This window comes from Meleagris gallopavo, chromosome 2, assembly GCF_905368555.1.
Source record: "Meleagris gallopavo chromosome 2, MGAL_WU_HG_1.1, whole genome shotgun sequence".
Classification (NCBI taxonomy): domain Eukaryota; kingdom Metazoa; phylum Chordata; class Aves; order Galliformes; family Phasianidae; genus Meleagris; species Meleagris gallopavo.
In genome coordinates, this window is record NC_139405.1 from 101,253,732 (window position 1) to 101,364,228 (window position 110,497).

General features: G+C 38.5%; 1 long non-coding RNA gene across 1 annotated transcript; it reads left to right on the forward strand.

Moving 5' to 3' along the window:
• The first annotated feature begins 18,628 nt into the window (after positions 1 to 18,628).
• LOC116216383 (uncharacterized) lies at positions 18,629 to 77,724 on the forward strand. Its single transcript, XR_004159067.2, has 5 exons — positions 18,629 to 18,812; positions 40,800 to 40,862; positions 44,194 to 49,941; positions 72,310 to 72,474; positions 73,082 to 77,724. It is a non-coding gene; the product is annotated as an uncharacterized LOC116216383 (long non-coding RNA).
• Positions 77,725 to 110,497: the final 32,773 nt, after the last annotated feature.

A 110,497-nucleotide genomic window follows, 5' to 3' on the forward strand; every position in this document is an offset into this window, starting at 1 on the left:
TGGGAGGTCCATAAGAGAAAATGGATAGACTTTAATTCTTCATCATTTAAATGCTTAACGTTTGCAGTTGAAAAACTTCACGTAATTATTTTAAATTCTTTTTAATGGGAAATGGAATTCTTATTCTCATCAACTGCTGAACCACTTGAGCACTGTTCAAAAAAATAATATTCTTACGTTTTTCCACAACCATTACAAATCAGCATGCATTTCAGTGAAGTTCAACAGACTTTATAAATAGTGGTACTTTTTTAAGGCCTTAGCAAAAAGTACTAAGTTCACAGATAGACACTTCATTCATGTACTTGTCTCATTTAGTCAACATCAGCTATCATGTTTGAATGACAGTTTTCTCTTACAAATGTCTTAGATTTTACAACTAGCACTGAAAGTCTTTCCCCTTGTCTTTTATTGTGAAGCAAACTAATAATTTACATAGGAGTTGACAACAGAAGGTGGAAAGATCACGCAGAGCATATTATGATGAGCTCTCAATGAATTGTTTTTTGTAGTCAGTGTATTGTTCATTTTTGTTCTCATCAGATACACATCTGCATCCTCTTTTTTTAGTTACACTCTGCCTTGCAGATCAGTTATTGTCACTGAGGAATTGCTGTCCATAATCCTTTCATTACTACTTTATGCTCTCCGTCTCCTAGGCTCATTAGTTTATCTAAAAATGAGTACTTTGGTACAGATGCTGTTGTTTTTTCATTATTTTATTTCATTCTGACAAACTTGGAGCTTCTAGTTGCTCTGACAACAGTATATATAAAAAATTAATCCAGAGCGAATTTGTTTCAATAATTTTTTGACCGAGACTAACTAAATATTACCCTTAATCCTTCTCAAAAGTAAATGACCAAAAGCACAAAGAGATTAAAATAAAGTGAGAGAAAGACATTTGGACAACTGACATTCTAGAAGTGTTGTTATGATTTGATCTTTCGAGAGTTCAATCTAATTAAAAGTTATACTGAAGATATTAAAAGGTATTGCTATACACAATGATTAAATTTTAACAGAAGTAGGAGTGATCATAATGACTTTGGAAGTCTTTAGGTCAGAACTACAGACTCTTTAATAAAAGGATTTTAGTTCATATAGCTTGACCTTTTCTACTGAGGTTTTATTATTTCTATAACACATCCTTATAATTATTTATGCATTTATAAAATAACTGTTTTGAATGATGAATTGTAACAATGATTTTCCATGGTACTGTTAGAAAATAGGAAGAGAAAGCTTTTTAAAGAGACTAGTATTACACTCTGCAACACAGGGCACTATATTAAATACATCAAATTTCTCTTTAAAACACATGATACAACTTCATCATTAAACAGTGCTTCAAGTTTTTTGTACTTAACTTACATTATCTCAGTGGGCAATCATTCTCTGGAACATTTTGAAACAAAGGGCAATTTCAGTTCTAGCTAGCACTACTCTTTCTGAACATTCTATCAAACATCATGCCATGTTCTGGCCTATAATTTGAATAACCTCATCATGCTAGAGAAGAGAAGTGCACTAATCGTGGGAATACAGTACTTTTTTGATTATGTAAATGAGCACTAGCAATATTGTTTTTGTAATATATAACTCATGACAAGAGAAAAAATACAGAATCAAATAAAAGATTAATGAACACATGCAGGGGGTGAATATTAAGGTAAATGCAGAACAAAACACCCACACTGCTTTAAGAATTTTAATTAGGTAATTATCCATAACATGTTTCTGATGAATTACATGAATTTTTACTTACTTTGCAACTTAAGAAATTTGGAATTCAAAGCAGAGTGTAAAAATAAATAAAAGGAATACTAAGTAAAATAAAGATGATATTTTTAGTTTATATCAGATCTCTTTGTAAATCAAATTACTTAAGACAATGGGGCTCAATGGTATATTTTCCTAATTTTATAGAATTGCAAAATAGCAATTTTGATGTTAAAATAAAACTTGAAATCTAGCTTCTTCCATCAAGATTTTTACTCAGGTTACCAGCAAGGTTTTAAGATGTCTGGAATTTATGGGACTGTGAGCGATCCCATAAATAGTTGAATGAAAGGGAAATCTCATGATTAAACATTAGAAATTTAAACTACTAAAACCAGTTCAAATATACATTCTTAAATTGTAAGAATGTATAGCCATGATTCTTTTTCCCTGTAGACAAAATAGCCCATACTTATTCTAAGATCTAGTTGTTGGTATATACAACACAGTCATTTGGTATTAAGTGTTCTTGTGTAGCTGTTCAGTAATAGTTAAGTTCTTTAGTGAATAAATGAATCTTGAAAATAAAATCATGACATATAAACAACAACAAAAACCCCAAAGAGTTATTGAGTGGTTACTGTAGAATATACATCAATGTCTCCAGATAAAGAAATCAGTATTATGTATTTTTCATTAAAATTGCTTTAAATTGTTATTTTTAAAATTTTGTTTTGCCTTGTGTCAACTAACTGGTAACAGAGTTATAACAGCTAGCAATTTGTGCTTGGCTTATTTTGATATAGGCTCTTCCTTTATTTGATAAAATTTTAAAACAACTGGAAATACATTAATTTAGAATTCATTCCCATCTTAAGTCAAGCTCCTTTTTTCTTCTTTGAGAAGCGGTTAGTTTCAGATGACACTACAAGTATGTGGGGGGTTCTGCTTTATATTTGTGTGATGCAACTCTTGTCTTTTTGAATGCAAACATGGTTTTAAGTTAAAACTGTTATTTAGAATGTGTAAGATACTCCCTGTACTCATTTTTCTCCCGTTGTTCAGCTTATTAAATTAACGTTATGTATAAGTTAATTCTAAATTCAGCTCTGAATAGGATCTATCTTAGAATAAACAAATTAAACTTTCATAGAACAGAGGTATACAAACTCTACCCAGCTTGCTGGGGAGTCTTCTATATAATACTGTGCTACTTAGGGAACTCACCCAGGGGTTAAGAGCTTCGTGGAGAGAGTGGTCAAACATTGGAATGCGCTGCCCAGAGGAAAAGTGGAGTCTCCATCCCTGCGGGTATTTAAGAGACACGTGGACATGACACTAAAGGACATGGTTAGTAATGGGACTCACAGGTCAGGTTGCTGGTTGGACTTGATCATCTTGAAGTTGTTTTCCAAATTAGATGATTCAATGATTCTAATATCCAGTGTCTAACATGGAGTCACATTTCCACCTGAGATACGTGCCTCAGCAACAGTACTGATCAGCAATCCTTGATTTATCCCTAGAAAAATTCTCAGCATCCAGCTACTTGACCTCATTTACTGACTTGATTCATAATGTTTTCAGAGGTTTTTGAAAGTCATCAGGTGTTTTCCACCTAGTGGCATATTTGCCTGCCCTCTTCCTTTTAAAAAGAGGAGGGGAACCGATCAGAATAAAATGTGTGTGCTTTGCACTGATCGGCACAAACAAAATGGAACTGACAGTCTTCTAGGTCTTCAAACAAAAGATTTCTTCTGTGTTCTTGCAGTTGGAATACAGGCCACCTACCTATAGAAACCAAGTTCCATGGCATTTTATGTAACACCTTCAGTGTTCAGCGAAGTCATGCGTGGATAGGCCTGAATCCCTGGAAGAGGAGGAGTTAAAACCATATTCTGAAACAGTAATTTATAGATCAGTGGACGAGTTGCACCATGGGCAAGCACAATGGAGTAGGATTCTGTGAGTAAGTGTAATCATACTCAGTGATGACAACTGAGACCAGCCATAAATGAAGACCTGGGAAGAGCAGTCAACAAGACATGGTGAGGGAATTTTTGACATTCTACTTGAAGCCTAATGAAAGTTTACAGTTAAAAGCAACCCACAAGATGTTTATAACTCTATATGAGAAGACATGGATGACTGCTTTCCTATCTGTAGCAAGAAAGGGACATACACGTCTGCTTTTTGGAAATCCATGCTCCTCGAAGTCCTTCTCTAGATTCCATTAAATAATCCAGAGAGAAACCTAATTTAGGTGCTTTAAATCACTCTTTCCAGTACTCTCTCTTCCCTTCTGCTGATAACACGAGAAGTCTGTAAGTTAGATGACAGAGATGCTGGTTGCTTTGAAACATTTATCTCTTATAACTGTATGTTTGGGGGTATTGTCTTCTTGTGTACAAAATGTTAGTGGATTACATCACTGAAGAACATTTACTCTTATTTTGAACTTTCTTGCTTTGCCATCCCCCTCTCTAAGTGTTTGTGGAGATTCCAATAGGCCTTTCTTTTCAGAGTAGCTAAGTTTCTTAGTCCCCGTGTGCCTTCTGAGGTTAAAATTTTTATGTCAGTAGCTTTTATTTCTCCTCAAAAAAAAAAAAAAAAAAAAAAGCATTCTGAAGTTCTGTGGAATTTAGGGAGAGTCTTTCCATGCTCTTTGAGTTTTATTTAATTGTTTTCCTCATAAATCACGTGGTTTGTTTTGATGCAAAACACAGCGACAGAAGAGAATCTGGCATTTTATGTAACTAGCTTGTCATTTTTAAGTTATCCATTAGACAAAACATTTGTTTAGATACTCTGTTATTCATTTATTTTCATGTCAACACCAAAACCAACTGCAGAAGTGAACAGAGATGAATAATAAGACAAACTGTTTTAGTATCAATGTTCTCTGCCTAAGGCAATATACTGTGCAACTGGTGAAGAATGCTTATTTCCTTCCCAAAACCTCTGTTGAGAACTAGTTCTTATAAACAACCTCTTACTCGTTTGCCTTAAAGGAGTATTTTTATCTATCGCCAAGACAGAATTTCAGTTGATATTTCACTTAAAAGATTTTTATGGTAAATTGGTAAATAATATCTATCAATTACAACTGTCTTCTCTACTGTTACATTATCTTTCCTGTGTCTGCTCTTTCCCAATTGCTTTTCTCTGCTTGGTAAATGAAAAAGTCAGCATACGGGAAATAAAAGATAATGGTCTCATTAGAAGACAAATATTACAACATATGGCTTCTGAGATATATATGTAAATCTGATAGACATTAAAACAAATATTTCTAGTGATATAAAGTATAGTTTCATTAAAGGTGTTTCTTGAAAGGTGCAGGCTAGGAAGCAACTGAGAACATACATATATAAAACATACATACTCCCAAGCTGCCTTTGGAAGAAAAAGGGAGCCAGGAATAGTTTGCCCAACTGTCAACAGCAGAAGTAGCTCATTCTTAGACAACATCCTTGATAGCCAGCTAGCACTTCCCAGAGATTTCTGATTGTAGTTGTGTAATGTACACGTGGTGAGTGTACAGGTTCCAAGACCAGCAGTAATCCAGGTTTCAGGTATATGGAAGTAACATATGTACAGTTCAGATGGTTTACAGCACCTTTGCAGCTTTCTGGGAGCTCTGCTCCCATACAAATATAAAGGTTGAACATGTGAAATGCATAGTGGGGAAATATTTATGATAGGTGGATAGTTGGACTGGATGTTCTTGGAAGTCTTTCCCAACCTTGGTGATTCTACAACTCTATGATTCTATGAAATAAGTCTTTTAATGTAAAGCATATATGTATCCAACTATTGATAAAATGTGACTTACCTGGCCAGAATGGTTAGACATCAGTCATCTTGTTTATTCTTTTGCAAAAATCAAATTATTATCTGAAGAATAACTTTGAATAGATTAGGTTGCCCAATTGTTTAAATATTCAGAGTCTTGAAGCTTCCTTTTCTTCCTCTGTTCAATAGTTAACTGAATCTCAGTTTTGCCTTAATGCTCACTTTGCTGTTGTCATCCTATTCCTCCATTCAAGCTTCTCAGATCTTCCTGAATAGTTATGTTGCAGCTGTGTTTGAGATTTCAAATAATGTACACTGTTATTATGGTCTCTCTTTGCTAGATGCTTAACCTTCTGATACGCATTTTAAATCAACTATTATAAAACCCTGGATACTTTACATACTTTCGCATGAATTCCTTCCAAATTGCCAATAACCCCAATGACCAAGCTAGAAGCATGGGAAACTCCAGGATATAAAAGGAAAAGGAACATTCCTTCTTCCATACATGTATTTGTAGTTCAGAATTATATGTTTCTGTTTTGGACATACACATTTGAAAACTTGCATTGACTATGTATTTGACTTTCATACCATAGTCTTTATAGCATCACTACTTGCTGGAGATCTTCCTCGATGTGAAATGAGTATCTCTGATTTAAAAGTTTTTTTTTCACATGAAATGACACCAACATATTTTAGTTTGATTTTTACTTTCCACAATACTTTTGTGTTAATTACTTATGTTCAAGGGTCTTAGTAAATTTAAGTAATTTAATGCTTAGGAAGTTTTATTTGTATGCTCACCAAAAGTTATACGCTGATGGCATTCCTCTGCTTGTAAATGTTGCTACTTCTGTGGAACACCAATAAACATGCTGCTATTTCCTTCTCCTATTTTACTGTATTAAAAATTAATGAAATTAACAAATTCTTCCCATGAAAAATATTTTGCATCCATCTGGCATCCTACTGAGTAAAAGAAAGAAAATTCTTTCTGCCAGTTTTTCATATGAGCAGCGTAGCTGCCCACACTCAGAATTCTAAATTTTCTCTTCTTGAGTGTCATTATGATAGCAAAAGGTTGAGCAATCTCTATAAAGGGCAGATAATTTAGCTTCCAGATTTGGACTGGCTAAGAAATAGTTCAGGACTGGCTCACTCACGTTGTTACCAGTTTAGTCTGAAATAGTATGTTGTATATGCCAGCTGGTTTCAGTGTGGAGGCTGAGAAGTTACCAAATTATTCCAGGTCTCACAAACTTCTAGAAGAGAGTGAGGTTCCTTCTTTCTTGTAAGATAATTGCCAAGTTTCCATATATGTTGCAAACCTAAAAGAAACCATCAAAGCTGAACACTGAGAGACTACCAGTGAAGGGCATTCAACAAAATAATTCAATTACTTCTATAATTAACTTAAAACTTCCTCAGTATTTGTGACAAAACTTTGTTCAACACTTAGTTAATTACTGTTTGAAGTCTGTGTACAGTCTTTACTCAGCTTTTGGGTTGCTATTTTATGCTGGTTTCTTTTTCTGTATGAATCTCTTGTTTCGGTGTTTGTAAGAATCTTGAGTGTTAAATCCCTGCTAATATTTTGTAAGTGTGGATTTCTATGTTGGTAGGGATTCCTTCTGAAATCCTTTAGAAACACTGAGATTCAGGAATCAACTCATCACAAATCCACCAGCTCATATTGAAATATTTCCTTTGATGTATTGATTAAAGATAGTATAAAGGCAAGAAGATTCTGTGAATAATTTATCTGCATTTATTCATGTCTGTGTTGATCATCACAACTAGTCAATAAATGTGACAATTAAAATATTTCCAACCTATCTGAAGAGTACAGGTCCAAAGAGTGCTTTTCAAGTAATAAAGTTAAGTACAGAACTGCCAGGAAAAATGCCAGTTAAATAAACTGCTTCTTCCATTTTTTTTATACAGGCATATATGCACATATTTTATTCTTTATAGTACAGAAAAGTCAATAAAGGATGTAGATTTTGCCAGCTGGAAGAGTTTGTCTACTTTTTATTTTAAGGAGATGTGCAATAGATAGGAACTTCCTAGATTTCCACCTGCTTCTGGTAGACTGGGTGGTGGCTATATTCCTCTGCCAGATGTCATTTTTTCTACTGATCTTTGAAGGCTGGTACGTGTTTTCATTGGGATTCAGTATTCAGAATGCAATACTAGGTTAATCATGTTTAAAAATAAGGTGGAAAATTATTCAATGCACATAATATTTGGAATAACTCAGACTGGGTCATGATACCTTCTTATCATCATTAAAAATCTTTTCAAGACTTTTCAAAATGTCCTCCTAAGAACTGTAAGTTCAAGGTAAACGTTAAACAATATGATATATTCATTATTGGTCAAGTCCTATATTTTGAGAATTCATTCTCATTCTTCCCTTTCTACATGTATACAAATTGTTGTTATAAGACAAATATGTTTCATGTTGTTTGTTTTATTTCGCAACAAGAAATTAAATACAATGTCGTGTCATATGGACTAATTAGAAGAATAGAGCAAAAATCTTAAATATAGTGGCATTAATGAGGAATCTTGTAAGAAAATTAGTTGTCTGCATAGTATCTTTGAGTTAGAAATGGTAAATTTTTGCTTTCCCAGTGCCATGTTTGGACACAATCAGCTATGGCACTTCTCTCTTTCACTTACCACATAACTTTGGTTTACAAATTTTCCTCTATACCATTTTCCTTTTTCCTCATATCAGCTGTTTACCGTCTCCCCATGAAAAAGAACTGGCATTGCCTCAGCTGTAATTTTGGTGTGGTGGTAACCTATATTGTGGTCACACCTGAATGAAGTGATGGCTTTGTTGAAGGGTTTTTCCCCTTTGCCAGTAATGACAAACATTTTCTTACCCTCTTGATGTGTTTTACAAAAAATGGATTAATGTGTGGTTGCATTTGCTGTCCAAAATGAGACTGCTTTTTTACAGTGTTCGGCTCTACTGTTGATATGTTCTTTTATGGCTTGAACCTACTCCACTGGAATCGATGGAGAAGTTCCCATTTCTTTATTGAAAGTAGTATTGTAGTCTCACTTGCTAATATGAGTAGTCATACTGTTTATTACAATCCTGTGCCAAACCTCTGTATTGGACTTGTAGCTCTGCTGAAGTCACCAGAGGCCAAGGGATTGAATACCACCTGAGAATCTCTGTGCCTTGCAGTCATATCTTGCTTTTGCTGCACTTTCACAGATATTGTTTTATTTGAGAATATGGTTTCCAGCACTAAACTCTGTCTTTAACAGCTACTCACTCTGCACAAATAGAAGGAAGGAATTGCTTTAATGGTTGTACTTAGTGTTTGATATGGTGTCAAACTGATAGTGGGAAGAAGTCTGGAGTGTAGTTCACCTGCCATCCCAGCTGGTTTTGCTCTCCATCTGCCAGATTTTTCTCCTTTATCTTTTTTTTTTTTTTTTAATTTTTAAATAAAAATAGTCAAATGGAAATAAAAATCACAGTTACCGGAGCAATAAAAAACAAGAATTCAACGCATGCATATATTAACTCCTGTTGTACCTGAAAGTTAACTCTCCTCAGGCAAAAAAAGTGGAATGGTAAAAGTCTGAACTTGACCCGACAGATTGTATACACCTTATCTAGCAATATTAACATGCACTTGAAAGTTATTAGTGCCTCAAACCTTTCAATACCAAAGTGTATCCTAAATGTTATTTGATACTAGATGTTACATAAATCTGTATTTTCATTACTAAGCAACTTTAGGATATGTAGCGTGTGTCTGAAAAAAGGCACGGTAATAACTCACTAATAATGGGTGCCATGTGGGGGGAAAAAGGCAATATTACCTACCAAAGAAATATAAAACATGGTTTATATTTTCAACAGTTTGAAAATGAAATGAAAACAGAATATTTGGTGCACCTGTAAAAACATATTTGATCATAATGGCAAGTACAGCATTCTTAGTGTGGGATTCATATTTCATAACTCATGTTCAAACAAGAAAAATGATTATAATGTTAAGTATTTCCTGAGTTTATTTTGATGGATGGCAGAATAAGTATCTTTTACTCATTAAAATACAGATTGGTATAATTTAATAAATGAATTTAATACGCAGATGTTCGAGACTGTTTGAGTAGAGTGCATATTAATCAACTTCTCTACAACTGATCCTCTTTTATATTTTTTAAAAGAAATTTGCAGGAGCCAAAAGTTTATTAGATCTGTATGATCTCGGTCTGGTATCAGATATCAAGTATGTTGTTGGAATAATGTCAGGCGATCAAAGTGTTTCTTTTTGATTGATGAACCTGTAAACACCAAACTATTTGAGTGCCATTGCTTTTGCATCTGTTGGAGACACTGACACATCCTTTGAAAAAATGGCCAAGATTTTTCAGAGGGACTTGCAGTGCTGGAACCTCAGTTATTGGTGCCCTACAGAAGTCCGATCTTTAGGCAGTATTAAGTGCTTCAGTTTGAAAAGCTGTTTCAAGTGAGCTACTTTCAAAACAGGATCCCCAGAATCATTTGTCAATATGAGAATTGTAATGCGCAAATGAAGAGCTTGATTTTTCCTATTATTAAGGTATGCTTTTGGTTCACCAGCTTCACTGGGGTTTCACCAGACTTATACTCACATAAACAATAAAAGAAATAGAATTGCTATTTTTTAAAGTAGGATAGGAATATGCAAAGCATCTAAATGAGCTTACGGGAAGAATCTGCAGGAAAGGCTAGATACCATAGAAGATTCGGCCTGACAAAAGACTGTTCTGCTATGCTTGAAGGAGCCTGGGCTCTTGAATACTGTAGGCTTGAGGAAGAGCCTGAGTGCCCTGAGTAGACATGCACTCTTGTGCTACAAGGGACCATGACTGAGCATGTCTGAAGTAGGTTGGAAATGAAAACAAAGAGGCGTGTTGTTTTCAGATGATTTCACAGGCTTGTTAAAGACTTGACTCCATCCTAATCTTGAAGACACCTTGATACTTCCCAGTATATGACAAGCTGACTTGTCTTTCCATAGATTTTGCCACACTCCACTTAACTAGAGCGCACTCTTCTGCCCAGTAATGGCATGCTCTTAGATGCCTTCCCTGCGGCCAGTAGGGAAGGCATCTAAGAGCATCTGGGAACAGGATGTTCAGGAGGTTGTAGGTGGCCACACAGGTTTCCATCCAGATGCTGTTAAGCCTCTTAATGTCTGAAAGAAAGGATTCCATATCTTCATAGCAGCATCACCTTGACATCAAAATTGGTACCCAGGTGGGATACTAGCAGCTTTGTGTTCACCAGATCTGGAGGGAGATGGCGCAGCAATGACTTGTCTGAGTGCATCTGGGGGCTGACAGTGAGAAGGATGGCTTGACTGACATGTCCACAAATTCTCCAATCTTTGCAAAGCGAACGCTCTTGCTCCTTCACTGCCCAGCACCTTGTAACCATTTGCACCTGTCCAAAGTGACTGTAAAAAGCTGCCAGTCCAGATGGCAACACTTCTCACCTACTTTGCCCAGGTTTTAAAGCCTGCACAAGCTGCAGGGCAGCAGAAAATTGTGCTGATGGACTTTTTCCATTTCTTCAGAGACTCATTCAAAGGTACATGGTCCCACTTCCCCAGAAGGGGAGGGAGGAGAGAGGGGTATGTGGAAAGGATTCTTTGAGGCAAGCTTTTCATCTCTAATAGTCAACAGGAAAAGTGCAGCTTTACTTTGTTTTTCAGATATCTTAACCATGATATCATAATGATAAGAAGTTTGCCTTAATGTCCACTTCTGCAATGTATCAGCCAGATAATCAGTTTCTGCTCCAGGAATTTTAACAAGAGGTTTGTGGTCTGCAATCAGAACAGCTTATTCCAATGTAAAGACTCATGGAATGTCTTCATACCAAAATACAATAGTCAGAAGTGACTCTTGTTTCATATGTTTCATGAAAGTGGAAGCAATTAGCCTCTTTGTTCTGTTATTTTTTTTAGGTGAAAAGCATCTATGCCTACAACTGAACCACCATGAGCAAAGATAGAAAGGGAAATGTAAGGAATGTTTTTTATTTTTCAAATCTTCTTCACTTCTCATTTTCATTAAATGAATTCTTAAAGTTTTCAGTTCCAAACTTTCCAAGTAACATCATTACCATTGAATTTATTAATATAGATAAGTGAGAGAATTTCACTGTAATTATTAACTGTATATAGAGGAATTGTGACAATGTATTCCTTGGCACTGTACTTTTTTTGTTATAATCTTACTTTCTCTGAAAGGAGCTTAAAGCCTTACACATCACGTTCACGAAACGGTCAGTTGCTTATGAATGGAAAAAGCTGCTATTTGTCCTTTTTCTTATATTTTCCAAATTGTGCTAGCCTTTTCAGCATAGATACCAGATTTATACAAGTTTTCTCACTTACACTGGAATAAAAATCTCTCTCCACTTATACTTTGCATGCTCTATTATAAATTGAGTTAGCACTTGTACACCTGCTAAGAGCTTCTATTCCAGAAAAGAACCTAATGATTGTGCATATTGAGACCCTGTTTCCAACTCCATCTGCTGGTAAGCCTGTGACAAACCTACCTCTGAAAGCTGCTCACCATTTAGTAATAGCAGTGTTCTCTAGAGACTTTTGCATAGGACTAGGGAGTAATAGTTATATATGCCACAAGTCACATCAGTCTGAAATTTTATGTTACTAGTGAATGTGATCTTCTTTGTTTCAGAAAGAGACATTATTTGGGATAATCTTAAGAGATCCAATTTCTGGTCTTAAGAACTGGATTTTTAAAACACTGACTTGCCCAATCTCCAATTCTCCAACTCTCCAATATTCTAGTTATATTAACTGAATTTATATTAACTGAAGAATGTGTGACCAACTGTGACCTATGAATCTTATGCAAAATATCTCACTAATTTGCATTTGTGTAAAAGAACAGCATATAGATCCAAGTACAGAGATTCTTGGATTGCTCATGGACTATTTACTTCTGAGTCTTGGGCTGAACAGCTAATGTTCTAATTGTGAAACAAATGTCTTGTTTCTGAACATCACATTGCCTTCTCAACCTTTCTTCTTTTCACATAACTTTGAAGAACCATGTGTGCTGTTGACAGAATTGACCTACCTCTAATGTGTTTACATAAATGTGTGTTCGCTTCTGAAGTTAAAAGAGACAGGGGCCTTAATGGAAGATTTTAAGTATGAAACATTTTGGTGTACTGGTGGCATCAGTGAGTTAAGAACCATCCCCACGGTGGGCTCTTTCTTTGGTTAAGGTTATTGGGCTGTTGTGGACAGGTTAGCATCAAGTTTTGCAGATCTTCTACAGTTTTGATTCTTGTAAAATGAGACTCAGAAATCTGGGCATTCTAGGCAACTTGTAAAATTTAATCCAACATGCAACCCACTGAGAAATCTCTGTGCAGTTTTTTGGTGAAATAACTTGAAGATTTTTTTCCAAATAATATTAAAACCCAAGGTAAGTTGAATAGCAAGCCTCAATTATTAGTTTTTTTTTTTATAACTTCCCCATCTTTTGTTCGTTTGGCACTCCAGCTCTTGCAACAACAGATACCAGGTACTTCACTTAAGAACTGCTTATTGAAGCAATAATCACCGATCTTCACAGTGTGAACTGCAATACTCTGCCAAAGTCACAGGTGCCAACTCTACCATATTTGGCATCAGATCTTTATACATCATCTTCAGTCCTGCTGCTTTTTTGGCTGTTAGTCTAGGAATTCCAGACAGTTGGCAGGCTTCTTGGAGAAGCTGCCTTAGCTCTACTGAGGCTGCCTTGTGCTCAGATATCCTGAGCAAATAGCCACTGCAGATATACAAATTGATCTCACATTTATCTGATGGGTTATATAGTTGCATAAGTGCTGCAGTGGCACAGCAAGTTGAATTCTATGGCTGTGCTCATGCTAGTACATTAATCAATGTCAAGGGACATTTCTGAAGGCTAGTACTTGGTTGTGTACCAGCAGACAAGAAATCAGGAACTGTGAGTAGAAGCAGAATCACACAGAATCACAGAATCACAGAATCACAGAATCACAGAATCACAGAATCACAGAATGGCCCGGGTTGGAAGGCACCTCAAGGATCATAAATCTCCAACCCCCCTGCCACATGCAGGGCCACCAACCTCCACATTTAATACCAGACCAGGCTGCCCAGGGCCCCATCCAACCTGGCCTTGAACACCTCCAGGGACGGGGCATCCACAGCCTCTCTGGGCAGCTGTTCCAGCACCTCACCACTCTCATAATAAAGAACTTCGCCCTGACATCCAACCTAAGGAGGAGGTCAGTTCTAAAACCAGGGAGTCACTTAAGAGTCACACCTGTTTCTGTTGCCAAGAAGCTGGGCTCATCTTCTTGTACTGTGCTGTATCTCAGTGTTGCTGCATTACTGCTGGTTCTGGATCTCACAAAGTCTAGGAGATTTGTCTTGCAGTCTAGTGCACAAGAAAGACATGTTCTAAGGTTAGCATGGATCACAAAGTAGACCTGCAAACTTAGTTGGCACATGTGCCATCAAAGTCATTATAGCTGTGGCTCATGTGTGCACACTGTACCTGTTCCGCCACGTATCTCAGAATGAAATTTGATCAGAAGTACATAACTGTCACAACTTAGAGTTAGTTCTGCTATTAAAAGTTGTCTTATTAGGCTTCCACAAAGCAATTTTGAGGGCAGGAGATTTAACCATTGCTGAGCTGCAAATTATCTTCTTTCTGCAATGAAGAAAATAAGAAGGCAATTTCAGTTATTAAGAATTGCCTTCTGCTTTTTTTTTTTTTTTTTTGGTCTCTCTTGATAGTTACAAGCTTTATTGGAGTTGTAGCAGTATTATTATAGTGCCAAGGAGAAACAGAGTAGGCTGAGCATGGCTTCCCAGGTGGCTGGAAATATGCCTTTTGCTTGAGTTACAGAAAACATTACAGCAAAAGGTAAATCTGAAGTTGTAATCAAAATACAAATATGTATATATGATAATTGTCATTTTGTTTTAATTCTGATCAAACCAGGAAAAGTTTGTAAGTGCTTTGCTTTTTACATATCATTGTAATCAAAAATTCTAACAAGCTCTTTAGTGAAAAAGCTGTTTTCCAAGCTGTGCTTCCTGAAGTACAGGTACATATCTATCACAGATTACTGGTCAACTTCCATCTTGCTGGTTTTTTTTCCTTTACAGACTCAGTTTGAATTTCTACCAGTCAGCTTTTCCTGACAGATATCCAACAAAACAGCTAGAAAGAGTATTGCATGTTTTAGTACATTACAGTGAAAATAATGGATTTTCTTTAAGTGTGGCAGATCAGAAAACACAGAATTAATTCTGAGTCAAAGCAGTTTAAATTATTCTGCTTTTTCTTTGAACAGAACAAAATGGAAAGTATTTCAAGTCAAAAATGTTATGTTGCACTTGAAATGAATTATTTGGATTTCTTAGACATTTTAATTTTTGACATTTGAAAAAATGCATTTGAAATGCATTTCAAAGCTAAAAGTCACATCAATTGGGAAACCAGAAATCTTTCAACTTCTGGCTTGTTTTCCTGTTCTTTTTTTTTCTTGTTAATGAACAACTAGTTGGAATTGATTAGAAGTCATAAATGGTCAGTCTCTCTGGACCTACATTTACTACAGAAAAGGAAAAATACCACAATCTATTGATTTGTCTACCAGAGGTAAAAAGAAAGGAAAAACAAAACAAAGTGAAGGCCATTTAAGCATCTCTTGTGGACTTTTTGCCCTTGGTTACATGTTTTCCTTCCTCTGCTGACAGATCTCCCTAACCCACTGTATGGAGAGGGAAAGAAGTGGCACACATTCCTTTCCAAATGAACTAGTTGGTCACAACTTTGCTGTTTTTTATTTCTTTACTTATTTTCAGAAATATGCGCTTCAGCTCCTGAGTTGAGCTTGTGGCATATAATGATCTCTGTTGTGTTTGGTTACACCTCATCAGATGTAGCAGTGTGAAATCATGCAGGGTGACTGCTGGTTAGCCAATCATAACTTGGAAAGTTGTACAGCTGGGAGGGGCAGACGTTTACAATTCCTTTGGAAGATCATTTCAGATAGCACAAAAAATAAGTTGACGTGACACAAAAATAAAAATCTAGTCATCTTATTACACAATAACTTTGAAGAATGATATTTGCTGAATGTTGCTCAGTTTGAATATTAGGAAAAAATTATTCTCAGAAAGAGTGGTGAGGTGTTGGCACAGGCTGCCCAGGGAGATGATGGAGTCACTGTCCCTGGAAGTGTTCAAGAGACATGGACATGTGGTACTTAGGGGCATGGTTAGTGTGTAATATTGGTGGTAGGTGGGTGGTTGGACTGGATGTTCTTAGAGGTCTTTTCCGAACTTATTGACTGTATGATGCTCTGCTTTCTCTAAAAACAACGTACAGTATATAATCTTTAAACCTTTATGTTTAGACAGAGGGAGAGATAGAGCCATTGAGATTCTCCAAATCTGAGGCAAAATCAGTTTTATGTTTGTAAAGTAGTAAGTTTCAGAATGGCATAGATGATCCAAACAGATAGACTTCATTCCTATTAACATATCTATCTAAACATTTGCATCCTTCGGTGCAGAAAAAGGGCAGTTTCCCAAATTGTATCCTATATTTCATATTTTCTGTGTAACTAAGTAAGGTTAGCTTTATAAACTAGCTTTAACAGATGCTTGTTGGTGGATCACAAGTCTGGTTTTATTGTTTCTCCCTATAAATATGGGGAAGTCCTGAATAAAGTAATAGGGCTTCTGCAGTGGGAGCCACTGCAGATTAGCAATGTGCACCCTTCTCATTTAAATCAGTTGCAGCATCTGGCTTTGGAACACAGTCTGTGCCTTTACTGGAGTTAGGAGCTTCCCAGAATGATTCCACATTGAACAGGTGATGCCCCACAAGAAGGAAGACATCATGTGCTGACAAGGAGTTCTGGGTACTGTGGCATTGAGGATTTTTGAGGTTCTTCCCAACGAAACCATTCTTTGATTCTGTGATTCTGTGATTCTATGATTTATTTACACTCCTCCAAGCAAGAGTGGTCAAAATTGAAGTCTGACTTCTCCTCAGAAGGCATTTGCTTTCCTGTGTGAAAGCTGCATCATGTTGTGTTTTTCTATACTGCAGTTTGGTATTTCCATGTTCTAACTTTGAAGTTTAGTGTTTCAATACTTACAAGCTAACATTTAGATACTTCCTAGTTAGTTAGGCATGTTGTGTAATGGATTTAAAGAATGCATATGATTTCAGTGTGTAGCACTCACGACATAAAAGTGAATTATATTTGCAAATATAATGAGCAGATAAATAAACACATACAAAGTAGATCTTTCTGTGCACAAAGGAATATGAATTTCCCGAGTCGAGGCAATGCTCCTTATGCACCTACACAGATTTTATAGAATAAAGCTCTGCTGGAATTTGCCTGAAAATAACAGGGGGCAAATTAAATTTTCAAGTGGAATTCAGAACAATAGTAATATTTCCTGAAAGGCTACTAATTCTAGTGGAGCTATTTCAAAGGCCACATTCTTTGCAGGTCGCTATGGAGGGCTAGCTCATGTTATAAAATGATAGCACCCTTTTGTACTCTGAGCTCTGTTACACCTGCTGTGTCCACTTTTTTTTTTTTTTTTTTTTGGTCTCATTTTCTGTTCTGCTTGGTCTAGCATGGATTGGTGCTGAATGAATAGAAAGCAGCAATATAAAGAACTCTGCTCCTCCATATCTCAGGGATTTATATATTTTTTACTCTGTCGAAGATGCAATTAACTTCTCATAAGGCATAAAATAACAGTAGTTAAAGCCAAAGTTGCTAACTATTGTTATTCCATGTGTTAAGTTACCAGAACAGAGAAGCTAAAGAGGGGAAACACCCTAATAAAATAACTCATTATGAACAATGCAAGTTTTCTCTTCTTATTATTTTGGTTTTGCACATCCCTTTGATAAATGTAGTTTAGTTAAGAGAGACAATGCACTTACTCTAGTACTGAGGGCAACAAGAAAAAGCCTGTTCCAATCATAAAATATTTTCAGATGAACCAGGGTGTGGGCTCTGGGTCTATATTATTTGTTTCTCTGATGATGCCAACACATCAATCACACTTTTAAATAAGCTTGCTCAGGTCCTGATGCGAATGTATCTTGTGGCTGTGTGAAGCTCAGCCTGGTGTGCAAAATCTGTTCTGAGCCTGTACATGCTCAGAGGGCTAACCCAAGCTGAACTCCCTCTTCTGCTGCTAAACTGGTACCAGAACAGTTTGAGACACAGCAATATACCTGCTTGTTCTAATGACTTTCTCCAGAATTCTTAATTAATCTTATTCGAGGGACATGGTTTAGTGAGAACTATTGGTGATGTGTGGATGGTTGGACTGGGTGATCTTGGGGGTCTTTTCCAATCTTGGTGATTCTATGATTCTATGATTCTTCCACAGAAGCTTCCTTACTTGTACTAGGTGTGGGATCCCTTTCTTATTGGAAGGACTCAAACGAATGGAAAAAGCAGAAACTAATGTTTTCAGGGTACCTGAGATATTGTCCTGAATACCAATGCTGAAATGTCAAGCTAAAAGACAAGGGAAAAGTTAAATTAAAAAGTATTTGAGGCAGGTAGACATTCCTCTCAAGATGCAGTGCTGAATGACATAGAATATTATTTTTGGACTTAAAAAAGAAAGCGGTAGTGTATCTACTTTGTGTAGTTTTGTGTCTTCTCTTCCATGCTACTCAGTTCTGAAAACAGCATTGTCAATAAAATACTGACAGCCGAGTCAGAAATAATGCAAATTGTAAAAACTAGTAGAGCATTCTGGTTTCCTATGGATACACTGTGTGACTCTTCTCATCACCCACATCCATCCACTATAATTTTTCCAGTTCTTTCATTTCTGTGATCACCTCCACCTTAATATTACTGGAGTATCTCCCACTCTCTGCCTCGTGTCTGCTGGACTCTCTCCTAAGCTAGGAAGGAAACACTAAGTCTTTCTCATGTGGGCACTTTCCTATGGTGGGTTGGATTGTTTTGCTCTGCTTAGTCCCTTGTTTTTCCAAAACTAGCCAACAGCACAATGTCCACTGCAAACACTGAATTTGGCTGATGGGCTCGAATGTTTTTAAAGGAGAGCAGCAAGATAAACACTTTTGTAATCATTTAACTTTCATTTGTGTAGGAAACTAGGCTGAAAAACAGATGCCTCAAAGAACTGATTTCTGAGGAAGGATGATCACTGTGATATGAGGTAGGTCTTTCTCTCTCTCTCTCTCTCTCTCTTTGTGGTTTTGACCAAAATTTCCATTCTGGACATAAAAAACTTTTCCTGTTGAAAGTCTCTTAAATTTCTATGTTCCCATGAAACATGTCAGTTTATAGGATTGGCATTATTCCAATTAAAAAAATATTTTTTGAAACACTTGACCATCTCTAGTGACCACATGACTTATAATAACTTATATTTACAGTCCAGGCAGACTAGAATAGCAGAAAACGTTAAACCAAACAGCATCCACCCAAGCTGGAATAACTTAGAGGAATTATCAATCCTTAAATCACAGAAAAGTGCTTTGTCCCAGCTAGGGACTTGGAAAGCTTTCATTCACAAGCAATTTTATAGGTCCAGGATCCTACCTGATAAAAGAACTTACTTTGCATTACTTCAGAATTGAAAAGTCTGAGAAGTCCATATTTTCTTTCAGGAAAAGTCTTAGAGTGATATTTTCAAGGGAGTGGGCACGCTCATTCCCTTGTGCAGTGGCACTTCATTCCCCTTAAGTTTAGTGTTTTTCAGCATAAGTGATGGCATTGAAACTTGTCTCTGCATGGGGAATCAGTCGCTCATAGCAGCAAACTCACCACCAGGAATGCTCCCAAGGGTCTCACAATGTGTTGAGCTATAATTCAGTGAAGGAAGTCATTTCCACTTATGGGCTGTTTGTTTGTTTGTTCTAGATAAAATTGTTAAGAGTTTAGCTCAAATCTTGCTCTTAGCATGTCTAGATTGTTTACTTTACTAAAAGGTTGCAGTCCAACCCCTGCAAAACAATGATTAGAGAGCTTTGCTTTTTACTGCTGCATTTAAGTGTTCCTGGAGCAGTGGCTGCTCTGCTGGAGGAGAGGGAGCAGATTGTGTATGTTTTGCTTCTTTTCAATCTGTCATCCAGTGTCACTACTATTCTAACAGTGGGCCTCCTGACTTTGTTCATTGTTTTTAAATTAACTGAAAAAAATATTGCTCTTGAAAGGTTAAATCATAAAGAATTACAAGCAGCCTGATCAGCTTTATTCTGTCCTTTAAGGTACTACTTCTTGCTAGTAGTCCTAAATCATTAGCTGGAAAAGACTAACCATTTTGGAGCACTTTGTATATTTTGCAATGTCTACAGTGAAAGAACCTAGAGGGTTTTCTTTCTTTTGTCTCTTTCTATTTGGATCTTTTGCAAGTGGAGCCTCTACTGACATCCACTGGTAGCTCCAGGACAGCAGCAGTCCTGCAGCCCGCCTGCAACCCACTCGCACTAATCCAGTCTCCTGAGCCAAAGCATTGATTTAGTGCTGCACTAGATGTCAGCTCAATTGTAAGGTCAAAATAATGTAATCCTTCCAGTTTCTCTCCCCTTCCCAGAGGAATGGCCCCTTTCCCCTTCCATGGTGGTAAATAAATTCAAGAGATGAAAACCTGCTAGCAATTTCTTTGGCTGCACTCACCAATTAGCAACACAGAAAATCGAACCACAGTTTCCTAGGTGTAGTGGGAATTTATAAGGAATGAGAGCTACCAGGAACATGAACTTGTATGTTACTCATTATATATATATTTTTGTTTCAACTGCAATAAATTAAGAGTTAATGATCAAGGGTGCAGGAATGAGGATTAGAGACCAGATGGGAAGAGCTGAGGGCTCGCTGTACACACTGTGCCATCGATTGTTTCGAGTCGTTAAACCCTGAGCCCTGTACTGTGCGTACTGCAGCGTGAGATCAATGTGAAGATAAGTGAGAATGTATCTATTGCTGTTAGCTTCTTCTGGCTCTGTGTGACTTGCTTTCCAGACTGTGTGGGCACATCTACACCATAAATTCCTGGATGCGTGGGACTTTGGGTTGGGTCCCCGTGAATTTACATGGCTTTGTTTGGAGGAAACAGAGAGGAGATTATGTTGAAGAAACTGTCGGACTTAGCAGAGCAGGGTGCTCAGTAAAGTTTTGCCAAGGACATAATTTTCTGTAGATTTTTAGCTAGGTCTTTGCATATAGACTTTGTTATCTGTGCATTTCTTTGGGAGCTGTAGTCATTCAGTGAAGAAATGTCAACTCATATAGTTACACATGATCTCTATTCATTTCTTGTGTGCGTTTATTTATTATTTTTTCTTTTACCATCTTGTGGTCAACTTTCTCACACACTATTGTTTCTCATTTCTGATTTGATAAAAGTAATTAGTAAGGAGACCTGGTAAAAATTGAAAAGCCACAGATCAAACCATTCATTTTCCACTTTTGCAGGAGGTGTAGGAGTTACTCTAAGAATTAAAAAAATATGGTAGAAATCAAGGCCTTTCCTTTTCTGAGTCATGATATTGGTGCTGACCTCTGTCACTGTAAATGGACCACAGAGTTGGATATGCTCAGGAAACCATATATTTTGATTGCCGATATAAAAGTTGTTGCACCAAAATCAAGGGTAGTGGATGCTCCTGTTCATTGCAGGGGATTCTAACTAGATGACCTTTAAAGGTCCCTTCCAACTCTACTAATTCTATAATTCCATGATTTTATGACTGTTATAATCAAATTCAATGTGTTTGCTCCTTACACTGAAAGCAGCTGTTGAGGTGATGAGCACAAGTAAATCTGAGGCATTATCCTGCCTCATACCTTGACATAGTAATACTGCAGTGATGCAGCCAGTGTTCGCGTAAGTTCTGCTTGCAGACTTTGTCAGGAGCAAGAAAGCCACTTCAACCCTGGAGAACAAGCAAATGGGTAGCTGGTAAGAATGTCTTCAGATCAGCACACCATTGCCATCTGGGCATAGGCCTGGGCATCCTGCTGTAGGTGTCCCTGCTTGAGTATGAGTTGGACCAGATGTCTGATCTCCATCACTTTGTTGTTTTGTGATTGCTGTCCCTCTCAGGAAAATAAAGCATGAAGATATCTTTCTCTTTTCCCACTGGTGAAAGACTTCCAGCCCACTTATAGAAATGTTTCTCCAGCCCTTTGTCCTTGGGTGCTGCAACTCCAGGATTTGGGCCTATTTTGCTTAATGGCCTCAAACGAGCCGTGCAGCAAATGAACAGTAGTTTTTGTCCACTGAGGTGCAGAAAAGCCTTTTGTTCCTCAGTTTATGTAGATATTTATGATTTATACATTTTTAAATGCACATATGATTTATCTGCAAGAAAATGAAGCTGAGCAGACAAGTGCTGGGATTCCCAGGGAGATGAAAGTGGTTGTCTAAGCGGGCTCTCAGTAGAACCTAACTTACTTGGCCCAGTCTTTGAGCTCCTCCATTCCCCCAAGCCATTTGATGCATCTGTTCATGCAATTTAGAAATTAATAGTTTGAAAATACTCCAGAAAATTACTTAGTGTATTTCAACTACTTTTTAAATAAAGCCTATAAATTCTCCATGATCTAAACTTGGGGAAAACGCAGGCATACCTACTTCATTACCTGGGCTTTGTTGTGCTGATTGAGCCATGCCTATCATATTAATTAAGGCATCCACAGACTAACAGCATAAGGATAAGTGCTAGCAGTTTCTCCTGTACCCCAAGCAGTATTTAAATTGGAAGTTAAACTGTCAAAGCAGAGAGATCTGAGTGCGCCTTTTCCTTATGGAAAGTTCAATGCTTGGGAGTTCTTAATCAAGATTGTCAGACATTTCCTGCTCATTTTCAGCCACCAACAGCAGGCATAGGTGACTCCCTCCTTGCTGTTGAGGGGCGGACAGAGCAGTACTGTGTGATCTGTTGCCCACTGAGCCACCTGCAAGTCGTTTCGCTCCAGCTGTGGCAGACCTCATGCAGAAACACAGCCTGGAAAGAGCTGGCTCCTGGCCAACGACACTGTTAGGGGTTTTTAGCTTAATTCTTTCACTGACCTCCTCCTGAGGAGCATAATTCATTAAGTACAGTATCATAAAGGCCATGGCGATTAGAAACAGAAAACACTGCCACCAGTGTAGACCATGATCTACAACAGAGTATACATATATGTATTTGTATATATATATAAAGTTCCTTTTAGTTTATTCTCAAATTTGAAGCTGAGAAGGAAACATCTCCATCTTTGCTTGTTTGAGATCTCTAGGCATACCCTGAAATGGATAATATTTATTTTGTGCTACTGTAAAACCTGATGTAGGGCACAGCAGGCTGTCCAGAGGGATCATGCTCCTAAGCAAGGATGTGTGGTGAGGATAAGGTTTACAGGTCAGAGCACTCCATTGAGGTCTCTGCTGTGAATAGAAATGCAGAATCTCACACCATTTCACAGAATTGCCACTTAGCAGGGAAAAATATGAAAGGAAAGGAAGGGAAAAAGGGAAGGGAAGGGAAGGGAAGGGAAGGGAAGGGAAGGGAAGGGAAGGGAAGGGAAGGGAAGGGAAGGGAAGGGAAGGGAAGGGAAGGGAAGGGAAGGGAAGGGAAGGGAAGGGAAGGGAAGGGAAGGGGAAGGGGAAGAGAAAAGAAGAAAAGAAGAAAAGAAGAAAAGAAGATAGGATACACAAAGCTAAGCACTCTTAAAACTCGTTTTGCACATTTTCACAACTGATCCAGAAAAAGTTATGCTTGAACACACACAGGATTTTGTTTTCGTGCCGATGATTTTTTGGGTAACTCAAGGTTATGACTGCCAGTCAAAGTGTCTTGTTGATGATGATTGTTTTGAGACATTCTGAAGGAGGAAAACACTGGAAATCCTTTTTGATTGATCATTCTTATTTTAAGTAAGGCTGTCAGTAGGCTATGTCCGGTAATACATGTATTTGATTGCAGCCAAAAGAAGAAATTTTGTTCATCTTCAGAGTGTGATGATGTGCGATTATTATTATCAGTAGTAGACCTAGAGTATTTGCCATGTAAAAGCTGAAGGAATCTGAATCTTTAAGTATTCATTGTTAATCTTGTCTAATGGTTAAAAAAAAAGGGAAAAAAAAATAGAATGACTAGTATTACTGCTGAAGTTCATATTCTTTGCATTAATGTTAAATATTTTATCACAACTACTCTGCTTCCTCTGTCATTTTCTGGTTTCTCTGTTCAGTATTGTTGTGGGTGTTTTTGAATAAATCTATCACATCTTCCTAGGGTTCTTTGTTCTTCTTCAACCTATCTGTGTTTTTTCACTGAAACAACATAATGAGTCATATTTTAGTGTAGAGAAAACAACATCTCATTTGAGCATAATTCGGATTTCATGTCTGACACAATGAATACTTGGAATTACTAATGGTAAAGTGTGGCTGACTTTAATTATATAAACACTGAATTACCTCATTAGCACAAAGCTCACATTTTCATGGGGTTATTCCTTCCCAAGTGCAGAACTCAGCATTCACCTTTGTAGAATTTCACAATAATTTTCTCTGCCCTTCTCTCTGTCAAGGTTCTTCTGAATGGCAGTACAGTATTCCGGGGTACCAGCCACTCTTCATAGTTTTGTAACATAGAATTATAAATTCATTAAGATTGGAAAAGATCTCTAAGATCATCAAGTCCGACCATCAGTTCATTCCCCCCATGCCCACAAATCATGTCACTTAGTGCAACATCTCCACGTTTCTTGAAGACCTCCAGGGACGGTGACTCCACCACCTCCCTAGACAGCCACTTCCAATGTGACACACTACTTCCTCTGAACACACTACAGGGCCTCAATGTCTTTATTTTAGTGAGGAACTCAAAAGTGAACACAATACTTGAGGTGCAGCCTCACCAGGGCTGAGTACAGGGGGATAATCACCTCCCTAGTCCTTCTGGCAAGACTGGGATGCACTTTGGATATTATCTATCCAAAACCCTTAAATTGAAATAGTGATCAACGTAGACTTCACTGATCAAGGATGCTGTCTGGATGTGCAGGGATGGGATCAGGAAAACCAAGATGCAGATGGAATAGAACTTGGCAAGGGATATGAAAAACAAGGATTTTTTTTAGGTACGTTGGGCTTGAAATTGCTTGTATGATCCTGGCAAAGTCTGCAAATACAGGTTACATCAATACCTGCTGCATCACTGCAGTATTACTATGTCAAGGTACACAGGACAACGCCTTAAATTCATTTGTGCTCATCACTTCAACAGCTGCTTTCAGTGTGAGGAGCAAGCACACTGAATTTGATTATAACAGACATAAAATCATGGAATTATAGAATCATTAGGGTTGAAAGGGATCTTTAAAGATCATCTAGTCCAAATCCCCCACAGCGAACAGGAGCACTTAGTCCTTGATCAGTTCTCAAAGCAAACAGCACATGAGAATGAAAATCTCTTTTGCTTGCATTGTTTTCTATTAATATCTGAACCTTACTATAACAGACATAACAAGTTTGTGATCAAAGTAAATTGAAGCGTGGTTGCATTGAAGGTAGCCATGTTTTGCCCTTGGTTTTGCTACAATCGTCATTTATTTGAGGTGTCCCACTCTTTGCTGGTTGAATCGATGCTCAGAGATGCATCCAACTTGCCCTTGACTCTAGAGCGAGAATATGGCGTTGTTGGCTCAGTAAAGTGCTTCAAGTTAAGTGACATAATTCAGGCTTATGGATACAACATGATTTTGGATCAATCAGGTATTTGTCCCAATTGCTTTGCTGAATGCTTAAGTGAGCAAAACCAGCTTTCTTACTGGCTGGCGAAGAGCAGATCTTTGGGGAAACCTATCAGTTTCATCACAGGAGAGCAGGAAGAGTTAACCCTTCAGTGTTCACTAGGACCACTTAACGTTATTTCCTATGGCAACAATGCAAAGCATATGCTGCTGGTTAATGCAGTTGAGCAATGAACTAGCAAGACAGTTTAAAAGTCTTCCCATACTACAGTGGTACAGTGAGAAGACACGTCCTTGTGCGAATCTGAAGTATGTTTGTCCACAATTTCATTAGTGTATGTGCCTGAGTCAGTGTCTTCATTAAAATGATAAGTTTCTCTCAAAGCTGCAGATGACAAGTGACCTTATAATGTAACATGGTCCCGCTTAGTCTGCGGGAAAGTATTAAATGTCAGGACTTATAATTGTAAGGATTTGATATTTATGAAGGTCAGTTCAAGTGTGAGTAATATAACATAATATTACATTTAAACTAAGATCTGTGTTCATAGGAACCTTTTAAAAACACTGAACTGCCACTGCTGAAATAGTGCAATGATAGATGATGATTTTTTTAGACTTAACACATACAGTGAATTTGCAACTCGTGTAGGGTTTGTATTAAAAGCTGACACGATATTTCAATTTAAACAGTTTAGATTATTAAAGTTGGCAATCAGCCAGAAACATATCAATGTTAAAAAATGTCCATTTACTTGACTTTTGCTCTTGTTTGTTTTCACATGGTAAAATACATGAATAAATCCACCTGAATATGTGCTCATAATATTTTTAATGTTTTTCATTCAAAAAAAAAAAAAAAAGAACATTTTGCCTTTATTTGAAGCTTGACATTGCAAGCTAGGGTATAATAAAACTTTTTCAAAAGATAAATAGAATAAATAAAATAATAATGAAAGGGAAAAGAAACCCCATTCCACAGATTGTATCTCGTTAGCACTGAATTTCTTCAGGTCAATTCACTATTCAAAATGATGGAAATTAAGGACTTGGATTAGATTCTCTAGTATGTATTTTCTTGAAGGGATTCTGTTGCCTGGAAGCTGATATCCTAATGTCTTATACAGATACAGAGATAGCACATTTCTTATGAACATAGTCCTGATGGATGCATAACATACACTGTTTTCTTAGCTGTAAATCTCATTGGATGCTCAACACTATTCAGCACCTGGCAAGATTAGGATTTGTATTTTTTTTTCTATCAACAAAGCATTGAATATCTAAGGAGTAAGATAGAACGGGTAGTCATATAGTAGATATAATGGATCAGAACATCTTTGATACTTTTCCTACTGTCCAAGGGTATTTGAGCTTTTGTTCTGAGTTACTGTGGAATAAACATGCTTAATTAATAATTTGCTGTTTGGTCTGATAGTTTCACTGACCACTGCATTCATTGGGACCACTGAGTTGTGCAGGAAGAGACAGCTTTGCAGTGATTCATGAGACAAGTAAGTTACAAGAATGGACAAGTTTTTTAGTTATGGAGAAGTTTAATAAATGAGGAAAAGTTTGGAGCTGGGCCCTTTATAGCTGTAGATTTATTGGTAGATTTGCACCATGTTATTTGAGGAGGATCGAGTGATGTGCTCCTGGCTTTTTAAATTCCACAAGCCTCCTGTCAAAAAACGTAGATATTAGGACAACATTCACATAGCCAAATATAGGTATCTATAATGCAGACAAGTCTGAGCAAATCATCAAAATGTCTAGTATAGTCAGTAGTGGAGAGGAACAGAGACACCAATTACCAAAACAGACATCTACATTAAATGAATCGTTTTCTAAAAGAGTCTGTTTCTCTCTTGTCAATAAGACAATTTACAATGAATATTTAAAATACAAATTTAGTTTTTTATATTCTCTTTCTATATATCGCAGTAAAACAGCAGATTCAGAGGTAATGGGGTATTGTTCTTCATGGATGATTTCATGGCCCAGCTTCCTCTTGTCCCTTAGCAATCCCACATCCTACTTCATTCACCCATTTTCCTTCAGACTTACATCTACTTCAGTTATATCACCTTCCTCTCCACACCTGTAAGTGGGTCAAGTTGCCATTCCTTTCTCTAGGGATTTTCACCATAAGCAAATGACAGTGGGATGAAAAAGGTATAGTTTTACCATCTAACAGCAGAGGCAGGAAGAGAGGTTGTTGTCTTGGGTTTCTGGAGACTTTCTTGACTCTTTCTCCTGATGTTTACTACCTTTGTAATGTCATCATCTCCTGAGAAGACAGAAGACTACAGCACCCAAAGGAATTCTATCTATGAAAGGTAAATGAGTAGAAATATCAGCCCATCATTGAAGCTTTCTCTTCTTTCCTCTTCACAAGGATTAAAATGTGAGAGCTGGTTGGTATTCTGTAATTAGTATTTCCCATTAGCATTTTCCACTGCAACCTCTCTAATTATCTGTATACACTGAAAAGTAATGACTTACAGAAGCTCATCAGTAAAGTGAAATATGGATACCATGTTGGAGAGTTGTCAATGCACGTATACTATTTGAGAGCAAGTCTGAAAACAAGGAAAGAATATCTGATTTGCCTAAAAAATCTTTCTATACAAATAGGCTCAGTTTGCAGATGGACCTCCATATCTTCTGTTAATGGAACCATTGGAAATATAATATAGATGTATAGAGGAGGGTGCAAGAAGGAAAGAGGAGCCTGAGCAACACTGAGGCAGGTGACTGGTGAAAACATATTGGCAGTGGTAGAGGCTAGGGAGAAAAAATGAGGTGGGACCTTGCAAATGGAAAGGGAAATTTTTCAAGTTATAGAGTGCAGGTAAAAGGGACGATAGATGTGGCAGAAAATGCGAGTTTCATGGTGCTTCAGGGCAGTACAAAGAGGAACAGCTCATGAAGAGGAAGCAAACTCCCTCATTAAAACCAACTTGGTTTTTTAAAAAAGGGTGTTTAAGTATATTCCATGTAAGTAAGGAAATTAATAGCATAAATAAGAAGTGCAGATGGAGAGGGTGATTCCATGGATGAAAACTGAAGTGTGCCCTTTTTTCATAGAAGAAAGTAACTTGCAGAAACTAAGTGTAAACACTGAAAAAAATAGCATTGGTTGTAAAAAATTATGGCGTTGCACATATTTAAGGAGAAAGAACATGGCATATCTTTTGAATTGGAAGTACATTTTGTGTTGGGATGAGTAAAACGTGGCAGTGTGGTGGATTAGAAAGTGCATATGCACTGTCATGAACAGTTCTTAATAGGGATTGTGAAGGTGTGTTGAGTGTTATCTCATAAAAAAGTAACTTCATTGAGTTTCAGTAATTACAGTGATAGGAGAGATTATCAAGTTTGAGTATAATCTGAATTAGTCCGTGTACATGGCAACTGAGATTAATTCATCTATCATATTCTAATTTACCGGGGTAATAAGCACAGTTGCTTTTTCAATGTTTGCTTTATGTGTTCTAGTAGGATTAAAATGGGTTATGAAAACATTGGTTGGCCCAGGCCTCCAGCTCCAGCACCATTCATTTTGACTGCAGATGAACGTAATGATGAGGTGAAGGACTAGCTCTGATGTATGGGAAAGAAATGAAGCATTTCCTTCTGCAAGTACCATGTGTTGTCTTTCACAGGAAAGTGTACATGCTTTTTTTCCTTTTGATCTTTATACAGTGTTTTCTCTGTACTGCTGAACTACACCAAATGTCTTTTTGAGAGTTCGGCAAACAAATGTCAACCTTTTGCCAGCTGGTGTGAAATTTAAAAAAAGGATATTTTAGAATCTATTTCAACTGCTTTTCTGTCAGACAGTGATTGTATAATTGAAAGACATCCAGTTGATAAAAAAGAACATATTTTTTATTGGCAGCACAGTAACATGAGTTCAAAGACTGTATTTGCCAAGAGTGCATAACTCTGTAATGGCCGGCATACTTTTACAAGTGTTCAGTGGTATTACTGACAGAAAGATCACTTTGGTCCAAGACAGATGTAAAATACTTCATTTAACAAATATTTACCCCACGATTATCTGAAAATGTAGAAAGTACAACCTGACATGTTTGAATATCTAAAGAACCTGTTTATGGGGTATTCTATTATTGTTCCTACATAATAATCCAAAAAATATAGTTGTAGGGGAGGCTGGATGATTTAGGATGTCGGTAATAGGATACAAAGCCTTTCACTTCTTGGTCAGCAGTTCAAATCTGGCTTAGGTTGGTAGTAACTCAGAATGATTGCTGGACAATATGACTAGGGTTAATAATAGGTTGCTGCCTTCTAGATTTCATAGTCCACCACCAAACGGCATGATGACCAGAGGCTATTGTCACTTTTGCAGAAATTACTCTGTAAAAGGGAAGATCATGAAGGTGACTGCAGAGGTCTGGGACCTGAGCAACTCTTGCACAGAATTGTAGAATTGCCTCCATTTTTCATCCAAGAACCTGTTAGGAGTTTGCTCCTAACTCAGCAGTGGTGGAGATAGGAAAAACTTCTGCAAATTGAATATCACTCAATTTCAGTCTTGAAGAATTAGGGAACAGGGATACTGTTATAGGTTCTCCAAATGGAGAACTATGTAGCATAAGTGTTAAGAGATAATGAGAAGACCAGCGATAATGTGAGAGTTTTTCTTGGGTTTATTTTCTTGTTTCAAGCTGGGGAAGCAACAGGATGTTGAAGTTTTGATGTATATTTAGGCTGAAAAAGGAAAACAGTTGCATCTTTCAGATGTACGGAGAGGGTTGGAGTCATTCCCGTCCAGTGCCTATCACCCTTTGTGGCTATGCCTCTGGGAAACGAAACAAGGCACCCATTTCTTGTCACTGAGACCAGATGGCTTGAGCTAGTTCACATCCACCTTCTTCAACTCCCTGCTGTCCAAAACAGGACATCATCACAAAACTACTCACAAGCTGTTGACCCTGATCCACGCTATTGCCCAAGGAATGTTGAGAACAGTTGTGGGTTTTATTAGCTTAGATCAAGAACCTGCCAGCAACCACCTGATGATGTGACAGTACAGACAGTCAAGTCCTGGTGCCAGGCACGTCCCCAGGTGCTGCTTACTTTGTAATGCAAGGAAAGCTGTGGGACCTTAGCTAAGAGGTCTTATCTTCCTTAAATACCACTGAAGTGGAAATATCTGCCTCTTTATTTCTAATTTACTTAGAGTTTCAAGAAGTTTTGTCAATTGTTTGAGTCATGCTTCATAAAAAGCAACAATTTGTAAAAAGTTGATTCCCCTCCTTTTTATAATCCCCTTTTAAATACTGGAAGGATGAAATGAGATCTCCTCACAGCCTTCTCTTCTCCAGGCTGAACAATCCCAGCTCTCTCAGCCTGTGTTTGTAGGGGAGGTGCTGCAGGCCTCTGATTGTCATTCCTTGATTTCAAACTTAACCACTTAGCAATACAAAGGAGTATCCTCTGTATCCTGGCAGAACTGCTTATAAGAACTTTCCACAATGATCCAATGTGCTTCTGTCATTTTGGTCCTAATGTTCTTCTGGGTAAAAGCTGTTTTAAATTAAATTCTTTCTCTCACATGGATGTTGTGTCCTCTACAAAAGATCCTCTACAAAAGACTGATGACTGTGCACTTTAAGAAGACATTTAAAAATATGCATACCATTACAGGTGATATCTTAAGTGACTTGTGTTTAAATAAAGATATTTTAACAGAAGCCTTAATTGAGGTAACCTAACTGAGGTGCCTGAGTTATGCTTATGGATACAGTGTATTCCGTTTCTAATAATGGAGAAAAAGGCACCACCAGCAGTAATTCAGCCTTCTTCAGCACATGGATTGCTCTGCAAGAGCTGAATTACTTTCTGGAGATAACTGCCTCTGTGCTGACTGATGGATGAAGGCAAGAACAATCATATTCATGAATGTGCTGCCTCAGTGTGGCATGAATCCAGACCACTGTGACCGAGGCTTTTAGACTGCTAATTACATTTTGAGTGCTGATTTTTGATGACTTGGAGAAGGCTGACTTTCTTTGCTTTCAGCTTCTTTTAGAATATTTCAAACTGGACATAGGTCATTATGGAAAACTTGGCTTACGCTTCTACCCATAACACTTTCTGAATCATGAATCTCTTCAAGCAGAGAGACAGCAGTTTTAGATGACTGCCCAGTAAAAGGCAGAGTAATCCTCTCCTGCATCATGGAGGTAATGAACAAAGAGAGGTCAGGTTACTCACAAGACCCCTGTCCTGGACGTCTCTGTTTGTCTTATTGATTGGCTCTACCACATGACAGTAGTCAACAGTACTTTTTAATCTGTGGAGAAAGAAAGCAAACTACAGCAGCCAGCACTAAAGCTCTGTGTTCTGACTGATTCATGCTGGTTTCTTACCATTGCCTTTTTTACTACCTGTATAGTAGTCCCAAGGGATTTTTTCTTTGCTTTTCTGAAAATTTTCCATTCTGAGACACAAATCCACCCTGGAAGCCTCATGGGACTCTGCATCCTTTATCCTGTATTGTGCCAGACCAATGCAAGGCAGTAGCCCAGATCTTTGCCACCAAATTATATAATCGCAGAATGGCTTGGGTTAGAAGAAACCTTAAAGATCATCTTGTTCCAAATCCAAGACCAGGGTTTTTTTCAGGTACTAAGTGTTCATTTGCAATGTACAGCCCTCTGCTAGTCCACAGGCAAAATCCTCCCCATCTTTCACCTGTGTAGCCATGTTGATTTGACTGTGGTTGCTCAGTTACAGAAGGTAATGAAGTTAGACCCAGTGGTACTGTGTAGCTGTACCACTGAAGGATATTTTGCTTTTGTGCACATATTTGTAAATGAAAGAGAAAAAATAGATTATATCCTTTGAAAATGAAAAACAGACATGAAAAAGTTGGTCTATCGATTTTTTTTAAGTGTGGTTCTACTGACAGAGCTTATAAAAACATTCCGAAGTAATGTAGTGTGATGACCCTTGCTCATAATCACAGAAAGCCTCTCCAAGTTTTTGATTTTTTAATAAGCCTATCATTAATCTTCAATGAAAATAATATAGATTTTATGAAGAAAGCTCACCAAGGTTCTTGGAAAACTTACAAGACATTTAACAGCTGAACAGTGTATCTCGCAAATGGACTTTAAAGGTGCTCTTTCAAACTGAAGCCTTTATTTGATCTGGTTTTATAGTTAGCAATTGCTTTGGTCTGAAACCTCACCCATCCTTTCCAACTAATAACCAAAAGAATCTTGAAATATAGCACTTGTTGGAGGTACAGCATGACAGCCCCTAAACCAATTTGTATTACACATAGACTCTTGAGAGAGTGGATTTATTATTTGTTCTGAGACATCTTACTTTATCAGAACAGCATATATGCATATTGTGAACAAAATAAACTGCAGGATTAACAGTACTTATGACTATATAATAAATATGTAGCTGAAATTTTGGTTAATCTAAATTTTTCTTTTGTGAGGGTTTTTTTTCTTTTTTTTTTTTGGTAACATGGAGCGTTACTCAAATGTTTTCTCCAATAACTTTAATCTGGATTTCCTCTCTGATAAAGCTCTGGTTGTTTGCAGATCCACCCGTCAGTTTTATGAGGATATCTTTGAGACATCGCAATTGTAAAACAAACTGGAAGGAAGAGCAGCTGTACTTACAAACAAACATCACAGGCACAATTAATCTGTTTAAAGATTTTATGAGGGGAAGCATAAAATATCAAATAAAGGCTAATGGGAAATATTTAAAAAATGCTGAAGCTGGTTACAATCCACTGAGCAGAGCAGCCAATGTGTGTTCAGGAAACAGTATGTAGCTGGTAACTCCTTTGTTTGCAAGCCACCAGCTCTCTACCTCCCAATCTGAACTTAGAACTGTTTCATGTTTCTAAACCAGATACACTTCTAGATATACTTTATTTGCTTTGTAGATGGCAATTTCAAAGATCTTCCTTTTTTTTTTTTTAAAAAAAAGTGAAGATTATAATGAAGTCTGAGGAGGCCAGGTTGCTCCCCACTGTTCAACTTAAACCTAGTACAATTCCTATCTTGCAGTTAAAGTTTATGTCCTGGTTTCATAGGAGAAAAGCATACACATGCACATGTTCTTTCTCTCTCTTGCTTTCTTTCACACACGTGCATACACACCCGTGCCAAGAGGCACTGAATCAAGCAGGTGTATGATTAAAATCCAATATGCTCACACAGTATCCTTTAGATGAAAGAAGAAAAACTGCTGTATCTAACAACAAGCATTATCTTTAGCACCAAGAACTTATTTTAGAATCAGAATGAGCTGGATGAGATTTTCTTACATAACTGAAAGTTTCAGCATGTACCAAACTGAAGTGGTTTACTATATCACTGAATCTTCAAGTTTAATATATGAGACCACATCTTCTCATGCCACATGTAAAGCATATTTATCTCTTTATTTCTCTCTGTTCATAGTGTCATGTCAGCATCAAAGAGAATCTGGAAGGGTAAGGTTTACTACCTTACCCACCATACTTTTTTTTAAATCACTCTTTTTAATTTGCAAGAATGTGCATTAGCAGATAAATACGGGCACAGTGCAGTGCCCATATGGTACAAATTCCCATTATCCTGAGAGCTTTTGTCAACATAGAACACGAATAGAATTAGAATTGTTTTTTAAAGAAAAAAGTTTTTCTCCTATTATGGGAGCACAGGACAGGAAAGTTTCTTATGTATAATGAAGTTTATTTGGCTTTGGCTTAAGTAAGGTTTTTATCAATGGGCTGTTAGCTTGGAACACTTCCTACTGGCTGGTGGACTGTCAGACATGCTCTCAAAGAAGGCTGTGCATTTGATCTTTCTTCTTGTAGCTTGTTGCAGCTTTGTAAGCATTGAGGATTTTATCACAGGGACAGTACCAATTAAAACTCTGTTTTCCAAGGGTGGTTTAATTAGTGGTTTTGAAAGAACCTGTCTGTGCTTCGTTCTGATCTCATTTAAATTGATGCAGTTGTGTAAAAGTAGTATGAAATCCTGCTGTCCTGTGAAGCTGTTACTTGTTGCTTATTCTGGGGGAAAAAAAGTAAAAAAGAAAAAAAAAGCATAGAAAGAAAAGTTTAACAGAGCAAACAAATCAACTTTAAAAAAAATAATAATAAAAATCCATGCAAAAGAACAACAGTCCAAAGAATTTTCCAGGAAGATGAAGGCATAGTGCCTTTGGATTTCTGCCTGTTTGTGCATACGAGGAATGTTGCTATCTATAGTCACACTTCTTGTCATGTATTATGCTTTATATGGACTCAGAACTGTCATCGCAATGCACATAAATGTATTTTATTTTCTTCACCTGCTCATGTGGTGCACACCTGGGGTTTGCTGGCAGCGTGCTTGGCTTCAGCAAGCAAAGGATACACTGCCAGGTTGGAAAGCAAGTCCTGTTCGCTTCATGTATGTAAAGCTGAGTCGATCTCCCACTGTTTTTATGGAGTGGTTAAGGACAGGGCTGAAACTTCCACTGAAAACTACAAAATATGAGAAAATGTAAACTTTTCGAAGCTCGAACAGAGCCATCGGACCTCTAGAGCAGAAGTCCTTTTCTTTTGCCTGGTGGCATCAGAGCCCCTGGTGACTCGTGAGATTTCTTCTTGTGCAACACCATCAGCATCAGTTCAGACTGCCCTGGCAGGTGTGCTCAGAACCTTTAGAAACCAGCTGGATGGCACAGCACTCTGTTGTTGTTCCGCTAACCGCGCAGTTTGGAATAGAACCTTTGTTGCTGGTCATTGCTTCCTGGAGTAAAGGAAGTGTCAGCTGTGTATTGCTCAGAGCTGGCTGAAATGTTTATAGAGGAACTGAAACTTTCATTGATTTGAGTTCATGGGCACGGCATAAAAATGCACCGCTTCCTGCTAGGTTTTTTGCAATAGTAAACATTTTGTTGAAATGCTTTCCGAAGCCTGGTTGCCCATCTGCTAGGCCTGAAAGCTGTAGGAGAATGGAAATAGTGAGAGAGGAAGCTGTTGGGAGGTGTCTTTTGATGAGTGAAGAGTTGAAATTCATTGCTAAGGCATCCTCTGGACCATGAACAAATACAGACGTGCACACAGACATGCACCAATGTATGTGTATGGGACCATTAGGTCCCACTAGAAGCTTATTTCTGCTCAGAAGGAAGCAGTGTTATCTCTTCCTGTGGAAAATGGCACTGTTAAAAGGTCTCTTTGATCCTCTGTCCAACGTTTTGGGATAGGAAGAGTCAATTCTGTCCCTGCTCTTGCCTGCCTCCTCCTTGGTCATGTGAACAGATCTTTTCTCTTTTGCTGCAGTAGGAGCTGTTTTCTCAGGCAAAAATGATTTTGGGTTCTTTTATTGCTGCAGGTGCAAGACATTGTGATCATAACTGAGTCTGAAATAGAAGAATTCTTTTTCTTTCCCATTCGAGGCAAGATTATAAGGCCCATGTTGTCTTTCAAACTGCAAAGGAAGATAACTGGCCAAACAGTGATTTAATTTATGTGCATGTAATTCTTCTGGGTGTTGTCAAGAGAAATCTTTTCTTATTGTAAGAATAAAAGGAACAGAAGTGTCCAATTTGATGGGTGAAGTGTGAAGAATTATCTTTTCACCTCTGCACACTTGGGCTTAAGTTTTATTTTTGCTTGCATAAGTGCTAAATTTGTGCTTAGTTGATTTATTCTGAGAGGACAATTTGTACTTGGTTTTAATATTGAGATTCATTTTTGGTAGGGGTGAGCAAATTGAGCACATGTTGATTCACTTTATAGGTGTGAATTTTGAAAGTGAAACTCAGCAGTGGTGGTTATAATGTAAACATCAACTCCAGTTTGGAAGTTGCTGTACCTCCAGCTTCCTATCAGCCCCAGTTATCCAGAGGATAAATGCTTATGTGTATTTTTAACCAAACTAATCCACAACTGTACAAGTGATCCAAGTATTTTCAGGTGCAGTTCTTTATGAACAGCATTCTGATTTCAGTAATCCCTGCAAGGCTGGCTTGGACAAGAGTCTTCCCACACACGATGTGTGGCATTCTGCTGCTAGAAAACAAGGGTGTTTCCAGTTAAAATTTGGCCTTCACATAACGTTCATCCTTTGGCTGAAAAATTTGTATTATGTCATGAAGAAGTCCAGTAATCCTACAAATGCACATCCTTGAGGTATGGAGCTATTTTAAAAGCAGGAGTATTTACAATGTTATCAACATTTATTCAGCTGGTCAGAAAGTGAAAAGACAGAGAATGAGAGAGTATGCAAATGTATACATGCCTTTAACAGGTTATTGAAACAAGATTCAACTCTACTGAGCCAATTTCAGGATGTTTTAAAAGCGGTGTTTGTTACAAAACATGGAGTTCAAGCTGTGGAATCCATGTCTTTTTTTTTTTTCTCTTTTTCGTCTCTTTCCACTTGCTCACACTGACGCACTCTGAATGTAGAGCCTTCCAACAGGAGGGGGGATTTGAAGTCCCAGAAAGGGATTGACTAGACTTGTTTTAGGGACAGAAGGCCTTTGAATAATTTTTGGATTTCAAGGTTCATGACTGTTCAGATCTCTGCTTTTCATTTTCATCCATTCCTCTTTATTAACGTTTTGCTACTGGTCACTAACAGAGAAAAGATTTTTTACTAGATGGACCTTTGATATGACCCATTACAGCTGTTCTTATGGTAAGTTGTGTATTGCGCAGGAGGTAGATGATGCAACTTCACAGATTGCTGGTTAGCTCCAGTCTGGAGTTAAAGATGCTCTCATTTTTCCCCCTGTAAAGCTGAAAATGTTTTGGGTTTTGGCTGCCACGAAGATATCTCTCTTTACTTCAGAGACACTCCAACTAGTTGTTCTCTGATGGAAGATAAGGCCTGTTACTAATATACTCTCTGCCTTGTTGAAACACATTTTTCTGCTTTGTCCAATAAAATACTGATTTGTAGATCTTTGGAATATTCTGTCTGGTTTCTTTATTGATTTATTCTGTGTCAGGGTGAAGGCCGGTCACAAGCGGTGTCCCTCAGGAGTCAGTCTTGGGACCTGTGCTCTTAAACATCTTCATCAATGACACAGATGATGGCATTGAGTGCAACCTCAGCAAGTTTGCAGATGACACCAAGCTGAGCAATGCAGTTGATACATTGGAAGGAAGGAAAGCCATCCAGAGGGACCTGGACAGGCTGGAGAAATGGGCCCATGAAAACCTAATGAGGTTCAATAAGGCGAAGTGCAGGGTGCTGCACTTGGATCGGGGCAATCCCAGGTATTTATACAGACTGGGAGAAGATCTCCTGGAGAGCAGCCCCGTGGATAAGGACTTTGGGGTCCTAGTAGATGAGAAGCTGGACATGAGCCAGCAGTGTGCGCTTGCAGCCCGAAAAGCCAACGGTGTTCTGGGCTGCATTAAAAAAGGAGTGGCCAGCAGGGAGGGGGAAGGTGGTTGTCCACCTCTACTCAGCTCTTGTGACTCTTGTGCCCCATCTGCAGTACTGCGTCCAGGCCTGGGGCCCCCAGTACAGGAAGGACGTGGAGCTCTTGGAGCGGGTCCAGAGGAGGGCACTAAGATGATCAGAGGGCTGGAGCACCTCTCCTATGAGGAAAGGTTGAGGGAACTGTGCTTGTTTAGTTTGGAGAAGAAAAGGCTCTGGGGAGACCTCACTGTGGCCTTCCAGTACTTGAAGGGAGCATATAAACAGGAGGGGGAATGGCTGTTTACGAGGGTGGATTATGATAGGACAAGGGGGAATGGTCTTAAACTGAGACTGGGGAGGTTTAGGTTAGATCTTAGGAGGAAATTTTTCACACAGGGAGTGGTGACACACTGGAACAGGTTGCCCAAGGAAGTTGTGGATGCTCCATCCCTGGAGACATTCAAGGCCAGGGTTAGTATACAGAAGACAAAGCTAGAATCTCCTTAGCCATGCTCAGCATAAGGCAAAAAAACACATGAAATTCCAACTACAAATGGCTTTCCAGCATGGTCAAACCCTGGTACAGATTGTTCAGAGAGTCTGTAGAATCATCATCAATGGGGATATTCATAGCTTGACTAGAAAATGCCCTAAGCAGCCATATCTGAATTGACCCTATTATGAGCAGTGGTTTGCATTAGAGATCTCCGAAGGATCTTTCCAGCCCAAATTAGTCTATGAACATAGCCAAGAGATAGATCTAATGGAAACTTAGATTCTCTTTCCCCTCAGAGACTATTAGCACTTGTAGTTTCTATATGCAGAAGGACATAAATTTTGTTACTAGTTTGGACTTTTTTTCCTTTGCTATTTTTAATTTTGTTTTGTGGATTTTCTATGTCAAGAGAAGTAAAGTAAATATTGAGGAATATGGTGATCATTTGGAAATGATTTTTGAGATACCTCAGATGAATTTAATTTAGATTCATTTAATTTAAATTCCTTAATTAATTTAATAATAATTTTAAAAAGTGGTGCTTTCAATTGGTCAACTGTACTTCAACTGAAGTTAACAAAAGCAGCAAATAAATCAGCTTGTCCACAAAATAGAAAATGAATTTTTCAAATTGGATATGCAAAACCAGAGTCTTTCAAACTCTGAGTTTATATCTGAAAATCTGATGAGCAGAAGGAAGTGAAACCCAAAAATCGGAATAAATATAGCATACAGTAGGATTTTTTGTTTGTTTGTTGGTTTTATAATCTGTATAATATTGGTATAATATCCTAATGAAATTGAGGCATGACTCATTTAGAATGTTAGATGCATTCTTCCTATTCAGATATTAATTTCTAGTGTAGATAGATTCTCAAGTTTCAAAATTAACCATAGAAATGTGATGAAGAATAGTAGAGGATGTGATTTACAGTGGTAATCCACTGAGCCAAACTGGTGTGAACTAGATGTTCCCTGAGACTTGAGCACAATTAGTCTTATTTGACTATTTATGGAGTCAATAAAATGAAGGAACTGTGTCTTCTCTCCAGCCAGCTGACCTTATGAGTGTATGTGGGATCTCAGAAAGGGGAGGGTTACGACTATAAAATAGTGTTTTGCAGAAAGAGGACAGAGGAGAGATTTAGAATCTCAGCTGGCTTTTAGACTTGAAAAAAGAATCAGTAAAGGAGAAATCTGAATGATAGTTCTGAACATTTTCCCTCTTTTCTCAATCTCTTTGTTTTCCTTTTTCTCAAGTAAACATAAATAAAGAAGGAATAAAGTAATTAACTGATTTTTTTCATTTACATATTCATAGCTATTGCATGACAGATAATCTTAGATGTTCTCTAGCAATTGGATGCAATGTGCTTTTTTATTTCCCTAGCTCCGTGTGTGTTATTCTCTACATACACTTGTATTGTTGTGAGTGGCAGGGAGGCCTCCAGGGAAAACAAAAGGCTGCAATCCACTGGAATTAGAAGAACACTTACTCTGAAACATCAGATTGATCTGATGTTATGAAAATGCTAGAATGTAAATACAAATGAATTTCATGCCGACATCCTAGCCCTTATGAAAAGTGGTGTTCATTTCCCAGGCCTTTCTCCTGAATAATCTGCAGTAAATTATAGCCACTGTGAATAGCCACATCTCCTTTGACTGGGACACATTTATTTGAAATATTAATCAGTGCCATGAAAGGAATTGCATTTTTTGAATGCTTCCTACTGATAGATGACAGAATAAGCAACCATTACTCTTTTCTGTGGTTTCATAAAGGGTTGTTTTTTCTTCCCATTTTTGCATCAGAAAGATGGAAGGCTTTTTCAACACCTGATACAGTAGCTCTAAAATGAGAAATCAGAAGAACCACCTGCTTGTTGGCCATTCTTCTTGTTAGCATGTTTACATCAACTTCTCTGAAAACCCACCCACTGTTTCCATTGTAGAAGCATTCTTAATTTCTGAAGAATGAGTTAACTAAGGAGAGCAATACAATTTTGTTTGTAGTTGTTTTTATACTACGTTGGGCTGAGCCATATGCATGCTGTCACCTTTACGCTGGATCTTTACCTTTGCTACCCAAAATACATAAGGAACTGATTGGGACCATACGTCTGAGTTTTAGACAATGAACATTAGGCATATCTATACATCTTTATGTATTAAACTGTCATATGCTAACCAAAACTGTGCTGGTGCCTCCGAGATATGTTAAGGAATGGCAAAACAGCAGCAGAAAGTTAGTATCGAAGTTAGTGAAAAGCTCCAATGTGTAACCAAAAACAATCCAAAAAGGATATCCTGTGTTGATGCTTAACAGCACTCAAAATTTTCATTGGACTTCTGTCTTCATTTCAGATAAGGATTTTTTTCGTTTGGTAAAAGCAAAACTAAAGTTATACGAGGAATTGTTGTCTGGTTCCTTCTTCTACAAAGGACCTTTCCTGGAAGTTTTATTTTGACTATCTGAATGGTTAAATTGTTAAAGACTATGGACAAAATAGATCTTTTAATAGATCTCTTTAATTCACAGAGCCCTGCTATGGTATTTGCATTCACATTAGGTAGACTGGATGTGGCTACTCCACTTTCAATGGTAAGTAGATAAAGTAATATGGATCTGCCACTTTTGCTATACACATATTTCACATAGTAATTTATCCATGGCTAGCTTTCCTGCTGCAACCAACGTATTCATCTCAACCATCTGCTTGTTGACAAATTTTAAGGCATTGATTCTTACAAGGACAATAGTAAACACACCACTCTGCAGTTCTTCCAAGAGATAAATTTATTTATTTTTAATAATTCTACATTTTCTGTTTTCCTATAGGATAAAATTGAGCACTAGAACTAAGAGAGAAAGAAGTTTCACTGTCAGAGAGTCTAGCAATGGAAGGATCATGCAGAGAAAATACAGCTTACTTACAATTTCACTGCCAGGAATGCTCCAAAGCCTCTTTCTTTACAGACATCATTCAGCCACAGGCAGGAGTGAGTCATGGTCCTCAAAAAACAGTAAAATAATGATAATTAAAAAATCCATTGGAACAAACAAATCATTCAATCCATAACTGATCAACAGAAACACAGAGTTTCTGTTTGTTAGCTTTAGAAGAGATGTGACCCAGACAGTCCTTCAAGCCCTCTTAGACACATTGTCATCACTGTTCATAGCACCAAAGATGTTTGAAGTTATCATGCTGTGCAAACATGTAACACTTAAAGATGGATGAAATCCTACTGCCAGAAATTAATAACAAAGTTTTTCCAGGGCAATTCTTGCAATCTTGCATTTATTAATTTAATCTTACGTTTGCAATGAAGTTTCTTTCATCATTTGTCCAACTACTCCAGAATTTTTGTACTAATACTTTGATGAGCTGTTATCTTTGACACAGTAAGAGTTTTCCTAGGAAATGAGGTTTAAGTTCATTTAGTGCATTCTATGAGCTATACCTACATTGTTAAACAGGACAGATTAGTTAGTTAGTTAATTGTAATGTTCATCAGATCCAGTGTCGTATAGTTCCCTTTTATTGAGAAAACCAGACTAAGAACAGACAGGTAATGTGTTAGAGCAGACTGAAAAATAGCTCTATTAATGCTTTTCACACCAATATATTCAAACTCAGACAGTACTTAACAGTGAAGAGAATTCAAGTATTGCACATGAGCCAACAACTATACAAGACCTACCCAGAAGTCCCCAAACCATATTATTTGCGACTGTTATGCTGAAAATGTCTAGTTATCTCCCATTAGCTCTCCAACTTTTTCTCAGATGCTTGTAAAAGGAAGCTAGGATGTGAGCCAGCTTAAATGTTGTTGCTAAGTAATCAAGAGCAAGATGGGAAAACAGAAACTGTGTGCAGAGGTCAGAGGCAGGATGAGACCAAAAATGCCAGGTTATAGTGAGGGAGGAATTTTCAAAGATAAAATACAGCAAAGCATCCAGGATCTAATTTCATGAGGAAGGGAAAAGCTTAAAGAGGGGAGATTTAGGTTAGATACAAGGAAAAAGTCTTTTGCAGTGAGGGTGGTGAAGCACTGGGACAGGTTGCCCAGATATGTGGTGGATGCCTGGTCCCTATTTAGAATTCAGTGATTCTAAATAACAAGAAATCATATCAGCTAAAAAGAGGACTAAAAAAATATAAGTGAGAGGGTTGTGAGAGCAGGAGGAGCTAGGAAACAAGCAGCAGGGAAACAGGTGATGATTGAAAGGGGTTGGGAGACAGGGACCAACATGTATAGAATCATAGAATCCTTGCAATTGGAAAAGACCTCTGGATACCATCTAGTCCAACTCCCCTGCAATGAACAAGGAGATGCATAGCTAGATGCAGTTGCCTGGGGCCTGATCCAGCCTCACCTTGAACATCTCCAGGGACAGAGCATCCACATATCTGGGCAACCTGTCCCAGTGCTTCACCACCCTCACTGTAGAAGACTTTTTCCTTACATCTAACCTAAATCTCCCCTCTTTAAGCTTGACATCATTTCCCCTTGTTCTATCACCACAGCCCCTGCTAAAGAGTCTGTCCTCATAGGAGAGGTGTTGTATATTGAAATGCTGCTTTCAGGTCACCTCGCAGCCTTCTCTTCTCCGGGCTGAACAGCCCCAGCTCTCTTAACCTGTCCTCATAGGAGAGGTGTTCCATTCCATGGAACACTGGAACATCTTTCTACTTGTTTTCTAATGACAATTAAAGACAAGTCAATTTTTCCTGTACATTAGGGGAAATATTCATTTCAAAGAACTGGTCAGCCTGTGCATGATCATATATAACCATTTTGTAAAACTTTGTCTTATACAAGGGAAAGCAAGCAGCCAGCTTCAATAATCAAGTCAGGCTGCATTATCAGGGAATAGCAAATGAGGATAATAGAAGCCATTTTTAGCATGGGTTGTTGAAGAACAGACATTATTCTGATAAAACTGTATAGGTTAAGTATCCAAACACAATAAAGGCCTCGAAGAGAAAGATGAATAACTGGCATATTCTGATATAATTTTATTAAAAGCTAATTTGCCTCTTATTTGAGAACCTAGGTATGAGTGAGACTAATCAGAACATCATTTGCTAGGACTTTGTTGACTTTATTGTAAGAATGTATTTACTGGCATTAGGTAGCATCACACATTACAAGCAGCCAAAGTCATTCAACTATGAGAGTCTGAGGAACAACATACAAGACTGTTGCACCGACATTTATCATATTACCTAACAGATAGTTCACACAGCAGTATTTTAACATGGTCTATATACTCCCAAATTTTTGTGATCACTTTTGTGATTACTTTTTAGAAAGTTAAATGGAAGGTCATTAAATGTGAATCAAATCAAATCAATTTTTTTTTCTGATTATTGTTTTCAGATAATGAAAAAAAAATCGCTGAAAAAAAATATCCTTTTGTATTTACATTTAATATTATTTTAACAAATGATATATGTATATCCTATTTTTGTACAGTGTCAAATTGTGGTGCCAGGAAACAGCTGATTTATGTTTAGAAGCAGTACTTTACAGAAGTGTTCTTGAAATTCTGATTTCCTTTGTTTCTGTCTACTTAACATGGCCAGAATTGCAACTCATGCCCAATGTATATTCATTAATATTATTCAACAGTTACTGGATTTATTATTTGAAGTGCACATGAGCTTTTTTGATCATAACCCTGAAACATATAGATAAACAGGATTTGTTGATACAATAGAAAAAGATTCATAAACATTTGTTTCAAATCCAAACAGCTCTTCATTTCAAATGTGTTTGTACAGTATTCTTATAAGTAGTGGTTCTTCTTACCTGATTGCTAGTATTTGCCTCTCACTGTATTCTTTGTTTGCTCCACTCTGCTTTTATCAGCATTATGGAATAATCTCAGGCATAGTATTAATATTTGTTATTGTTTTTCTCAGAACAGTTTACCTTTCCTGGAAGCCAGGAAAGCAATGATCTCTACAGTGGGTAATATCATCAAGGTCCCTTGAAAATAATCCACGTGGGATTAAATTAACTGCTATGTAAAAGAGATGGAATCATTTAAATTTCATTTTGAAGATACTCTGCTGTTTGTATGCTACAGGATTCTAGAGCTTTGGTGGACAACTGTGAAAGAAAATACTGAGAGAATTTTTTTTTTTTTTTTTTAGTGTTATCCAGATTCTGGCAAATATTGGAATGTATACAATGATGATTTATATCCTTGATATCCAGTGAATGAGCATCTACCACCTATAAACGTTTGGTGGGATTTTAGCACTATGTGGCACACAGTCATTCCAATTGATGTAGAAAAAGTTTTGCAGCAAATGTGCCACAAAGCTCACAGTCCTGAGGACAGTGACTTTTCATATTATACAGTCATTGTTAAAACAAGTGCAGGTCATTTAGCACAGAACAGATAATTGTTGTAAAAATGATCCCCCAGTACAGTTTGTGATGCACGTAGCCTGGACAAAAGTTCTCTTGTCTTAAATTTTTTCAAAATTCAAATATTCTGTTCTTGGCTATTCCTCTGCTTTAACTTTATTCTTGAAAAAACTCAAATTCCTTTACTTGGCTGAAGTATCTCAGAGAGGCTTCCCCCATTTGACTCCCTGATGCTGTATTCCAGAATTGCCGGTCACTTAACACATATGGACCCCAGAATATTAGCTTTGGCAACATCCCCAGGCTCTTTGCAAAATAAGAATTCACACTTCCCAAGCCAAGTGTAAGTGGAAGGTTCCCACAACGCTGGTGAATCCAGAAAGATTCTTGTAGGCCATTCACATCCAAACAACCAAAGGGCTTAAAGCTGTTGATTGGCAATACCACTTACGGTCCATTCTTGTGGTAAGATGCAAGTTATTAAATTTTCCTTTTGAAGGCATATTGCTTGAAGGTGCCAGAAAATTAGGGCTTTTCTTAGCCAGTGTTAATAACATGCAGTTTAAGCTGGAGAATTTGAATCTATTCAATTTCATTTTAGTTTGCATGGAAGAAAACCTATTCCTTAGCAACAACTTGAGTATGGTAAAAATAAAGGTTCTGTGGAATTTTTTGTCTGTGACTTCCCTACCTGCTTATCCAGCAAAAACATGCATTCATCAGTCCACCTCAGTGCCTGGAGCTGGAATCAGCAGGAAGAAAATCACAAGCAGAGGAAAATTATACCCCCTATTGGCTCTGGGTTCACTTTAGCAAGCCACCCTTTTTCAACTATGTTGGTATCCTGCCTGCTAACCCCTGATTCAGAGGCAAATTTTAAAAGCACTTCTGACACTGGGCTTTGCAACTTTTCAAACAAATAGCAAATGATTAAAACCCTCTGATAGTGCACTGATGTTGATCCAAGAAGGCAAAACTGCAAGCCGTTTAAATACCACGACCTGAGAGTTATGACTGAAAGCAAAGAGAGGAATTTGTCCTTGGGATTCTGCAGGCACATGGCCTTGCACACCACTCTTCTACTGGAGGCTCATCCTATCTCCAGGAGGTTCCTACAGGGGTACATTCAAGGGAAATGAAAGTTGCTCAGTGGTTTCTTCTTTACTGATGGCATAAAGATTCCTGCATAGTTTTTTAATAAGATACTGGGATTTAGACATCTGTCCTACAGATTTTGTTAATATGCATAATACATATATGTCCATACTTTTTACCTTTCTGTTGACGCTGGTACTGTATCAGTGTAGCATATTCCACTGACTAGTCCAGTGCCCGATTTACTTTCGTGCTGAATAGAGTGAATCCTCATCAGATTTCATAAACATATACTTTCTTTTAATAGGGAGTGAGGTGCTGGTTGTTAACAGTGTATCACAAAAAAATTACAGGAAAAGATAAACTGACTTCACTTCTCTTTCACTCATTTTCCACAGGCCAGACAGTAAAAACTAAATAAAAAATCCAACTGAATATTATGCCTTTGTGGTAGTTTTCAAACTAAAGTGAGCATGGAAGCAGTAGAGGTGAAATATTCCTCCTCCAGTAAGAAGATTCTCACAGGATTTATTTTTACATAAAATATGTCCAGCTAAAATATATCCAGTTAAAATATATACCTAACTGTGTATATCTCCATCTATAATTCAAATAAAGCTTATGTTTTATTATAATGATATTTCACAACTGCAGTAAAAAGGTAACAGTGCATAATTCCAGTTTCTTTTTAACTAAGTGAAATACCAACAGCAGACTATAAATGGCCGCATCTATCTGACCATGGGCTGTTTGACTCAGCTTCTTTTCACTATTCTCTTGATTGGATATAGGAGAAAAATTAGCTCTAGGTATGAAAGGTTGTTAAGAGCTTCTTAATCAGGGCCATATACATAAATGAGACTGACAGCAAGCAGACAAAAACTGATTAAAAACTACTGATGTTGGAAAACATCTTTACTAGCTATATACTCACATATATAAATAGGAGATTGATCCAAAGAACAATAATAGGTTCTGCAATATTTCTCTGCTTTCTGTGTGGGTTAAGTACAAACAGCACTGCTCAAGGATTCTTTCCTTTTCCATGTGTGAGTGCACTTGTTATCTCTTAACCAAACAGTTCGCCAAAATATGAAGTGATAGAGCTAACCAAATGATCTTGTGCTGGAAAAAACAGCAAACACAAACACACAACACAAAAAAATCCAACAAAGAAAAAAACAACAAAAAATAGCCTGGAACAAAAACCAAACAGTGTGCATGGGTTACTTGAAAATTATAACCTAAAGACATTACTGTCTCACAGCCCTTCAATTTCTCGTGTGAAATGCATTTTTGGTCTCAGCCCAGTTCCTAGCAGACAGGTGCCCACATCACTGGAATCACCAGGTGGAGATGACTAAATTTTTCCAATAAAATAAGGCGATTATAGCTAACACAGTGTAAAACATTAATATAAAGTACTTATAGTTCCCACAGCAGATGTTACAGTAACTTGGAATCCTGCTCACTGGAGAAAATTGTGCCCAGATGCTTGTACTTAAACTTTATGGCCCGAACTCTGCCCTCAGATGTACACAAAACTCCCAGAGATTTCAGAGCAACTATTGTTCATATATGTCAGCGCTGTGTCTGACTCCTTTCAGAGTTCGCGTTGACCTTCAGAAATGTTGTGGGACACTGGATCAGAAACCACCCAGCATGGTTGAGGATGACAATGACAGTATTCCAGCACTCCATAGGAGACCCATCCAATATCAAGGCCAAAATGTACCAGGCATTTCTCAAACATAAATCAAAAGCCAGATCGCTCTATAAGCAGAAAAAATAAGAAAGAAAGAAAAGTTTGGGAACAAATCCAGAGTGTGAAATGCATTGCACAAGACCACAGAGTAGCTGGATGGCAAAAACATGATTAATGCAACCATACAGCTGTGAAAAGTGTATCAACTTCAGTAGCTATTTAAATATCCTTAAGGATGAAAACAGAGCATAGTCAAAACGAGCAGAAATGCATGATCTTAGAATTTCATCAAAATCACTGTGCTTTTATTCCCTTTTTGACTTTCTGATCAGTCCTTGCAGCAGTGTCAATGTAGAGCACAGTAGCTCTCAGTACTTGATCAACCTACAGACAGAAGCACTTTGGAGAGACAGATAGTAGCTGGTACACAGCAAGAAATAACATCTAAGGCATCCATGGGAAATGAGGCAGAGAAAGGCAGAGGCTAACAGGTAGAGATGGTTGGGTCTGGGCACATAACCTCTTGATTCAGGGAAATGCTGAAGTTAGAGAGCTGGATGGGAGAAAAGAACTTGCCACATTAGGATATGATGGGTTTCAGGTAAGACTGATTTTGAACTTTTTTACCATTTAACTTCTTTTGCTGGTTTAATGCTTTGTGTTATACAGCTCAGCTTCAGGGACTGAGAGCATTCAGACAGTTCTGCTTTCAAGGAAAGCTATCTGAATGTGGTGCTGGGCACCCTGATTGGGGTGTCCCTGCCAGAGCAGGGGTTGGAGCAGATGGACCCAAGAGTCCCTGGTAACCTCAGCCATGCTGTGATTCTGTTAAAGGTGTTCCAGCTCACAACTGCTACTGACGGTGACAAACTCTACTTGTGTACTGACAGTTCCCCAGAAGTGTGGTTATGGTTCAAGACATCAGTGCATGATGTCATCAGACAACACATGTTCATTTCAGCTCATATACTGTGCCTGTTGTCATTGCATCTGAATGCTCTATATAATATTTTGATCTTTGACATAGTTAATGAAAGTAGTGATTTTAACCACTGTCTGAACTACTGTTTGTTATGATAAATACATCCTGATTTATTACTTGGTTTTATAAACATTAAGGCATCAGAAGAGCCCAAAGGAAAACTATGTTTACATAGAAGATTAAGGCACACTCTTTTTCATATTTGTAATGTTTGAGATGTGATATGGTATACTATAAATTTAGTTAACAAACTTTGCTTGATTAGCCTGTCAGTATAATCAGTTTCCTAAGTGCTGCTGTATGTCAAGCTCTTAACAAAGACAGAGGCTAGACATGATTTTCCTTTGTTGTAATTTATACAGAAGGAGATTTCTTGCTTTAATGTTTAGAGTGGAATTCCTTCTACTTCAACTGACTAAGTGGTATTTGTCTGACATCCACAGCTACATGCTCCCTGTAGGGAAATAGATAAGTCAAAAAGTTGTTTAATTCCATCCTGAAAAGTGAGGAAAGAAGTCTCCTTGGAGATTCCTTCATTTTTCTCTGATGACCACTGAGTGATCCCAATTCAACCCATTTAAATATATCTATGAATTTTTACCTGGCCCCTCATGGAGAAGATTATGCTGGGAATGTACATTTACCATGGCTGCATTTACCTCTGAGCACAATAACATCTATAAAAATATAGTCTTTAAACAGACATTTTAGTTCAAAATCACAGTGGGCTAAAAGCACATCTGGCATGTATGTGGTTCCTCTGATGAGCAATTGTGGTCTTCAGTTCCTTTTTTTGGCTCACAAAATGAAATGATCTCTGTTTTCAAAGAATCACAGAATTGTAGGGGTTGGATGGGACCTCTGGAGATCTTCTAGTCCAACCTCCTGCTAAAGCAGGTTCCCTACAGTAGGTTGCCCAGTCCAGGTAGGACTTGAATATCTGAGAGAAGGAGACTTCACAGCCTCTCTTGGCAGCCTGTTCCAGTGCTGTAATCTGCACGGTAAAAGACTTCTTCCTTGTGTTTGTATGGAACCTTCTGTGTTCCAGTTTGTGCCCATTGCCCTTTGTTATGTTGCTGAGTACCACTGAAAAGAACTCAGGCCAACTCACTTGACTCCTACCCTTTAGATATTTATTTGCATCGATGAGGTCCCCATGTCAGTCACTCTTCCCAGCTTTGTATCATCAGCAAACTTGCTGAGAGTGGACTCTCTCCATTCAGGTCATCGATGAAGATGTTGAACAAGACGAGACCCTGTACCAACTCCTGAGGAAGACCACTAGTTATAGGCCTTCAACCAAACTCTGCCACACTGATGACAACCCTCTGAGCTCTACCAGCCGAATGGTTCTCAATCCACCTCATTGTTCACTCATCTGTCCCTCACTTAATCAGCTTAATTACAAGGATGTTGTGGGAGACAGTGTCAAATTCCTTCCTGAAGTCAAGGTATGCAACATCCTCTTCCCCCATCTACCCAGCCAGTGATGACATCATAGGAAACTACCAGGTTGGTAAAGCTCAATTTCCCCACAGTGAATCCGTGTTGACTACTCCTGATAACCTTTTCTTTCAATTTTCTGGAGATGACATTCAGAACAAGTTATTCCATCACCTTTCCAGGGATGGAGGTGAGGCTGGCAGGCCTGTCGGTTCCTGTTCCCTCCTTTTTGCCCTTTTAATGTGACTCATGTGACACTAGATTTCTTCCAGTCTTCAGGCACCTCTTCCATTCTCTAAGATCTTTCAAAGATGATAGAGAGAGGCTTAGCATTCACTTTTGCCAGCTCCATCTGCACACGTGGGTGCATCTCTTTGACAAATCCCATGAATTTGTGTGCATCGAGTTTGCCTAGAGGATCTCTGACCAGATCCTACTTGATCAAGGGGAAGCTGTCCTTTCTCTAGACTCCCTCTCTTACCTTCAGAGTCTGGGATTCCTGAATTTAATATTTTCTTAAATCTAACAATTCTGGTTTAGCTACAGATGAGAGTGAATGCAAATGAAAATGAGAGTAAGATGAAAATTCATAGGAAGTAGTCATGGTACTTCAAAAAGAAACCCTGCCTATCCAACCCAAAGCTGGAGTTGGTGAGTGGGATTCTGTGTTCCTTGAATGTGGATGCCCAGGAGCATTTGAGGTACCTAAATATCCAAGATACAAGTGGACCTGGAAGGGAAGTCTCAAGATGTGTGGAAACTTTGCTCCCTTCTGAAGAAAAAGATGGAGGACTTAAATGCCTGAATCCTTTTATTGAGTCAATGTAAACTCTCCCCAGGTTTCAAAGCAGACCCTGGATAACTGCTGAGGGTCTCGTAGGTAAAAGACGCAGAAGCAAAATTAATGAAATTCAACTCTTCTTTTACTAGTTCACCAAAGATAAAAATTTATATTCTCTGTATACAGAAAAATCTAATGCTGAATTACCTTTATCTGAATAAGGCAGATGTATTTATTTCTAATTTTCTATTACAAAATTATTCTATCTGAGATCATAAAGCATATAGCTTTTGGTTGTGTTTGATCAGATTGATTTTTCAACTTATTATTTCTTATTTCAACTTCTGAATCTTAAATGTTTTCTGATCATCTGACTTAGCATATTTCAATATCTGTAAGTTGCATTTGTATTCTGCTATGCTACCTATACTGTGATCTTAGTTTATTTCTAATGTTATCTTATACGATTTACATATTATGACCTATGTAATTAATGAAGGTTAAAAGATCTACAGATGAAGTGAATAGTCATTTAGAAAGTTTTCAGCTGTTCCACACAGTGACATCAGCATCCCTATTCATTGCAGATGGATGCTGTTCATTGCAGGGGAGTGGGACTAGATGACCTTTAAGGGTCCTTTCCATCTCAAATGATTCTGTGATTCTATGATCAAGAAATTTAGGCAACCAGCAAAGTATTCAGAGTATAATTGGATGGAAGAAAAGGAGTTAATGCCATTAATTGTGAAAAACAATGCAGTTTTCTTTCTGGCTTGCTGGTTGCAGACATCCTTTTGGCTTCTTATAGATTGATGTGACACCGGAGCAAGTGGGAGCAGTTTTATTGGTCACTCTCACCAAACTGAATTAGCAGCACCCATCTCCAGTGCATGGAGGAAGATGGGGGATTTCCTATGGAGGACTTCAGAAGGCTGGGAAATGCTGGCTGCACACTTCCACTCAGTGCTGAATGTCCTGAACCCTGCTGGGTATCAGAAATGGCAGTTGCCCAATTCAGAAAGCATTGCAGACAGCACGAGGCAGCTCTGCACTAGGCATGAAGTTAGTGTCGGAATTTCCCAGTACTTGTGGTTCAGTTCAAGTGTTTGTGACTTGATTATAGCAGCCTTGTATAAACATAATAAAATCCCAACCATCTGTGTGAGGCTGTACAGTGCCCGTATGCAAACACAGCCGCACGCACACCAAAGTGCTCACATACACATGCATGTCTTCATGACTGCATGTGTGCACACGTGCACAGACCCTTTGTGCTTTAAGAGGATCAATTTCACGAAGCTGAAAGCGATTATGAACTAAATCAGCTGGGAGGAAAAAAAAAATATCAGAAAAATGTGAATGGAAATTAAAAGCTGTTTACTTCTAACCCCAGACAGAATAATCCCACAACTGAACAAAAAGGGAAGCCGTTTAAAAGAACCAAAATGCTTAGCAATGAAAGCATCAGTAACAATATCTAGATCTGTAACAGGTTTAGTAAGAAAACTATTAATAATGATTTATATTGATATATATTTTTTATACTGGAAGCTGGAGAAAACTGACCCCATGAAGAAGAAATACCTGGTGAGGCAGTGCCCAAAGAAGTAGTGGGTGCCCCATCCCTGGAGACACTCAAGGTCAGACTGGACAGGACTCTGAACACTGATGGAGCAGTAGGTGTCCTTATTCACTGCAGAGGACTTGGATTGGATGGCCTTTGAGGGGCTCTTCCAACTCAAATGGTTATGTGACTGTATGACATGAAATCCAAGAAACCAAATAAAATGGAGTTATTGACCCATTGTTAAGAAAGTAAATAGCAATGTAAAAGGAAACAACAACTACAACAAAAAGATGTGTTTAATAAATAACTTTGTTCTGAATTTTAAAAAGCTAGATAATACATTTACATCAGCAGTCACTAGCAGTGTTCCGCGGGACTCAATTCTAGGGCCAGTCCTGTTCAACATTTTTGTCAGTGATCTGGATGCGGAGTTGAATGCATCTTCATTTGTTGTTCAGAAATGGCCAGATCCCACAGTTATGGCAGCAATAGAAGTGCACTGTGTTATTATCCATGGCCGTGCTTATATGTTGCTTCTTTGTGACAAACTTGTATGCATTGCCTGGGCCTTGCAGGCAGGTATGATGCAGTGTCATGGGAAAGTAAAAGCTTCTTGAATCCCAGTGATTCTTCCAGTTGAGAGGAAAACTGACCTGCTTACAAAGGGTCTGTTTTTTTCCTACAAATACCCAGATGCTTCTGACAAACACCTCTCAGTACAATAGAAGAATTAGAGCCTGCATGATTGTTTTCTAGGCACCAGTAGAACTATATGAAGAATTCTTAAAAATGTGAATTGTGACAAAAAAAGAATTAGGAAAACTTTGACACTCCATCACCATGTGCTGCCTTTTGACTGTGAAACATCAGCTTGTATGTGCTTGGTGCAAAATGAGAAAGAATATTGTTTTCAGCAAGCTACACTTTTTATAAATTGCATAATACAACAAAATGTAATGTAGAAGAAATATCCTGAGCCTAAAAAAGAGAGACAATACCATTATTTATTTTTCCTAATTTTCCAAGAAATTTTCAAAGTTACAAAATCAGAGGAAATGTGTCGTCAATGTCATTTCACAGAAATACAGAAATACCATGTTCCTATTTGTAGATAATGCACAGTCTGGTATATTCTCTGCAAAGAAGAAAACTTCTAAGTTAGTTTCAAACTGTCAAAAGTTTTTCCTTTGTGCATCAATTGGCTATTAGACTAACACTATATGTGAGGAAGGATGGAAATAAACACTGAAGAGAATGAATGATTCACGGAGCGAAATGGGCTTTCTCCTTTGTTTCCCTTAAAATAAGGTGACAAAATAATTCCAACCAACTGGATGTGACAGTTCTATAGCTGTCCAGAAAATTATTTCCCGTAAAATCTGGGACATTTCCTCAACATCTCCTACTCAGAAAAAGTATTTCACCATAAGAAATAAACAGTGTAAGCATTCAGCTACCTCAGAAGACCCTGAGCAAGCAGCTGCTAAATGAAAACAAAACGCAAATACTTCTCATGACAACCAGAATGGAAGAATCACAGTATCATTGAATTGTAGAATGGTTTGGGTTGAAAGGGACCTCTAAAATCACGTAGTTCCAACCTCCTGCTATAGGCAGGGAACACCTCCCTCAAGACCAGGTTGCTCACAGCCCCATCCAGCCTGGCCTTGAGCGCTTCCAGGGAGGGGGCATTCACAACTTTGCTGGGCAACCTGCTCCAATGTCTCACTACCCTCACAGTAAAGAATTTCTTCCTGATTTCTTCCTGTGCTGGCAACAAACATGGTTGAATTTGGTGAATGGGGCTAAGTATATTGGTAAGTTTGGATATATGACAAAATAATGTCTGCAGGCCAAATAAAAGCTTCTCTAGACACACATCCCCTATTCCAAGCAAGATCTTGACCTCTTAAAGTGAGAAATATCAGAATCTCCTTGAAATTCATCAGAGTTTTCCTATGAAATACCTGAGGTATTCCAATAGTCCAGTATCAGTACTTTTTACAAGTTCTTTTGGGTCTGTTCACTCAGTACTGCGATCATTTTTTGACCGCAGCATGGAATTGGCTTACAACAAAATATGAGATTGCACCTGATGAAGTTGTACCTGCAGGTCTCTTTATTTGCATTTGCAGAAGTATGGTCTCATCTTCTCTTGGCTTCCTTGGCACTCTTGGGAGAGAACCAGAATGGGAAGCCCCTTCTCAGCTGCAGCTGAACTCTGTGGCCCCCTGCCCACTCTCTGTCTCCAGGTTGTTGGTGAAAGTCCTCTGCAGACACAGAGCAGAGCAAGCAATCTGGCATGAACAGCCTTTAAAAGGAAAGATGAACTAGAATCACATTCATCGTAGGTTTTTATCACCAAACAAAACTTTTTGTTGATTTTCGAGTGCATTTGTTACTTGTTAGCGCTCCATTTTCTCAAACGCATTGGGAAGATCAAAAAACCCATAAATGCTATAATTTATGGATGCTGTATTTTCACTGTACTAATGAAGCTTCAGTTCCCAGATGAATAACATCCATCAGTTACAGTAGCCTTTAAAATGTGAATTTGCGCTTACCAATAAATATAAGAAAATATAGCAGAGAATGACTTCCTTTCTCTCTCCTTCATTTTCTTAAACTTGGGAAATATCATGGATTCCTATTTTTTTCTTTGTATTTTTTTTCCCCAAGGTTATTGTTATATTTTTGCTCATAAATCAGTTACAGTTCTCAGGCTGAGACTGATGCAGCCAGAGCTGTGAGTCACCCCTGCTACCTGCATCTCCACCTGCACGCAGAGGAGCTCTTCTGCAGTGAGACCAAAAAGTGAAGGGGGCTATGCTTCAGTGTAAGCCTTGAATGACATTTTGTTCTTCAGCTCCAACAAAGTAATTAATTGTCAGCATTTCTATCAGAAATTTTATAATTAAATCAATATCATCAAGTTGAAAGCAACTTGTATTTATAGTTGGAAGTTCTTTTTTCTTATCTTTGGCTATTGACTTTTATCTTATATTACTACATTTTATCCCATCGAGATTTCTTCTGAGTTATCAGACTGAAGAACAGGAAAACCACAGTTAAGGTTTCATATTCTCACTTATAAATTCCTTTACTAAATATCCTATGTATTACATAAAAATGGCCTATTTTATTTTGTCAAATTTTAACAACATTGGCATTTAAAAAACATGCTGAAGGTGATCTATTTTGAAGATGATTTCAAAATTAAAACAATTCTGGAACCGTGTTTCTTTATGAAATAGTGTTTTTTTTCCATTGCCTAATACTCATGTGAATATTAGACGAATATTCATAAGCTGAATCAATATTTTAATTAGTAGACCAAACAATGAAGTAGTCTAAAATTTTTATTAAGAAAATCATATTTATTGTTGTGCTGTTTCAAATGTTAATAGCAACTAACTCTTCTGAACATTTCCCTCCACAAATAAGAAAATGAAAAGATACTTCTTGTCTGTTACAAAACATAAGGATTCGTACTGTAATTACAGGTCTTGCATAACATTGTGTGCCAGTTGTCAGACTGATCTTAGCACTTTTAATGGATGAGGTTGAAGAAGTTAAGCAAACATTTTGCAAAACAAGTCAAAGATGTTCTTAGCTGAGCCTTGATGATGGTTAAAGTCTGGTCCTTTGGGACACCAGGAGCTGGTTATAAGCATTCAGTGTAGATGTTTTTGAGTAATTTCCTTTTTGACTTTCATAAATCATGCAGTACTTTAATTATGAATACATTACCAGCAGACCGTAGCATAAGAAGGATTATGCATTTTCATTTGTTCATAAGATTAGGCCATGTTTTTCTAGTTCACTTAAGATCTTTTGAAATTCTTTTGCCTTATCTCTAAGCTATAATAGTAATTGCACTTCAGACTGCTTAATTGTTACTCTTTATCTAATAGTTGTAGTAATTAAATATTATTTGGTATAAAACATGCTTTTGTTGAACACTGAGTTCATTTTCTGGCTAAGTGAAATAAGAAGAGGGAGAAAAGACAAATGTTGGACTTTCCTCAGCTAAGCCTTACTTTTTTCCAAGGTCACAAAGTAGTTGTAAAAATTGATTAATTCTGATATTTTTTACAGTGATATTTCCATCCAAAATACAATTTGTCTGCAAGTTCTGGGAATGTTTTTGTCAGTCTAGTTTGAAATAGGTAATTTAATTCAAACTGATCAAGTAAATGACATGACGTCAATTCAGTTATTCAAGTCATTCCAGATATGATGAATCTAGCTCATGTAGTTGGGGAGCATAAAAAAGAAAGATTTCATTTTTAAGTCTTTAAAATACAGGAGAGTAGAATAATCTCTTCAAAACAAGCATAATACAAAGAGCAAAAAATACCTGATTTAACTTGAAGTGAGGGATATTTTATTTGTTATATATTAGGAAGGAAAGCCACAATCAAGGGAACACATTGCAGGAGAGATTATAGAATCCTTGTCACTGGGGAATTTTAAAACCACATATAGATGTGTATATATTATATATACATATACACATGTGTATATATATATTCTCCATGTCTGTCGTGGTGAATATACTGACCCTGTGTGGGCATACAGGCACTAAATATTCTGCAATTTCTGTTCTGTAATTCTTTTTCTTGAGCCAGTCTTACATAAGCAGCATGATATTTACTTGTGCTCTATGGAGCAAAGTATGCATTGAAAGATATATGTAATCCTGAAGTACTGTGGAAAAGAAGAAATGAAAACTAGCAGGAACTTAGTGTATACAACATATATTGCTTGTATCACTAAATATACAACTAGTGAATGTTTAGGATTTAGTGATGAAAAAGGTATAAAAATTAGAGACCCAGGCCAGCATAGTAAGGAAGGGAGGCAATCTTGATTGCCTCTTCTAAGACCATGGACAAGACTAATTCATCTGCAAAAGCTGGTCCAGAGGAAGGTAGATGATAGGCCTTTTTCCAGCACAAGACTCACCAAATAGCGACAAGGAAATGAAATCTTCTGTTTCAAGAAGGATATGATAATGCACTTGGATGGAAGCGTCCTCTATAAGGGTGGTCTTGATGGAATGGAGAAGAGAATTTGGTGTAGCCCTTTGTGGACTCCAGCAGCCATCTGTCGTGAGATAATATTTGGAGCTTTAAGATGATTAGGCTAGCTGAAAGCATGCCTTTGCTCAGTTTGTTTTCTTGTTGTATATATTTTCTGTGCCTGTATATTTTATGACTTGGCTAAGTAAACAGTAAAATCTGCTTTTACTCTAATTTATAACTTTTAGTCATAAATAATATTTTGAACATATTTTGGGATCCTACTGGGCTACAAGTTAGGCTGCTCTTTTGTATCAGCAGTAATGCCACCTACTTTCCACCTCACAAATCCGGTGGTGCTTGGAGGTCATCCAACCCAATACTGACTAGTTTTGGTTCCTCTCTTCTTGAAACTGGTGAAGACATTGTATCTCATGACAGGAATATGCTTTGGAGACGACGTTGTTGGCAAAAGCATCTACAAATTCATAATCAAAGATCAAGTGTCTGCTGCTAAATTTGCAGGGTCTGCCTTATTTTTTCCCTTCTAAATATCCTGGCCCAGTGCTTTCACGTAGCTGCTTATTAGTCAAAACAATAAGAGGAGCACTAAGGGATGGGCTACAGTGTATTGAGGGCCCTGTGAGAGCACTGGCAGTTAGACAAGTCTTGTGAAACAGCAGCATTTAGGAGACTGTACACAGGCATGAGACTTAAAAATAAAATTATCACAGGAGGTCATTGTCTCACTGTGACTGGCACTGGTGAGGCCTCACCTCGACTACTGTGTTCAGTTTTGGGCTCCTCACTACAAGAAAGATATCAAGGTCCAGAAGAATGTCCAGAGAAGGGCAACAAAGCTGTGAAGGGGCTGGAGCACAAGTCTTATGGGGAGCAGCTGAGGGAGTTGGGATTGTTTAGTCTGAAGAAGAGGGGGTAAAGGGGAGACCTTATCACTAAAGTTGATAGATTGATCATTGGACTAGATGACCTTAGAAGACTTTTCCAATCTTAACGATTCTATGATTCTGTAGAGATGGGTGTCTCTATATGTATGCACAAATATATGTATATCAAAAGACCCTGCAGAGGCTGAACTCTAAAGTTCCTGCCAGGGTGAGGAAAAGCTTGTCTTGCAGAGTAATGAGGACAGAAGTAAAGGATCTTTCCTGCAGTGAGGGAGGACTTCACTGAAAAGAGAGGGCCAGAAAACAAAGCCAAAGCAACAGAGAGGTTCAACCCAAATCATGCACAAACAAGAGGGAATGCCATCAGCAAAGAAATTGTAAGTGTAAAATAAACTCTGACAGGCAGCATGCCAAAATAGGAAGGAGTGTTTCTTCTCTTTGAAATTAGGGTAAAAATTTCTAATGGCTTCACTGAACCTATATGTTTTTACTCTTTTTTCATTCATTCTGTCTGGCCTTCTGAAAATGCAAGCTTTTCTGATAAATGCATGGGGCCAGAGAATATGTGCTACTGAAGCAAAGCTTTCTTTTCTTTTTTTTCTTCTTTCTTTCTTTTCTTTTCTTTCCTTTTCTTTCTTTTCTTTCTTTTCTTTTCTTTCCTTTTCTTTTCTTTTCTTTTCTTTCTTTCTTTTCTTTTCTTTTTTCTTTCTCTTTCTTTCCTTTCTTTCTTTCCTTTCTTTTTTCTTTTCTTTCTTTCCTTTTCCTTTTCCTTTCTCATAAGCTAGTGAAGAAACTGGAAAAGAGAAAAAAAGAAAAAAAAATCACTCCAATCCCAAGAAACCTGAGCATCCTTAAGAGAATATTAGAGAATAAAGTTAAATATGGGCTCACTGGAAAAATGTGTGCCCCAGAAATAAAGGGTCCTATACATCTAAGGTTAGGTAGTACCAGTTGAAAACTACTGGCAGAAGTCATTTACTAGTCAAGTTTTTCTGAAGAAAATACTCAACTCCAGAGAGAGCACTATACAAATTTGGAGAATATGATATAATTTTTACATGCATCTGCATGAAGTTTTATGCATATGTGTCTGGTGCATATGTGTGTTTATGTGCATATTACTTGTACATTATTTGGAAAACAAATATGCGTAAGTTTAGGGATACAAACATAGTTGTTACTGACAGTGAAATGGGTGGTTATAGAGCTGTTCTGGGCTGCGAATACAATCATGGAGAAGTTGAAGAGGTCCTATGAAGAGGTAGGCAACAGTTCCCAAAGGAACTGGTTTATTGCCCTGTGAGCCAACTGAAAATGCATGTCCTCCCACAGGTAGAGCTTTTTGGTATTTCATCTCAGAGATCCCTGGTTCTATGACCAACACAGTCTTAAAAAGAAAGTACAAAGATACAAAAAAGTGTTCTAACACTTCAAAGCAATCAATTGCTGATACAAATTCAAGCAGATAGAAGTAAGTCCCTATGAAGCATCCAGGACAGTCAGAGCCACCACTGGAATACAGATTGTTTAAGAAGCCCCATCCTGACTCTCTGTACTAAGTGTCTCTGCTAAGCAAGATCATAGAACTGTAAAATCACAAAATTTCTTGAGTTAAAAGGGATCCTTAAAGGTCATCTAGACCAACTCCCCTGCAATGAACAGAGACACCTGCAGCTCTATCAGGTGCTCAGAGCCCCAGCCTACCTGACTTTGAATATCTCCAGGGATGGGGCATCCACCACCCTTCTGGACAACCTGTTCCAATGCTTCATTACTCCTATTGTAAAAAGCTTTTTGTTTATATCCAATTTAAATCAACCCTCCTTTAGTTTGAAACCATTTCCCCTTGTCTAGTCACAACAGAGCCTGCTAAAGAGTCTTCTTTTTCTTATAGCCCTCCTTTAGATACCGAAAGGCTGCTATCGGGTCTCAGATCAAAAGACATCTACAGACAGGATCTCAGGAGGTCATGAAAATTCTTCACAATGTCACATAGCTTTCCTATAGGCTGAAGCAACCAAAGGAGAACAATGCAGCTGTTTCCATACTGCACACTGAACATTATTTGCAGGTCTTGATCGTGTGCAAAGTTAGAAATTTTAGTGTTTAGCCTATGTTCTTCCATTTGAAGTTACTGTTTAGCAGGCTGCTGGCCCCTAAGACACCACAAGGGCCATGACATGTGACTCACCCATGGGTCTTGGGGAACCCAACTGTCCCTTCTGGTGGACCTCCTGAGTGAAAATGAGCAAATGGGCAGAGACGAATACAGGTCAGCACATTGCATGTCATTTGGTGGTCTTTCAGTTGTTGATTGCTTTCTCCATCGTAAGGTCTTTGATTTTAATCGGATCATTGTGTGCACATATGGATATTCCTGGTGGCCTAACCAGTGAACATAATTAAAAGAAATGATTGCCTTTCACTTTAAGCAAACATCTGGTTTTACTTGAAACAAGATGACTTAGCTGTTTCAGAAACATTCTTGTAACCCTGGATTCACATTTTCATCTTAAAATATATATTTTCTCTGTTCAAGCAGCACGTTAATGTAAACACTATATATAACTGACAACGAAAATTTTCAGAAGTATTTGGTGCTCTGAGCATTAATGAAACCACAAGAATTATTACATTTTTGATTTGATCTCTGTAAATCTGTTTCAACAGTCACTCTGATTTAAACAATTATTCTGATTTATTCTCCAAGAACTATAATTTGCAGAAAATGTAACCATGTGAAAACATGTTTTTGTATAGTATATCTTGGCAACCTTGTTTTGTTGTGATGTCATTGCCTTAGGTTTCATGGAAACACTGAGGGAATAAAAGGAAAACAAGACCCTCTCTTTGAAGTATATTCACATATCCCCTCTCTCTACCCTTAAAAAGGTTTTAATGGCTTTTTTCCATAATGACACTGAGTTTTATGTTATTGCTTGACTGACATTATAGTTAGAAATGTACTAAAGACTCTCGTGAAAAGAATTTAATTGAGAGGGAAGGATTTATCATCTTTCACTCCTCTCTATCAGTTACAGATAACTGTATAATGAGTCGTTTAGAGGTCCTGGGGTTCTTTGCTTTCTTATCATTACAGTGCCAGATTCTAAACAGTTAAACACAGATACACAGAGCAGAGAAAATGAAATTTCAGATCATTTATCAACAGCAGAAGTAACATTGGGGCTTTCTCCATTAGAACTCTATCTAATCTGGTTTATTGTAACATCTGAGGGAAGATGACTGTGCTTTATTAAACCAATAGCTCTCATTCACTTCATCACATCTGCTCTTTCTGAAGAAAAAATAAAAAATAAATAAATACAAGGTTATTAAGAGTAGCCTTCCATTATAAAAAGCATACGTTACAGACACTTACAATAGAATGAAAAATGGCAAAAGAAAATGTCTTCATATGGAAGCAATCCATCTGGATACACCTAGATATGGTATAGAGGGATTTCCAGTGCTATTAAAAAGGCTATCCCTAGTACAAGATATTAAAAATATGCCTCATATGATTTAGGGATTTTAAACATCTCCCATGATTTTATTGAGAGAAAGGAAAAAAAAGGAAAAAAAAATAAGTGGGGAGAAAAGAAGAGCATCACATTCAGAAACATTCCTATCTAGCTTCACATTTTTCTTCTTATATTGACAAGAAAACGCATTGGACACAAGCTCATGCCTGTCAGATGTGATCATATATTAAAACAAATGATACCATTTGCTAATTTCCCACCACATGGGTTTGTGTGTGTGTCTGGATGTTGCATGTCTGGGAAATTTGAAATCAGGAGCTTTTTCTTATTTGTTGAGCTCCACACAGAGCTGTAGGAAACTTTCTTACTGGGGCTGATTCTGCACTCAGTCACCCTGCTCTTAATCCTCAGCCATTTTATTGATTTCAATGTAACACTTCACTGATAATGAGAATAGCTGGATTATTGAGTTATTAATTCTGTAAATATTATCAGCCACAACACTTCACTACTGTACGTAGTCCTTTTCGGTGTCCTCTTGCAGACATGATGCTATTCAGGTTGTGTCCTTTGCCTAATGTTTGGTCTTCATAGGATTGCCCCATTAATAAGTATATATTTATTTTATTTTTTGAGGATAAAGAATCTCAAATATTGATTCTGAGTTTATGTGTTTGCTATTAAGAAATACTTTACTTACTCTATCTTTGCAAATCTATTTTTCAATACATGTAGATCACTGCAAAAATAATGCCTCCTATTTATTTCCATGGAAACTACAACAGATACAAAAAGCACAATAACATTATTTGATAAAGAAAATTCTCAGCTACAAAACACTATTTTTCAACATAGTCACCACCACTAGCTGTGCATTTTTGCCTATAATGAATAGTCTGCATGTTAAATCTGCGCCAGCAGAAGTGATCCCATTTCACAGCTGTTATGATGGCATCATTACTAAGAAAATGTTGCCAACACAGTCCAACTTTCACTGTGTTAACATTCACTGTTTGATCTCCATAAATGTTTAGCAAGCATAGATGAATGTAACTGATGCCATTTTTTGAACACGGAGGAATTCACAGGCACATCTTTGCTCCATACTCAGATGCTATTCTGTCAGACTGCCCCTCTGCTGCCATCTGTCACACAGCAACAACATGCAATGGGGTATTGGTAGGAAGGATCAACTTCTGCTGCCATGCCACCAACATCCGCCTCTGGCTTCATGTTCCAACGTAATAAAATAGGAGGCATGACTTCAGGAGCATCCCTCATTATTAAAAACCAAACAAACAAAAAACCCAACCCCAAAACCAAAGTAAAAAACTCCAAACTTTCGTTTTTTGAACTGGCAACTATCTCTACTCCACCTGCAAAAGTTAACGAGTAAAATGAGCATTAGGCATGAGTTCAGTACTAGTCGTATATCATGTTCTAACTATTGAAAGCAATGTTTTATAAATCTCTATAGCTATATCCATAGATTGAGTAATTTACCATATTTCCTTCAAAATGCCAATCACTGACTATGTCTCTAGTAAATTTGGTTCTTACTACAATAAATAAAATTAATGTTCATGTATTAAGAAGAGTTACTGTAAATTATTGCTCCCTCTTTCACAACTATTGCTTTAGCAGTGGTGTAGGAAATGAAGTCGTTTTGGGGAGTAGGAAACAGCAAGAGTTGTAGAGCATTTTTGAAACTCAAGTTTAAGCTGATCTCAGCCTGCCTCTGTGTTCATCATTTCAAGGTCTGCTGCAGGTGTTCTTCACACAGAAGCTCAAAAGAGGCCACTGTGCCAAAACTTGGAGCTGGGAGGGATGTGTGATGGAACATTCACAAGGAACAATAAAGCTTTCATGCTATAGGGAGAATGAAGAACCAAGCTGAGCAACCTGTAAAGTGTTAAAACGTAAAACATGAAAATAGGTAAATAGTTAAAAAGACATGTAAGAACAGGAAGAATAGGCTTTCATTTTGGTACAAGGACTGAAGCTTGGAGATAACATTCAGAAAAAACATTGCTGAATTGCTTGTGTTCTGCTGAAGTGTTCATGAAATAAAAGAATCCAGTCCAGATGAAATGGCACTGTCAGTAATGACAATTTTTCCTAGTTCTATCTAAGTTGAAATTCATTTTTAATTTTTATTGCACCAACTTTCTAATTCCTCTTTTTTTTTGGTCTGGTCCCATGACTTTCTCAAAGAGTTTGGCTTTCTACCCTGCTGGAACTTAAAACTGAGGGTGAAATCTTGGCACCGCCGAAGTTAATATAAGTTTGGCCTCTTCAATGAGGTCTGGATTTTACATAGATGTTTAAGTTCTGTGGGAGAATTCATGTCTTCACTCAGGCGTTTGGCAGTTAGGTATTAAAGTCTCTTTCTTTCCACTGACATATAAGAAACCAGTTTATTATTTCAGATTAGGCAGTTACTCTGAATTACAAAGGATTGTTACCGTTATTTTACTCTGAATGTCAATAGTTAAGACTTGAAGGAGGAGCTATGAGTGAACTATTGCTGCATCCTCCAAGCATTGTTTAAACCTGGACTGAAGAAAGCAGTAAGCCATCTAGAGATGATGGGCATGTGTTGAAAGAAGACAAGTAGCCTAGGAAAAGAGTAAGTAATATTGTGGTGACAAACATCAAACAATTTTTGTGACTGGAAAGAGCTGAAGTTAGTGAAAATGATGGATATCCTACTGGGGATATGTCTTCTCATAACTGTCTATGCTATGCTTCCCCAAAAAAGGCCTGTCTAGCTGTGGGAGAGGCAAATGGAGTCAGGAGATATCCTGTTGCGCAGAAGCAAATTGTTCAGAAAACTGTTTACTTTCAGACAAACTGTGTTTGAAGATAATGGTTGGGTCTTTGCCAGCATTTCTGGATGGACAGTTTGTTGTTTCTCCGCTCTGTGGTTAAGTTCAGAGTCACGTTGTATCTCAGAACAGAATGAGGAATCAGATTTTGTAACCCACTTTCTCTGGGTAAAAACTTACTACATCTTCTTAGACCAGCAGATTAGATTTCGTTCCACAGGTATGGTTTCACTGAAGCAGAGAAAATGTTACTCATGTGCTGGAAGCTAGTCACTGGCTTGGATTTTTGGGGAGCAGGAGTATAATTCTGCTATGTTCTTTTCAGCAGATATTTAAAACAAATCTTCAGTTAATCAGTATAAAAAGAACATGACAGTTGATATTCCCTATGACAAACTAATTTTCCTCTGGAAGCTGTCTGTGGCTGAGTTTGCTTTTAAATAGTTACTGATCTAAATAGCATGTGTAATGCCATTTCAAAGTGAAAAATTCACAGCAGTGCAATGAATGATCATTAGAACAAGTATATGAATGAAAGACCAACAGTGTCATTCATCCATTTTGATGGAACCGTAATGATGGTTTGATAGAATTATAGAATACAGCGATAGAACAATAGAATGTCCTGAGTTGGAAGGGATCCACACAGACAACTGAGTCCAACTCCTGCCACCACATAGCACTACACAAAATTCAAACCCTGTGTCTGAGAGCAGTGTCCAAATGCTCCATGAACTCCAGCAGCTTTGGGCCGTGCCCACTACCCTGGGCAGGCTGTCCCATGCTCACTGCCCTCTGGTACAGACCCTTTCCCTAACCCCCAGCTGCCCTTCCCCTGACACAGCTCCATGCCGTTCCCTCGGGCCCTGTCGCTGTCACAGAGAGCAGAGCTCAGCGCTGCTCTCCACTCCCTGTGAGGAGCTGCAGCCGCCATGAGGCCTCCCCTCAGCTCCTCTGCTCTGAGCTGAGGTCCCTGGTCCCCCTGGTCCCAGGACCTCAGCTGCTCCTCATGTCTTGCCCTCCAGGTCCTTCTTTGTAGCTTTGTAGCATCTTTGTAGCCTTGCTTTGGATGTTCTGTAGTAGTTTCACATCTTTTTATATTGTAGCACCCGAAACTGCATGCTAGAGAGACTGTCTACGCAGAACTTGAAGTTTAGTGATGGAGAAAACCCACAGTATTTGTAAGCCTCAGAGATAATGCTATGGGCATCTTCAGATGTTACTATTGCTATGGTGTAGTACAAAAGCTGTGTGTTGTCAACATTATAGAGTACTTCACCAAGTCTTTCACAGAGCCAAGAATCTGGTTGAGATATTTGGAGCACACCAAAATGAGTTGTTTTACTGCTTCTGCACAAGAAGTCATTGAATAGATTCACACAAAGGAGTTGACTGCAATGCCAAGGTTGTGGGCCTGAAAATCACTGTTTGGGTTGTAAAGACGTCTGAAGTTTGGCAGAGCTCATTATTCACCTGAATCCATTTCAATTAAATTCATTTGTGAATCTGTAACTAGTATTAGAACTAACTGGGCATGGGATTTCAGTACATGTAAACTGCTGCTGCCGTGATTATATGTGTTTAAAAAAGGGTACAAGTACTTGTAAGGCTGGTGGAAGCATTTGTTATGTGTTTAACAGTGCCTGACAAGGTAGAAGTGGAAAGCAAAAGCATCACTGTGCTCCCTAACATAATGTGAGAGGCTGTGACATTTTGCTACTACTACTACTACTGAAAAAGCCTTGGTTACTGAATGCTGCTCTGGCTAGAAAAATTGGCATCCTCGCCAGCTATATCATGGCTGATCTACACTGTCTTCTCTTCTCATGAAAGTCATACATTCTCACAAGTGTGGATGGCTGTGCAGACATATATGCTTATACTGGCTTATTGCCCTGTCATGTAGGAAGGAGAGTGTGGAAGAATGATTTGAAACACTTATATGCCTGTGTGCATGCCAGCCTATCTATATAATGTTCCTTACGGTGTGAAAACTATACCCTGAATTCCTCACAAAGGAATCCATTTATGTAGAGTTCAGTTGAGCCATTTAACTGAGGCAAGTAGAGGAACAGAATATCACAACTGTTAAGAAGTACGAGGGCATCAGCGGAGAACCAGTGAAAGTAAGGACAGTAATTGGTTATGGCTCCTAGCAGGTATGCCATCACCCCTGATCAGCCTACGTTAGTAGGTGCTGGTTGTCCTTACAGTTATGCACACTAAATTCCCCTTCTGCGGCTGGAACTTTATCTGACAGTGCTTTGTGGAAGCTATATGACACCTTTGCTTTCCCCTCCTATAGCAGATCTTTTCTATTTGACTGGGAGACAAACTGGTTGTGTGAAAAATCCCCAAATCTGTCTGTGAGTCAGAAACAAGCTGGAGCACATTAGCATACCTCCATTAGTGTTAATTGGAGTTTAGACAAGCTGAAGGTCAAATGAAACAAGCATTACACACTCAGAGCAAAGAAAGAGAAACAACGGGGCAGGTGTATTTTTTGAAATATTTCCAAGATATTAAATAAACTAACTTAAATTTAAATTGGTATCCTTTTAAATTTGACAGCTTTGCTTGATACTGTGCAAACCCGATAACTTTGTACCAGTGCATAGGGGAAATGATCACATTGTTTTGATAACTTTTTGAGCTACTTCTCTTTGTGAATGAGCAGATATGACATAAGGGCCCCATACTCAAGTATACTGAAAGAAATTTTGTATATCTTCTTCCCTTGCTTCTGTAAGACCTCAAGAGAATATTGTGTTCACGTTACATGGCATCCTACAAAAGACACTATAAAAAATTCTTCAAGTCAGGTCTGTGTCAGCTGTGTTACACACGTGAGCTAAGAGAAGGTCTTGAAAAGACCTTCGGTCTTCAGTCAATTAATGGAAGTTCTCTCCTATAAAAGTCATTTCAAGCATTACTCTGTGTGAGATACCTGTCTTGCTTCTACACTGAACTGAAGAAGACATTTTCAAGTTGCACACGTTTGCACCGCAATGAATTAAATAACACACGAAATTGAGCATTTCTGAAATAGACATACAGGGTTGTGTCCCATCCATCATCCCTGAGATGTGCCAGTTATACCCAGTCTGTCACACCCTTTTGTTAGTGGCTTACCTAATAGCATGCATGGAGAACTGCAGAAACAACCATAGCACTTAGGCTCTTTAATGCTATCTTCTTGCTGACTGACGTTATCTCCTCAAGCCTCTTTTAAATGATGAAAGAGTTAGGATTTCAAAATAAAGCTGTTTCTGGTTTCCAGGACTATTCTACTTGCCTAATTCCTGTAACTGTAGATTTGCATTATACATGCCTAATACACATATCATAGACATCTATTTCCATTTTATGAATTATTTTAAATATATAGTTTTCTATATATAGTAAGCTATATAAAAATCAGACTCTTCAGTCTGACAAAAAAGCATCACCTGTTGAACAAAGCCAGGAAATGTTTCATGCTCACCTATTTCCCTGGCCTTTCTGCAGATATTATATGTGTTCAGATCTGCAGGTTCCTCTTTGTGCTTAAGTTTTGGATTGGATGAATATAGTAGATATGAAGCTTAAAAGCCTTGGGTTCTACGAATCTTAATCCTTTAGCTTTAAAGGAATTCCTTTCCTTTCGGAGTAGCACAGTCTGTTGCAGTTTTGCTGTCATCCTCACCAGTCCAGTGAAAATTGAAGGAGCTAAGATATTTCACAAAATCCGAAAAATACCCCTCAGATTTATCTCTTGCAAACAATTTTGCTGGTATGATATTAAATTTCTGATTTATAGGAATTCTGCTTCAAAATATGTTTGAACTCTTGATTACTTAAGTATAACTTCAATGTTATCCGTCTGAATTGGACGAATACAAACAAACTTTCAGGGAACAAATGCAACCAAATAATGTATTTCCCATGCACTAAAGTGAAGTGAAGCCTTTTTTTATGGATGATTATTAGAGAGAAACTTGCACTGACCAAAAATTAAAGTAGAATGCAAAATTGAGCTGAGATGTATTAAAAGGCTGCATATTTTATATATTGAACTGCAGAATATTCTGCGAAACAATGGTGCTCTCTTTAACAAAACTCTATTAAAGAAAGAGGCCTGTCAGGGGAACTCATTTTTCAATCCAGTTAGATTTTGTATTTAACATATTCCCACTTTGTATATTTTTCTGTGGTGACTGCTAAGTAAAGTATATATACTCTTGAATATTTGCTTACTTCTGGAATGGGAAATTTCCACACAATTTAATGATTTAAGAACTGATTCTAATGTAATAAAAAAACCTCTGGGAATACTTAGTGTTACTCAATCTGTAGAATAGACCTTGTTCATTTAGGGCACCATTCAATTCACAGAGTCTTTCTATGGATTTCAAGGAGGCTGAACTGCACCCTTCAGCCACCAGCGGGCAAATTGCATATCTGCTGAATATTCAGACTTCATTAGATCTTCTGAAGAACTGCTCTAGGAGTTTATCACTCTTTAGTTATTACTCCTCCAGTCATTCTTTCTTGAAGAAATAAAAATTTAGAAAGAAGCACGAGGAGGCTCAAATAGATCATTGTGTTCATTGATGAGGTATAGTTTATCTGAACTGCTGCAATTGATAGTGAACATACTGTTAACACACAGAGAGTGCAAGGTAGGGCAATCTGGCTATCGTGGGAAGAACAGTTAAAGATCAATCATGCTATATTTTCAATAGGGAAGAGTGCATACATGGAAAATGGCAGCATTTTCCATTGACTCAACTTGCTGACTAACTATAAGCATCAGGCACTGGAGCACCTTGTGGCTTCTCAGTGCTCTGTGGGTAAGTCATACAGGTAATAAGAAGATTATTAGAAGATTTTGAAAAAGATACCCCACAGTACAACTCATTCATGCAAATCCTGGCCACCAGATGTCAACCAATATGAGCAATCATGCAATACTTCTGAATAGAAACATTTTGATAAAGAACTTGCAAGCCAAAGTGCAAGCAAAGTTTATAAATTTCTTTCCATTTACAGTTTCAATCGGTAGCAGCAGCTTATAAATTAGAGTTTACCGATCAGAGAATTACAGAATAATTTAGGAGGTCATCTGGTTCAATAAGTGCTGGAGCAGTGCTGAATCCAAAGCTAGACTTTATTGCTCAGTGATGAGTACATCCACAGATGGATATATAACATGACATTTATGGTATTCATTTTAGTCAACATTTATTATAAATTGCACTCTAAAATCTTAGCCTGATAGATAAAATCATTACTTTTAGTCTCTGAACTGTAACTTCGAGTTTAACATAAAAAGTGATACAGGATTTCATTTAAAGATATTTTTTTTCTGAATGATTGAAATTAATCATGCCTTTGAAACTCAAAATCACAAACACAATTCCAACCTGAGTGTTAAAGGTTATTTTAATAGTAGAAAGTGAAGAAAAGTTGTAAAGTGCAAGGTTCAGATCATTGCACAAGATTAATCAGTATTTTTTTCTTCAACCAAGTAAATCAGTAACTTTGCTACTCCTCTCTCCTTTTTTTAACATAAAATTCTTCCTCTTCTGTATTCAGAAAAAGACAAAAACACCTTGCTTCTTTTTTTAATCTACTATACATGTATTGTTAACAAAATAATGGAATCTTAGTATCATTTGAGTTGGAAGAGACCTTTAAAGGCCATCTAGTCCAACTCCTCTGCAATGAACAGGGACATCTAGAGCTTGATCAAGTTGCTCAGAGCCCCATCCAGGGACAAAGCATCCACTGCCTCTCTGGACAATCTGTACCTGTGCTTCACTGTCCTTACTGCAAAAAACTTTTTGCTTATATTCAATCTAAATCTCCCATCTTTTAGTTTGAAACCATTTGCCCTTATCCTGTCACAACAGATCCCGCAAAAGAGTCTGTCCCCTTCCTTCTTATAGCTTTCCCCCCTCCCCCCCCTTGGATATTCAAATGCTGCTATCAGGTCCCTCTGGAGCCTTCTCTTCAACAGCTCCAACTCTCTCAGCCTGTCCTTGAAGGAGAGGTGTTTCATTCCTTGGATTATTTTTGTGGCCCTCCTCTGGATGTGCTCCAACAGGTCACTGTCTCTATTGTATTGAGGACTCCACATCTGGACGCAGTGCTCCAGATGAGGTCTCACCAGCACAGAGTAGATGGGCATCCCTTGAGATGCTGGCCATGCTTCTTTTAATGTATCTCAGGATACAATTGGCTTTCTGGGCTATGAAGGCAGATTGCTGGCTCATGACTTCACCATCCACCAGTATCCCCAGGTCTTTTTTGGCAGGACAGTGCTCCATTCTTACATCCCCAGCTTGTATTGATAGTGGGGGTTGCCATGACCAGGTTCAAGACCTTGCACCTATTGTTGAAGTTTGTGAGATTCTCCTGAGCCCACTGCCTGTCCTGTCTACATCTCTCTGAATGCCAACCCATTCCTTGGGTGTGTTAACTGCACCCCACAGCTTGGTGTCATTTGCAGACTTGCTGAGGATGCTCTTGATCATTCTGTCAATGTCACTGAGGAACCAATCCCAAAACTGACCCCTGAGCGACAACACTTGTCACTGATCTCCATCCAGACACTGAGTCATTGACTACTACTCTCTGGGTACAATCTCACAACCAATTCCTCGTCCATCAAACAATCCACCCATCAAATCCAGATCTTTCCAATTTAGAGAGAAGTATGTTGTGAGGGACCTTACTGAAGTCCAGATGGATGAGTGGCTATTCCCTTATCCACTGACACAGTTATGCCATTACAGAAGATCACAGTGTTGGTCAGGGAAGCTAGGAGCTGACACTTATGATTCCAGCCATCTTATAATTTTTGAAAAATGATAATGGAAAATCATAATCATAAAGTAAAAAACAAAGTCATAAGTAATCTGCAAATATTTCACATAGTACTTGATTAAGAGCAAAGCAATTAGAAATACTGAGGGATGTTTAATGAAGATCAGAAAGTGTTGCTGATATCATTCAGCTATGCTTTCCAGGTTCTTAAAATCCTTGCTCTGTAAGTAGCACCAAGCATTTGTGTAAGAATGAATAGTAAACCAAAGTAAAGCTGCTGCTTTTTAGTATCAAAAGTGCATTAAAAGACGCCATAATCTGAGAAATGTAATCTTTTGCTTTCTTCCCTGAGGCCAAACCAGCTTTGTTTGTATAAGAGCCTTTCTCTTAAAACTTAACAACAATGAGGATTCATAGCCTCTATTTTATAAAATATTCTATAAAGCATGTATGAAATGTTCCGGCAATGTGAAGAAGCCACAAGACACCCATTATATTTATTTCAAGATCTTTTTACACTGGTACAGCAGGTATTATAGTATAGCCTATGGTATGAATGAGAAAAACTGTAGTGATTCTAAAGCTTTTATGGACAGAGGATGGGAAAGTCAGCATCTATAAATCCTGAATCACTCATTGCCTTTGCACAGAACTTACTGACTGGTCCATTCCAGTACAACTGTACAAGCTATCTTGTACCTCAAGCACATCCTTTTGTTAAGTGATCTAGGGATACTTACAGTTGCAGAACAAAAAATAATTATTCCAGAAGAATGCATGTAAAAGGGGGATAAGAAGAACAGGGAAAAGTCATTAATGAGACAATTGCCCTACTCAACAATTTTTAGATGTGCTTATATTGGTTTCATTTATTTATACTTTTGCTGGAGCTGAGCACTTCACTGAAACATCTCATTCTCTTCAGCACTTTATTTACAGAGAAAGATGAGACTGAAACCACTTGGTCCAGTTTTGCTGAAATTTTTTCTTAAGTGATTTTTCTATAACTGTTTGTTTTCATTTCTCCTCAGCAGACTTGCAGAATGTGAGATGTTTTATTGCCAGCAGTGAACCTTGATTATCAGACAATGTGGCTATAGAGTGCAAATGTACTTCTGCATGGCATTTGGATCAGTTTCATCCAGGAGAAGATGACTGAGCAATGCTCCTTGGATTAGTTATCAAGATGGAATCCCCAGGTAAGTATGGTAAAGAACAAGACCAGCTCCTCTCACCTAGTTCATAGCAGTGAGTGCAAAGAACTGCTTGCAACTTCTTTTTTTTTTTTTTTTTTTTTTTTTTCCCAACTTGGCTAAGTGGTCAAGAGCTTACAGCAAATTCAGCATCAGGAATTAAATCACAGACAGGGCTGGATTCATGCAATATATAAATGAAAGAGATGTGCAAGCTTCTGTCCCATCATATTCTTCACATTGGGAGTCACCATGCGAAGTGGGTAATGAATAGATGCTAATTTGTAGCTGTGCTTCATTTCCATTTCCTTCTATTCCCTTTAAGGTTCTATACAGCTATTGCTTTGACATACAACTTTCTTGAAGGACAAATGGTGGGGGACCAAATCCTATACCTAAATACAGTATCTTTTGCTATGTTTATGTTTCTGGGTGTGATGGGCTGCCCCTCATCAACAGCCAAACACTCACCCACTTGCTCATTATTCCTCAGGCAGGATGGGGAGAAAGTAGGAGGAAAGCAAAAATACAGAGATTAAGATATCAATTTAGTAGAGAAAGCAAAAGCTGAGTGCAGAAGCAAATCAACAAGAGGATTTTTTCCTATCTGCAGGCAGATGTCCAGCCACTTCATTGTGCATAATGATTGTTTGGGATGATGGATGCCATAACCACACGCCCCCAACTCTTCTCCCTTCTCCCTTCCCAGGGCATTTATTACTGAGCAGTTTCATAAGGTGAAAAAGTGAAATGAATATCACTTTGATCAGTGGGGTCAGTTGTCCACTCCCCTCCCCATGTATTGCCTTTGGACTTTGCTTTTATTTCAAGTCTACTATCTTTCTTACCTGCAGTGAAGCCATATTGCAGCATTGTGATGATTCCTGACTTATTCCATGGTTGGGTGAAAAAAACAAAACAAAACAAAACAAACAAACAAACAAAACAACCAACAGCTTATATATATATATATATATAAAATATATATAGCAAAACACTCATCAGGAAAATATACGTGTACATATGAGAATCACAGAGTTACAGAATCACAGAATTGTAGGGGTTGGAAGGGACCTCTAGAGATCATCGAGACCAACCCCCCTGCCAAAGCAGGTTCCCTACACCAGGTCGCACAGGTAGGCGTCCAGGCGAGACTTGAGTATCTCCAGAGAAGGAGACTCCACAACCTCCCTGGGCAGCCTGTTCCAGTGCTCCGTCACCCTCACCGTGAAGAAGTTCTTACACACATTCGTGCGAAACTTCCTGTGCTGCAGCTGATGTCCGTTTCCTCTCATCCTGTCTCCACGTACCACTGAAAAGAGACTGGCCTCACCGCTATGGCCGCCACACCTCAGATATTTATAAACCTGGATCAGGTCCCCTCTCAATCGTCTTTTCTCAAGGCTAAACAGACCCAGTTCACTTAGCCTTTCTTCATAAGGGAGATGCTCCAGGCCCTTCACCATCTTTGTGGCCCTCCGCTGGACTCTTTCCAAGAGATCCCTGTCTTTTTTGAACTGGGGAGCCCAGAACTGGACACAGTACCCCAGATGAGGCCTTACCATGGCAGAGTAGAGGGGGAGGATCACCTCCCTCGACCTGCTGGACACGCTCTTCTTAATGCACCCCAGAATGCCATTGGCCTTTTTGGCCACGAGGGCACACTGCTGGCTCATGGCCAACCTGTCGTCTACCAGGACACCCAGGTCCCTCTCTGCAGAGGTCCTCTCCAGAAGGTGAGTGTAGCTACCAAACTACTGATACTCATTTTTCCAGCCCTGCCAAGCCCATTTCAAATCCTGCCAGAAACAGTTTCTATCATAGTGTAGTTCACCTGTAGAGGCCACGAGTCTTCCACAGCAAGTTCTACGCGGGTATGAGGAATGTGGGCAACGAGGCATGAAGTAGTAATTTCCAGGCCTGGCCAAGCTTAGGTGTATCTGGGTGCTGCTGACATGACAGCTTTATGCCTACTCTGTTAGTACCTCTCAAATGTCGTGCTAGCAGCCAGATAGTTTAGATGCTGAGTAATTTTGGCAGCCTTGATTTAAATTGTAAATCCACATAAACATTATTTCTATTGGAGAAATAATGGTGTGAATGTAAAATATATATTCCAGAAGAATTATAACTCTTGACGTCTTTTCGCTGGCTGGCAAGTAGCATTTCTGACTGAGTTGCTACAGAAAGGATTGAAGTCACGCTTGAGGAGTGCTGAATCACAAGAGAAGAGGGCAGCTGGAACTGACCTGTCTAGACTGATGTGGATGGGGCAGCCCTGTCTGGAAACATAAAGCGCGGGATGCACAAGAAGAATATCTCAATGTTTAATCCTGACAGACAACTCCAAATGAATTAGCTGTCAGTTTCCGTATGAAAGGGTGAGGCAGTCATTCTTGACCTGTCCAGGGGTGCATCTTCTACTGTGGAAATGCAGAAACCTTACTGAGCAGTCTGTCCCACCCATGGGCAGGGCTCCCTTGCTGCAGGTGAAGGCCATCCCTAGTCGTTGTGGTTAAACCCTCCCATTCAGACATGGCCTCTTTCAAACTGTTTGATAATTTATTAGCACTTAAATGTTGTTGAAAAACGCATAATTCATAGCTTTAGCACCTGAGTAAGTGTTAAATGGCAGGCAGGAGGGCTATCTGGGGGAACAGTGCTGGTGTTTAACACCTCGTTATCACTTTCCAGTGTCCTCTGGCTAGATAACTGAGAACTGCAATATGGAAAGGTTTCAGAAAGATTTTTGGAAATATTATTACTTACCTAACAGAAAATTAAAATGTAGCAAGTCCTCTTTGCTGTCTTTTGAAAGTGATCTGTTTCCCTATATTCTGGAAATAGAAATCGGCAGAAGGAGGGTAAATTGCTGTGATGCAGAACAGTGACAATCTTGTCTCTTTCTATAGAAGAGGGGTTGACACATTTACTGTAAAGTATGAAAGCAAAATATTATATCCAGAAATAATATCAAAAGAGAAGAGGTACTCAGCAATGGCATGTGACAAGTGGGTAGCAAAAGAATATGAAAAAGGGTGAGACAGGTTTCATGCCATTATCCTTTTTAGGCTTCATGGGGAAGCCAGCTGGGTGACTTGGCACCAAAGTGCTTGGTCTGGGTGCAGGAGCAAAAGGATAAGCCTGGAAGAGACTGCCAAGCCCACTGCAATCATGCTGACGGCTGATAAATTTGTAAACACTAAAATGCAGCTAGAAACGATTTTTATCCCATTATTTAAACATTGCCCCACTTTGGCATTAAAGTCCAAAGATTTTAAAAGTTTTTTTTCTTTTTTCTTTTTTTCTCTTTTTCTTTAAACCAGAGTTTTTCTATGGAGAACTTATATCCATTTATTTTTCTATCACATTTTCTTCAGCTTCAAGCATATTTCTTTTCCCAGTGCCGATATGTCTCCTATAGATTTAAAGAATAATTACATCTTTGCTCCTTCTCTAAACCTAGATGATCAGGTCTAGACTGCATGGTTTCTGATTGCATTTTCCTATAAAAATAGACTTTGTTTCAGCCTGCAGTGATGTTTATTGAATAGAGATTCAGGAAGGTTTTCTGATAATCCAGTCACATGTGTCTTCCCAGCATCACTATTGCTGTTCTCTTCAGTCCTGCTGGAGCTATTCCTTGCTGTCCAGCATGCTATGTCAGGAAACAGTTACTGTGAAAAATTACCCAGAGAAATCAGAGGAAGAAGCTCCTGGAAGGACTGGTGGTCTGCTGGGATCCTGAGGAAATGAGCTGTAAGCTGGAAGGTTGGATGGCTCCTGACTCACAGTGAAGATTTATGGGATAAGCAAGCTACCGATTAAAGGCAGCTGAAAAGGGGATTATCAGCAGTAAGGAACCAGTTCATGGATGGTGTTTTCAGCAAGAGACTTTCTGAAGCAAAAGGATAATTAAATATGTAATATAGAAAGTCATTGTGATGGTATAACAGGAGCTTTACCACGAAGGAGGTGGAAATATTTTTAGCATCATGCTGTGTAGGTCACACACCTGTGATCAGTAATTTCCATAATTATCGCCCCCGATAGACCCTGTGGTAATGGGACAACTTGGGGTCTAGATGTTGCCAATTTTATGCTAAGGACTCCAGATGTTGCTTTAGGGAGAAAGGGCCTCTCTAGGAGCAACTGCGATGGTAAATCTTTGGAACGCCAAAATCAGCCCTAAAACACGAGTGGCTGCTTGTATCTAAGAATAAAGGGGAGGCCTGTGTGCCGATGTCAGGAGGTGCAGCCTCACTTAGAGCACATAGTTCTCTTTCCACCTCAAAATGACTTTTCTGAACATTTATGCATTTTATTATGGAAGGTACAGTATACAAATAGCTGCTGTGTAAAACTGAACAGCAGGTCAGAAGAAAGATGATGCTGTAACTAAATCTCACAGCAATACTGACACCTCTTAGTCTGCAAATCTGAGGCTACAATACTGAATACTAACACTTCCATTTAGGCTGATGTTTGACAGCATTAGAAAAAATGGTGGTGTCAAAAGGACTACTGTTCCTGCAGCTGACAAGGAAACCATTTTATATAATTGTTTCAGCCTACAGAAGAGGGTAATTCCTTTGGACGTTGCTGGACTTTATTTTTGTAAAGAGTGAATAAATTATCTCGGTCCCCTGGATCAGAGGATGTTAAGTTCAAATCCTGTTGCTGGAATAATCACTACAAAATAGTTCAGTGTTGATTCTGCAATTTGTGGGTAGTTTTGGTGGGAAAGGCATTTTTCCAAGTTTGCTCTCTTGATGTGTTAAAATTACAGAAAAACTGAATTGTCTAAAGGGTGGCCAGGATAGTCAAAATGACAATTGGCTGTAATATGTACAATAAAAGTAGAATAAATTCAATAAAAAAGTACCCCACTACTAGATTTTTCTCTCTACCAAAAAACTTTGACAACTTAACTAGATTTGGTCATTTTAATAATTCTTCAGGTGTCTCCTTTAGAAGTCCTAGGTACAGAGCCCCTGTAAGTGTTAGGAAATCTCACATTTCATTTCTGCAGAATTTAAAGGTGTTCTCTTGTGAGGTTCTGCTTCACAGAAGGTTAGAAAATAACCTTGCTTATGTTGAAACATCTGATCCCTATTACGATATTTAATATGGGCTACTTTAACAAAATTCACATTTTTATAGGATTCCAACTTCAAATTCATTGAATTCTTGTTTTCATACTATTCTTGACCAGTCAGTTACTTGGGAAGTGAATGACATGCTTGTTAGTTTACATACAACATTATAAAGAAATTAAAGAATCAATAAACTGATACAGAACCAGAGAAACAACAACAATAAAAATCAATCACTGTCTAGTGACTGATGGTGTTGATACCACGAGAATGTTTCTTTTTATATTATTCCAGTCTGTTTGTCTTCTTCCCTGAAGAACCAAAAAGGTATTTTGGGGGTTTTATGAGGTTGATGAGGTTTATGACATTTTTCTCAGGTGCTTTACTACAAGAACTACTGATCTTCACCACTCTGGGATCACTGCTGTAAACCAAGAACTGACCCTTTTTGTCGTTGTGCACCCAGCAGATGCAGACAGCACAGCAAGTGAAATGCGAGTTCATTTGATATGTGAACTTGGCTCCTTTTTCTTGGGGAAAAAATTTCTTAAATAAGATATAAAATATTGATGTGAGATTTCCCTTTGTCCAGCTCTGAAGAATATGGAAATAAACATCTGGCACTTGAGGTAGTGCCTGATGATAAAACAATGTTTGTTGGGGCACAGTTAGAACCGTAGAATCATTGAGGTTGGAAAAGACCTCTAAATCATCTAGGCCAACCATCCACCTACCACCAATATTGCCCACTACACCATGTCCCTCAGTGCCACATCTACCCTTTTCATGAACACCACCAGGGATGGTGACTCCACCATCTCCCTGGGCAGCCTGTTCCAGTGCTTCATCACTCTGAGAAGAAATGCTTCATAATTTCTAACCTGAACCTCCCTGGTGCTGCTTGAGGCCATTCCCTCTCATCCTGTCGTTTTTACCTGAGAGAAAAGGCTGACCCCCCACCTCGCCACAATCTCCTTTCAGGGAGTTGTAGAGAACAATAAGGTCTCCCTTCAGCCAAGATCTTGATCATCCACAATCTTGTCTCCATCCACCAAAATGAGCTTGATTGTATTTAGATTAATTTTGCTTCAAATCTTGAAGGAGTGGGAACTGCCTATATGTTGCTTATTAATATTAACAGTTTTTTAATATCATAACTAAGTGGCCTTTTAGAATGTTATTAATTTGGCTGGTTTTATGCTGAGTATTTCTTTCATGGGCAGCTCCTTCTCAGCAACCTGCGAGACCACTGTTAAGTTGTAACAACAGAGGAGTCATAGAGATTTGAGTGGTGAGTAGTTAACTATTTTGTTATGGTTGTGTCTAATTACTATTCAAGCTCTGCTACTTCACAGGGATTTCACTCTTAGGGTCTCTAAACAGAAATCTGTTAGTTTTGGCAGCCTCTGGTCTGCTGTGTAACATTCATCAGTGTCTTTCTCTGGAGTTTCAAAGGCAACACTTAGATGTAATGGTTTTGCTGTGAAACAAAACAGAGAATGAGTATTGTGGTGTTGAAAACACATTTCACAGAGTTGTTACAGGTCTTCTGGAAGGCTGCCCTTTATTTAATTAATCTTTCTGCATTTTGTTGTTGCGTTTTCCCTCACTGTTTTATTATTCTCTGAAGGATTCGGCCCCCAGAGCCTTCTGCAGGGAAAGGTCTGCTGGATTAGATGTGGTGCCTTCCACCTGGTGCATTTCCATGAGCCCTTCATGATTAGCAGTGTGGTGTGCAGGCCTACTGTGAACGATCAAATGATCTGTTTTCTTTTCCCTTGAGGTGAACCACATTCGCTTGTACAAGAAAGCAAAACCTCCTCAGCAGACCTGAAAAGCAGCTTGCTGCTTTGGAGAGGGCTCTAATAGGCACTGATGTAAAACCCTGACCCCTGTTAATGTGATTCTATTGCCATGAAGCCTTTTTTAGACATTCATTTATTAGACATGTATTTATTATATAAGTAGGTGATGCCAGCATGCTCTGCTGGATTAAAGCTTGTTGAGTTAAATGATTATTCTAGAAAGATTTATTTTCCTCTGAATGTAATTACACACCAACCCGGTGAAATGAGCACAGTGGAAAATCTCACTCCACTGCTTTGATGGACTAAACTGGTGCCATCCACACTCGGCAGACAAGGGCTTAAGAAACTGGGACTTTTTCATAACGTCACCAAATGACAGCTTAGGTGTTAAGTAATTTCTGTGGTAGACAAACACCTGGAAGCAAAGAAGCAGTTTGTCTTTGGCAGAGCTCTGGCTGAACTCATTGTCCAGCCTGGGATCTATCCAGACAGCTCATGGTTTTGGCTACATCTAAATAAACAGCTTTGAATGCTGGCTTAGAGATATTAATGGGTTTCTTGCATCATTTATGACTATGTGTAGTGGCAATTGTGCTCCAACAAATCCACTGCGTAAATCAGGTGTGTATTTTGGCATGGACAAACCTACGTGGAAGAGAGCTTTTAAGTAAGGAAAAGAAATGTTGCCTCATAAATGTCAATCGGATATTCCATCAGACTCCAGGAGAATATGACAGGGTTACCATCCATGAATGCAGATGAATGATTAGAAACTGAATGTACACTCAACATGATCTTTCATCATCATTACTACTTAGTCTGAGGGAATAAAAATGAGGTTCCCATCACTTTATTTTATTATATGTAGGGTCTATAAGTACATAGTTGTCAGCTGAGAATCTAACTGCAGTTTATTTGAAATGTTTGATGCATAATATATCTTATAGTTGGTTTAAGTTCTATTTGTGTGCCAGCTATGGGTTGAATATAGCTGTAGTGTGAGACTAAAAGAAAAGTGAAAACTGTGTAAAGGAGAAAGAATGTCATTATTTTCAAATCTGTTGGCTGTGTAACCTCATTACTGTCAGTGTATTGATGGAAGAGTATAATTATATTAACAAGTAGGCAGTGATGCTTAAGTAGCTGGTTGGTGGGCCACACTTCAGGGTCACAATATAGTGGTCTCTGGTTTTCTTTTGAAGGTGTTTTGGACCAGAAGTTTGACCTAAATTGCTTTGAATTCACTTTGTGAAAAAAATTGACTTACTTCAAGAATGATAAAGGGATCCTAAAGAGTTCATTAGTAGTTGTTAGAGGTAGAAGTCTTGTACATCTCTACAAATTCTACGGAAGCTGGTACACATGTAGGACTTCAGTCCTTACCTTTATAAAGTAGTTGATGAATGTTCAGGCCTCTAAAATAACTGCACAATGAGAAACCAGGTCCTTTTTTATATATAGGTTGCTCCAACAGTTATGCTTCCTAATTATTTCCAAGGAAACTACAACGCATACAAAGATCACAATATAATTATTTGATAAAACAAATTATCAGCTACCACCATTGGCTGTACATTTTTGCCAGAAATGAACAAATATCTGCATGCTGTGCTCGTGAAAATCTGGGAGGTGACCCACTGTCATCACTGATGAAATGCACCACCCAGTGCCTCACTGTGCTCACATCCACTGTTTGATCTCCAGAAATGTTCAGAAAGTGTCAAGGAACGTCAGTGGATGCCATTTTTCTTCATGGAGGAATTTAGGTTCAACCCTTTCGCTTCATACTCACTTCCATGTCAGACGCCACTTTGTCAGAGTGCCACTCTGCTGCCATCTGTCCCATGGCAACAACTTGTATTGGTGGGAAGGTTCAACTTCTACTCCCATACCACCAGCACTCTCCTCTTATGTCATGGGCCAACATAATAAAATAAAAGGTAGTGCTTTCTGACAAAGAACCAGTTCATGATGAGACTTTTCTACAATGGAAGCTTACATCTCTCTTTGTCACCATTTTTTTTTTCCCTTTAACTCAAAATTTGTGAAGTATAGGTCTCTTTAAATAACAAAAGCAGCTATTCTTTGTAATTAGGATGGATTCTATTTTACTCTCTCCTTTTGAATTGAAAGCTGGGGAATCTAAGGAGGATGCTCTTCATTTGCTTCTACCGTAGTATTTGCTTCGCACTCAGCACTGGATCCTCTAGCTTGTCCTCCATCTCTTTTTCTGGCACTTACACGGTGAGGGAACACAACTGATATTGGTTATGACATGATGAAGTATGTCAGTCCATGAAGACTTTTTGCCTGAGAAAGAAAAGATGACATCTGGACATCATTCACTGGTTTTATACCCACATTGTTCTTCTCAGAACATTTCTGGTCTATGGACAAATATTCATTTTTATACACTCAAGGGAGACTGGACTTCACATGTTCAATAATCTGTGGCAGACCTGGCTTTTCAGTGCTGAAAGTTTAAGGAAACCCCACAAATATGAATCCAGAGTAAAGGAAAAAGAAAATGTACACATATGCGGGTGTGAGGTTCTGGACACACGGGATTGCAGGAGAGTAAAAATAAATTGATCAAGATCAATTTCTTGTGGCCTAAAATATCACCCTGTATGAATTAATCGATGCTGAGTAGCTAGAAACATACTTGTATCTTGAGAGAAATATGTGTGGGACAAGTAAAATTTCATAGCCTTGTGTTTGCCATAGTCTAAGAGCTCACACACAGGCAGTTACTGCTCTGCTACACAGGAATGTATGACAATTTGGGATGCTACTGACTGTATGCTTGAGGTCCCTGCTGTGTTCTCTGTTAGTAATATCTGCGTGAACTTAAAAGGTAACAGCTTTTGAGACTAAGAACAGTTTGTAAGTATTCTGACTTCAAGTACTCACTCCCTTTACTATCTAAATTGGAAACTTTGAAATGAGGTTGGCATTTCAAATGCTTCTCTGAGTTCTGCAGCCTAGATCCATCCTCCATATTTGGACTATTTTAACAACTAGAAGCCTCTTGACTTCCAATGTTTGATGAAAAAAAATCTCTTCCAAGGCATGATACAGATGGGCTGCATCATGCTCTGAAACCCCCACTCCATTCACTGGCTGCAAGAGAAACATAAAGATGTGTGGGCTCCTATCCTTGGTTGCTGGAGTTAAGTGTCTGAAAAGAGTTGGTCTGAATCTGAGTTTCAGCGAGAGAAAACAGGAGGCGAGAGAAATTTTGTAAATCAACAGACTTTTTTCTGATTTCTTCTTGTCTACCTTTAAAAAAAAAAAATTCAAAGCCACTTCATCAGTTTTATTGTGTTTTACTGGTTTGTAAATCAGGTTGTGAAAGGGACATTCAGGGTATTTGACGTCAGACTCTAGTCCAGCTCTTTAACAGGTTATACCCAGTTTACCCAAACTGGATCTGCCTTCATTAAGAATTAAAACCACAAACCTTTATGGAGGACTAAAATGTATTTTTCTCTTTTCATGAGGAAACATTCTACCAAAATAAATTTTATGTAAATAAGTCTGGCATTTCAGAAGATTTAATTTATCTATAAAATAGTACTTGGAGTGGTTCTCCAATTATAGCTTCTAATGGATCTATTGTTATCCGTGTCTAACACAAAAACACACACTCCAAAAAGGACTACAAAACAAAAAGCTTGTTTAAAAATAGCAACTTGACACACAGCCCGAAGTATCCTCCTGCAAACAATGCCCCATTGGGTGCCATAATTTCTAAGGGCTTAGCCATGGCAAGCAGAACTTTTAAGTTACACTCTACTATTTGTCAGCCATTAAACAAAGCCAGCATGTAGTGCCCTAGCTGAAAGGAAATCCAACACTTACAGAGTGCCTTTCACAAAGCCCCCACCAAGAAATGAGTCATCTGGGGACTCGCCACTGTCTGTGGAAGCTCATAAAACATGAGCTTTGCCATTTGGTGGCTTCATTTGAAAACGACTGACTTGTGTTTCTTTCTCAGTGAATGGCAACGTAAACTGCCAACACAGAGTGTGTCCACTTTAAAGACCGTCTCTCTCTCTAGTGTCTTGCCAGTTCTTGTAAAAGCTGAGTCTGTGTTATGAATAGGGCACCCCTCTGCAGACCCCAGGGTGGGATAAGCAGGTTTCTCTAAATGGCTCCAAGCAGCAAGGGGTAGGCTCCTCCATGGGGAAAGCGGGGCATGTCTTCAGATGGACGCACTCTTTGACCTCCCACATTATTTATGAAGTCTATCGGGATTGCAGGCTTTGTGTTTGAATTTCAAATGAGGAGTGGGATGAGCAAATATATTTGCTTAGCATATGGCTATGAATAGTCATTAGAAAATAAACCTGTGGGAGGAGGCAGGATGGATGTCATAAAAACTGGAAAAGTTCATTTGGGAGGGATATGCTTTTGTTTCTAGCTGTAATCATTTCTGATCCAGACTGTGGTATGAATTTGGTGCCTAGCTGTAGCACTGAGTCCAGTGTCCTCTGAGTTCAGCAGTTCCACAGCCTAGAAAAACATTGCAAGGAACAGTTTGCTTGTGGAAAGGTGAAGTGTGAAAATAGCTCCAACTGCTCAGCAGATTGTGATTTCTGTTTTACGCCTTTTGGCAGCCTCATGCTTTTTACTTTCTCTTACATTACCTACATACATAAAACTCAAGCCCCTGGATTTCTGGCCTATTAGCTGTTTTTCACAGAGGAGTTATCCCGACTTAAGTTGCTCAGGATGCGTTTACCTTCAGTACAGCATCACCTGTCTCTTGAGTAGACACGAGGGACTCGGTTGTGTGAACTATTGGTGGGGATTGTTCAATGTTATTATTGCAAATCACCCCTGGGAGCCCACCCTCTGCTGTCCAGTGCCCTAAAGACCCTTGTCTCTCTCCATGCCTTGTGTTTGAAGCACTAATGATGAGAGGACCTGGCCAGACTGGCTTACGTCAAGAGTTCTCTGTTAATGTCATACTGTTTTTTGTCATGCAGAGATAGGTTCCTTGTCATAGAAGTTCTGTTAACTCTGAAAAGTTTATCTTACAAAACAGTTTGAGCTGAAGAGGTTATTATAGTTTATGGATTTAACATGATAAAATGTTGTTTCAAAATCTATTTTGATGGTGGTTTTGCCTTCTTAACTTTATAAGTTTCTGATCAACACTTAGGCTTCCTTTCTATCCACTCTTCCTATTTTCACTCATCTTCCCCTAGATTTCCATTTATCTGCTTTCCCTACAGTAGAATCTTGAAATCTGAAAGAAGAGTTTGAGTGTGAACAGAGCTGTACAGCTAAAAAATCTTACTTTGCAGAGATACAGAATAAATCCAGTGTCTCTTTTCTACTAGCCCATTTGCACTTCCAATGAGAACTAGTGAGAAAATCAGATGAGAACAGGACAGAGTTGGCAGACTCACTGCCAATCCAGCAGCCTCTTTCCAGCATGCTGCACCATGTAGTGGCATCAGCAGTGCCAGAGCACAGTGGAATTTGGACTACATGTGAATCTGTGCTTGTTTCTTAAGTTGTTCAAGTTGGTCATTAGGATAAAGTTCTTCAAAAGAGCAGTGATGCACTGGCACAGACTGCCCAGGGAGGTGGTGGAATCACCGTCCCTGGAAGTGTTCAAAAACCACAAAGATGTGGCACTGAGGGACATGGTTTACTGGACATGGATGGGGATGGATTGACAGTTGAACTGGATGATCTTAGAGGTCTTTTCTAACCTTTATGATTCTATGATTCTATGTTTTTGGCATCTGCTGGATGAATGGACAGAGACATAAAGCTTCTGATTAAAGCGTCATGCAATATAAATTGCATTATGCACATCTTAAGAGATCATCTTTCACAGTATGGGACTGCAACAGTTTTGCTTGACATCGTTTTATTTTTATTTAGTCACAGCAATATAAAACTCTTTATGTTGGACTTCATATTTAAACATCTATTGTAAGTACTATCCTATTCTCATTCAGAGAAAAAAAGGTGCATTTAATTCCAAGCTTGATTACAAATTTTCCCAAATAATCAGTTGCCTTTTTTGACTTAACTCCAGTTTTGGTGCTAAGTAGAAAGAGAGTAGTAAGCTGTTTGCAAACTGTTGTTTTTAATCCATTTCTTATGTCTTTTCTCTTTTTCCTATAATACTCTATATTTGCATCAAGGAGTGAGAGTAGATCATTAGAGTATCCTCCTTTTTCTCCTTTTGTCCACAAATAATGAATCTAAAGTGTTTTTTTTTTTTCTGTTTTTTTTTTTTTTCCTTTGGTTTCTGCCATGTTTAATTAGTTAATCGAATTTATATCGAAACAGTGTTAGGAAAGGACTCTCAAACAGTATTGAGCTGCTTCCCAAACTCACATAAGAATTCAGTAAGAAGACTGTTAGTTAAACGAGCTACCAAATGAGCTAGCATTCAGCTCACAAAGGGATGGCACAGGTGTAAGATACAAGCTATGTCCTACGCACAACATAATTGTATGGTAAGTATTAATACTCCCGTTTTTCACTGTACTGAAATACAAAAAGTTAAAATCACGCATAAAACAATTAAAATTTTCTGATAAGAACAACATTTGTTGGAAAGCTTTGATCTTGAAGGATGTGTTAATAGACTGTGAGAAACTATACATTGAACTTCACATCCTTGGGTAGCTCCTGGCAGCATAATCGTCATCTAGCTGCTGTGGTTTCAGATGAGATGGCATTGCCCCCTGCTTCCTGTTTACTTGCATGAAGTTTCACTATGACCCACATTTTATTGATACTTGGATATGATCTGGTATTGTGGGGCATATTTAAGAATGAGAAGCAGTAAATGAACAGCATCACCATTTTCTTGCTCAGAGGAGGTAGAGCTGTACAAGATGTGGCGTCAAGCCCTTATAATCCATGGCAGAAACTCCTTTGCTATAGGATTTCCTACTTTGTAATTGAAATGTTTGCCTCCAACAAGGAATTTACTTCCACCAGGCACCAATCTATCCTTACATGCCAGACTGGCAGATTCCTTTGTTATTTTGAAGAGGCTGGAAATTCTTTCAGGAATTCTTTCAGACCTATGGGACTAAACCTACTGTTTATTTACTTTCAGTTGTATCTTTGTGGGATATTGAAGTTTGAACAATGCCATTTCAAAAACCCAATTCTTCTTCTTTTCTTCATTATTTCTCACATGCTGCCAAGTCCCAACTGTGACCTCCATGCAGAAGGTGTTCTGTAATCATTGACACAGTCTCTGTACCAAAAAACTTGTAGTTTAGCACAGTCTCAGAGTCAAGGCAAGATTAAAGGAAAAAACTCAGAAGAAAATTACCTGAATGGGGTTGATATACATCACATCAGGGAGCACCATTTACTGAGGTGTTTTCAGTTCTTTTTCTGAATGCTTTCTGGACACCACATTAATGGCTAAAATCATTGTCATTTCATGTATATTCAGGTTTTTTTCTTTTCTCCTTCCACACAAAATCTATTGACAGACATCTGTAGATACTCATTACATTGAATATACTATGGACAAACCCCCTTGTAAAGAGGGTTTGGTCTGACATCTTGTCAGAGGTTCAGCCTGTTTCTTCAGCACAAATGATTTGGACATTCATGTTTGATTCCACAGGGGTCGAACCTCCAAACATTTCTTGGTGGTGTATGACAAAAGGTTTATTCTGTCCAACTCCTGTGTTCTTCTTCTATATTTCCATTGGAATATAGCATACTCCCAGCTGGCCAAGTAAGATACTTGACATGATGTAGAAGCAAGTCACAGAAGTGATTTGTCAGCCTTTCTCAGAAGAGTTGCTATGGGATGGTGGATGAAGAGGAGTCAGAGATGGGTGGGCTATGGAGAAAGGAAGCTTTTGAAATCACGTCTACACGTATGTTCATATATGTTCATCCTGTAGCATCAGTATGTGACGAACATTCAGCCTAAAGTGAAAGTCATATCTTATTTTCATGTATGGGTTCATTTTATCCAGCTTTCCTCCTGTGTTTGAGCTCATATGTGGCATATGAAACTCACTCTTCCTCATGCTCACTTCTTTCCTGGACCAAAACCTGGCAGAAGAGATGGATAATTTCCTCAATGGATAAATAGGAAACACACTAAGCTACAAAGCTACAAGCATGGTGGGATGTTTCTGAATGGCAGGGACCATGGTCTTACTTTGGGCTATCCAAGGCTGTTCTCAAATATTACTATTGACAGTGCCTCATTTTGTAGATACTACAGTGTAGTCCACTGAGTGATTGGAATTTTGCAGAAACCAAAGGCAATAAATAACATAAGAGAGGTTTTAATAAAAACATGGTTATTCTATTGAATAGAAGACAGAGCAGATAATCAAATTGGTAGGTCGCTCCAAAAGTAGTGCCTCCTATTTATTTCCATGGAAAATACAGTACATACAAAGACCACAATGATACTATATGAGAGAGCAAATTCTCAGCTTCAAAACATTGTTTTTCAGCACAGTCATCACCTTTAGCCAGCGATGAACAAGAGCTGCACTCTGCTCTCATAAAAACCTGCTGCTCCATTGGAGGTGACCTACTGTCACTGTTGCTACTGCTGAAATGCACCACCCATCATCTCATGGTGCTCACAGCCACTACTGAGTCTCCAGAAATGCTCAGTAAGTGTTTGTAAATGTCAATGGGTGCCATTTTGTTTGCATGGAGGAATACAGTGACACACTTTTGCTTTATTCACACTTCCATGGCAGATGCCATTTTATCAGACTGCCCTTCCGCTGCCATCTCTCACACAGCAAAATGTAATAGGATATTGATGGGAAGGTTCAATCTCTGCTGCCATACCACCAACATCTGCATCTGACATCATGGGCTGACATAGTAAAATAGGAGGCATTACTTTCAGAGCAACCCTTGTAGACAGATAATACTTCAAAAGTAACACACTCACCAATGCTCGTAAAAATGTAGGAATGAAAACCATTTTATAAGAGTGCTGCTAAAAAAGCAGAAAAGTCTGCTTATTTTTTGACACCAAAAATGCAGAAAAGTCTGCTCACTTCTTGACTCCATACGTCTGTTTCTTATATTAAAGAGATGGAAACAATGTTTATGGATATTGCATAACCATGAATGCCAAAAATAATAATCCTATTAAATTTAGTCCAAATAGCATGTAATGAGATTCAAAATGATATGTTAAATACACATTCTAATAATGAAACTCAAATTGCTTTACAAATAGCATAGGGAGAACATTAGCCTATTTTGATTCTAATAATTACTTGCATCCTGTGTTCCAAATCTATTCAATATGCTTTTTGTAAGAACAAATATTTGTTCTACTAATTGTTCTGCAATTCTCCTGGTTATTTTTAAAAGGCTAAAGGGCTGCACAAGACCAGCAGTTGTCTGTTAGAATAAGATCTGGCTGTTTTTTTTACTTTAATCATCTTACAGTATTTGAAGAAATTAGGTTCTCTAATACCTCTGTCTTTTGTCCAGATTTGAGTTGTCTGTGTTTTGTACACTATCATTAAACCACTTTTCAAGTGAATCCTTGCCAGACTAAACATAGTCTTTCCTTGTAGGACATTCCAACCAAACCTATGCAACCACTGTAGCCCTTTCTGGATTGTCCTGAGTTGTGGATTCCTGCCTTTTAGGCTAGGTACTGTTCCTAGTTTAGATTTTAATTCTTATCCAGCTATTAAGATATTATCATCTTATCGTATTATCAACTAATAAGGGACTATAGATATATTTTTGACTGCAGAAAAATATAAGCTCTCTATAAAGAGACCATATGGTTTAAATGTTTTAAAATGTTGTTCTTAAATAGAGACAGAAAGACTATGAATGGGAAAGAAGCTCAGCTTTGGTTTACTTCTGGCTTCACACTGAAACAGCTGGGGTTCTCCATGGGTATTAGAAATGGACCAGAATTGTATAAATGCTACTTTATCCACCCCTTGAAATATTTATTCAGGTTTCTTTCCTTAAGTTTTCTACAGATGTGAAGTCGATTAGTCTTCAGTCTTACTGCCACAATCTCAAAGACCCAGTGTGTGGCCCCCAACACATGGAAAGATGACCACTGTGCGAGATACACAGGGGACTTTTCAGATCCGAAGCCAACAGTCTGAAAAATAAAGTACCTGGGGGAAGCATGTCTTCGTTCTATTGACAGTGAGATCAGGTTCATGGAGAAGTTAAGCATGTGAGCTAGATAAAAGGACAAAAGTCAGGCAGACTAAGTCTTATTATCTTCATTTTCTGCCACGCTGCATTTCTATTTTTGATTCTTTAAGAATATAAATATTCATTTTGTACCATGCAAAATGAGGGTTTCTGAAGACTACTCAAAACTGTGACTTTTTGATAACATCAACTCTTTCTAATTTTCCACTTAAAACAAAGAAGGGGAGAAACTGTTAGGGAGAAAAATGTCTGTAACAATATCCTGGCCTTAAAAATATTCTGTGTTTGAGTGGCGATTCCTCCTTTTTCCTTAGCAGAATTGCATGTAATTCTTTTCACATATATGGAATAGTCCTGGGTATCGAGTACAGCTGGGATTTCTGAATACAAATCCAACCTGACTGCATACCATTGAAACAAAACTCAGTTGCTTGGAGAGTCTATTGGTGAATTCCTTAAGTCTCATTAATCACGTATGTGGTGACACTGGAGGGGGCTCTTTACTTTTTTATTTCTCATTTGTCTCTGATATTCCCCGTTTATTACAAAATCCCTTCCTTTGCTGGAATTATAAGCGGCTGTTTTCCAATACAGTTGTAGCCTTTCACTCCCAGGTGGAGCCACCCGTGTGCGAGAGCTGCAGGTTTTGATGAATATCCTCATTGGTCACAGAGCAAAGAGACCATGACAGACCTTGGAGATACTTGATGGTGTGGCCCACCAGGGAGATGACAATTACAGATGGAGTTTGCTTATGCTGCTCACACAATCTGATTCAGTTCCCCTCTGGCAGAACAAAGTCTATCCCTCCACTCTGAGAAGTCTGGGGTTTCTCATCAGAAATAATACATGTTTAATTAGGGAATTTATGAATTAACTTGCCCTCTCTGGAGCGCAGATTCTCTCCTCCTATGTTGATGTCTAGATCAAAATGTACGAAGACAGTTATGTCCCTTGCTGTGTTTGAGCACTGTCACACACTGTGTTGTTCAGCACAGGCACTGACACGCGCTCTTTCTGTCTGCACTAAATGTGCATGGATTGCAAACTGCTCTTAATTTTCACACCCTGCCTTTAGGAAACTTTGCTCCGTTATATCGAGTGGCTGCACTGACATCTTGGCAATCACTGTGTGATAATGAACTGATCATCAGTGATTACATTTATACTTCAAATCATTTAGATTCTGGACTGATAAGAAAACTGTCTGCCCAGCTCCATGCAGACCCCAGTATGATCTTATTGCTTCTACATCTTCTTTCTGAATTCCAATTTGCTCACACCTGCTGCTGCACGAGGAGGCTGATAGTGACAACAGAAGGTGGAAGCTATGTCCTTACAAGGCAATAGGCTTTCCTGCCTCTGTGCAGCAGTGCCTCATGGCCAAATACTTTGAGGTGTGGTCATTCCAGGCAGCTTTTTACTCCGAGGTAACATATGAGGTACATAGGGTGGATCTGCAGACAGATTTCACCTTGTGTTTACACTGCAATAGCAAACACTGCTGGAGAGGTCTGCAGAAGACACATACTGACATTACATGGATGGCACACTGACACTCGTTCCATTTGATACAGGGAACAAATCTTGAAGAGCACAAAACATCTTGTTCCCTTTTTCTGGTGTGTGGTTTCTGTATTTCATTTGTCTGGAGAGGTGAGAGTAGAACTTGATTCCTGGCTGCTAGGAAACACTTGAGCTCCTTCTGCTAAGATCATAGCAAATACTCTTGGTTTTGGAAAACAAACAAAAAAAATAATCTTTTAGAAGAGAAACTGTGTGAAAGCGTAGGTATCGATTCAAGGTTGCAGATGTGCAAAAGTATAGCCTATCTTGGAGAAACAAAGGACTTCAGAATTTCTAGCTTAAAAGCTACGCCGACATATATATGTATATAACAAATGTACTGACTAAGAATTATTCACAGAAAATCAAGAGCACAAAAATTTACTGCAGACTTCATGAAGTCTGGCATTTTTTCTTCATTCCTAAGTGATACTTGGGGTGGTGTTTCTTTCCTTTATTTGATATAGCTAATTCCCCTTCTGTTTTCTTGGTAGGAATTTGGTGTAAAAGAGAACACCACTGCTGTGATTCATGCTAATTGTCATGTTAAGTAACCTGATGCTAAGAGCTACCATAGGTGTTAACAAAAATTGCTTCCAGATCATAAATGTGTGTTGCCAGCAGAATTTAACCTCAGGCTGTAATGGGTAACACTGAGACACGATGAGGCTGGAATGGTTTTCTGCCAGATTTCCCCAGGCAGATTCTGCAGGTGTTTCCCTGAAAATGAAGAGTTGCTAATAGATACGATGGCAATTTCTTTGTTCCAAAAGATAGTGTGGGCAAGTAGACTTTTGGATGTGTTTTGACCAGGAAATAGCTTGTGATCTCCCTGATATTACTTAAATACATTTTTATAGAAAGCATAAGGGAAATTAATGTTAAAATCTATCACGTGTCAAAATCCCTGTAGTTGATGAATGAAAAATGTTTGTGGCTATTCCCATAACGCTTTTTGAATTAGAAACATGGGGAGAAATCAAGAAATTGGAAAAGAGTAGTGCTTCAGAAAGAAAACATGAAATACAGAAGGTCTTTCTCTGTCTCTGTCTCTCTCTCTCTCTTTTATTTCCCCAGTCAGCTATCCTTGGCAATCTCAAGAAGATTTTGCCAAACTAACATAGGGGCTTTATGGCCTAGGAGGGTTTATGCCTGTCCTTTGACTCAGGTCCCCTAGAACAGTCTGAACAGCTAAAGGCAAGTCCCATTGTGTCCTTAGTTATAGCAGCTTCCATAGCCACCAGGAGCCTGTATCCTCTAGGGCAGCTTCTCCTCTCATTTGCAATACAAGAAAACAAAGAAGGACTTATTAATATGAAATGGGAATAAATGAGAGAAAAAAGTCTTTTGTCCTTAAAAGCTGCACTTCAGCTAAGGCTGAGTCCACTGCTATTAATGATTTCACACGGCTGGAAGTGCTCAGTGGATCAGAAAGCTGCTCATCTCTATTTCATCTGCAGTGGCTGCCAGCATGTGCCAGATGTGGTCTGGACTGCGATGCTGTATAGAGATACAGATTTACCTCCATGGGAATGTGGATCTCGAGTGCCTGGCTGAGCTGTTTAGCTCTGGGTTGGCTCCAACTCCAAGGGAATGTAAAAGCATCTGCTGTGATAATTATTACCCTTTCCTCTCTTTTGTCAACGAAGAGTTTTGGTTGACTTGAACATTTCAGAGGTGTCCAGAAATACATAGGAAGAAGCTTAGTTGGGTAAATTACTGATTTTAGGTCAATAAATGATTTTAAATATTGAGAAGTGTGGACAGTGCTGTTCAGGCATAAATCCCAAGATGGTGGGGATATACATACGTGTGTTTGGGTTACAATTGGGCTTGCTGCTCCAGAAAGACAAACAAGGGTTGGAACAAAGCCAACCTGCACAGACTCCCCCTCAAACCCACCCCAAAATTATAACCAGCACCAGGGCTGTTTTTTCTCACCTCACAAGTATGGTCCAAAATGCACCACTCCTGAACCTGCCCCATTCCCTCTCCTACCCTTGTCCTTTCCTTGACCCTGCGTGCCTGCCACTCTCCTCTCTGCCTGTTAGCACAGCTGAAATCGAGACCAGTCTCCTCTTACATCTCACCAAATGGGGGGTGAGTAAGTAGCTGGCTTGGAAGGAGAGAGAGATTTCTTCAACTTACGTGATTTTTTAATTTCTTCCTTCTTTTCTTTTCATGTAATGAAATCACTTAGTATCTCAACCAAAAAAAAAAAAAAAAAAAAAAAAAAAAGTGATGTATTGAATTTAACCCAACGTTTAAGTCCCGTGAACAAGTCACAAATCAAGTCGGATTCTTTTTTTTTAATTTTCTTTCATTCTCTCTCTTTTTTTTTCTCTTTTCACTTTAATGGTGAGTCCAAGCAGGGGAGTATTGCCAATGTGCTTATGAAAAAATGACAGACAATCCATCTGCAGAGAAAACAAACAAACCAATAACTAAGCCTACAATCCAGGAGAAGTACATCAGCTTTCACCTGGCATCAAAATGGCTTAGTTTAATCAGATTGAAAAGCAAGAGAGTCTTGCTGGCTAAAAACAAACAGGGAAAAATTCAGAAGAGGTCAAATATGAGATGTAAGATATATGTTGGTTCCTGGGACCTGGGAAAGAGGGAATGCATTCCTGGCCCTATCATTGACCTGCTCTGTAGGTGAAGTTAGCACATCTCTGTCGTTCCATTTCTTCTACAAAACTTTGTGATACTCAAATTGCTCTGAAATTTGAACTCTACAGCTGAGGCATTCTGCAGCAGGGTAATTGTAGCAGGGTTTACAGAGATAACATACATTTTTTAATCCAAGAGTTATAATTGAAAAAAACACCTAGCTTCTGAGATCCCCAAACCTCCTATACTAAACATCCTATACATTATTATTCATTGTCATTTAGAATAGTACACTTGAACCCATTAAGTTCTTGGTAGTTTATTCAATTAAAGCTTATCTGCATACTCTCAAAGGAGCCAAGAAGCGACTGTGGGAGGTAAGCCTGAAAAACACCCTGCTCCAACGTCTATCAGCACATCCTAGGAGTCAGAAGCCCGTTGAAGGTCTATCTCTAGAAACCCAGAGAAGTCCAGAGGCACATAGGCAGGTGAAAACCCAAATAAAGGGCTAAGCAGAAGGAACGTAATAACTAGGCTCTCCCAGGAGATTCTCAGTTCCAGTGTGCAAATGTAGCATCCCATCACAACAAGCCGACACTGAGGGCAGCTTTTCGACTTGGGTGTTGACCATAGGAGTGTGGGGTGTCTGATACAGGGAAAGAGCCTTTGGTGATTGTGCCAGACTTATTATGTAACATTTAGAGGAGAAACAAAAAGATGACAAAGGAATTTAGGAGATTTGAGGAGGAATGATTATGGGGAAAAAAAAAAAAAGTTTAAAAGAGCTGGCTACTGGTAGATTATTTACTGATGGGTATCCCAGTCTGGCCCTGCCTGACTTCTCATCAGTTCAGTCTGTCCTGTCTTCTCATTAAGTTCCATTTCCAAATCTTTTACTGGGTGAGAGACTCCATTAGTTCCATTTGTGCATGTAGGGGTTCATGCCAACATTTGGAATCTGACTCTTGGTCAGAAGGTTGCCCAGAATCTTACCCAGAAAGGCTGTGGATGCCCCACCCCTGGAGGTGGTCAAGACTGTTGGATGGGGCAATGGCAACCTGGTCTAGTACCAGATCTGAAGGTTGGTGGTCCCGCCTGTGGCAGGGGAATTGGACCTCGATGATCTTTGGGGCCCCTTCCAACCCAAGCCATTCTATGATTTTATGAAAGTCCATGTGCCTGTAGGGTCAGTGAAAGTGTGTGTTAATGCTGGCAGCTTGGTGACCCATGTGAGGGTGGATGTTGCCCTGATTGAGCCCAAACTTCATCTCATGTCCATTCATCCATAACTGTGGGCAGCAACTGCAGGTAGAAAAGGCACCTGAGCCCACTCTAGTTGATCTAATTTTAATGGAAAAAAAAGTAGGATGTGGGTGAAACCCCACTGCAACCAGCCAGAAGGCTCCCATATATTTGCGTGATATAAGATTATGAACAGGCAAATGATCTGCTTTGGGAAATGGTGTTGTGAAAGTATGAAAGTATCCTGGAGTGAACCAGCTTGGAAAAAACAGCCTCACAGCAGTGAAGATTGAGTGGGATCTTCCTCTGCACATCCCCAGCTATTTCTAACCCCCCCCACCCCCTTCCACATTTATGTACTGCAAAAGACAATTGGGATCAGTGTTGAAAGCTGAGAAATATTGTGAGAAACATTATTCTTGGAACTGCACATGTATGTGTTGAGGGATGAGAGGGAACGTGTGCCAGCATGGGGTGGTTAAGGGGGCTTCAACCACATTTAGATTAAGGCCAGATTTAGGCTCAGCCCAGGAACTTGGATGGATGTTTTCTTCCTATTTTCCAAAGCTAAAGCTAAACAGGACAACTGCTGGAAAAGATGGAAAGGAGGAGGTTTATAATGTTTATCTGTGTTGGGTATGAATGAAGCAGGTTAAAAACGGTGGGAATTTATTAGGAAATATAAATAATTTTCAGTATTTCCTGTAAATGCCATGACAGTTTACCAGCAGTTTGAAGGGTTCTGCTCTGTGAGATATGCAGAGCAAAGGCAGGTCAGGGAGTTTCATCTGCTACTGGGTTTCATCATCTGTCTGCAGCTGGGTGGTGAACACTGATCTGCAGCAAAGACAAAGCATAACCTCTGCTGGTGCTGCACTGTAGCCTTCCCATGTTCTGGCATCTGCCTAGCTCATTGGAGAACTGCTTTAGGAATACGTTAAGGAGGAAATTTAAAGATACAACTTATAAAACTGGCACATCTCTCCTCTATATCGACTCTGAGCCTGGTCTGGTGGTTGGCGACCCTGCACATAGCAGGGGAGTTGAAACTAGATGATCACTGTGGTCCTTTTAAACCCAGGCCATTCTATGATTCCATGAAAAGGAATAGCCTGAAAGTATTATTATTTTTTGTTGTTAAAAAAAATCTTTTGGCTTTTTATTTTTTAAGATACTGTTTGCTTTTTTAAAAAGAAAACATTTACAAGTATTATCATCGAAACTTTTTCTATGATTTCTATTTCTTCAATGTCATTTTAAAATGGAAAATGCTTTCCATGCAAAAAATGCCACAGGAGATGATGAAGCAGTGGTTGATACTCCGTGCTGCTCCTGGGTCTGCTGTATGTGGCACAGGAAAGCAGACTGTTTCAATTCAGCTGATATTGTAGAATGTGTCTAATCCCGAAGTGCTTTAGAAAAGGAGAGCTTTGTTACTGTTAAGAGACGTTTAGCTTGAATGCCATCAAGCTAGGTAACTTCAGGAATTAAAAAATAAATCTCTTGGCCTCTGTTGAAGACTTTTTTTTCCTCCTCCATTTTTATCCACAAAAGAAGGGACAAAATAGTGTGGAGAGGAGAATTTTAGACATGCATATGTTCGGTGAAAAGATACTTTTTAGCTATAAGAACCAGCTTGTTGCCAATTTCCGTCAAAATAATACCCCAGGTTAAATCCTGGCCCTATTGAAGTCATTGTCCAAATGCCCATTGGCTGTGAGGGGAGATCAGGATTTGTCCTGCTCAATTCATTAGTGATGGTATGAACCCCAAGTAGTATTACGCTTCCTTTAAAGAAAGAGAAGCTCCTACTTACTGTTTATATACCAACGCTATTTCTCACACGTTTATTGTGTTACTCTCCTTAATTTGGTACCACGCTGGGTCCCTGTGGGATGCCACTCAAACATTATGTCAATGATCTCAAAATTGAACTCCAGCGCTTTATTTTACAAATGGCTTCTAGCAGATGTGTGGCACACTTTATTAACTTAAGTACCCATTAGTTGAAAATTTCATTAGTTTGGGGGAAAGGGATCAGTTTCGTCAATAGATCTGGTATGGGTGGACTCTTTGTGTCAACCTGACCCATATCAAAATGGATTATTGTTGTAAGTGAGACAAGCGACCTAATGTTCTGCCTATTATGCACACATGATCTATAACCTTTTAAAATACTAGTGTGGGAAAGGAGCACACTTCACTGCATCCCCGAACCATGGATTCTTAACAGGTGGCAGTCCCTCTCTTAGCAACCTTTGCTATGGGCTGCCTGTGAGGGTGGATGAGTTATCAGGGGGTACAGTTTCCAACCAGGTAACCAGGGGAAAGCTGGGATTGAGAATGAAACCAGAATAATGAACGGCCCAAGGGGCATTTTAATGAGCACAGGACACAGCTGGTGGAGCTGGGTCTGTAGTGCCATCATCTGACCAGCCGGCACAGTCTGGCCAAGGCATTTTGCAGGATTTTTGCATTTTGCAGCTACAAAGTTGCTGAGGTAGAGCTGGACATGGTTACATCAACAACATATGGTACATTTTACTCCACAGTTTTAAAGTTTTGATGCTGTTCGCTCCCTGAATCCAGCAGTAGTTTCCAATATATATTTTGACCTTGTTTTGGAAACCATTTTAGGGCCAACATGAAGGCCACATGCAAAAATATTTGGTGGGACCACCCACTAAAAAGTGCACCATGCAACCACAGGCTGTTTTGTGCAGCAGCTTTCTTACACCTGCTCAGCACTACCTGACCTTTGGAGAGGGAAAGGTAAATTATGTTTTTTCCTTATCTTGTCCCAGTGCAGTGGGTCTGGGCAGCCCATTAATAGAACCATTCACACGGGACTGGCATAACCTGAGGTCTTATGTTGAATATAATAACAAGAAAAATAATAATGATGCAAGAGAAAAAGAGAAGAAAAGGGGAAAGGAGTGGAGAAGAAAAAAAGGGAAGAGAAGGAAAAAAAAAAGGAAGGGTACTGGTAACGAGGAGGGAAGAGGAGTGGAGGGCAGGGGAAGGAAGGAGAAGGGAGGGGCAGGAGGGGATAGGAGGGAATGGGAGGAGAAGGGAGGGGAGGGAAGGGAAAAAGAAAAAGAAAAAGAAAAAGAAGAAGAAAAAGAAAAAGAAAAAGAAGAAGAAAAAGAAAAAGAAGAAGAAAAAGAAAAAGAAGAAAAAAGAAAAGAAGAAGAAGAAGAAAAAGAAAAAGAAAAAGAAAAAGAAAAAGAAAAAGAAAAAGAAAAAGAAAAAGAAAAAGAAAAAGAAAAAGAAAAAGAAAAAGAAAAAGAAAAAGAAAAAGAAAAAAGAAAAGAAAAAGAAAAAGAAAAAGAAAAAGACCACAATACTGAGAATATTTCTTAAGAGGTGAAATTGACTTTTGTTTATTGGGAAGCCATTGACAAGGCAGCACTCCTAGAATTGGTGGCTGTTCACAATATGGCAAGCCCGTGGGATTTTGGTATGTTTACTAATTGTGTGGTTTTCCTGGATATATCTATATGGGTAAAATAAACAAAGCCAGACCAGAGATTCAGGCACTGTGATTCAAACTTTTGCAATATTACATTTTTAGAATATTCTCTGGCATGTTTTTAGCCTAAACAACAACCACATTCCATGCAATTTCTGGGCAGAGCACTAAAGATAATACAGCTCAAGGACTATTCCCAATGAGCAACATGGGGTTGTGATTATCTTGAAGAATCTGAGACAGTCTGATTATACTAACATATATGATATTAGCAGCAGGTCATTCAGCTCTGGCTGCACCAAATTCCCATGTTGAGGTGCATCCTCTCAGACAAGGCTTTTATGAGAGGTATTACAGAACCTAGTCTCTAAATTTCAGCAAAAATCTCAAGTAAATAAAAAATGCCCGTGTTGTTGTAGTACTGCTCAAGTTTTCCATTGAGGAGAAAAACACTTGCAGCCATGTCACCATCCCTTCTCTACCCATATCCCTGATTTTAGACAGAATGATTGAGTATAGTAACCTGTCACAGAGTGCTCCTGGTGTTCAGGAGGAATCTCCTGTGCTACAGTTTGTGCCCGTTGCCTGGATTTCCCTGTTTTGTGAGGGATTTCCTTCCTCCCCTGGCCAGCTTTCATTGTTTTTGTAAGAAGTAAGTTGTTTGTCCAGAGTTTGTCTGGATTCCTTCAGGACAGTCATGTGCCGATTTCTCTGACACAGGTTGACTCAGAGAAGTGAAATCAGAAGGCTGTAGGTTTTGCCTTCATCCACATGCTCCCAGTTGTATTCTTGGGCTTCTAAGCAGCTATGGGACACTTTGTTCTCTTTCAGCTACTCATACTGGTTTCTTACCTATAAGATTAAGGTTTGTCTCCTGCAGAAAGTGCTTGGAGGTGAAGAAAATATTATGTAAGAATGATGTATGTCCATTCTTATTGTATAGTGTCATCATAAATCATGTTGTGAAGCAAAACCGTATCGGTTTTATTATACTTATTCTTCTGTCTAGCACTGAACAAAGAACTTACGGAGATTTAATTCTTGTCGTTGCTCCTGCTGACAAGCTGAGGACCCCCCACTCTCAAGTCAGTAAGGAAACATACAGTCTAGTTGCTTCTTCAGCTCAGGTTCATTGCAGCAACTTTAGAGCATTTTGTTGGAAAGTGCTTTCTCACAGCCAGGTCTCCCATGATACCAATACGCAGTGTACATGGTACTCTCTCCTTATTTCCTCTAGAGTCTAATAAATTCTTTACAGTACTTTCAGCTTGAAATGAAGTGTATGACCTAAAGTTTATAGAATAATATGAATCACTGGACAATAATTTATAGGGTCACCTCATAATTACTAGTGAGTATAACACAATTCTTTTTTATGGAATGTGTATAGGAGAAAGGTTATTTCTCAAGTTTTTATTGCTCATTCAAGCCAAACATGTTTGTTTTTATTGATGCCACAATAAAAGTAGTTGTTAAATGCAAAGAAAGCTTTTTAAGCAGGTAGAATTGTCCTACTAAAATTTACTTTTGTAGACAGTAAGGAGCAATCTATGGCTTGTGACTTTGCTATGAAACATGATTTTTTCATATACAAAGAATCAAGATCTACTTAGGGATCTGTAATGAGAATTAATTAACTAGATGATAACAAAGCATGTTGAGCATTAATGTTCCAAAAAAAGGACATTGTGTTTGGAAGGAAAGCAGGCTAAAGAACCCAACAACTGAAAGGGGAAAAGTAGCATTTTGTGAATTCTCAGTTTCCACATTTTCTGCCTTTAAGTTATAACCCCCAGAGCTCTTCTACACAGAGAAGGTAGAAGTGGTGAGGGGTAGAACAGGTCAAAGCTGTGCTGTTTGGGGTAATAAATGTGAAAATCTTTGGGCAAAACACTTCTTCCATTTTATTTTGATTACCTACAAAAATCTGAACATGAGAGGATGAATTCCCTTTTCCTATGATCATACACAATTTTCAGGAACTTCAGGAACTCCCGTGAGTCTGGAAAAAATCTAATCATGATGGTATTTCCTCCATGGTACTTCTGGAATTCAGGGGAGGAAGGAAGAATTTTGATAGCTACAACCTTTTCTGTGCTCGAGATCCTCAGTAACCTGCTGGGAGCAGAGAGGGTGTGAAGACCTGTTGCCTTCTTTGTATGGGCAACATCTGTAGTCGCAGGAGGGGCTGGTGTATACAAACTTGTGTGCCTTTAAAGAGGATGCTGATGTGCCTGAGGACTGTCTACATGCAGCCTACTCCGCTGTACATTTTCAGAAATTTCTAAGAATGACCTTCTTAAGGAAAGACATCGTGTTTCCAAGGTAGGTGTGGTATGAGAAGTGTATCTTTAAAATATATTTGTGCAACCAGAAAGAGAAATTTTATTGAATTTTACCAAGTTTTTATGAGTTAAAAGCACCAAGATACTTCAATCAGATCAGTGACCTTAGGGAGCTGACAACAAGAGATAATCAAAGCATGCACAGCCAGTATAGCTGTGGTGTGCTTCAGAAGCCCAGCTTGTTGCTCTTTTGGTATTCAGGATCCCTTAACACTGTCACACATTCCAGATGTAGATTCCAAACTGCTCCAGTTCTGAGAGTATGTTTGGCTTGACAAAACATATGGGTTTTTTTATTCCAAGCTGAGATGTACTCGTTTGCAGTCATCAAATATATATATTTCTGGAGGAAAGCTTGGGTGCAGCATGCCAATACACTGATTATGAGTGTGTAAAGAAGTACTGTCAGTCTGCATATGTTTTAAATATCTAAATTCAGAGACCAAAATGCATAAGCAAATCAAATGGATTAGTGACACACTTGTAAAGCTATGACTACATGCATTCTAGTAAATTAAATAGTGTCAGGGCATGGGCACATATGCTGGAATGTATTCATCTGCTCTATTCAATTGGTAGAACAGTCCTTGGCATTATTTTGGCCCTGAGCCAATAACAATCTCCCAGACAATTCTTAGGTATGGTTTGTGAGTTAGTATAGGCCAGAGATCACTGCCAGTAGGCAACACAGGCAATACAGAGGTGGCTGTTCTTTTCTAGAGATTGAGAGTTTAATGTTATTGATGCAATCCGATTCCTTCAGATGGCTTGATGGCCCTGACACTGTTTAGTTTATTAACATAGATGTAAATTTTAGGTTTTTATACTCAGCCACTTGGACTCGTGACTCACATACACCAAACAAGCAGCTGTGGTGATTTAAGATGTTATTGCACCTGAGCTTTTTGTTATTGGCTCTTGTTGGAGGTTGCTGACCCTACTGTAGAGCTGCCAAAAGTAATGTGCTTCAAGTGTTTTAGACCAGTGAAGGTCAAGCCATGATGTGAGGTCTGTGCATTTACTGAATATGGGGAAAAGAGCAGTGTATTCTTTCTCCTTCCATTACATCCATACATTTATAAGGCCTTAGCTAAGGTCAGAGCTGTCACTGGAGCTGTTGCTGTCTCATTCTTTATCACAGAATGCTCTTAATCATGAGTCACCTTTTGGATAACATCCCTCAAAGCTACTATTTGGTTTCCATGGACAATGCTGCTTTGCCTTGAATCTGATATTGCAAAACAGTTACACACTAAAAACTATATGGAAATTATATATATATTTCTTCCCCAGTTGCAATCACACTTGCTTTTAGAGTCAAATGAGCTTTAAACAGTTTAGTGTATGCTCAGTTGTCCCATGCAGATTTATTGTGAAAAGTCTTAAGGCTAAACACAGAACCATTTCAAGGCACACTTAGTTCTTTAGGTGCTTAAATACAAATCTTAAACATCATAGAGATTAAAAATGTAAAATAATAATAATAAAAAAACTCTTTTAAGCTGTTGTTTAGTGACATAAGGCATGAAGTCCTAGCAATGTGACAGGCTCTAATGATAAACCCCCAACATGCCTAATTTTAATATTTTATAGGCATTACCAGTAGATCTTGGGTCACCTAAGATTCTAAATTTATTAGCTTTCAATAGATTCCTAAGTCACTCCCTATTAATCTGATCATTTTAGCCAAACTGGATATTTATTTTGAAAAAATATGTATTTCTAAAATCCTCATTTATTGCCATAAGGGAAGAAATCTCAAAATGTCACAAATGTAGCTTTTCTTCCCACCTTCTAGTGTATTGCTAGGGATACTCCTAGAAAGACATGCATGAATGCCTTTTTTGTGTGTTTTTTTTTTGTTTTGTTTTTCCTTTGAGGGCACATGCTTCACAGCCTGGTTTTGGAGAACAGTCTCAGAGATAAAATTTACTGGACATAGTCTGTCTTGCTCAATTTCCTTGCTTTCTTAGAGTGACTGTTTTGTTGGAGAAACACAGAGCAGTAAGTGTAATTTAAAAGGCATCCTCGGCATTTCTGACATCCTTAGTCTCATAGCACATGTCATTCTTGTCCTCCAAAGTACGTGGGGAAAGTGTGGTCATCTCACCCAGTGTATAAGGACAGCTGCTGTTTAGTGGTCCTGCTAATCACAAGTGTGTTCTCATAACAAATTCTACTACTTCTTATTTTAAGCCAAGTTCATGTGTTTTTTATGAACAAAGACTCAGCTGCAAAAAGATTTGGTGTTGCTCTAGCCAAAAAAATTGTAGACCTCTCACTCCTCCTTTCCCCAAAAGAAAAAAGATGCCTTATCTGGTTGACTGAAAGAGCAACATTCTTAGATTAATCTCAAAAAAGCATCTAATGAGTAAGAGGAATGCAATATGTCAAAACAAAATATCACATTTATTGGCCTATCTTTCCCTGAAAACAGATTCTACGTGTGTTGAAAATAAACAACAGCAGCAAAGCAGGGTGTCGATGAACATAAAATGTCATCTAGAGCGTTTTTCTGTGGTTTCCAATGTGAGTGGGGAACATGTGAGGTTCCTTCACTTACACTGTATTAAATACATTAGAGAGCATAAAAAGTGCCAAAGTGAGATTTAATACACATTTGTGTTGCATGGTTGACCAGGAGTTCCGCAGAAAGACTTTCTTGTGGCTGAGGCACTCATAAATAAGTTACATTGGAGAATCTCTAGCATTAAACATGCATTAACTCAACAGCCGATCACTTCTTTGGAGTGCTTAGAGTGTCCAGGTCTTATCATGAAATTGAGTAATTAGAGGTCAAAGATATAGCACACTACACAAAGTAAAGGTAACTTTGTAGCTGAATTCAACCTTGAAATCAGATGAAGCTGCTCTGAAATGTGTCCATTTCAGTTCTGATTATCTCCAAAGAAGGAGATTACACAATCTCCTCTTGCACTGCAGACCCCTGAACTGGAAATAGCAATCCAGATGTGGTCTCACAAATTCCAAACAGAGAACAATCTCTTCCCCTGACTCACTAACTACATCTGCCTGGTGTGCAGTTATCCTTCTTGAGCAAAAGACCATGCTATTTACTCATATTTAACTTCTTGTCTATTAGCAGAATACCAGAATACAGATAGGTAGATATAATATATAAATATTACTAGCTAGATACCCAGGGGGCAAAGAAGGTCAACAGTATCCTGGCCTGCATCAGAAATAGTGTGGCCAGCAGGACTAGAGGAGGGATTGTCCATTTGTACATGTCATTGGTAAGACCGTACCTTGAACATTGTGTTCAGTTTTGGGCTCTCGCTACAAGGAATATATTGAGTTGCTGAGGTGTGTGCAGAGAAGAGCAGTGAAGCTAGCAAAGGGTCTAGAAAACAAGACATACAAGGAGTGACTGAGGGGACTGAAGTTGTTTAGTGTGGAGAAGGTGAGGTTGAGAGGAGGCCTCTTTGCTCTCCACAAATACCTGAAAAGGGGCTGCAGCAAGGAGTGTGTTGTTCTCTTTTCTCACTGAAAGTGATAGGGCACAAAGAAATGGCTCCAACTTGTGCTAGAGGAGATTTAGACTGGACATTAGGGAGAATTTATTCACAAATTTCATTGGAGTTCTCGGAACAGAACTAGTTCATAACTTGAAGATAACCTGATAAATCAAATGGTAGTCAAGCATCGGATCAGGCTGCATGGAGAGGTGGTGGATTCACCATCCATGGAAGTTTTGAAGAGATGAGTGGATGTGTCACTATGTGACATACTTTGGTGGTGGGACAAGGTAGGTCAGGTTCATTGTTGGACTTGATCTTGTATATCTTTTCCAACCTCAATAATTCAATGGCTCTAAACGTGTATATTATATATTATATACAATCAAATCTTTACCCTACCCACTAAAAAAAAAGTTTTTGAAAAAGTTCTCTTGCAACCTTATCCACACAGAAACAAACGGGCTATCTGCTAACTAAATCAGTAATCACTATGGGTGTACTTACTTCAAAAGTGGAGACTGGCTGTAACCAGATACAGAGCAGAAGTGGAGATGGTGTGAAGCTGCAATTATCTGCAGCTGAGTTAGCATCAGTCTTTCCAGTATGTGCTGACTTTTTGGTATCAATCTTTGCAGGCTGTGCTTTTCTACTTTGAACAATTTTTTGATGCAATTATTTGTGTGGGTTTTTTTTTAATGGAAAAATGTAATGTAATTTTATTAAATAAATCATCTTCTCCCTGTAATATCTACTAGTATGCATGCCTTGCTAAACATTAAACCAGATGAAATGAGGCTTGGTTACATACGGTTAAGTGGCATACTTTTTGTGAATGGTAAACGAGATAACTATTTGTTATTTTAAAAAGAAATGTTCACCATAAAAAGAAACATCTCTATTAGGCAGAAAAGTGACTTCACAAAGGTGCATTATGTGGCAGCCAAAAATTGAAACGGGTGGCAGATTATTTCCAAAGTTAAAAGTTTATGTCGAAACCATGATATAAATTAACTGCTAACAGCCATTGAGTCCATTCCTTGGATCATTTATCTGTATGAGAGTGTTATATGCTTGATGCCTGGTACGTATGATGATTTTGGGGTGGACTAGAGTGTTTCTGAGTGATTTAGCAATGAAATCAACTCCAAGTTTCTAAAACAATAAACATTATGATGGGAGAGAAAAGTCAATACATGCATCTTGATTTATTATTGCCATTACAATGCTCCTATCTACTTTATGGAATTGTTAGAATTATTAAATTATCTGCAAGTCATGAAATAGTTCTGTCCTGAGAACTCTGCTGAAAAACAGAGAGGTATAATTCCCGTTTTACTACAGGGAAATTAATATGTAAGAAAACAAGGTGACCAAATCTCACAGTGAATCCAGAATTGGCCTAAGAACTGAGCTCCAATCCAGAACATGACCTATTAAGACTTGATTCTGACTTTATAATGGGTAAAATGTTGTAAGGGTAATCAGTCATGGAATATTTATTAAGATTTACAAAAAGCAGAAAGTTAGGGACAGTCAATAAAAAGCTTAAGAGGGAGGACATAAAGATCAAAATGGCATACACATATATATGGCCAAAGAGAAGTCATCAGCTGCTGAGATCATCTCCCACTGGTAAATATTGATACTAAATTTTGTTTCTAAAAAGATTTGAATAATTCAATTTGAATGTTTTGGGGAGGAACTGTGAAAGGTTGAATAAGATCAACTGTATCATTTAACAAAACTTTTTATTGAATTCATCAGGGTGTTTCAGCTAAAAGAAGAAAAAGAATTGAGTAAAAATAACTCACTGAAACATTTTACAAACTTAGTTGTCTGATCCTTTGTTTTGTTTAAACTTTGAATTTTTAAACATTGTTTAAAAATTGAAGCTTTAGATGACAAACTGTGGAAGACCATTGATTGGTACGTGGAGACAGGACAAGGGGAAACAGCCAGAAACTGCAGCATAGGAAGTTTCGCACGAATGTGCGTAAGAACTTCTTCACGGTGAGGGTGACGGAGCACTGGAACAGGCTGCCCAGGGGGGTTGTGGAGTCTCCTTCTCTGGAGATATTCAAGTCTCGCCTGGACACCTACCTGTGCAACCTGGTGTAGGGAACCTGCTTTGGCAGGGGGGTTGGTCTCGATGATCTCTAGAGGTCCCTTCCAACCCCTACAATTCTGTGATTCTGTGAAACTGCTGAATTAATGGGAGCTGAGTCGGAAGGGTTACTTCAGCTAGCTGCTGACAGTCATCTTGGGAAGACTTGGCTGGCTCAATGTGCTGAAATGAAGGGGATGACCTAAGGATTAAGGATTAACTTTAGGCATTTAAGTTGACAGTAATGCACATTGTATGTGTGTGCATGTTTGTATGGTTGTATGTGCATGTAGACAGATGTGTCTGAGAGAGAGACAAGGTGGTGTTTGTACTGCCACAATGCACTTGACTTCATAGTTTTGTGTGGATGGGCTATGTGTGAGAGATGAGTGTTCTTTAAAGTTTGGCTGGGTTTGTGTTCTACAACTTTCACATTAAACCCTTTTGTGTAACTTTCTGTACTGTTTGTAAGTAGTCCTAAGCGAGTCATTAACATAGACAAAAACAAAGACTTATTAAAGAAACAAATATAATAAAGATCAAGAACGTTATGGCGAGACAAATAGCCTGTTAATGTGAAATGCCTGCTTGTAGTGTCAGGGAAGATAAACGTGGTAGGTGCTTGTGAGATCTTTTTTTTATTGATGACTCTGGGAATATTTAAAGATAGCGATTCTGAAATAATTTAAATTAAGAGCAGAAAAACACAATTAACACCTATGGAGAAACTCAAAGTCAGTCATTCCACCTCTTGATTTTTCCTTCTTTATAGCAATGTGATGCCGGTTCAGTGGGAGTGGGAGGCGTATACACACAGAAAATGGGGATTTTCTGGTTAAATACAGAAGTCTGATTCAGTTGCCTTAGTGTAGAAGTCTAAAAGCTGTTTGTAACTGCCTTTAAGTCTGGTTACCAAAATTTTAAGAATATTAAAAGCTTTAGAAGATAAAAACAAAAAACAAAACAAAAAAAAAAAAAAGGCATATCAGGTTCATTGCTATGTGCCAAGGTTGAATGTTTATGATATTGCTGAGAAAATAGCATTTTAACAGAGTGATTTCTGGGATTCCAGCATATAAAGCTTCTATACAATAAATCTACCAAAAGAACTATAATTGCCAGCAGTTTCAGAACAATGATAGCTGGATAGAAGGGCATCCATATATCACTTTCTAACAAAGTGATTCTGAATAAAAACAAAATCAAGCCTTATGGAAGTAATGACAAAGTGGGGTAAAGTATTTAGGTCACTCCAAAAGTAATGTCTTCTATTTATTTCCATGGAAACTACAACAGACAGAAAGAACACAATATAATTATTTGATAGAGCAAATTATCAACTATAGAACACTATTCTTCAGTATAGTCATCACCATTAACTGTGCATTTTCACCATTGATGAACAGGAGCCTGCATGCTGCACTCATAAAAACTTGCAGCAGCAGAGGTGAGTCACTGTTGTTGTTGTCACTGCTGAAATGCACCACTCACTGTCTCACTGTGCTCACAGCCACTGTTTGGTCTCCAAGAATGTTCATCAAGTGTTGATGAATGTCAATGGGTGTCATGGAGGAATTCACTGACACACCTTTGCTTTATCTACACTTCCACATCAGACGCCATTCTGTCAGACTGCCCCTCTGCTGCCATCTGTCACACAGCAACAACAACAACAACAACAACATATAACTGGATGTTGGTGGGAAGGTTCAACCTCTGCTGCCGTACCAGCATCATGTGCCTCTGACAGCGTGGGCTGACCTAACAAAATAGGAGGCGTTACTTTCAGAGCCTTCATATGTTCTGGAGACTAACTACTTGTTTTCCATCCTTAACCAAGTCTGTGCACAAAAGAACAGTCTCTGTATATTACAGAGCAGAATATAACCTCTGTCTATAGCAAACATCTGACAAATCCTTCACAACACAAGTTAGGCCTAAGTGTCTTTTTTATCATTTGTTATGTCTCTAATTTGCTGGTGGAACTGCTTTTCTGTGTGTTTAATACAATGCCACTTGTGTTTAGGCCAATGCCTTGGCTGGCAGATGAGCCATCTCCAGCAATTCTGAGAAGAATTAACATTGTTTTTTTTCCTAACACGTACCAAAATTGCAGTCAAAGTGTAGATGGATACAAATCATACTGTAATTTTTGGTCGGTTTCTGCATGCTGGGGAAGCCTTTGGTAAAGCAGTTGTGCTTCTATCTAAAGTGTCATGAAGAGGAACGATGAAGAAATGGCTGGGCAAATTTGAACTGACAGAAGGTATCATGGGGATTCAAGATGCTTTCATAGTGAATACAGGACTGGTAAGATTATGGGATGCAGCTGTGAGGATACAGCATTAGCCATGAAAAATTTGTCATACTGTGTTACCTATACTATCCACTTGATTTTGCAAACTTGTTCTTATGTAGGTATATACCTAGTATTATAGGAATGACTGACTGGTTATGAACACATGTATCCAAATTCGTGGCAAGCTTCAAGTGAATACTTAAAAGAGGATAGCGCATGCTTTTGTCCATCCACACTGCGAATTCACATCAGTAAGAGAAACAGCAAGGCCTTGTTCTTGTGGAAGAGCAGGTTAAAGAAGAGGTTTCCAACAGTGTAGGTGAAAGTGGGTTTGAAATCCTCTGGCTCACAAATTCTGCTGGGCCCGGAACCCAGAAATACAGAAGAGAAATTAAGAAAGAATTCTCCAGTAGGTGGTCCAGGTTGATAGAAGTCAGTTTCACAGGCACTGAAGGTTGAAAAAAATGATGAATTATACTAAAGAATAATATGTCAGACATTTGGCAGGTAATACCTTGGGAACTGTGTAGATTCCTAGGGCATGTGTTATGTGCAGTTCAGGACAAAGTTATTTTCTGGAGAGAAAACAATTTGAAGAGAAAGATGGTTGAAGAGCTGTTATGACATCCTACTATCAATCTAAAGATAGAAGTTCCAAACCTCTTATCAAGCTTGCCCTGACACCTTTTTCCCCTTAATACAGCCATAATAGTGTATCAGGTTGCTCAGACCAGAGATAGTGGATGGACAGACAAGAACCTGCTCACCTTGACTTTGCTAATTAAATTCCTGTTATTGAAACATGCCTAATCATACCAGTTAACAGCATTCAAATCTTCTGGCATTCCTCCAACAGGATCATGGAATGATAAGACACAAAAGTTTTATCAGAAACATGCTGCTATCCATAATTATGTTGATAGATGTTGGCACAACAGTAGTAGACTAGTGATAGAAAGTACTGAACTTGGTGGTTGCACCTCAGTGTAGTATCAGAGCCTGTGCAATCAGAATGACAATGCTTTTATGGCACAACTTCTATATTTGTGTATAATGATGCATTAGAATTATGACAAAGTCTATTTCTTATATATTACTTAACAAAGGGTAAGTATGGTGTTAAGTTCAGTAACGTAAAGCCATACCACTTTAGTCACAAAAAATGAATGATGAAGTAACTCAGGCTAGAAGGGTCATTGCAGTATCTCTAGTTCACCTTCCCACTCCAAGCAGGGACAACCTTGAACATATGCTGGGTTGCTCAGGGCTTTGCCTGGTCAGGCCTTGTAATCTTCCAACATCTGCTTTTGTTCTGCAAGGCCTCAGTTTTCCTCAGTGCCTTGGATGGATAATGAAAAGAGGGAGTGGCTGATGCAAACAAGGATATTTCCATGTTTAAGGCATGAGACCAGAACCCAGGATTCTTGGCCATGGCAGACTTTCTCTGTGATATTAGGTAAAACTAGATAACAGTACATACAGAAAGAGACTCTGGTTAACGTTGTGCAGGCAGTCTGTCTTGAATTTGTTAGTGCTTTATTTTCCTGACTGCATGTTTTTTCAGATATATCTGGTGTAGATTTTTATAGAGAATAATATAACTTTTTGTCCTGCATGATCCCAAAGTACTTCTCAAGTTAAACTCATAACTATAGCCTACTCCTGCTGAGGCCTATAGACATTTTGCCATTGATCTGGGCCAGGATTTGGCTGTGCTGAAACAGAATGCAAGCAATTCTGTATGTCTGTATGGTCTTTAATAAATTCTGGTTTCCCACCTGAGCAATAAATCTGCCAGCAGAAGAGGACTACAAAATTTG